The following is a 132,178-nucleotide window of genomic DNA, read 5'->3' as shown; positions in this document are numbered from 1 at the left end:
GGCAAATAATTTGCTGAAATACAGCTTCAGGTTCAACAGAAGTTAGGCCTCTTTTCCATGGACTGTTGAGCTGTGTGCTCAGCAAGCAGTTACCAGGCAGCAGTGAGCAGTTACCATGCAGCAGTGAGCAGTTGTGAAAGTTTGAGAGGCATTTTCCTGCCTACCAACAGTCCGTGGAAAAGAGGCATACATTTGTGAGGGTTAAACTGGAACATTTCCAGAGACTAATCAGATTTAAGGCTCATACACACATCAGACTATAGTCTTTGGAAAATGAAAGATCACAGACCAATTTTACCAACTTCCATGTAGTATGAGAGCCATACCTACACAGTCTATTCTATGGAGCTGAACTCCCCATCTGACAGAAATGTTTGCAAGATGCTGCACACAAAGATGCTGTAGACATTCAAGAGATCAGTATTTGCAAAAGATCTGTTCCTGCAAAAGATCCGTTCCTGCAAAATGCATTCATAGTCTATGATATCTGCAGATCATCATACACACCTTGTTTAACAGACATTCATCTGCAGATCAGATCCACCAGGATGGATTTTCAGATCTGCAGATGATTGTCTGATCTGCAGATGAATGTCAGTTAAACAAGGTGTGTATGAGGATCTGCAGATATCATAGGCTATGAATGCATTTTGCAGGAATGGATCTTTTGCAGGAACAGATCTTTTGCAGATACTGATCTTTTGAATGTCTACAGCATCTTTGTGTGCAGCATCTTGCAAAGATTGTTGTCTGATGGGGAGTTCAGCTCCATAGAATAAACTGTGTAGGTATGGCTCTCATACTACATGGAAGGGGGTAAAACTGGTCTGTGATCCTTCATTTTCCAAAGACTATGGTCTGATGTGCGTATGAGCCTTAAGGGCTCGTTTCCACTGTTGCGACGCAATTTCGCCGGCATTCCGACGCTTGTAAAAACGCATGCGGATGCGTTTCCGCATGCGTTTTTACCCGCGATTTTGCGTGCGATTTCGAAATTAACCATGACACTGCCAGGGCAAAATAACATTGAAAAAGGTGCGAAATCGCACGCGAAATCGCGGGTAAAAACGCATGTAACAAACGCATGCGTTTTTACTATTAAATACATTAGCGGCGATTCGCACGGATTCCCGACGCAGGCGAATTCAGTGGGTCCCGTCGTGCAGATTTGGCCCGCCGCCAAATCGCTCCCGCACGCCGCACATCTGGAAACAGCCCCGGCCACTTCAGTGTAACAAGCGAATCCGCTTCTCGTCGCCGCATGCGGATTCGCTATGGTGGAAACGAGCCCTCAGAATGGTGACAATTAACAAACTAATTGTTAAATATTTTAATCCAGGACTCCTGAATCTGATTACCCCCAAAGGCCAGGGCCACACATCTCCATGCAGGAAACTATCATTTTTCTGCCCTGTACATTTTTGGGTTTTTTCATGTGCGGTTTTATGCATTTTTTTGATGTGTTTCCATTTGCATTTTTAATCAATATTCATATTTATCAAATAAAAAAAATCCAATTAGTTTTTACCTTGTTTGGTAAAAACGCATGAAGAACGCATGCGTGGCTTTTTTCACCATAGGAAAGCATTGCATGCATTATGCACACAGCATGCAGAAATCATGAACTTGCAGGGCCGGATTTGTACTGTTTACCGCCCAAGGCCACTGTCACCAGCCGCCCCCTTTGGTATAGGTAGCCAGATGACCGCTCCCCTTTCCCTCCAGTATAGGTAGCCAGATGACTCCTCCCCTTACCCTCCAGTATAGGTAGCTAGATGACTCCCTTAATCCTTTACCCCCCCTTCCTTTCAGTATAGGTAGCCAGCTCGCCTTCACACCGCAGCAGCCATCAGTGTCACTCATTTCTCCGCTTGTCTCCAGTGCAGAAGCTTCCTCTTCCTTTCCGTCTCCAATGCTGCCCGAGTCCATAGCCGCCGGCCACAATGCAAACGTGCACAGAGAGCAAGGTGGCCGCTGCACAGGCGGCTAGCAGCAGAGTACCACAGTCAGGCGCTCGCCTGATCTCCCTGCATTGCACCAGTTTAGCCTGTTGCTTTGGTGCCCGTGCTCCTGTGGTGCCCTAGGCCATGGCCTAGGTGGCCTTGCCCTAAATCCGGCCCTGTGAACTTGTTGAGTGTTTTTAAAGCGCATTGAAAAATGCACACCAATGCAGTTTTTTATATGGCCTATAGCAGTGATGGCTAACCTTGGCACTCCAGCTGTGGTGGAACTAAAAGTCCAATGAGGCATTGCAATAATGCTGCGCTGGAATTAAACTGTTCGACAGTTTGGGGCGTCCCCACCCTTTGTCAAGCGTTTGACAAAGGGCGGGGACGCCCGAAACTGTTGCTTATACATATGTTGTTTGGCTCCAATAAAAGAGTGTTGTGTGCTGCAGACCTTTGTGGAATATGTATAAATATATATATATATATATATATATATATATATATACATATACAGGGGTCGAGTCCTGCGTTGACGAGGGTGAACGGCGTCCACCCACTTTTTCTTCAGCGTGGACGCCGTTCACCCTGGCTTGTGTGGAGGGGAGCAGCGCAGAGAAGGAGAGCTATCGGGACAGCGGGGATGGGCGGACATCTCCCCCCCTTCCCTCACCTTCGTGCTCCCCTTCCTGCCTCTCCCCTTCGGTGTTTTGAAATGTCGGGCCCAGCGGCTAAAGTAGGCAGAGACTTTCCGCCTTCTTCCAGCCGCAAGGGACGCTCCGCTCTGGGTGCGGCTAGAAGACTAGACTTCGCCCACTTTAGCCGCCGGGCCCGACATTTCAAAACACCGGAGGGGAGAGGCAGGAAGGGGAGCACTAAGGTGAGGGAAGGGGGGGGAGATGTCTGCCCATCCCCGCTGTCCCCATAGCTCTCCTTCTCTGCGCTGCACCCCTCCTGCTGGGGGCACACCTGGCTACCTGGGCACATATACCCCTGCCTACATATACTGGGCACATATACCCCTGCCTACATATACTGGGCACATATACCCCTGCCTACATATGTCAGAATTCTAGCGGTTTTATTTATGCAGGAAAATATGTCATATGTATATGTGCTAAGTTTTAATGTTCTATGCAAAATGTCATTGTAAAGTGAAAAGTTAGAGTACTTTATATTGCTCTGTGACATAGCATATTCCAGGCTGTGAGGCCTATAAGATTATTCTAGTTACAAAAAGTCAGAGCATTCTTGTTTATGCTAGTGCGTAGCCTTGACATTTAAAGAGGCTTCTGTGTGAAGACAGAGAAGCAAGTTAAACTCACATTACTGCAGTAATTATAAATGCACATAATTATTACACACAGATATTATTAATCTAAATATTAATGATCAATACAGACCCTTTAAAGAAAGAAATAGTTATTGTTAAACCCTATATAATAGAATCTATTACTTTAAAATATATTTAAAGAGAACCTGTACTGAGTAAAATTAGTTAAAATAAACTCATGAGGTAACTTCAAATGAACATTACATAGTTACCTTGCCATCAGTTCCTCTCAGAAGCTCTCCATTTTCTTCTGATAATAATCCCTTCCAGTTCTGACAACATTTTGTCAGAACTGAAATATATCAGTTGCTGTCAGTTATATATCAGTTGCTGTCAGTTACAGCTGAGAGGAGAACTGATGTGTCCATGTTTCCCTATGGCTCAAGTGGGCGATGTTACAGTTTAACAGTGTGCTGACCAGGAAGGTGTATGGGGTATTGGCCATTTTCAAAATGGAGGACGGAGAATTCCATTGATCACAGTGGACAAACATGATGCGGGAGAGGAAAAATAGATTGAGGAGTAGACTACACAGGAGGTAAGTATGACCTGTGTATGGTTATTTTGACTTTTAATGTTCAGTTCAGGTTTTCTTTAAAAGCTAGTGATGATTTGGGTCTGTGAAACCTTCTTGTGAGATTGTTTTAGTTTTAGAAGATGTTGACATGTTTCTTAGCTTGAAGGCCAAGGCCAGCAAGAAAATATAAACATTTCCCAGACAGAGAAAGTCAAAACATGGAAGATATAAAATATAAAACAAGGGGTTTTCCCAATTAGTTAAAGATGACTCCATGATGCCACCTGGCGTCAACATTATTAATACTGTTTGTTATTTGTTATGAAAGGCTGACCTCTGCCGGTTGAAATTAGATATTTATTTCTTCATCAGAAAGACAAATATATGGAAAAGGATTTTATATTATCAAGATTTAATGTACAAGTATATCTTTTATGATTAATTGTTTTAAGAAGAATTATATAATAAGCTTTATATTTAAATAAGTATATTAGAAGCCCTGTATGTTTTAATAAGCCTTAAATTGCTGAAGGCTCTTACAGGTCTGTGTATAGGATCAACCTGACCTGGGAAAGTACAGACACATTCCAAAAACTAATTAGCAGTGAACACTTTATCAGAAATGCGTCATAAATGACATTGTTTAGTCTCCATGTCCGGGTCAGCAAACAGACAAGATGGCTGTTGACGTCCATTTTTAATTAAGTGCGTCAGAAATGACCCTATATCAAATGTCAAGCACTCCAAATGACGTAAATTCCCACAAGATAAGGTAATTAAGAATTTATAAACAATAATATTGTGACTTAGGAAATCAAAACATGATTAAGCATTGACGCACGGAAGCTTTAGCCAATCAGAATCTCAGATCCAGGGAAGTTCCAGATTAGGCAGCCATATTGCCTCCAGCCCCTATAAAGGTAGGAGTTGTAAGCTCATAGTTTGCAGAAGCCCAACAATCTCCTGAGAAGACACATGAGGCAGAAGCTACCTTCCCACACGTGGTTCTAGATGCTGAAGAGATGACAGAGAAGGGGTAATATGCTTAATATTCTGGTGATTTACTTTATTAATTTTTCAGCATTAAGTTTTATTAAGATGTTAGCAAGAAGTTTTTTAGAAGCTATTTTTTATGCTATTTCTTTAAGAAGATTACTACAAGTTTTACACAGCTACTAGATACACAGCTATTGATACAGATGACTACTTTTGATCTTATTCTACATAACACAACTGTTATATTCTTTTTTTGAATGTGCTTAGAAGATTGATGATCGCTTGGCTCTAAAGCCTTGATGAGATGGAATAATGTTATAAGGAAACACTACTTGTAACTGTTCTTATTTTGTATATATGCTGTATGATAAGCAAATACAATTTTTTATATAAAATCATACACTGAGTGCTCTGATTCATTTCAAGGTATACCGTCAATCTATAATTACTGTTATAGAGGGTTCAGACCCCACTATGCCGGATTTATATGATAGCAACGCTTTAAGGGCTGGTCCTTTACTAAGTTAGCAATCATGAAAAAGGCAAAAACCGCTCAGGTTTTTGACACATATACTGGGCACATATACCCCTGCCTACATATACTGGGCACATATACCCCTGCCTACATATACTGGGGACTACTATACCCCTGACTACATATACTGGGCACATATACCCCTGGCTACATATACTGGGCACATATACCCCTGGCTACATATACTGGGCACATATACCCCTGGCTACATATACTGGGCACATATACCCCTGACTACATACACTGGGCACATATACCCCTGCCTACATATACTGGGGACATATACCCCTGCCTACATATACTGGGCACATATACCCCTGCCTACATATACTGGGCACATATACCCCTGGCTACATATACTGGGCACACATACCCCTGACTACATATACTGGGCACATATACCCCTGGCTACATATACTGGGCACATATACCCCTGGCTACATATACTGGGCACATATACCCCTGCCTACATATACTGGGGACATATACCCCTTCCTACATATACTGGGCACATATACCCCCTGCCTACATATACTGGGCACATATACCCCTGCCTACATCCACTGGGCACATATCCCACTGGCTACATATACTGGGCACATATACCTCTGCCTATATATACTGGGCACATATCCCACTGGCTATATATACTGGGCACATATCCCCCTGGCTATATATACTGGGCACATATACCCCTGCCTATATATACTGGGCACATATACCCCTGCCTATATATACTGGGCACATATACCCCTGACTACATATACTGGGGACATATCCCACTGGCTACATATACTGGGCACATATACCTCTGCCTATATATACTGGGCACATATCCCACTGGCTATATATACTGGGCACATATACCCCTGCCTATATATACTGGGCACATATACCCATGGCTATATATACTGGGCACATATACCCCTGGCTACATATACTGGGCACATTTACCTCTAGCTAAATATACTGGGCACATATACTACTGGCTATATATACTGGGCATATATACCCCTGGATATATATAGTGGGCACATATACCCCTGGCTACATATACTAGGCAACTATACCTCTGGCTACATATACTGGGGACTACTATACTCATGGCTACTTATACTGGGGACACCTATAGACCTGGCGCGTACGTACAAAAAGGGCGCCCGGACAAAAAGGGCGTGGGGTGTAAACGCTAATTATTAATTAATCATTAATAGCGTTTATAAAAATAGTGTGCTATATTTCGTTCACAAATAATGTTTTACAAAACTATAAATCATTAAATAATGTTTATGAAATTGGCAATTGTGAAAACGTTAATCTTCCCAGTTTCAAAAGTGAAACTTATAATTACGTTTATTAAAAAAATGATAATATATGTTTAATTGTTATAATTATATATTATTGTGAATAACCTTCATTTATGGTTTGTTCTTATAATAAAATCTGAAAATATTCTTTATAACGATGATATAAATATAACTACGTTCGTAATAAGTGTTGTAAAACATTAGTAAGTATTACTAAAATGTTACTAAAACTATACCTAAGCCTACTCTCACACAGAACCCTCCCTGTACCTATCCCTAACCCCTAGACCCCCCTGGTGGTGCCTAAACCTAAGACCCCCCTGGTGGTGCCTAACCCTAAGACCCTCCTGGTGGTGCCTAAACCTAAGACCCCCCTGGTGGTGCCTAACCCTAAGACCCCCCTGGTGGTGCCTAAACCTAAGACCCCCCTTACTGATCGCTTTATTATGTGGATAATAATGTTTTACTAATTGTGGCTGCAAAAAATATATTGCAATTTCCGTTACGTACTGATCGCTTTATTTTGTGAATAATAATGTTTTACAAACAGTAAGGGATAAAACTTTAAATAATGTTTTAATTAGTTAAATAAGATAAATATGTTTAGTATTTTTATAAACGTTATTCGGCACGGGTGCATTTTATAAACGTAAATCACCACAAGCACAGTTATAAATCATTAAAACTCTCCGGGCGCCGTTTGTAAACGTTATTTATCTCCGGCGCCCTTTTTTCCTGCTCGGCGCCCATTAAACGTTATTTATTATGAGAGTGAATGGCGGCGCCCTTTTTGTCCACTAGCTGCCTGCGCCCTTTTTTCCCGCTTCCAGACGTGGCTACCTGGGGGAACTGCTATTTTGGGGGAACTGCTGTCAGATTATCTGCATTTTTGTGGAACCGCTGTTATGTATTTTGGGGAACAGCTGCCAGATTATGTGTATGTTAGGGGAACGGCTGCTGCCAGATTACGTGTATTTTGGGGAACTGCTGCCAGATTGTGTATGTTTGGGGGACCACTACTGCCAGATTATATGTCCTTTGGGTGTTACGTGTATTTTGGGTGATCCGCTGCCAGGTTTCGCGTATTTTGGGGAACTGCTTCCAAATTATGTGTATGTTTGTGGAACTGCTGCTGCCACATTGTCTATTTTGGGGGAACCACTTCCATATTATCTGTATTTTGGAGGAACTTCTACCAGATTATGTGTCTTTTTGGTGAAATGCTGTCAGATTACATCTATTTTTGGGGGATACACTACGGCAGAGCTCAAACTTCCTCGGCAGACCTTTTACATCACTGCTAAGGTCATGTATATTTGGCCCCACCCATGACCACGCCCACGGTGTGCTTGACCACGTCCATTTTTGGCATTTTTTTGGCACAGGGGTTCTCCAAGTGAGTCCACTCACTTCTTTTCCCAGGACTAGACCCCTGTCAGGGCCGGGCCGAGGCAGAGGCTGGGCAGGCTCCAGCCTCGGGGCGGAAAGCTGCAAGGGCGCAGGGAGGGGGGCCGGTATTTGTCCCAATCATCGGACCCCCTCCTGTGACTTTCCTCCAGTTTGTGTGCCACTGTCGCCCCTTTCCTCCCCGCACGTCCCCCCTCCTCTCTGCAGCATCACGGAGTGAAGCAGGGAGGAATAAAGGGAGCATACACTCTCCTCCTACTTATGGTTCCAGGCGATGGGAGTTCTGGTCTATCTTCTCTGCACTACCACTGCTCTGTAATTCCTGCTTATCAGTTTGGGCTGTAGCGCCCGATCTGATAAGCAGGAATTGCAGAGCGGCGGTAGTACAGAGAAGATAGACCAGAACTCCCACCGCCTGGAACCATAAGTAGGAGGAGGGTGTATGCGCGCTCCCTTTATTCCTCCCTGCTTCACTCTGGGATGCTGCTGCGGGGAGGAAGGGGGACGTGCAACAGAGAGGGGCAAGCAGGGCCACCATGTAATCCTGCGCGGGGGGGGATGAAGGGGATAAGAGCAGGGACGCTCTGTAATGCTGAGGATGGGAGGATGTGTGGCGGTGGGCGAGCTGAGCTGCACTCTAATGCGGGGGACCTAGGGGAGGGATTTACTATCATGCTTGGGATGCTATGTGGCTATCATACTGGGGTGGGTGGGAGGGGGGATGCTATGTGGCTATCATACTGGGGTGGGTGGGAGGGGGGATGCTATGTGGCTATCATACTGGAGTGGTTGGGAGGAGGGATGCAATGTGGCTATCATACTGGGGTGGGTGGGGGAATGCTATGTGGCTATCATAGTGGGGTGGGTGGGAGGGGGTGCTATGTGGCTATCATACTGGGGTGGGTGGGAGAGGGGAAGCAATGTCTGACAACCATTTTAGGGTGGGTGGGATGGATTATGCATCTACTTACTATAGGTGGGAGGAGGGAGCACATGTGGCTGGTGGGAGGGAGGCTATAGCACAAGTGGCTACCATAATGGGGAGGGAGGGGTTAACACATCTGGCTACCGTACTTGGGAGGGTGACTGTAAGATATTTGTCTGCTATATTAGTGGGTAGAAGGGAGGGGTGGACATCCGGCTACCGTATTGGAGGGGATGAGGCTGCCTAATGCTGGATACACACCATGAGTTTCCGCGTCGAATGCTTCCGTCGATACGCGCCGATTCGATTATTTCCGAGCATTTCCAAACGAATTTCGAACATACGAGCATCACCTGTTCCAGGGGTGAACTGCCAACCTGGGCCCGGGTAGGGCGGTACCCAGCCCATCCCCCCACCCGTACCCTGGAATTGCATGAGGCCGAAGGGGCCCCAAGGTGGTTGCTGACCCCAAGGGCCCGGGAAGAAGTTGCCCCAAGCCTGTTGAGGGAAGCTGCCGACTCCAGCGTCCCCCTGACTGCCCCCCACTGCGCTGGGGCCCCCCGCTGCAAACATGGCCACATTACCTGCACCCCACGGGGAAATGCCCGCTGGGATCGCATCCCTCGGTCGGGGGATTGTGCCGTCCAGAGAAGGCCCAGGTGCGGACGCGCCGTGTGGCTGAGAAGGAGCCGCAACCTGTGCCCTGCCACCCGGCCGTTGCGTGCTGGGACCTGCCTGAGGGGATCCTCCCTCCCTCCCCTTCCTTGCACTAGCCCCCTTACCTCCTTTCTTGGCCCCCCCGCTTCCTCTTGGCCTGGCCCCTAGCCCCCTGTGCCTGCTTCTGGGACCTCTCCCCGCTCCCCATCCCCCAAATCACTAACCTGTAGGACCACCTCTGTGCCAGCGGGAGGGACGTCCATGCTGTTGTCAGCCTCAACCGCCGCACGCCTGGCCCTGGTGGCTGGTGGGGATGGGGAAAGCCTCTGCACTGACCTCCTGCTTCTCTGAGGCCTGGGTGGTGCGATGTCCCCGTCACGTGACCCCCCGGCGGTGGGTTGAGGCGATCCCGACGCAGCATCCAGGGCCTCCCTCCAGTCGAGACCTCGCCTGTCTGCCTCCTCCCGTAGCTGGCGCAATGAGATATCCCACTCGGCCATCCTGCTCTTCCTAACTGTCCCTGACTCCTCGGTCGCCGCTAGCCCTGCTTCTGCTGCAAGAGTAAAGGCCCATACACACGTCGGATTTTTGCGAACGCCCCGTCTTTTGAACGTTCCGTCGTTCGCACGTCAAATCCGGCGTGTGTACAGACTATCGTTCGGGTGATAAGCCCGGCGGATCGCTGAAAACCAGTCTTATTACCCGAACGATAGTCTGTACACACGCCGGATTTGACGTGCGAACGGCGGAACGTTCAAACGACGGGTCGTTCGCAAAAATCAGACGTGTGTATGGGCCTTTAATGGACACATTTACTCTTGCTGCCTGACTAATGGTAAATGACGTTACCCCTGCGCGCCTGTCTAAAACCCCGCCCCCCGCTAGTCTAAACTGCCCAATCCCCTGCTGTCTGTGCCCTACCTAAAGCCTTCCCCCCTGCAACCATACCTAATCCACCAGTTCCGTGGAACTAGCTTAGGTCATGTAGCGCTGTGCTTATAGTGCAGCGCTCGTCTGGAGATAAGCTCAGGTCTGTCTGCAGGCTCAGGGAAGCACAGCTGTGCTATGTATAGAGATAGCCTTGAACGTTTCGGCCGCGAACATCGCTGGTTCGCATTCACATCGAATTGCGAACTTTTATGCGAGTTCGACCCGCCCCTATACTACATCATTGGGCTAAACTTTGACCCTCTACATCACAGTCAGCAGACACATAGCAGCCAAATCGGCCATGTTCTCACTCTGTGTGCTCACTGTGCTGCTGTTTTAATGAGAAAAGGGAGAGACATTGGAAAGATAGGGAAAGCGATAGTGTATACCTTTCACTGCACCTGTGTGTGTGACAGCTGCACATTGTAATTTGTAATACCAGTCACTGTATACCTGTTCACTGCACCTCTGTGTGACCGCACACAGTTTTATATACCAGTCCGTGCATACCTGTTAACTGCACCTGTGTGACAGCAGAGTGGCCGCTCCAGGAAGTAAACACTGCACGTCACTGAGTGCAGTGAATATTAATTAGCCATGTGGCTGGCCGCGGAGGAGGAGGGGAGACCTCCTCCTCCAACATTACTGAGCATGTGTAAACAGTCTAACGTGGCTTAGCCGCGTATAACGCACAGCATGCAGAACGTGCTGCGTTACAATGTAACACAACGTCGGCACTGTGAACAGCCCATTGATTTTTCATTGCTGTGTGGTGGGCTGCGTTACAGGCTGCACTAACGTGCGTCTGTAACGTCTTACTGTGAAAGCAGCCTAAAACCAGGGAGGGACTGACAGGGCACTTACAAACAGTGCGGCTTCCCAATGCACTACAGAAGTGCATTCATTATACAGATGCAGCAGCTGATTTGTCACCCCCTCTGCTCTTCACCCAGGGCGCCTCGCCCCCTGCGCCTCCTCCTTCATCCGCTACTGCTACTTATGATACATTAGTGATATCTACATTGTTCCTTTGGTAGAAAGTAAAGTTTATTGGATGCTTTTAACACTCAGGAATGATTTCATTTCCTATGCATTTTAAAGAGAAAACAAAATTGAAAAAATACAGTTTCTTGGTATTCACCTATTATTATTTTAAAATAATAAGTGCTACTGTAGATAATAAACCCAAATTAAATCTGCCTAATTATCTCATCTATCTATAAAACTTCAATTTTGTTGCTGCTGCAATGTATGCTGATGATATTCAATTTTGTTTTATTATACAGCATATTTCTCTGCATTATGTAGTTTTTCTCCTACTACTGAAACATTAATAAAACCATATCTAAAAGTAAAGGGGAATAAAAGGTGTATATAAAGTGTAATTAAATTGTAATTGTGGGCTTTTAGGACCATTGTAGCCCCTTACACACTCCAATGAGTTCTGGTTCACCATGAGCTTGCTGGTTAGAGTGTACTTTAAAGTGTAATTGGGTATAGTAACAAAAGTGGACAGGGCTATACAACATGGCTAAATGGTATTTTAAGGTAACAGCGCCCTCTTTTTGTTCTTGCTTGTCCTGGTGAATGAGTGGTTCCCCTCTTATTTATATCTTTCCCTATGGTCTAGTGGAGTTTACCATGGAATCTAGTGCCCCCCCCCCTTTCAGCTATTGTTCCCTAGTAGTCTAGCGGTTCCACCTTACACTTTAACCACTTAACGACCGCCTAACGCCGATAGGCGTCGGCAGGTCGAAGTGGTGTTTCCATGGAAACAGCCACTCGTTCGATGTCGGCGGCCGTTCCATGTCAGTTCACGGAGGGTGTCTCCGTGAACAGCCTGCGAGCCTCTGATCGCGGCTCGCAGGCTAATTGTAAACATGCGGGGAAGAAATCCCCGGTGTTTACATCATACGGCGCTGCTGCGCAGCAGCGGCGTAAAGTAGATTGGCGATCCCCGGCCTCTAATTGGCCAGGGATCGCCGGCATCTGATAGGCTGAAGCCTATCAGAGGCGGCGCAGGACAGATCGCCGTCCTGTGCCTCCCACAGCAAGGAGGGAAGGGAGGGAAGGAGAGGGAGGCGGAAAATCGCTGCGGAGGGGGGCTTTGAGGAGCCCCCCCCCCTCGTTCGGGCCACACAGAGCGGCGGCGATCAGACCCCCCAGCAGGACAACCCCCTAGTGGGAAAAAAGGGGAAAAGTCTGATCGCCCTGCCTAAATCCTGATCTGTGCTGCAGGCTGGAGAGCCCACGCAGCACAGATCTGACAAAAATAGCGTGGTCCTTAAGTGGTTAAAGTGTACCCGAGGCGATATGTGACATGATGAGATAAACGTGTATGTACAGTACAAAACATATTAATAACTAGACTGTTTTTATAGTTTTCTTTTGCTGCCTGAAAAAGTTAATTTCTAGGAATGGAAGTGGCAGCTTCTGTCTTATCGTTACCTTGTCGGGAATATAGTGACCATTACTGATAAGCAAATTACAGCCATAAAAGTGTTCCTGGCAGAATACAACTTCTGAGGACAGGGAGAGATCAAATACATGAATTAGTGACCTTTTTCTAACAATTAATAGGCTGCCACTGGTTACAGTCGTAAAACATTAACCTACTTTGTAAATGTTTAAATATAAAAAGAAACCCTGGTATACTTAAAAAAATGTAATTTTTGGAGTAGGAGGATAAATATAGTTGTTTATCTCAGTTTATTTTCACCTCGAGTTCATTTTAAGGTAGACCCTGGTAGTCAAGTTGCCCCCCTTCCTCTTTAAGGAACTTCTTGGTAGTCTAGTTGGACACTTTTTCCCATAGTCGTAGTCTTGTACTGCCCCCTCCATCTCAATAGCTTTCTGTGGTACTCTAGGGTCCTCCCCCTTTCCCGTTAAGGGATTCTCTAGTATTGTAGTGGTGCTGCCACTTCCCCTTTATAGTTCTCTGGTAGTCTAGCGGTATCACTTTCCACTGTAATGGCCTGCTAGTAGTCTAGCAGTACCCCCTGGCAATTTAAAAATCCACTAGTGTCTAGTGAGTATCCCCTCTTATCCATGGTAGTCTACTAGTGGATGCCCTAACCAATCCCCCCCACCCCCCAGGGATCGAGTGGTTAATACTGTTTTTGTTTGTTTGTTTGTTTTTTGTTTATATCTGGTTTAATCTTTTGTAAGTGTATTTTTAAACAACAAAAACTGCATTATGTTACAGAAGGAACTAGATTTCTGGAAAATGCTCAATTCATCTTCATCACAATCTCAGAGAATATAATGGGGGGATGCTAGAAAACATTACAGTGTACAGAGAGAAGTGAGACAGACACACAGCAAAGAACTGCTAAGGAGTAGACTGCATACAACTTGTTCATTCTGATCTGATTCCTTTTTCATAACACATTAGAAAAATGTATTACTTTCTATGAAGAAAATCATGTTAAAAATATTTTTCTGATTGCTATTTTCTCATTATCCAATGCAGACATCGTAAAGAAACTCATGAGATAATTGCAACAATGAATTTAGCATTTGATCAGTAAGTAACTGCAGTTTCAGATCATTTCATCATTTTACAATGACTAAAGCAATAAAAAAGCAATGAATGCAGTGTTTATTTCATACACAGAATTAAAAAGGTGTTATGTATGTACTAGTCAGAAGTCCATTAATAAGTACAGTATTTTGCATAGTTTATTCTCTTTCCCAGGTTTGTTCCGGCAAGGTGTTTTTCAAACTTCTCATCTACCTCTCTGCTCTGTTCTTCAGTGAAAAGACTCTTCCAGTCCCCAATCTCTCCTTTATATATTAAAAAAAAAAAAACACACAAAAATTATACTTAACTGTCTAAAAAACAATTACGTTTTTAATATAAATTAAGAAAATAATTAAAACAAGCAACAGTAGTTAGCAGGAGTGGACGTCCCATGATGCCAGGTGAAACCAGTTCAACAGATGGCATGGACCCTGGAGCTGCATCCCACTGTCCCCCCTTCTCCCTCCCCATCTACTTACTTCCTGTATATCGCCGTTAACAGGGAAACCACTGTCCTGCTACCTCTGCACAGCAGCTGCGGGTTGCGCTGCTCTACGTCGGAGGTGAGGGGTGTGGCCGGGGACTATCCTAGCTCAGAAGTTAAGACAAGCGGTGACCGCAGGGAGGGAGGCGGTAGCAGGCTGGCCACCTACCTGCCTAATCTATACTGGAGGCAACTATACTAGCTACCTGTCCTGGGGCAACTATACTACCTATACTGGGGCAACTACAGTAGCTACTTATCCTGGGGCAACTATACTACCTATACATTTCAGACAGTATTCACCGCACCACAGGATTCGGTCACTACTTCAGAGTGATCCCTCAAAAGTCACATTAATCTAAACCCACAGAATGAATCAACACACTCTGATAAAACAGCTAAAACTGAGCTAAAAAGTCACTAGGTTCACTACTGTAATGAAGCACTCCTTGTAAGTCTTGTAAGATACATTCAAAGCGGTTTGGAATAGTTTCCCACAGGAGTGGCACTCCAGACCCTAACCACAAAAGTCTGTAATTGCCTTGAGAGTATAAGCGCCCTTCCGCTGTTTCCAGCAACACACCATCTCTGCACAGCCCTTACTACAGGGGCAATAAGGATATACGGCTCCACTCACTTCAGCCCTTATTACAGGGGCACCCCAATATCCCTTCTGGCCCCCGCTAGAGAGGTTATTCGGATGTGAGTCCCACCACTGATCTCATTCTCTGGTTAGCAGGACAGTACAGAGCTGCACAAATGCAGTGCTGATGATGGGTATGATTGAGGATCCACCTCCCTCCTTGTATACAGTGTGGCAGCTGCTGAGCTGTGGGAGGCTGCAGTCAGGGATCAGGAAGCTGACGGGAAATCTACTACCTATACTGGGGCAACTATACTACCTATACTGGGGGCAACTATACTACACATAGTTACATAGTTATTTGGGTTGAAAAAAGACCTACGTCCATCGAGTTCAACCAGAAAATTTGGTACAACACTAGCCTGCTCTCTCACATATCCCTGTTTATCCAGAGGAAGGCGAAAAACCCTTACAAGGCACGGTCCAGTTAGCCCCAAAAAGGAAAAAAATCCTTTCCGATTCCAGATGGCAATCAGATAAAATCCTTGGATCAACACCACACATACAGTACCCATACTGGGGGCAACTATACTAGCTACCTATACAGGGGCAACTATATTCCCTATACTGGGGGCAACTATACTGGCTACCTATACTGGGGTAACCATACTACCTATACTGGGGGAAACTATACGGGCTACCTATACTGGGGCAACTATACTGGCTACCTATACAGGGGGGTAAATATTGGCTACCTATACTGGGGGTAACAATACTAGCTACCTATACTGGGGGCAACTATACCTGGCTACCCTATACATAAAGCACCTATACCTGGCTACCTTCCCTATACTGGGGTGAAAATTTTACCGGCCCTGGTAGTCAGGACTAAGAACCTACACAGGTTGTTATAGAACTGATCAGATAAAAATGGCACACAGTGCCAGAAGAATAGAATTGGCGCCTCATTGACTTCAATTATATAATGCTATTTAGCGTTATAAGTATTAAAAAAAAATGGCGCAGGAAGTGTGCCTAACACTTATAACGCTAAAATGTTCGTGAACAGGCGAATCTGGTGAACCGCCATAGACTTCAATGGGCAGGTGAATTTTAAAACTTACAAAGACTGTTTCTGGCCACAAAAGTGGTGAAAAAATTGTTTCAAGGGGTCTAACACCTGGACTGTGGCATGCCAGAGGGGGGTCCATGCCAAAAGTCTCACCACAAATTATGGAGTTGATGCAAAGTTGGGTTTTAAACCCTTAGGGCCCATTTACACTTAATCAGTTGGTATGCGTTGGTATACGTTTTTTCCATAGCAGTGCATTGGGGAGAAAATTTCAGTTAAAAGTGTGAAAGGTGCCATAGGAAAACATGGGCATTACTTTGAAAATCTGTTTTCTTTACGTTATAACTGAGAGCAACTGATTAAGTGCAAAAGGGGCCTAATGGGCAGAAATCCCAATATGCACAGCTCTGGGTGTCAGTGGGCTGTGGAGTGTCTCCCACAGAGGGCTTGATTCACAAAGCCATGCTAACTCACGCGGTCGCGCCAGCGTTTTGCATGCATTATAATGCGCATAACGTTTTGTTGCGTGCAAACGCAAATTTTCGTGCGTGTTTCCTTGTGAAAATTCGCGATTGTGTGTAAAAATTCGCATTTACGTGCGAAAACCATTACGCGTGTTATAACGTGCACAAAACGCTAGCGTAACCGTGCTATGAGTTAGCACGGCTTTGTGAATCAAGCTCATACAGATATAATGTGACAATACAATATATATACAGTGGAGGAAATAATTATTTGTGTGCAAACTTGGTCATCAATTACAAGAAACGTTTGACCTCTGTGTTTGCAAACAAGGGTTTTTCCACTAAGTATTAAGTCTTTTATTGTTAGAGGGTTCAAAAACTTATTTCCCTCAATGAAATGCAAATCAGTTGCTATCTTTTATTTAAGGTTATTTTTTCGATTTTCCTTTTGATGTGCTATCTGCCACTGTTAAAATAAACCTACCATTGAAATGATACTGTTCCGAGACTTTTCATTTCTTTGTCATTGGACAAACTTACAAAATCAGTGAGGGGTCAAATAATTATTTCCTCCACTGAATACTGTACAGCGCTACGTAAGATGTTGGCGCTATATAAATACTAAATAATAGTAATAATAATAATATAATAGTACTATCAGAATACTGTGAAATAATAATGCATTGGAGTGGTTCTTAGGGCTCTTTCACACCATTGCCCTTTTCCAGCGTTTCAACGCAAAGGCAATTCTTTGCGTTAACCAAGGTAAAATGAAAGTCCATAGACTTTCATTTTACCTTTCACACCCGACGCTGCGGTTCGACGCACCCGGGAGCGTCGATTCCATCGGGTTCAATTAATAGCTACCGCCGCTGATTGCGTCGCACCGCAGATTTCCGATGACACGCCGCAGGGCATATAACGCGTGCAGGAAATGATTCCTGCACACGTTGATAGATGTGAAAGAGGCCTTAAAGAGACTCTGTAACAAAATTTTGAGCCTTATTTCTTCTATCCTATATGTTCCTACAGCTGTTCTAATGTGCTCTGTCTTACTGCAGCCTTTCCTATTTGCACAGTGACTGTATTATCTCTGTTATATGATCTAATCTTCTCTCCTCTGTCGGCTCTGTCGGGCTGAGGCAGTCAGGCTGGAATGTGCTGTGCTGCTTGTGATTGGATAGAAGCTATACACACCCTCTCCAGGCCCCCTGCACACTCTGTATGACTCACACACTGAGCTACTCTCAGCGTATCACTTGATATGTCTTTTGTTTGTAAACACTGCATAAAAATGGCAATTACAAGCCAGGATTACATAGTTACATAGTTATTTTGGTTGAAAAAGACATACGTCCATCGAGTTCAACCAGTACAAAGTATGTCTCCAGCCTGCTCCCTCACATATCCCTGTTGATCCAGAGGAAGGCGAAAAAACCCTTACAAGGCATGGTCCAATTAGCCCCAAAAGGGAAAAATTCCTTCCCGACTCCAGATGGCAATCAGATAAAATCCCTGGATCAACATCATTGGCATTACCTAGTAATTGTAGCCATGGATGTCTTTCAACGCAAGGAAAGCACCTAAGCCCCCTTTAAATGCAGGTATAGAATTTGCCATAACGACTTCCTGTGGCAATGCATTCCACATCTTAATCACTCTTACTGTAAATAACCCTTTCCTAAATAAATGGCTAAAACATTTTTCCTCCATGCGCAGATCATGTCCTCTAGTCCTTTGAGAAGGCCTAGGGACAAAAACTCACCCGCCAAGCTATTATATTGCCCTCTGATGTATTTATACATGTTAATTAGATCTCCTCTAAGGCATCTTTTCTCTAGACTAAATAAACCCAGTTTATCTAACCTTTCTTGGTAAGTGAGACCTTCCATCCCACGTATCAATTTTGTTGCTCGTCTCTGCACCTGCTCTAAAACAGCAATATCTTTTTTGTAATGTGGTGCCCAGAACTTAATTCCATATTCCAGATGTGGCCTTACTAGAGAGTTAAACAGGCAATATTATGCTAGCATCTCAAGTTTTTATTTCCCTTTTAATGCATCCCAAAATTTTGTTAGCTTTAGCTGCAGCAGCTTGGCATTGAGTACGATTATTTAACTTGTTGTCGATAAGTACTCCTAAGTCCTTCTCCAAGTTTGATGTCCCCAACTGTATACCATTTATTTTGTATGGTGCTGGACCATTGATACGACCAAAATGCATGACTTTACATTTTTCAACATTGAATTTCATCTGCCATGTATGTGCCCATATAGCCATCCTATCCAGATCCTGTTGCAATATGACACCATCTTCCTGAGTGTTGATGATTCTGCACAATTTTGTATCATCTGCAAAAATAGCAACATTGCTCACTACTGCAGCAGGGAGAGGCAGAACAGCACAGAGGGGCCCAGGAGAACATAATGAATAGAATGGTATGCTTTTTATTGTAAGAATTTTACAGTACAGATTCTCATTAATGAGGCAACAGCAGTAGTGTGCACACAGCTGTGTGTCAGTGGGCTGTAGAGTGTAACACACACAAAAAAACAGAAGATCAATGTGCTAGGCCTCAAAAGGGCTGTTTGGAATGCTTTCACAGCAAGTAAGGAACAAGAACACAGGCCTAGCTAATATTTTCCCTACCTATCTGCAGCAAGTCTGACCCTGCTCTCATTTACAGTCAGCAGCCATCAGAGAATTGATCTAATATGGCCGCCGCAACTGCTTTTTTGATAGGGGGTGGGGGGTCCAGGAAGAGGTGCTAGCTAATTGGCTGCTATGTGTCAGCTGACTGTGAGGTAAGGGGTCAAAGTTTAGCTTAATGATGATGTATAGGGGCCAAATTGAACACGCCAAATGTTCACTGTTCGCCGCAAATGTGAACAGCTGATGTTCACAGAATACTACTAGAGATGGCCCGAACGGTTCGCCGGCGAACTTGTTCACGCGAACAATGGGGGTTCGCGTCGAAATGCGAACATATAGCGAGTTCAACCCGCCCCCTATTCTACATCATTGGGCTAAACTTTGACCCTCTACATCAGTCAGCAGACACATGGCAGCCAATCAGGCTCCAATCCCTCCTGGACCCCTGCCCCCCCCCTTATATAAGGCAGCAGCGTCTGCCATTTTCTCATTTTGCTGCCTGCTTTAGTGCGAGAAGGGAGAGGTTGCTGGAGAGATAAGGAAAGCGTTAGTTAGGTCTTGTTAGCTGTCTCCTTGCTGATATTTGTTGCTGAAAGGCACCACAAAAAAGCTCTTTTGTGAGCTAATATTCTTGTGATGTTTTTTTTTTTTTTTTTGTGCCACTGACACTGCATATACAACCCTGTCTGTCGCAGCTGGCCCTTGCTAATTGCTATACTGTGCAAGGCCCAGCACAGTCAGTGCATACCTTCTCACTGCACCTGTGTGACTGCACATTGTATTATACCACCAGTCACTGCATACCTTTCACTGCATCTGTGTGACTGCACACTGTTTTATATACCAATCAGTGCATACCTTTTCACTTTACCTGTGTGACTGCACATTGTATTATACCACCAGTCACTGCATACCTTTCACTGCATCTGTGTGACTGCACATTGTATTATACCAGCAGTCAGTGCATACCTTTTCACTGCACCTGTGTGACTGCACACTGTTTTATATACCAATCGGTGCATACCTTTCACTGCATCTGTGTGGATTCACACTGTTTTATATACCAGTCAGTGCATACCTTTTCACTGCACCTGTGTGACTGCACATTGTATTATACCACCAGTCACTGTATACCTTTCACTGCATCTGTGTGACTGCACACTGTTTTATATACCAGTCAGTGCATACCTTTTCACTGCATCTCTGTGACTGCACATTGTATTATACCAGTCTGTGCATACCTTTCACTTGAATGGATGGCAGACTTGCCCTCCATAACAGTTTCCCATTATAGGATTTCAAGTGTATTTGTCTCACCATTACACAACAGTCAGTGCATACCTTTCACTGCATCTGTGTGACTGCAAACTGTTTTATATACCAGTCAGTGCATACCTTTTCTCTGCATCTGTGTGACTGCACATTGTATTATACCAGCAGTCAGTGTATACCTTTTCACTGCATCTGTGTGACTGCACATTGTATTATACCAGTGTGAGGAAACGCAGAAAAGCCGCCATCTCTCGAGGTGAGGCGGCTGTTTCCGCGTCCAGCATGGCGTCACAACGCGGAAAAAACGCCGCATGCCGCATGGGCAGTGCGGCGGAATCCGCATTGGTAACGGCGGAATATACATCAGAGGCGACCCCCGCATTAGATACATTGCAAAACAGTACTGGCGTGGCTGGGACTGATAGTCCACCAAGATTCAGACTTACACGCGCGCGAGCACAGAGGCAGAGTTTAAATAGCAGTTAGAAGGGTGTCGGCTGACCAGCTGGGTCAGCTGACAAATTCCACTACTCCCATTGGACCAGCAATTAGGGAGGTCCTGGAGAGGTCCTAGAGTATATATACTGCTGGTTGTTCACTTGCTCCTTGTCTGGCGTTGCGTTCACATACGTGGGAGCACCCAGATCCGTAGTTAGATCCGTTAGTGTGCCGGGACCAGCTGGAGCTGTAATCCTACACTAAGCTAGATTCTGTTGATAGCTAAAGTACTAGTTTGATTGTGATTATCTGTTATGACTTTTGCCTGCCTTGACTATCCTCCTGAACTCTGATCTTGCACCTCGATATTTCTGATACTCTGTTGCCGAACCCCGGCTCGTTCCTTGACTCTGCTTCTGCCTCCTGATTTTGTACCCCGATATTTCTGATACCCCGTTGCTGAACCCTGCCTGTACTTTGACTCTGCCTTTGCCTCCTGATCCTGTACTTTATCTGTCCGTGTGTGTACGACCTGGCTTGTCCGACCTCGAGAACCGACCTTACCGTTAGAGGCGGTTCCTCGCTCTGTTAGCGATCCTTCCTCCTGAGGGTCACTTTCAGATATCCCTTCCTACTGTCAGTCTGACTCCTCCCGTCTTGGAGAGCTCAGGTCTGCGGAAGCAATCTGTACAGTACTCCTTACTGCATTGAGGCCTTGTCCTCTTAGTGTTACAGTTACACCAAACACTACACTCTACTCAGGTGATCAGAGGTTAGTTTGTATATCGGATTATCGGTGAGACTGCAGTTCACTTATAATCTGGTATATATCTGTATTTCCGGTGATACTGCAGATCACCGGTAATCAGATACTCTCTGCGCCCACCGATCGTTACAGAACGCCAGACCAAAAAACAAAATGGACGCAAACACTGGTCGTCTGGGTATGCTTGCCACTTCGGTGGATAACCTCCATCAAGCACTGGGCCAGCACAAAGCTTTGATTGATGCCCTTTCAGGCTCTGTGCAAACCCTCCAGACGTCAGTTGATTCAGTGCGATCCCCTTCTAGTGATGACATACGTATGCCTGTACCTGATAAATTTTCCGGCCACAAGTCTGACTTCCGGAATTTCAAGAGTAGAGTGTTGTCATACTTCGAGTTAAGACCCCGATCCTCGGGGACTGAGACCCAACGGGTCATTTTCATTAAAACACTGTTAACTGGTGATTCCCAGTCCTGGGCATACAACCTGTCCCCCACTAATTTAGCTCTGACCTCAGTCGAGGAATTTTTTAAGGCTATGGCCGTAATATACGACGACCCTGACCTTGCGGCAACTTCAGAGCGGAAGCTCAAACTTTTGCGGCAAGGCAGAGGGTCGGTCGAGGATTACGCAGCAGAATTTCGTAGGTGGTCTGTTACCGCCAGATTCGACAATTTTGCTCTGATGGATTATTTTCTATCTGGGTTGTCGGAGGAGGTCTCTGATTTGATGCTAACCTTACCCGAGCCCGCAACAGTCGATGAGGCCATATCATCGGCCATCAGAGTCGATCGTCGACTACGCCATCAGAGGCAGACTAGGGGCAGTCACCGGGTCAGGGTGACTTCGTATGTGGCACCTTCTGGTACACCCGCAGTAACGGCATCTCCACCGGTGTCACCCTCTCCAGCCTCACCACCACCCGAACCCATGCAAGTTGGTCGATCAAGATTGACCCAGGTGGAACGTAGGCGGAGAATAACAGAACAACTGTGCCTGTATTGTGCAGAAGCAGGGCACAGGGTGCGAAACTGCCCTAACAAGTCGGGAAACGGGTCTGCCTAGGAGTAGTGGGGGGTGACACCCTAGGCACTTCATTCTCACCCCAAAAAGAGAAGAAGTTACTTCTCCCCTGTACTATTACGTGGGATGATAAGTCTGTGGACACTGAAGCTTTTATTGACTCTGGCTCAGCGGCCAATTTTATGAACCTTGAATTTGCTCGGGAGTTGGGTATTCCTCTCACTCCAGTAAGTCCCCCCATTCAGGTCACGGCAGTAGATGATTCCCCGCTGCAACGGGATCGTCCCCTGTCTCAGACTCCGCAGGTGAGGGTTACGATAGGGGTATTGCATGGGGAACAGCTACAGTTTTTCGTTTTGAACATGTCAACCTCCACTATTATCTTAGGCATGCCTTGGTTACAGGCCCACTCTCCACAAATCGACTGGGCCACGGGTGAGGTAACCAGATGGTCTGATCGTTGTCACCAACAGTGTCTAGGAAAGGTGACATTGGGTCAGACCAAGGTGTACGTGGAGGGTGTTCCCGAGGTGTATTCCGATTTTTCTGATGTCTTTTGTCCCAAGTCTGCTGATCAATTACCTCCTCATCGCCCGTTCGATTGCCCCATTGATCTCCGTGCTGGTTGTATGCCCCCTAGGGGTCACCTGTATAACTTGTCCGGTCCCGAGAAGTTGGCCATGCAGGATTACATTCGTGACAACCTGGCCAAGGGGTTTATTCGGCCCTCTCGGTCACCTGCTGGGGCCGGTTTCTTTTTCGTTAAAAAAAAAGACGGGGGTCTTCGACCTTGTATCGACTACCGAGGTCTCAATAAAATCACGGTGAAGAATCGCTATCCGTTACCATTGACTTATTCACGCAGGTCACTACTGCAAAGATCTTTTCTAAGTTAGATCTGAGGGGGGCATACAACCTAATCCGCATTAGAAGGGGCGATGAATGGAAGACGGCCTTTAACACACCCGACGGGCATTACGAATACTTAGTGATGCCCTTCGGGTTGTGCAATGCGCCCGCCGTCTTCCAGGAACTAATCAATGAGGTATTCCGGGAGGTATTGGGTAAATTCGTACTGGTATACCTCGATGATATATTAATTTATTCCAATAACCTCCCCGAACACAGGGTCCATGTGAAATTTGTCCTAAACAAATTAAGACAGAATAGACTCTACGCCAAGTTAGAAAAGTGTATTTTTGAGGTGACATCCGTCACGTTTCTGGGGTATGTGATTTCTACCTCAGGTCTGTCAATGGACCCTGCTAAAGTCACAGCTGTCCTAGAATGGCCGCAACCTGTGGGCCTGAAAGCCCTCCAGAGATTCCTGGGTTTTGCTAATTATTATAGGAGGTTTATAAAAGGGTACTCCACGATCATTGCACCCCTTACCAGTCTCACAAAAAAGGGGGCAGATACTACCCACTGGTCTCCGGAGGCTCAGAATGCATTTTCTAGTCTGAAAAAATTGTTTTGTTCCGCACCAATCCTGAGACATGTCGACACCGCTTATCCGTTCATTGTTGAGGTCGATGCCTCGGAGGTCGGGGTAGGGGCTGTGCTGTCTCAGCGATCAGGGTTACAGGGAAGACTACACCCCTGTGCGTACTTTTCCCGTAGGTTCTCTCCGGCGGAGAGAAACTACGATATAGGCAACAGAGAGCTCCTGGCCATTAAATTGGCATTTGAGGAGTGGCGCCACTGGTTGGAGGGGGCAGAGCACACGATCACTGTTTACACCGACCACAAGAACTTGGAGTACATCGAGGGGGCTAAGAGGCTTAGTCCCCGTCAGGCCCGGTGGTCCTTGTTTTTTACAAGATTCAGGTTTATAATCACATACACTCCAGGTAGCAAAAACATCAAGGCAGATGCCCTCTCCAGGTGTTTCGAACCTGAGACAGCACAGCCCCCCACACCTGAATCCATCATTCCGCAGAAACTGGTGTTAGCCGCCACGGAGTCTTGGGAAGAGTGGACAGAGATCTTGGGTCCCTTTCAGCAGGAGGTTCCTGAAGGGAAACCCGAAGGGGTCTTGTTCATACCACTACCATTCCAGTTACAGGTTCTGCAACTCTTTCACGCCCATAAGAATGCTGGTCATCCTGGAGCTGCCAGAACGCAGGATCTGATTGCCAGGTGTGCTTGGTGGCCTTCCTTGGCAACAGATTGCAAGGAGTATGTTAGGGAGTGTGCGGTGTGCGCCCAGAGTAAGCCCTCCCGGCTGGCACCTGTAGGAAGGTTGCAGCCTTTGCCCACCCCGAGTGAGCCATGGACCCACTTGTCCATGGATTTTGTGGGGGAATTGCCCAGGTCTGAAGGCATGTCGGTCATTTGGGTGGTAGTCGATCGGTTTAGCAAAATGGCCCATTTTGTGCCCCTGAAAGGACTCCCTTCGGCTCAAGAACTGGCTGAATTGTTTATCATTCACATCTTCCGGCTGCATGGCATTCCGGAAGACATCGTGTCTGATAGGGGAGTCCAGTTTGTGTCTGGATTCTGGAGGGCATTTTGCCACCAAATGGGCATGAAATTGTCTTTCTCGTCAGGCTACCACCCACAGACCAATGGGCAGACAGAACGCATTAACCAATCCCTGGAGCAATTCCTGAGATGCTACGTTGCTGAGGCGCAGAGTGACTGGGTGAAATTTTTGCCCTTCGCGGAATTCGCTCAAAATAATTTAAAGAATTCCTCGTCTGGGTTTTCCCCATTTCAGATTGTAACAGGGAGGTCACCCAAATTTTCCCCTTTTCCAGTTGTCTCGTCTCCATTTCCAGCACTGGAAGATTGGCAGAGATCACTCAGGGACAATTGGGGAATTGTTAAGGGGAATTTACAGAAGGCGTTCCAGAGTCAGAAGGGTCAAGTAGATAAGAGACGGTCCGTGGAATGGAAGTTTCGGCCAGGGGATGTAGTCTGGGTGTCCACACGTCACTTGACCCTGAAGCAGCCATCTGCCAAACTGGGTCCCAGGTTTGTGGGCCCATTTTCCGTGACCAAGAAGATTAATAATGTTACTTATTCCATTGACCTTCCCACCAGCATGCGGGGGGTGAGGTCCTTCCACGTGTCCCTTCTTAAACCAGCAGTCCAGGCGGGTCCCACTCCTCCTCCTCCCGTGTTGGTGGATGCCCAACCCGAGTACGAAGTGGAGAAGATCATAGATTCACGTACTGTACAGAACTCGGTACAGTACCTCGTACATTGGAAGGGGTACGGGATTGAGGAGAGGCAATGGGTACCTAGGAACCGCATGCATGCGGACGAGTTAGTGAAGGAATTTCATGCTGTACATCCCGAGAAACCTGGTGGGAGTTGTCCGGAGTCCACTCCTCGGGAGGGGGGTACTGTGAGGAAACGCGGAAAAGCCGCCATCTCTCGAGGTGAGGCGGCTGTTTCCGCGTCCAGCATGGCGTCACAACACGGAAAAAACGCCGCATGCCGCATGGGCAGTGCGGCGGAATCCGCATTGGTAACGGCGGAATATACATCAGAGGCGACCCCCGCATTAGATACATTGCAAAACAGTACTGGTGTGGCTGGGACTGATAGTCCACCAAGATTCAGACTTACACGCGCGCGAGCACAGAGGCAGAGTTTAAATAGCAGTTAGAAGGGTGTCGGCTGACCAGCTGGGTCAGCTGACAAATTCCACTACTCCCATTGGACCAGCAATTAGGGAGGTCCTGGAGAGGTCCTAGAGTATATATACTGCTGGTTGTTCACTTGCTCCTTGTCTGGCGTTGCGTTCACATACGTGGGAGCACCCAGATCCGTAGTTAGATCCGTTAGTGTGCCGGGACCAGCTGGAGCTGTAATCCTACACTAAGCTAGATTCTGTTGATAGCTAAAGTACTAGTTTGATTGTGATTATCTGTTATGACTTTTGCCTGCCTTGACTATCCTCCTGAACTCTGATCTTGCACCTCGATATTTCTGATACTCTGTTGCCGAACCCCGGCTCGTTCCTTGACTCTGCTTCTGCCTCCTGATTTTGTACCCCGATATTTCTGATACCCCGTTGCTGAACCCTGCCTGTACTTTGACTCTGCCTTTGCCTCCTGATCCTGTACTTTATCTGTCCGTGTGTGTACGACCTGGCTTGTCCGACCTCGAGAACCGACCTTACCGTTAGAGGCGGTTCCTCGCTCTGTTAGCGATCCTTCCTCCTGAGGGTCACTTTCAGATATCCCTTCCTACTGTCAGTCTGACTCCTCCCGTCTTGGAGAGCTCAGGTCTGCGGAAGGAATCTGTACAGTACTCCTTACTGCATTGAGGCCTTGTCCTCTTAGTGTTACAGTTACACCAAACACTACACTCTACTCAGGTGATCAGAGGTTAGTTTGTATATCGGATTATCGGTGAGACTGCAGTTCACTTATAATCTGGTATATATCTGTATTTCCGGTGATACTGCAGATCACCGGTAATCAGATACTCTCTGCGCCCACCGATCGTTACAACCAGCAGTCAGTGTATACCTTTCACTGCATCTGTGTGACTGCAAACAATTTTATATACCAGTCAGTGCATACCTTTTCACTGCACCTGTGTGACTGCACATTGTATTATACCAGCAGTCAGTGTATACCTTTTAGTGCATCTGTGTGACTGCACATTGTATTAGTCAAGTCAGTGCATACCTTTCACTTCATCCCCCCCAATATGGACAAAACAAGAGGCAGAGGCAGGTCTGTTTGAGGTTGTGCTGACGTGATTTTGTGTGGCCCTCAACCAAAGTACAGTGTTCAGAAGGCACGTGCCATCAACTCCCAAGATTATCAGGACGTAGTTGACTATTTAACACAGAACACCTCATCTTCCTCAGCTTCCGCACGGAACTGTGACATATCTTCCTCCTCCTGCTCTGAATCTGGCACCCCAGTTAACACTCAGCCGGCAGCCACCACTGCTACTACTAGCACCACATCCGCTCCATTTGACAGTTCGCAGGAGTTATTTGGTGGATTCACAGCCATTAGGGTTACAAGATGAAGGCGCTAAGCCTGTTACACCACCTTATATGTCTGAGTTAGGCATCAGTATGGATGTAAGGTGTGAGGATGATGAAGTACCTGTTGTTGGTGCAGTTTTGGAGGTGTCTGATACAAGCGAAGCTGTGGAGGATGATTATGATGATACTGCCATGGATGTCACGTGGGTTTCCAATAGACAAGATGAACAGGGGGACAGTTCAGAGTGGGAGTCAGAGAGGAGTAGGAGGAGATGAGTTGCTGAAAGAAGCAGGGGATCTCGTCGTCAGAAACAGCGCGTGGCAGTGTCCGGCGGCATGTATCGCCACCTATGGACAGCCAGCCAACATGCCCTTCAAGGTCAGCTGCTGCCGCCACCACCACAGTGCCATCATCCCAGGGCTCAGCGGTGTGGAAATGTTTTTGCGTGTCTGCCTCAGATGACAGCGATGCCATCTGTAATCTCTGCCACTAAAAATTGAGTCGTGGAAAGACCAAAGGCTCGATTCACAAAAGGGTGCTAACTCAGTTAGCACGCCTAAAAGCTTTGAGCGTGCTAACTAGGGTGCAAAGCAGTTAGCATGCCCAAACCTTTTATTGATTGCGCGCAAAGCTCTGCAAGGTGCGCACGAAACGTCACACCGGGTGCAACTAAAACATCGCACCGGGTGCCCCTAAAATGTCGCACCGGGTGCCCGAGACCCCCACCTCCCCTAAACATTGCACCATGTAACATTTCGGGGCACCCGGTGCGACGGTTTAGTTGCACCCAGTGCGACGTTTCGCTCGCATCGCGCAGCGCTAAAGGGCTTTAGGCATGCTAAGGGGCTTTTAGGCGTGCTAACTAAGTTAGCACCCTTTTGTGAATCAAGCCCCAAGACCCGCGTAGGGACAACTGCCTTACGAAGGCACATGATGAAATAGCACAAACAGCAATGGGATGACCACCTCAGGAAAAGCAGCACACAAACGCAAAGCCACTCTCCGCCTCCTCTTCCTTCTTCTGGTGCAGCATCTTCAGTCGCTTTATCCCTTGCACCTTCACAGCCACCCTCCTCCATTCCGCCTCTCACCTTGAGCGGTTCCTGCTCCTTTGCCCACAACAGCCAGGTGTCCGTTAAGGAAATCTTTGAGCGGAGGAGGCCAATGTTTGCCAGTCACCGGCATCTGACAGCTGGCTTGGTGGAACTGTTAGCTCGCCAGCTGTTACCATACCAGCTGGTGGACTCTGAGGCCTTCCGAAAATTTGTGGCAATTAGGACACCACAGTGGAAGATACCAGGCCACAATTATTTTTCTAAAAAGGCGATTCCCAAACTGTACTGTGATGTTGAAAGGCAAGTGGTGTCATCTCTGGCACACAGCGTTGGGTCAAGGATCCATCTGACCATGGATGCCTGGTCTGCAAAGCATGGTCAGGGCAGGTACATTACTTATATGGCACATTGGGTCAACCTGGTGACCGCTGGCAAGCAGGGAGTATGTGGCTGTGCAGCGGACCTAGTGACACCTCCATGGCTTGCAGGCAGGCCTGCTGCCACCTCCCCTCCTCCTGCTACATCTTCTTCACTGTCGTCATCTTCCTCCTCCTTGGCTGAGTGGCAGTTCAACTCTACTGTTGCTGCGATCTCCTCTCCAGCTACACAGCACCAGCTCCCTAGGGCCTATGCTGCATGCCAGGTACGATGGTGTCACGCCATCTTGGAAGTGTCTTGCCTCAAAGCTGAGAGTCACACTGGAGCAGCTCTCCTGGCTGCTCTTAACAAACAGGTGGATCAGTGGCTGACCCCGCACCAACTGGAGATCGGCAACGTGATGTGTGACAACGGCAGCAATCTCATTTCGGCTTTGAATTTGGGAAAGTTGACACACGTACCCTGCATGGCACATGTGCTCAATCTCATAATTCAGAGATTTGTGTCTAAGTACCCAGGCTTACAGGATGTCCCAAAGCAGGCCAGGAAGTTGTGTGGGCATTTCAGGCGGTCTTACAAGGCCATGGCACGCTTGGCCGATATTCAGTGGAGAAACAACTTGCCGGTGAGACGCTTGATTTGCGATAGCCCGACTCTCTCTGGAATTCGACCATCCTGATGTTCGACCACCTGCTACAACAGGAGAAAGCTGTCACCCAGTATCTAGAAGGACACACTCTGGGAAGATGGGGATGTTCTGGCCGAAGAACTGGACACTCATGCGAAATGCCTGCAGGTTCATGCGGCCGTTTGAGGAGGTGACAAACATGGTGAGTCGCAGTGAAGGCACCATCAGCGACTTGATCCCGTATGCATAGAGTGGTGGATCAAGCTGTGGAGGAGCGTGAACAGGAACAGAGGAAGAGTTGTGGGATCAATTCTCATCAGAACCAGATGTTTCCTCAACACCTGCGGCAGCACAGAGAGGGGAGGAGGAGGAGTCGTGTGGGGAAGAGGAGTCAGATGATGATAAGGAAGGTGGGGTTTTTTTGGAGGAGGAGGCGGCAGAAGAACAACCGCAGCAGGCATCGCAGGGGGCTTGTGCTGCTCAAAGTTCCTGTGGTATTGTTCGTGGCTGGGAGGAGGAGGAAAACTTACCTGACGTCACTGAGGAAGAGCAAGAGGAGATGGATAGTACGTCTGGATCCAAATTTGTGCAGATGGCGTCTTTCATGCTGTCCAGCCTGTTGAAGGATACCCGTATAAAAAACTCAAGGGGAATGAGCTGTACTGGACCCTCGGTATAGGCACAAAGTGGCGGAGATGTCACCAACTCACCTGAAAGCAGAAAGGATGCTGCACATGCCGAACAAGCTGGCAACTATACTTTACAGTGCATTTAAGGGTGCTGTCACAGCACAACGGAATAATGGTACCACTGCCAGTAATCCTTCTCCCATGTCCACGCACGCAAGGACAGGACGCTCTAGCGATGTCAGACATGCGGACATTCTTTAGTCCAACGCCTCGCCTTAGCCCTTCCGGATCCACCCTCCACCAACATTTCGACCGGCAGGTAGCCGACTACCTGGCCTTAAGTGTGGATGTAGACACTGTGAGCAGCAATAAACCCTTGGACTACTGGGTGCACAGGCTTCACCTGTGGCCAGAGCTGTCACAATTTGCCATACAACTTCTGTCTTGCCCTGCCTCAAGTGTCCTGTCAGAAAGGACCTTCAGCGCAGCTCGAGGCATTGTCACTGAGAAGAGAAGTCGCCTAAGTCACAAAAGTGATCAGTACCTCACCTTTATCAAAATAGATGAGGCATAGATCCCGAAGGGTTACTGCCCGTCCCAAGACTAATGCTACGTACACACATGCGACAACGATCGTTCGTTGTCAACGACGAACGATCTTTTAATTGACGAAAGAACGACCGAAGTAAAGTTAGTTGTAAAAAGTATGTAACGATCACATCGTTAGAACGAACGTTACACCACGTAAAAGCACTTAATGCGCCTGCGCATAAAATTGTAAAGTTCCTTGGAGAAAAAGTGAAATGCGCATGTCCAGCCTGGTACGAACGATCGTTTCCAACGATGTGCCACTTTTGCTAACGATCGTCGGTGGTAAAAATCCGCCAAGACAGAACTTTGTTTTGTAGCGATTTGCCTCGTTCGTCGTTTGCCTTAATAGTCGTTGGTTCGTTTTTTGTAACGATCGTCGTTGGTAAAGATCGGGGAACGATCGTTACAAACGACTATAGTCGCATGTGTGTACGCACCTTTAGTCGGTCCCCACACAGCATCTCTGCCTGCAGGCAGATTGACTGCTTCCTCCGCCACCAATTTTTAAGGCCGCAAGCAGCCGCTATAATAATTTTTTCTGGTGCGTGTACATGCCTGCCTAATTTTTCTGGCTGCACTACAGCTGCAACAACAAAGCAAAAGGCATGTACATGTGTCAATTCCCCTTCGTGATCGTTACCTTGCCACGGTGAAGGGGCTTGCGTATCACAATGAAGCAATGACAGCCGCCTATATAAGTGTCCCGGGGGGGGGGGGGGGGGCATTCCCAAGATAATAAGGTTGTTGCTTCATTGTGGACAGACCAAATCAGCTGGACAGTCACTGTTGTTCTGTCAATGAGCTACCTCAGCCCGGCGACCATATAGGCTTGAAAACCGCCATGGCCTGCACTCTGGCCATGGTGCACACCAGGCCAGCACGGCCATCACTACACAAACAGCTGTGTGCGGTGCGTTACACAGTTGAGTTTGGTCTGTCAGTGTGAAGCAGTACTCTAATTACACTCCCTGATTGATGTATACACATGCAAGATATTTTAAAGCACTTTAGGCCTCCAATTTAGCATGCAATGTGATTTCTGCCCATAAAACGCTGCTTTGCGTCAAATCCAGATTTTTCCCCGGGACTTTTGGCGTGTATCCCACTCTTGCATGCCCCCCCTTCAGGTGTTAGACCCCTTGAAACATCTTTTCCATCACTTTTCTGGCCATCATAATTGTTTCTAGTTTTCAAAGTTCGCATCCCCATTGAAGTCTATTGCGGTTCGCAAAAGTTCACGCGAACCGAACTTTTGCCGAAGTTCGTGTTTGAGGTTCGCGAACTGAAAATCGGAGGTTCGAGCCATCTCTACAAACCACATAAGTCTGTATATACCAATCACTCATGATTGAATATCCCTACATGTCTTCCTAAAAAAATGGTGAAAGTTATGGCATTTTTCCTGATGTTTTGACAAGTAAGGACTTTTCATTATTAATACAGTATAAGGGGAATTAAAGTACAAAAGAAAATACATTTTTCTACATTAAAGAAAAAAAATCTTTATTTCAAAACAAAATATCTTTGCCATACATTGTAGCTGCAACACAAATTAAAGGACAACTGAAGAGAGAGGTATATGGAGGCTGCAAAGTTTATTTCCTTTTAAGCAATACCAGTTGCCTGGCAACCCTGCTGGTCCTCTGCCTCTAATACTATTAGCCATAGCCCCTGAACAAGCATGCAGCAGATCAGGTGTTTCTGACTTTAAAGTCAGATCTGACAAGACTAACTGCATGCTTGTTTCTGGTGTTATTCAGATACTACTGCAGAGAAATAGACCAGCAGGGCTGCCAGGCGACTGGTATTGATTAAAAGGAAATAAATATGGCAGCCTCTGTATACCTCTTACTTCAGTTCCCCTTTAAAGGGAACCTGAACTGAGTAAAATTATTTAAAATAAACACATGACGTAGCTGCAAATGAATATTACATACTAACCTCACCATCAGTTCCTCTCAGAGGCTCACCATTTTCTTCTTACAGTGATCCCTTCAAGTTCTGACAATATTTTGTCAGAAATTAAATATACCAGTTGCTGTCAGTTATATATCAGCAGCTTTCAGTTACAACTGAATGTGCAAGGTAATGTCCATGTTTTCCTATGGCTCAAGTGGATGATATTACAGTTTAACAGTGTGCTGACCAGGAAGATGTTATGGGGTAATGGCCATTTTTAAAATGGAGGACGGAGAATTCCATTGATCACAGTGGACAAATGGGACACAGGAGAGGAGAAAGAGATTGAGGAGTTTACCACACAGGAGGTAAGTACGACCTGTGTATGGTTATTTTGACTTTTTATTTTCAGTTCAGGTTCTCTTTAAAGAGACTCCGTAACAAAAATTGCATCCTGTTTTTTATCATCCTACAAGTTCCAAAAGCTATTCTAATGTGTTCTGGCTTACTGCAGCACGTTCTACTATCACCATCTCTGTAATAAATCAACGTATCTCTCTCTTGTCAGACTTGTCAGCCTGTGTCTGGAAGGCTGCCAAGTTCTTCAGTGTTGTGGTTCTGTGATGCATCTCCCCCCTCCTGGCCCCTCTATGCACACTGCCTGTGTATAATGATCTCTTGAGATACAAAAGGAAGGGTGTATACAGCCTGCTTGTGTATGGATGTATTTTCTATGTGTGGACATACTGTACATCAACCTACTTCCTGTTTTGGTGGCCATTTTGTTTGTTTATAAACAAACTTTTTAAAACTGTTTTTAACCACTTTTAATGCGGCGAGGAGCGGCGAAATTGTGACAGAGGGTAATAGGAGATGTCCCCTAACGCACTGGTATGCTTACTTTTGTGCGATTTTAACAATACAGATTCTCTTTAAGTGTTAAAATTAAGGGAATATATTAATTAAATATGAAGTATTTTTCAACAGTGGCACTGTTTATTTCCAAACTGTAATTGTTGAAAACAGAGAAATCATTATTTTTCCATTTTTTTCTCCTTTTTCCATTTAAACTGTATAGGAAATAAAATAGTTGCTGAGGGGAAAAAAAACAGCCAAAGAAAGTCTAGTTTCCACCCCCCAAAAATGATGTATATATCACTAATGTGTCATAAGTAGTGAAAAAGTTATTGCTGATTAAATAGGGACCTAGCTAAAATGTCAAAACTGACATTGCAGTGAACTATCACATGTCAGTGGGCATCATTCCTTCATTATTGAAGGTATGAGGCCCACTGACATCTGATGGGTCAGTGCTACAGAGCGAGTGTAGTGATTGGCCCCAATGACAGAGCTGTGATCCTGTCTGTGAGACCATCGGCACCAGTCAACAAACAGAGCAGCAGACGGCATGGTGGGTCTGGTGGCAGCAGACTGCTGGGGTGTGTATCATACTTGTGGGAGACGCCTGGGAAACCTGGCGCTGGTCCGAATTGTATAATTCAGTCAGAAGGCACACTGGCTTTTTCCCACCACTTTTAGGGGAGAAAAAGTGAATCTTATGGCCCAAAAATACGGTAAGCTGCTTATCTCTTTGTTCTGAGTATTTACAGTATTAAACCTGCCTCTGTGCACTATGTACCAATATGGTATGTTTACAAACCTTGTGTCATCCTGCAGAAGCACAACAAAAGGTGACGCAGACCATCTGTTAGGGCTCGTTCACACTGCTTCTGTGTTCATACAGCTTCTGTGTTCACACTTTCTGTGTTGCTATCAGCTTTAACGCACCGCACATTGTATAAAGTGTGCAGGGTAACATGAAAGCCCGTAGACTATAATAAGTGGAAAAATTTAAAGCAAATGGTTTGATACTTACCTTAGTAGAGGGAAGGCTCTGTATACCATAGTTCCCAATCCTCGGTCCATCCCAGTGGCATAGCAATAGGGGGTGCAGAGGTTGCGACCACACCGGGGCCCTAGGGCCAGAGGAGCCCTATGGAGCTCTCCTTCAACCGCAGTATTAGCTCCAGGGCGGGATTTGTACTTTTTACCGCCCAAGGCAAAGCTCTGCAAGGTGCGCACGAAACGTCACACCGGGTGCAACTAAAACATCGCACCGGGTGCCCCTAAAATGTCGCACCGGGTGCCCGAGACCCCCACCTCCCCTAAACATTGCACCATGTAACATTTCGGGGCACCCGGTGCGACGGTTTAGTTGCACCCAGTGCGACGTTTCGCTCGCATCGCGCAGCGCTAAAGGGCTTTAGGCATGCTAAGGGGCTTTTAGGCGTGCTAACTAAGTTAGCACCCTTTTGTGAATCAAGCCCCAAGACCCGCGTAGGGACAACTGCCTTACGAAGGCACATGATGAAATAGCACAAACAGCAATGGGATGACCACCTCAGGAAAAGCAGCACACAAACGCAAAGCCACTCTCCGCCTCCTCTTCCTTCTTCTGGTGCAGCATCTTCAGTCGCTTTATCCCTTGCACCTTCACAGCCACCCTCCTCCATTCCGCCTCTCACCTTGAGCGGTTCCTGCTCCTTTGCCCACAACAGCCAGGTGTCCGTTAAGGAAATCTTTGAGCGGAGGAGGCCAATGTTTGCCAGTCACCGGCATCTGACAGCTGGCTTGGTGGAACTGTTAGCTCGCCAGCTGTTACCATACCAGCTGGTGGACTCTGAGGCCTTCCGAAAATTTGTGGCAATTAGGACACCACAGTGGAAGATACCAGGCCACAATTATTTTTCTAAAAAGGCGATTCCCAAACTGTACTGTGATGTTGAAAGGCAAGTGGTGTCATCTCTGGCACACAGCGTTGGGTCAAGGATCCATCTGACCATGGATGCCTGGTCTGCAAAGCATGGTCAGGGCAGGTACATTACTTATATGGCACATTGGGTCAACCTGGTGACCGCTGGCAAGCAGGGAGTATGTGGCTGTGCAGCGGACCTAGTGACACCTCCATGGCTTGCAGGCAGGCCTGCTGCCACCTCCCCTCCTCCTGCTACATCTTTTTCACTGTCGTCATCTTCCTCCTCCTTGGCTGAGTGGCAGTTCAACTCTACTGTTGCTGCGATCTCCTCTCCAGCTACACAGCACCAGCTCCCTAGGGCCTATGCTGCATGCCAGGTACGATGGTGTCACGCCATCTTGGAAGTGTCTTGCCTCAAAGCTGAGAGTCACACTGGAGCAGCTCTCCTGGCTGCTCTTAACAAACAGGTGGATCAGTGGCTGACCCCGCACCAACTGGAGATCGGCAACGTGATGTGTGACAACGGCAGCAATCTCATTTCGGCTTTGAATTTGGGAAAGTTGACACACGTACCCTGCATGGCACATGTGCTCAATCTCATAATTCAGAGATTTGTGTCTAAGTACCCAGGCTTACAGGATGTCCCAAAGCAGGCCAGGAAGTTGTGTGGGCATTTCAGGCGGTCTTACAAGGCCATGGCACGCTTGGCCGATATTCAGTGGAGAAACAACTTGCCGGTGAGACGCTTGATTTGCGATAGCCCGACTCTCTCTGGAATTCGACCATCCTGATGTTCGACCACCTGCTACAACAGGAGAAAGCTGTCACCCAGTATCTAGAAGGACACACTCTGGGAAGATGGGGATGTTCTGGCCGAAGAACTGGACACTCATGCGAAATGCCTGCAGGTTCATGCGGCCGTTTGAGGAGGTGACAAACATGGTGAGTCGCAGTGAAGGCACCATCAGCGACTTGATCCCGTATGCATAGAGTGGTGGATCAAGCTGTGGAGGAGCGTGAACAGGAACAGAGGAAGAGTTGTGGGATCAATTCTCATCAGAACCAGATGTTTCCTCAACACCTGCGGCAGCACAGAGAGGGGAGGAGGAGGAGTCGTGTGGGGAAGAGGAGTCAGATGATGATAAGGAAGGTGGGGTTTTTTTGGAGGAGGAGGCGGCAGAAGAACAACCGCAGCAGGCATCGCAGGGGGCTTGTGCTGCTCAAAGTTCCTGTGGTATTGTTCGTGGCTGGGAGGAGGAGGAAAACTTACCTGACGTCACTGAGGAAGAGCAAGAGGAGATGGATAGTACGTCTGGATCCAAATTTGTGCAGATGGCGTCTTTCATGCTGTCCAGCCTGTTGAAGGATACCCGTATAAAAAACTCAAGGGGAATGAGCTGTACTGGACCCTCGGTATAGGCACAAAGTGGCGGAGATGTCACCAACTCACCTGAAAGCAGAAAGGATGCTGCACATGCCGAACAAGCTGGCAACTATACTTTACAGTGCATTTAAGGGTGCTGTCACAGCACAACGGAATAATGGTACCACTGCCAGTAATCCTTCTCCCATGTCCACGCACGCAAGGACAGGACGCTCTAGCGATGTCAGACATGCGGACATTCTTTAGTCCAACGCCTCGCCTTAGCCCTTCCGGATCCACCCTCCACCAACGTTTCGACCGGCAGGTAGCCGACTACCTGGCCTTAAGTGTGGATGTAGACACTGTGAGCAGCAATAAACCCTTGGACTACTGGGTGCACAGGCTTCACCTGTGGCCAGAGCTGTCACAATTTGCCATACAACTTCTGTCTTGCCCTGCCTCAAGTGTCCTGTCAGAAAGGACCTTCAGCGCAGCTCGAGGCATTGTCACTGAGAAGAGAAGTCGCCTAAGTCACAAAAGTGATCAGTACCTCACCTTTATCAAAATAGATGAGGCATGGATCCCGAAGGGTTACTGCCCGTCCCAAGACTAATGCTACGTACACACATGCGACAACGATCGTTCGTTGTCAACGACGAACGATCTTTTAATTGACGAAAGAACGACCGAAGTAAAGTTAGTTGTAAAAAGTATGTAACGATCACATCGTTAGAACGAACGTTACACCACGTAAAAGCACTTAATGCGCCTGCGCATAAAATTGTAAAGTTCCTTGGAGAAAAAGTGAAATGCGCATGTCCAGCCTGGTACGAACGATCGTTTCCAACGATGTGCCACTTTTGCTAACGATCGTCGGTGGTAAAAATCCGCCAAGACAGAACTTTGTTTTGTAGCGATTTGCCTCGTTCGTCGTTTGCCTTAATAGTCGTTGGTTCGTTTTTTGTAACGATCGTCGTTGGTAAAGATCGGGGAACGATCGTTACAAACGACTATAGTCGCATGTGTGTACGCACCTTTAGTCGGTCCCCACACAGCATCTCTGCCTGCAGGCAGATTGACTGCTTCCTCCGCCACCAATTTTTAAGGCCGCAAGCAGCCGCTATAATAATTTTTTCTGGTGCGTGTACATGCCTGCCTAATTTTTCTGGCTGCACTACAGCTGCAACAACAAAGCAAAAGGCATGTACATGTGTCAATTCCCCTTCGTGATCGTTACCTTGCCACGGTGAAGGGGCTTGCGTATCACAATGAAGCAATGACAGCCGCCTATATAAGTGTCCCGGGGGGGGGGGGGGGCATTCCCAAGATAATAAGGTTGTTGCTTCATTGTGGACAGACCAAATCAGCTGGACAGTCACTGTTGTTCTGTCAATGAGCTACCTCAGCCCGGCGACCATATAGGCTTGAAAACCGCCATGGCCTGCACTCTGGCCATGGTGCACACCAGGCCAGCACGGCCATCACTACACAAACAGCTGTGTGCGGTGCGTTACACAGTTGAGTTTGGTCTGTCAGTGTGAAGCAGTACTCTAATTACACTCCCTGATTGATGTATACACATGCAAGATATTTTAAAGCACTTTAGGCCTCCAATTTAGCATGCAATGTGATTTCTGCCCATAAAACGCTGCTTTGCGTCAAATCCAGATTTTTCCCCGGGACTTTTGGCGTGTATCCCACTCTTGCATGCCCCCCCTTCAGGTGTTAGACCCCTTGAAACATCTTTTCCATCACTTTTCTGGCCATCATAATTGTTTCTAGTTTTCAAAGTTCGCATCCCCATTGAAGTCTATTGCGGTTCGCAAAAGTTCACGCGAACCGAACTTTTGCCGAAGTTCGTGTTTGAGGTTCGCGAACTGAAAATCGGAGGTTCGAGCCATCTCTACAAACCACATAAGTCTGTATATACCAATCACTCATGATTGAATATCCCTACATGTCTTCCTAAAAAAATGGTGAAAGTTATGGCATTTTTCCTGATGTTTTGACAAGTAAGGACTTTTCATTATTAATACAGTATAAGGGGAATTAAAGTACAAAAGAAAATACATTTTTCTACATTAAAGAAAAAAAATCTTTATTTCAAAACAAAATATCTTTGCCATACATTGTAGCTGCAACACAAATTAAAGGACAACTGAAGAGAGAGGTATATGGAGGCTGCAAAGTTTATTTCCTTTTAAGCAATACCAGTTGCCTGGCAACCCTGCTGGTCCTCTGCCTCTAATACTATTAGCCATAGCCCCTGAACAAGCATGCAGCAGATCAGGTGTTTCTGACTTTAAAGTCAGATCTGACAAGACTAACTGCATGCTTGTTTCTGGTGTTATTCAGATACTACTGCAGAGAAATAGACCAGCAGGGCTGCCAGGCGACTGGTATTGATTAAAAGGAAATAAATATGGCAGCCTCTGTATACCTCTTACTTCAGTTCCCCTTTAAAGGGAACCTGAACTGAGTAAAATTATTTAAAATAAACACATGACGTAGCTGCAAATGAATATTACATACTAACCTCACCATCAGTTCCTCTCAGAGGCTCACCATTTTCTTCTTACAGTGATCCCTTCAAGTTCTGACAATATTTTGTCAGAAATTAAATATACCAGTTGCTGTCAGTTATATATCAGCAGCTTTCAGTTACAACTGAATGTGCAAGGTAATGTCCATGTTTTCCTATGGCTCAAGTGGATGATATTACAGTTTAACAGTGTGCTGACCAGGAAGATGTTATGGGGTAATGGCCATTTTTAAAATGGAGGACGGAGAATTCCATTGATCACAGTGGACAAATGGGACACAGGAGAGGAGAAAGAGATTGAGGAGTTTACCACACAGGAGGTAAGTACGACCTGTGTATGGTTATTTTGACTTTTTATTTTCAGTTCAGGTTCTCTTTAAGTGTTAAAATTAAGGGAATATATTAATTAAATATGAAGTATTTTTCAACAGTGGCACTGTTTATTTCCAAACTGTAATTGTTGAAAACAGAGAAATCATTATTTTTCCATTTTTTTCTCCTTTTTCCATTTAAACTGTATAGGAAATAAAATAGTTGCTGAGGGGAAAAAAAACAGCCAAAGAAAGTCTAGTTTCCACCCCCCAAAAATGATGTATATATCACTAATGTGTCATAAGTAGTGAAAAAGTTATTGCTGATTAAATAGGGACCTAGCTAAAATGTCAAAACTGACATTGCAGTGAACTATCACATGTCAGTGGGCATCATTCCTTCATTATTGAAGGTATGAGGCCCACTGACATCTGATGGGTCAGTGCTACAGAGCGAGTGTAGTGATTGGCCCCAATGACAGAGCTGTGATCCTGTCTGTGAGACCATCGGCACCAGTCAACAAACAGAGCAGCAGACGGCATGGTGGGTCTGGTGGCAGCAGACTGCTGGGGTGTGTATCATACTTGTGGGAGACGCCTGGGAAACCTGGCGCTGGTCCGAATTGTATAATTCAGTCAGAAGGCACACTGGCTTTTTCCCACCACTTTTAGGGGAGAAAAAGTGAATCTTATGGCCCAAAAATACGGTAAGCTGCTTATCTCTTTGTTCTGAGTATTTACAGTATTAAACCTGCCTCTGTGCACTATGTACCAATATGGTATGTTTACAAACCTTGTGTCATCCTGCAGAAGCACAACAAAAGGTGACGCAGACCATCTGTTAGGGCTCGTTCACACTGCTTCTGTGTTCATACAGCTTCTGTGTTCACACTTTCTGTGTTGCTATCAGCTTTAACGCACCGCACATTGTATAAAGTGTGCAGGGTAACATGAAAGCCCGTAGACTATAATAAGTGGAAAAATTTAAAGCAAATGGTTTGATACTTACCTTAGTAGAGGGAAGGCTCTGTATACCATAGTTCCCAATCCTCGGTCCATCCCAGTGGCATAGCAATAGGGGGTGCAGAGGTTGCGACCACACCGGGGCCCTAGGGCCAGAGGAGCCCTATGGAGCTCTCCTTCAACCGCAGTATTAGCTCCAGGGCGGGATTTGTACTTTTTACCGCCCAAGGCAAAGCTCTGCAAGGTGCGCACGAAACGTCACACCGGGTGCAACTAAAACATCGCACCGGGTGCCCCTAAAATGTCGCACCGGGTGCCCGAGACCCCCACCTCCCCTAAACATTGCACCATGTAACATTTCGGGGCACCCGGTGCGACGGTTTAGTTGCACCCAGTGCGACGTTTCGCTCGCATCGCGCAGCGCTAAAGGGCTTTAGGCATGCTAAGGGGCTTTTAGGCGTGCTAACTAAGTTAGCACCCTTTTGTGAATCAAGCCCCAAGACCCGCGTAGGGACAACTGCCTTACGAAGGCACATGATGAAATAGCACAAACAGCAATGGGATGACCACCTCAGGAAAAGCAGCACACAAACGCAAAGCCACTCTCCGCCTCCTCTTCCTTCTTCTGGTGCAGCATCTTCAGTCGCTTTATCCCTTGCACCTTCACAGCCACCCTCCTCCATTCCGCCTCTCACCTTGAGCGGTTCCTGCTCCTTTGCCCACAACAGCCAGGTGTCCGTTAAGGAAATCTTTGAGCGGAGGAGGCCAATGTTTGCCAGTCACCGGCATCTGACAGCTGGCTTGGTGGAACTGTTAGCTCGCCAGCTGTTACCATACCAGCTGGTGGACTCTGAGGCCTTCCGAAAATTTGTGGCAATTAGGACACCACAGTGGAAGATACCAGGCCACAATTATTTTTCTAAAAAGGCGATTCCCAAACTGTACTGTGATGTTGAAAGGCAAGTGGTGTCATCTCTGGCACACAGCGTTGGGTCAAGGATCCATCTGACCATGGATGCCTGGTCTGCAAAGCATGGTCAGGGCAGGTACATTACTTATATGGCACATTGGGTCAACCTGGTGACCGCTGGCAAGCAGGGAGTATGTGGCTGTGCAGCGGACCTAGTGACACCTCCATGGCTTGCAGGCAGGCCTGCTGCCACCTCCCCTCCTCCTGCTACATCTTCTTCACTGTCGTCATCTTCCTCCTCCTTGGCTGAGTGGCAGTTCAACTCTACTGTTGCTGCGATCTCCTCTCCAGCTACACAGCACCAGCTCCCTAGGGCCTATGCTGCATGCCAGGTACGATGGTGTCACGCCATCTTGGAAGTGTCTTGCCTCAAAGCTGAGAGTCACACTGGAGCAGCTCTCCTGGCTGCTCTTAACAAACAGGTGGATCAGTGGCTGACCCCGCACCAACTGGAGATCGGCAACGTGATGTGTGACAACGGCAGCAATCTCATTTCGGCTTTGAATTTGGGAAAGTTGACACACGTACCCTGCATGGCACATGTGCTCAATCTCATAATTCAGAGATTTGTGTCTAAGTACCCAGGCTTACAGGATGTCCCAAAGCAGGCCAGGAAGTTGTGTGGGCATTTCAGGCGGTCTTACAAGGCCATGGCACGCTTGGCCGATATTCAGTGGAGAAACAACTTGCCGGTGAGACGCTTGATTTGCGATAGCCCGACTCTCTCTGGAATTCGACCATCCTGATGTTCGACCACCTGCTACAACAGGAGAAAGCTGTCACCCAGTATCTAGAAGGACACACTCTGGGAAGATGGGGATGTTCTGGCCGAAGAACTGGACACTCATGCGAAATGCCTGCAGGTTCATGCGGCCGTTTGAGGAGGTGACAAACATGGTGAGTCGCAGTGAAGGCACCATCAGCGACTTGATCCCGTATGCATAGAGTGGTGGATCAAGCTGTGGAGGAGCGTGAACAGGAACAGAGGAAGAGTTGTGGGATCAATTCTCATCAGAACCAGATGTTTCCTCAACACCTGCGGCAGCACAGAGAGGGGAGGAGGAGGAGTCGTGTGGGGAAGAGGAGTCAGATGATGATAAGGAAGGTGGGGTTTTTTTGGAGGAGGAGGCGGCAGAAGAACAACCGCAGCAGGCATCGCAGGGGGCTTGTGCTGCTCAAAGTTCCTGTGGTATTGTTCGTGGCTGGGAGGAGGAGGAAAACTTACCTGACGTCACTGAGGAAGAGCAAGAGGAGATGGATAGTACGTCTGGATCCAAATTTGTGCAGATGGCGTCTTTCATGCTGTCCAGCCTGTTGAAGGATACCCGTATAAAAAACTCAAGGGGAATGAGCTGTACTGGACCCTCGGTATAGGCACAAAGTGGCGGAGATGTCACCAACTCACCTGAAAGCAGAAAGGATGCTGCACATGCCGAACAAGCTGGCAACTATACTTTACAGTGCATTTAAGGGTGCTGTCACAGCACAACGGAATAATGGTACCACTGCCAGTAATCCTTCTCCCATGTCCACGCACGCAAGGACAGGACGCTCTAGCGATGTCAGACATGCGGACATTCTTTAGTCCAACGCCTCGCCTTAGCCCTTCCGGATCCACCCTCCACCAACGTTTCGACCGGCAGGTAGCCGACTACCTGGCCTTAAGTGTGGATGTAGACACTGTGAGCAGCAATAAACCCTTGGACTACTGGGTGCACAGGCTTCACCTGTGGCCAGAGCTGTCACAATTTGCCATACAACTTCTGTCTTGCCCTGCCTCAAGTGTCCTGTCAGAAAGGACCTTCAGCGCAGCTCGAGGCATTGTCACTGAGAAGAGAAGTCGCCTAAGTCACAAAAGTGATCAGTACCTCACCTTTATCAAAATAGATGAGGCATGGATCCCGAAGGGTTACTGCCCGTCCCAAGACTAATGCTACGTACACACATGCGACAACGATCGTTCGTTGTCAACGACGAACGATCTTTTAATTGACGAAAGAACGACCGAAGTAAAGTTAGTTGTAAAAAGTATGTAACGATCACATCGTTAGAACGAACGTTACACCACGTAAAAGCACTTAATGCGCCTGCGCATAAAATTGTAAAGTTCCTTGGAGAAAAAGTGAAATGCGCATGTCCAGCCTGGTACGAACGATCGTTTCCAACGATGTGCCACTTTTGCTAACGATCGTCGGTGGTAAAAATCCGCCAAGACAGAACTTTGTTTTGTAGCGATTTGCCTCGTTCGTCGTTTGCCTTAATAGTCGTTGGTTCGTTTTTTGTAACGATCGTCGTTGGTAAAGATCGGGGAACGATCGTTACAAACGACTATAGTCGCATGTGTGTACGCACCTTTAGTCGGTCCCCACACAGCATCTCTGCCTGCAGGCAGATTGACTGCTTCCTCCGCCACCAATTTTTAAGGCCGCAAGCAGCCGCTATAATAATTTTTTCTGGTGCGTGTACATGCCTGCCTAATTTTTCTGGCTGCACTACAGCTGCAACAACAAAGCAAAAGGCATGTACATGTGTCAATTCCCCTTCGTGATCGTTACCTTGCCACGGTGAAGGGGCTTGCGTATCACAATGAAGCAATGACAGCCGCCTCTATAAGTGTCCCGGGGGGGGGGGGGGCATTCCCAAGATAATAAGGTTGTTGCTTCATTGTGGACAGACCAAATCAGCTGGACAGTCACTGTTGTTCTGTCAATGAGCTACCTCAGCCCGGCGACCATATAGGCTTGAAAACCGCCATGGCCTGCACTCTGGCCATGGTGCACACCAGGCCAGCACGGCCATCACTACACAAACAGCTGTGTGCGGTGCGTTACACAGTTGAGTTTGGTCTGTCAGTGTGAAGCAGTACTCTAATTACACTCCCTGATTGATGTATACACATGCAAGATATTTTAAAGCACTTTAGGCCTCCAATTTAGCATGCAATGTGATTTCTGCCCATAAAACGCTGCTTTGCGTCAAATCCAGATTTTTCCCCGGGACTTTTGGCGTGTATCCCACTCTTGCATGCCCCCCCTTCAGGTGTTAGACCCCTTGAAACATCTTTTCCATCACTTTTCTGGCCATCATAATTGTTTCTAGTTTTCAAAGTTCGCATCCCCATTGAAGTCTATTGCGGTTCGCAAAAGTTCACGCGAACCGAACTTTTGCCGAAGTTCGTGTTTGAGGTTCGCGAACTGAAAATCGGAGGTTCGAGCCATCTCTACAAACCACATAAGTCTGTATATACCAATCACTCATGATTGAATATCCCTACATGTCTTCCTAAAAAAATGGTGAAAGTTATGGCATTTTTCCTGATGTTTTGACAAGTAAGGACTTTTCATTATTAATACAGTATAAGGGGAATTAAAGTACAAAAGAAAATACATTTTTCTACATTAAAGAAAAAAAATCTTTATTTCAAAACAAAATATCTTTGCCATACATTGTAGCTGCAACACAAATTAAAGGACAACTGAAGAGAGAGGTATATGGAGGCTGCAAAGTTTATTTCCTTTTAAGCAATACCAGTTGCCTGGCCGGTCCTCTGCCTCTAATACTATTAGCCATAGCCCCTGAACAAGCATGCAGCAGATCAGGTGTTTCTGACTTTAAAGTCAGATCTGACAAGACTAACTGCATGCTTGTTTCTGGTGTTATTCAGATACTACTGCAGAGAAATAGACCAGCAGGGCTGCCAGGCGACTGGTATTGATTAAAAGGAAATAAATATGGCAGCCTCTGTATACCTCTTACTTCAGTTCCCCTTTAAAGGGAACCTGAACTGAGTAAAATTATTTAAAATAAACACATGACGTAGCTGCAAATGAATATTACATACTAACCTCACCATCAGTTCCTCTCAGAGGCTCACCATTTTCTTCTTACAGTGATCCCTTCAAGTTCTGACAATATTTTGTCAGAAATTAAATATACCAGTTGCTGTCAGTTATATATCAGCAGCTTTCAGTTACAACTGAATGTGCAAGGTAATGTCCATGTTTTCCTATGGCTCAAGTGGATGATATTACAGTTTAACAGTGTGCTGACCAGGAAGATGTTATGGGGTAATGGCCATTTTTAAAATGGAGGACGGAGAATTCCATTGATCACAGTGGACAAATGGGACACAGGAGAGGAGAAAGAGATTGAGGAGTTTACCACACAGGAGGTAAGTACGACCTGTGTATGGTTATTTTGACTTTTTATTTTCAGTTCAGGTTCTCTTTAAAGAGACTCCGTAACAAAAATTGCATCCTGTTTTTTATCATCCTACAAGTTCCAAAAGCTATTCTAATGTGTTCTGGCTTACTGCAGCACGTTCTACTATCACCATCTCTGTAATAAATCAACGTATCTCTCTCTTGTCAGACTTGTCAGCCTGTGTCTGGAAGGCTGCCAAGTTCTTCAGTGTTGTGGTTCTGTGATGCATCTCCCCCCTCCTGGCCCCTCTATGCACACTGCCTGTGTATAATGATCTCTTGAGATACAAAAGGAAGGGTGTATACAGCCTGCTTGTGTATGGATGTATTTTCTATGTGTGGACATACTGTACATCAACCTACTTCCTGTTTTGGTGGCCATTTTGTTTGTTTATAAACAAACTTTTTAAAACTGTTTTTAACCACTTTTAATGCGGCGAGGAGCGGCGAAATTGTGACAGAGGGTAATAGGAGATGTCCCCTAACGCACTGGTATGCTTACTTTTGTGCGATTTTAACAATACAGATTCTCTTTAAGTGTTAAAATTAAGGGAATATATTAATTAAATATGAAGTATTTTTCAACAGTGGCACTGTTTATTTCCAAACTGTAATTGTTGAAAACAGAGAAATCATTATTTTTCCATTTTTTTCTCCTTTTTCCATTTAAACTGTATAGGAAATAAAATAGTTGCTGAGGGGAAAAAAAACAGCCAAAGAAAGTCTAGTTTCCACCCCCCAAAAATGATGTATATATCACTAATGTGTCATAAGTAGTGAAAAAGTTATTGCTGATTAAATAGGGACCTAGCTAAAATGTCAAAACTGACATTGCAGTGAACTATCACATGTCAGTGGGCATCATTCCTTCATTATTGAAGGTATGAGGCCCACTGACATCTGATGGGTCAGTGCTACAGAGCGAGTGTAGTGATTGGCCCCAATGACAGAGCTGTGATCCTGTCTGTGAGACCATCGGCACCAGTCAACAAACAGAGCAGCAGACGGCATGGTGGGTCTGGTGGCAGCAGACTGCTGGGGTGTGTATCATACTTGTGGGAGACGCCTGGGAAACCTGGCGCTGGTCCGAATTGTATAATTCAGTCAGAAGGCACACTGGCTTTTTCCCACCACTTTTAGGGGAGAAAAAGTGAATCTTATGGCCCAAAAATACGGTAAGCTGCTTATCTCTTTGTTCTGAGTATTTACAGTATTAAACCTGCCTCTGTGCACTATGTACCAATATGGTATGTTTACAAACCTTGTGTCATCCTGCAGAAGCACAACAAAAGGTGACGCAGACCATCTGTTAGGGCTCGTTCACACTGCTTCTGTGTTCATACAGCTTCTGTGTTCACACTTTCTGTGTTGCTATCAGCTTTAACGCACCGCACATTGTATAAAGTGTGCAGGGTAACATGAAAGCCCGTAGACTATAATAAGTGGAAAAATTTAAAGCAAATGGTTTGATACTTACCTTAGTAGAGGGAAGGCTCTGTATACCATAGTTCCCAGTCCTCGGTCCATCCCAGTGGCGTAGCAATAGGGGGTGCAGAGGTTGCGACCACACCGGGGCCCTAGGGCCAGAGGAGCCCTATGGGGCTCTCCTTCAACCGCAGTATTAGCTCCAGGGCGGGATTTGTACTTTTTACCGCCCAAGGCCAACTATACCGTCTGTATGGTTGTTATCTCTATGTGTCCCAATGAGAATTCTCCTTACTCTCCATCATTGGATGCCACAGACAACAACTATTTTAGTAATATGCGTATAGATAAGTTATGTTTTCCTTAAGAACTTTTATGTTATGTTTGCCATCTCTTTAATGATGGACCCATTGTGTCACCATGAGAGTTGAGCTGATGTGTACCTGCAGGACAGAGCTTACAAGTCTTACAGGGATGACAAAAGTACAGGACAGAGAGTTCAAAACGGTAAATCTGTCCTTGTAGATAGGGATGGCTCCATAGAACAGCTTTACTGCCCCTCACTGAGCCGCCCCTAAATTTCTGGTGCCCTAGGCCATGGCCTAGTTGGCCTTGCCAGAAATCCGGCCCTGATTAGCTCTATATTGGTTCTGTGCTGTTAATAATCATTTCTATAAATGCTTTAAATAGTAGTAATCCTTAACAAACTGTTCCCCATCCTCTTCTTGCACCTCTGACGCTGTGGTTGTCCTTGGCAGGTTTGGTGCACTGTATCAATTGTTATGTATAGAGTGCTTTGGGGGGGCCTCATGTAAAACTTGCACTGGGGGCCATAGGTCCTTAGCTACACCACTGGTCCATCCCATAGTTTCTACACCATGCCTGGTTAAAGTTATGTGTCCTGCTAAGTCTTTGGTACTCCTCAGGCAGACTTGCCTCACAAAGCTCTTCGCATCCCTGAAAACAAAATCAGGCAGACCCTGAACGGATGTGGTCATCTTCCAAAATGGTTCTGATGGCTGCCTGAGGAGTACCGAAAAGCTACTCAACACAGCAGGCACAGCAATTTAATACATATTCTATAAATACTAGGTTCAACTCCAATACTGACATTTAGCGTGAGCTGAGAACTTTGGAAGCCTTTTTTTCTGCACAGGAATATACAAGTTAAATTAGGAATATACAATATGTTAACTACCTACCTTTTCTGAAAAAAGCATGTCCTAAATCGCCATGTGTGTTGGAGGATTTCTCCTTCATGTGTGTAAAAGAAGTTTTTTCCTGTACCATTTTAATCTGCTCATCCGTCAAAGTCAATCCATAAAATTCAGATAGTTTCCTCAACTGCGCTGGAAGATCCTTTAAATAACAGTGAACGTAAGTTTAACATTTAAGCTTAAAATATGGTTAGTAGGCTAGTAGCATACTGCCATCCTGAAACATCCTTTGTTTCAAAAACATTTTGGCTTTTATAATGCATTGGTTCAGGGTTGTTATTGACTCCTTACAGATGCAATAATTTACTGCTTGAGGGCTAGAGCCCCCGGCGGCATTTTTAAAACCGCCTAAAAACGCATACAGTTTTTTTTTTTAGCGTATTTGAAATGTGTTTTGGGGCATTTTAAGGCATTTTCAAACATATTAACGCATTAAAATGCATCAAACTTGTTTCAAAAACGCTTGAAAAATGCATGCGTTTTTATGCATTATTAAAAACGCAGCTGTGGGTTCAGGCCCTTAGGGCTCATTTACACATAGTGTGCTTTCAGGCACGCTTATGAAAACGCGATCGCAGGGACAGCAGACAGTGCATAGACTGCACTGTCTGCCGTTTACATTCATGCACGGCAATTCACCGCTAAATCACCACCCATGGTTTGCTGCATCTCGGGGCACTTCAGCCCGCGATCCCATTCAGTACAATGAATGGGATCGCAAGTCCCGCTCCCCGCCATGAGTGACTGCATGGAAACGAGTCTTTACACTGAATGGGATCGCGGGCTGAAGCGCCCCGAAATGCAGCAAACCATGCGCTGTGATTCAGCGGTGAATCGGCATGCATGAATGGAAATGGCAGACAGCGCAGTCTATGCACTGTCTGCTTTCCCTGTAAACACATTTCCATAAGCGCGCATGAAAGCACGCTATATGGAAACACATCCTAAAGCCTCAGCCTTAAATCTAGTATGAAAGTATTAAAATCACAAGATTGAAATGGCAGCACTGTGCGCCAACATAGTGCACAGATCTTGTTTAAAGACTTGAGTCATTGAGCTTGTTTCAGGCTGGAGATCATCTACTTATGAAAGCAAGTAATCCAACAAATCTGGCTCACAATTATTAACAATAGTTTCTTTTTATGCTGCCAGTTCCCCATTCCCCCACCCCCCCCGCGTGTCACCCCCCAACTTAACTGTTTTCCCTGGCTCCCCCCAATAGTCTTCGACATAGTAACGTCTCACCCAGATGGTGTGCTCCTTTGTCAGTCTGTGGAACTGTGCTTCCCAGCTTTATCCCTGCTGGCCACATCTTCTCTGTAAGCCAGCACATTATTACATAATAACATGACCCAGGTCATGGAGGAGAAGTGCCCCTGCAAGAATGAAGGTGTGGAGCATGGAGCCACAGACTGACAGAGGAGTGTACCCACCAGGACAGGTGATACACTACTGTGCTAAAGACTGTGGGGACCCTGGTTAAATTGGGGGTGACCAGGAGAGCCCGGCAGGTGGCTTGAGGGCCCGGAGGGGTCTTTCAGAGGGCCCCCAGGTTAATTTTGTCTGGGGGCCTCATTGCAGGGCTGGGCTGAGGCAAAGACGAGAGAGGCTCCAGCCTCAGGGTGCAGTGTAGGAGGGGGCTCACAACTCACTCAGCTTTCATTCCCCTATTGTGTTTTAAGCAGAGAGAAATAAGAAAAATGGGATGCATGGCAGTGACTGCAAGCCAGATAACTAAAGATTAAAGTGTGTGTGGGGGGGAGGGGGCTGGTTCGCTTCTTAAGGTGTGTACACACGCACTATGGCTGCCAACGACGGGTCCGTCAGACCCTCCCGCTGGGCGGACTTTCAGGCGACAGTAGCGCGTGTGTACGCGCTGTCGGCGGACTGATAAGGCTGTTTCTGAGCGATCCGCTCAGCAGATCGTTCAGAAAAAGCCTAATCAGTCTGCCGACAGCGCGTACACAGGCGCTACTGTCACCTGAAAGTCTGCCCAGCGGGAGGGTCTGACAGACCCGTCGTTGGCGGCCGTAGTGCGTGTGTACACACCTTTAGTCTAATAGCAATCAATGTGTGACGGCTGGGGTGGGAGGCATGGAGGGACGCACTTTGGTGTCTCAGTTTTGGGTGCTGGAGGACCTTGTCCAGGCTCTGCCTCATTGTAAGTAGAACTGAGTCACTGACCCTGCCTCTGTACATTAAATTATGTACATAACTAAGCACAAGCCACAGCCAAAACATTTCTCATGGTTGTTTAATGTTAGCTACCAGTAATCATAGGATGAAGACTACTCCATAGGAAATGTACAATGTGCACATTGTTTTTCATAGCAGGAAGATCGCTATGGTAACGTACTCGTTAATGCACACATTATCCAGAAACACACTCTAACAAGGTCTGTTACAATGCAGAAATGTGAACATGTCCATACAATTGTATGGGCAGAGCATTCACAGGCAGCAACGCAGCATGCAGTGTGAACGCACCCCTACTGAAGATAGCAAAACCTTTAAAAAAACATGTCAAAAACAGTTGTTTAGGCTGAAAAAGTTCAGTGCATTGAGACCTTATCTATAGAATAACCTTTCTGCACATACAGCAAGTACCTTACTACTTGCTTGTTCTAAAGAATTATTTTATTGCTGAGGAATGAAAATATCTCCTGAGAGAAAACTCTGTAGTGTTTATTAACTACCTAAAGACCGCCCCACGGCAATGGGTGTGGCCGCAACGGCAGCCCCAGGATAGCCTAACGCCAACTACTGCTACTGCAGGAGATAAGCGCACAGGCTGCGCGTGCATCTCCTGCTTGAGGGGCGACGCTCCGCCCTGCCTTCCGCTCGGGAGATTGTTAGACGAAACCGTCGTCTTTTTAGTTAGTACAACGCTGCGATCAGCAGCAGCGCTGTACTGGGGACAACCGTGTAAAACGGATGTCCCCCTGGGCCACAAGAGAGCGATCGGCTCTCATAGGCTGAAGCCTATGACAGCCAATCACCAGGATTGGCTGGCTGGGGGGGAGGGAGGGGGTTTACAAAAAAAAAATAGTAAAAATTAATTTAAAAAAACAAATATTTATTTTAAACCAAATAAACACTAGGGGTGCGATCAGACCCCACCAACATAGAGCTCTGTTGGTGGGGAGAAAAGGAGGGGGGATCACTTGTGTGCTGAGTTGTGCGGCGCTGCAGCTTGGCCTTAAAGCTGCAGTGGCCAATTACACTAAATATGGCCTGGTCTTTAGGGGTTTTAGCACTGTGGTCCTCAAGTGGTTAAAGCAAACCTGAAGTGAAAAAAACACCTTATGATATAATGAATTGAATGTGTAGTACAGATAATGAATAGAACATTAGTAGAAAAAGAAAAGTCTCTTATTTTTATTTTGAGTTATATAGCTTTTTTTTTTTTTTTTAATAACATTGCACCATACTGTCATATTTTCAGTTTACAAACCACACTCTGTATTTTAAAGGGGAACTTCAGCCTAAACAAACATACTGTCATTAAGTTACATTAGTTATGTTAATTAGAATAGATAAGTAATATAATCTTTTACTCACCCTGTTTTAAAAGAACAGGCAAATGTTTGTGATTCATGGGGGCTGCCATCTTTGTCATGGGGGCAGCCATATTTTTGGTTGAAAGGAGGTGACAAGGAGCAGGAGACACAGTTCCAACTGTCCTGTGTCCTGATTACCCCTCCCAGCTGCACACGCTAGGCTTCAAATGTCAAATTCAAAATGTAAGAAAAAAAAATTTGCACCAAAACAGCAGAACGAGAGCAACAACATCAGAAATCCCATCATGCTTTGCACAGCATCAGGGGAAAAATGCCCGGGCAGTTTTCTTCTGTGCATCTAAAAATGAGGCTTGTATAAGAGAAACAAAAGTTCTGATGCTGTGAAACTGTTAAAGAAACACCAGGCCTTTTCAGTGCTGCTGAGTCAATTTTTAGTCTGGAGGTTCACTTTAAACTATAAAACAGAGCAGAGCTAATAACCCTTTGAACTGCAGTAAAACCTTATTTCAACCTGTCTCTCACTGTTTCTTGGTTGTTTAATTGCTTCAGAAAGTAGGACTGTCTTCGACCTAAGTTAGGTCGAAGGGTTCAGAGAAGCTCTTTCGCATAGATAACAACTGAAGTTTCTTAACTCTTCCTGTACTGGAAACCAATAAGAGACTCTTTTCTTTGCTACTAATGTTCTATTTCTTAGCTGTATTTACACATACAATTTACTATCTCATAAGTTTATTTTCGCTTCATGTTTGCTTTAAACCATAGTCTTTAGGCTTTAGTCATTAATATGCTTTAGAATAAGATCCTAATGAGTCTAGAGATGACTATTCTCTGTAATATAAATTCAGTATAGAAATAGAAGTGTTTTATTGCACAGGGATAAACAATGTAAGAGTAAAGCGCAGAGGCATTACTGCTGACTACACAATAATCACTCACCACTTTCATTTCCTCAAATGAAAGCACCAGGATATTACTGTCATCAATACGTTTTTCCCAGTCGAGGGTAAAATCAAAGTACGATCCAAAAGCAACTAGAACATAAAAAGTATATAAAACAAAGTAATGAACAAGTCAAATAGTCAAACCAGTATTTTTCAAGAATATATTCTAGTTGTAATTCCACTTTCAGATCAAATTCGACAATCTTGTGCTGGTCAATACAAAAGTAGCATATTGATTTCTTGTCAGTAAATATTGACTTATGTCTGAATATTGTTAGGCTAACACTAACAATAGAGAGGCACTCTAGAGAATATAATATATACAAGGACTTCTTACCGTCTCAAAGTACTTTATTCATGACATGTTGCACTGGATGCACCTGACTTTATTAGGTGAAATCTTAAACAATTTCAGTTGGAGCTTACAGCACCTCTTCACCTGATGAAGCGGGCTGCATTCTGCAAAATACTTTGTGAATAATTAATTTGTGAATAAAGGAATTTTTTTGTTTCAATACTGTGTCATCTCTGTAAAAGTAAGCAGATCTTCTATATATAATATATCCTAGAGTGCCTCTTTAATGTTAGCTTAATAAGGTCATGAATGATTACCCACACATACACACCTCCAGCCCTGTGTTGTGGAGGGAATTAGAGAATTTCATTGGCCACAATTCACTAAGCTCATCTCCTGTCTTTAATAACAATTCTGTGCTGTTTTTACCAGTTATTACCATACTGATAAAGCAATTAGTATTCACTACGTAATTTACAAGAGACAAAACTTAAAATTAGTATTCTGTCTTTAACCTACTTGGCGGTAATCCCGAGTTGAGCTGAGGCTATGCCGCCGCGGAGAATTGCTCTGGCCCTGCTGGGCCGATTTGCATAATTTTTTTTAAACACACAGCTAGCACTTTGCTAGCTGCGTGTTTGTTCCGCTCGCTGCTGATCCGCTGCTACCCGACGCGAAAGAGGCCCCCCCCCCCCCCGCACACCCCTTGTGCAGCCTGGCCAATCACCGCCAGGCTGCACTATAGGGTGGATCGGGACACCCTCTGACGTCATGACGTCAATGACGTCAGTCCGATCGTTGCCCTGGCGACGGGGGAAGCCCATACAGGAAATCCCGTTCAGAAGGGGATTTCCTGTTGGGATTATGCGCCGGCGGCAATCGGAGGGGCTGGGCGGACGCCGCAGGGAGGGGGGAACCATGTAGCTAGCTATTTAAAAAAAAAATTTAGCAAAAAAAAAACCCTCCCGCGTGTGCCGCAAATAATTAGAACGGCAGGCAGGTTAAAGGGACCCTGAACAGAAGAAATAAATATTTTTTCTGCCTTGCCTGTTGCCTCTGTCTTAGTCCATAGTCTGTGCAGGTACAGGCCATGTGGAGTCCACCCCTGCTACCCAGGAGGACTGGGCTCCACTGTGGTCGGAAGACACAGCACCAACTGGGATACCTTTGGATCCATTGGCTGCTGCTGCTCCACAGCAGCAGGGACACCTTTGGTTCAGCCCCCATGATGCCAGCTGCTAATCCAGAAGTAGGGGTCGCTACGACCAGATGTTTTGGTGACAGCCAGATTATCTTGCCCAGCCAAACGCTGCTCAGGAGTTGGGACCCACCACAGAAATGAACACTACTGCACCTTTTGAAGTGGAACACCTTGGCCAGCACTGCCAGGTATCAGCAATCAGGATCCTCAGCCGCACCAGTCATCACCTCCGGTTTCTTTCATGAAGAACCGGGCCATCGATGCTGAACCTTCGCCTTCCTCTGTCTCCACCCCATCTCCCCATTTGATGTCTCCTTAGGGATAACAGATGATTGTCTAGTGCGACTGATGGCGCTGTAGTATGGCAGCCTCTGCTCTTGGCTTTCAGACATTTTCACCTCCTTCTCTCACCATTCAACTCCCCTTTCCTTTCAAACCTATTCCGAGTACAACTTCTTTGTTATTGGCAAAATAAATCATTCTGATTCTAAATAAATGGAATCTGGACTTACCTGGGGCTTCCTCCAGGAAGGAAGGACCAGGTAAGTCTAGAGTCTGTTTATTTCTTCTTCTGTTCAAGGTCTTTTTAATTTAAGGAGTAATTTCTAAAGTTAAGGTTTCAATCCTTAAAATAAAGACAGAATTCTAAAGTTAAAGATAGAATGCAAGTGATAACAACTAAAGTTTGTGAGGAATTATCACTTGGCCTGTGCTCTCATTAAGTGGAGTGTTACTCCACTTAATGCAATGTAAAGAAGAATTCTGAGCTGTCTGTCTACAGAAGGGGACTCTGTATAGAGAAAAAAGACCCAGACCCAGACACACACGCACGCACGCACGCACACACACACACACGCACGCACACACGCACACACACACACGCACACACGCACACACACACACGCACACACGCACACACACGCACAGCCACAGCCTCTCTCTCTCATTCACTTGCTGTCCTACACAAACCAGCTGTAATCTGTTTTGCTTCTCCCCTCACTATCTGCATGTAAGAACTACCTACTGCATGTGAGAATAAATACAAAGGTGATAATCTAAAGACTGGAGTAATAAGACAACACTCTCACTGTGAAAGCTCCTCACTACATGTTAATAAGGCAAGCTCCTTTTGTGAATTAATACTCAAAATACTGATTGACGTGTTGTGATAAGTTGTCAGTTGTCTTAATATCACCAGCATGATCTTAGTGAATTGTGGCCAAAGTTAGTCGACCAGCACTCATCCCCCAATTGGACAGTTGAGTGTAAAATCCTCAGAGAGAGTGCACAGGGAGTTTGTTTTTAATGCGAGAAGAAAACGACCCTGAAATATGGCTGTGCAGTAACCTGATTTGTAAGCCTTTTTTTTTTCCTATATTTACCTTTAACCTGCTAGTGGTAGTAGACCAGGTTTGGCTCCCCGGATCTATTAGTTTGTTATGTTGTGTCTGAACAGGTGTAGGAAGTATCATTTTGCCGAACTTGAAATGCTTGAATTTTGGTTGCTGTCATAAGCATTAAGCTATATGTACAAACAAAGCATTGCTTCTAGAGTCCTCAAAAACAAGTTTGAGCATTGCGGATTGGGTACTGTAAACTTTTAAGGCCCCATATAAGCTTGCTGAAAACACACTAGAGAGGACAAGTGTTGAAAATTTTGGTTTCAATAGTTTGGGTTCAAATATCAGAAAAAAATACAGATTAAAATTCCCTTTAAAGCAGATCTAGATCTGAACTGTGATTAAAAAAAAGGCATTTGTAGGGAATTCATCATTTGAATGGAGTTTTGGAGTGTGCTGTGTTTACAGAATTATTTAATATCATCTACAAAATGCTCTTGCACATATTATGAGCTTCACATTTTGACCTGAATTGTCTACAAATTCCTTTGAATATGCATTTCTGGTTCAAATCAATTTAGCAGCTTTATAAATCTTGCTTCATCCGAGAATAGATTTTCTGAAACTTCCCAGTGCATGTGCCATGGAAACTGCATTCATGCAGCTTTACAAATCTGTCAAAAAGTTTTCATTACCCCATAAAATGCTACTTACAAAACTATATTTTCCAAACCATTCAATCCCCTATTATTGATTGCATTCCTCCATGTTAGTATAAAAAACATTTCTTATGCTTCCTGAGCCTTTAGTTTGAATTTTCAGTACAGTAATCACCAGACTCCATTGAACACAAAGATCGATATGACTAAGGTTCTCCAGGAATGGAGATCGTTAGAGAACAGAAGAGATGCACTAATGCTGGCCTGAATGTACTAAAAGTTCCTATTACTAGATGAAAGGGTTTGCATATTTCATATTGGTCCAGTCAGGCAATAGATAGGGTTGCAAAAAAAATGTACTGCTTTACTGAATCAGGCATCCTGTTTTTCAGTCAGATGTAACATTCTTCAAAACAATGGCAATGTGTAATGATCGCTGCTGCAGCAGCTATTACTGGAAGTATTAGTGCTGCAGCTCAGGCAGTTCTGATCTATTTCCATGCAAGTTGCATAGCTTTGTCTGTCTTTCCCTGCTGTCAGCTTGTGACTGATTATCATTCACCTGTGTGGGAATCTGCATGTCTGCTCCCATTGGATGACCTCAGTATAAAGATCTGCTTCCTGCAGGGTTTCCTTGGGTTTTCATAGCTTCAGCTTAAGCCTGTCTTGCTGTCGCTTTAGCCCCCGATCGTGTTTCTTGTTAAAGATACTTTGCTGGTCTTTGCATCATATATTGGTTCATTGCCAATATATATGCATACCAGCACGTTTATTATTTTCCTTGTATTTGTGTTACGTTGATATATCAGTGTTGCTGATATATACGTACACGAACTGTTTATTTCCTGTGTTCAGTTAGTCAGTCTTCCAGCACGTTTTGGTAGTTTGCGCGTACCGTGAGCACCCGTGCTGTGCTAGTTATCCTGTTCCTGGTACCGTTTGTGGATTGCGTTCATCTCTGCGAAGAGATAACGAATCCTTCTGAATCCTGTTCTGTCACTGTTTGTGGATTGCGTTCATCTCTGCGAAGAGATAACGAATCCTTCTGAATCCTGTCCTGTTACCGTTTGTGGATTGCGTTCATCTCTGCGAAGAGATAGCGAATCCTTCTGAGCCCTGTTCCCTGTTTTGCTCCAGTGTTAGTCAGCGTTCCTGCTTATGTCATATATCGGTTCATTGCCGATATATACATATGTTAGTCAGACGTTACAAATAGTTTCATTGATAGCTGTAATTGTAATACGCTAGGAAAACATACTTATTGTATATTTATCTGTGTTATGTTCATCTATCTCAATCCTGCTATTTTCTGACTATCCTGTCCTGTCTTTGTGAGGCACGCCATCGCCGCATCGCATTGGCTGCCTCATTCCAGTCTGTCTGGTTTTGGACGCTTGCTGTCGCTAAGTAGCCGCTAGCTAGCAAGCGTTCATTCTGTCTACCTGTCCTGATCTCCTCAGTTCTGGTTTATGCGCTCAGCGCTACTTTGCGCTGAGACGTTATAACGAAAGCATTGTTTGTGGCTGTCAGATCTGCACCGGCTCTGTGCGCCACAATCTCCTATTGCAGTCAGTCCTCCCCTCCACTATACTAGGGATAGCCTGTTTCCTGGTGCTAGTGTGTGTACCTCCTCCACGCCAGCTCATGCGTTGCATGCTGACTGTGGAGAATACACCACCAAGCCTTACATTATGAAAACCCCATTACCAATCCCCATTGTGGGGGGGATTCCCAGAAAGTATGACACTGTTAATTATGGTTCCTGTTCCTTTAAAAAATTTGAAGAACTTAGCTCTGAAACAGAAAATGAGTTTTTCTCTGAATGTGCCAGGTTCCTGACCAATCCTGATCTCCAAGCGACTCCTGTTTCAACCTGGGCACTCCAACTAAGTTATATTTTGTTTAAAGGGGAATTATTCCAGTGGGCATTTGATGTTCTCAATCATTCCGATTTGAAAGATAGACCGCTGGAATTTCTAGCGTTTGTGATCCATAACTGGTTGCGCATAGATCCATTGCCTTTTCCTCTTAATGAACTCCTAGCAGCAGGCCAATCAGCTGCTCCTTCAATTGCTTGCAAGAATGAGCAGCAAGCAGAAAGTGTTACTGATAATTTTCCTGCAGCTTTGAATAAATCACCAAAAACCGCAAGGTCAAAGGCAAAACGCAAACGTTCTAAGAAACGTGTCCAATCTGCAGAATCATTATCCTTAGCGACTGAGACCTATAATGAGATTCTGCCATTAACAGATAATGAAATGCAATTGTCTTTCAGGGGAGTTAAATGGACTTATGAAACTACTAATGAACTTTCCTCCCTGGCTAGGGAAAATAAAGATTTTTGTTTAAAAGAATTATCTGAGTATGATTATGATGAGATATTACAGAGTATTGAACAAATCAACTTATTTGTGAACCAAGGGAAGTTTGCATACACTACAGTTCAACACTTGCTACAGGTATTGGAAATTCTTAAGAATAAGGAATCTGCCAATCACCTGCTAATTAACCCTATACATGTGCCTGCCACAATCATATCTGCAGACTGTGATCAGCCTAAATGTTTCGCTGTTAAGTATGCATGGGATCCTCCATTCGAGAGGGGAGAGATGGAAGCCCTGGTCTGTGAATGGAAGAATGATTCAAGTTCATTTTGTCAATTTTACAGTGCAAAAAGTGAAATGGTATTGAACGCATGCATTAAGTCAGCCTATAACCTAATAGAGGCTGGTGTGTGTAGGTATGACCGTGTGGCTCCCTTGATTGATGTGTGGGAACTGATTTTGGATGATTTTTATGTGACTCCGAATTCGCAAATTTGGCGTTCTGACCCGCCTGCTTCAGCACCTTTGGCTGATTCAGCAGGTGATTCGGAGCTCTTTTTGTGTGAAATTGAAGTTCCTGCAATTCCACCCTGTACCAGGGATAACTCAGTGTTACTTCCCAGTAAAACAGAAGCCACTGATACATTCTTAACCTTGCCCTGCGCAAATTTCTCAGCAGAGAATCCAGAGGTCCTGCTGACTTCCGAGTCCAGTCTAGCCAGTACTCATGACTCTTTGTTTAGTGAAACAGACACCAGAAAAATCTTGCCTGTCTCTGCAAACACTTCTGCAGAAATTACCTGTGTTAATAAAGTTCAACTCCTGTCTGATCCAGCAGATGCCAGTAGGTGCACTGCATCAGTTTCCGAGTCCCAGCAATCCTGTCTAGTAAACTCAGAACCCCAGCATCTGAATTTTCCAATTTTACAAATGAATGGTGATTCAGATGCGCAAACATTGTGTCTTGATCTTCCTGTTTCTACACCTCGCTCTAGTTTCGTGAATAGCTCAGAGCATCTGCTATGTGAACCTGAAATCGCAGAATTATTACCTTGTTCAGAAAATTTTCCAATAAATTTGCCCTGTACCATGAATTGTGCAGTAGATCTCTCCAATGAAACTCAGGTCACAGAATCATTATGCTGTCCAGCAGGTGCTTCCATGGTTTTGCCCTGCAATATGGACTGTTCAGTGATCCTGTCCAGTGAAGCTGTGGTCGCAGAGTCTTATGCTTCACCCAGTACTTTGGATACTTTAAACCCTCTAGCAGAGGAGGCTGAAGCACTGCTTACCTCAGTTGGTGTTGCAGTAATATTCACTTGTCTAGCAGCTGTTTTGGAATTAAAGTCTGCTCTAATAAAACTTGATGAATTTCTGCCCAGCAAAGCAGAAGCCATTGAAATATTGTCCTCGTCAGCAAGTGTGTCAGATACCTTGCCCTGTACACAGTCTGATTTAACCAATGTTGAGTCCCTCTCCAGTGTTGTAACAGCCGAGGAACTCCAGCCCTGTCCTCTGAATGTTTCAGAAGTCTTGCCCTGTAACATGGATAATTCTGATTCTCTGGTCAAAATAATAGAAATCTCAGAATTTCAGTCCGGTCTGATGAGTGTTCCTGAAACCCAGCCCTGTATCCTGAAAGATTCTGGTTCTCTGGCCGCTGTGGCAGAGGTTCCAGAGTTCCCTTCCTGTCCAGGGAATTCCTCAGTTTTGCCTAGTCCAGTGGGGGCTGCTGCAATACTGACTTGTTCTGCAGCGCCTCATGAGCTCCAATCCAGTGTATTAAATGAGTCTCTGTCCAGTCCAGAGGTAGTTGTGGAGTCCCTGTCTGGCTCAGTGCATACATCAGAAGATTTGTCCTGTCTTGTTAGTGCCCCTGAATCTGATTTGTTACTGACTTTGCTGGAATCAGCGACATCTAAGTCTGATCCAGCATTCTCGTGTAAAAGTCCAGTAGTTGCGAAGTTTAGTCATGATGATTTTTTTTTGGCCAGTCCTGGTTTTGGTCCTGTCTTGGCTGACCCTGAGGCTCACAGTTCCTTGACATGCCCAGAGGTTTCTCTTGTGCCGGTGTGCCCAGATGTTCTTTGTGTGCCAGAATGCCCAAGTGTGTCTAAGGTGTTAGCGTGCTCTGATGCTTCCTTAGTGGGAACACGTTCTGATATTGCCAGTCTGCCTGCATGCCCAGAGATGGTTCTGGTCCCTGAAAGCCCTGATATTGATGTTTGTCCTTGTGGCCCTGACTCGGGAATTGCCCTAGGTTCCATAGGGGTTCTTGATAGTTCTCCATGTGAGCCTAAGGGGCATTCTGACCTATGGGGATCTCTTTGGAGCTTCAAGGTGTTCTGGGAGGTCTCTGAGAAAACTTGTCCTGGTGCCTTGGACTGGTTCAACAGTGGGTTTTGTGTTGGTAAAGACAGTACCGGTGGGCATTGCAAAGGCTTTGGCGTTTCTGAACTGTTCCTGGAAGGCGGTGGGTATCGCTCAGGGAGTTTCGGAGGGCTTTCTTCTGGAAATCATGGTTCTGATGGGTGTCACACTGGGGCTTGTAGTACTGATGGGCATGGTTCTGTAGGTTCTGGTTCTGATGGGTCCAGTCTTGTGGGGACTGATTCTGGAATTCGGTCTTGCCGGGCTGTCCCGGTCATCATGAATTATCAGTCAGACTGTTTTGTTGGAAATTTCAGTTTTGAAAAGCGTCTGGAATCCACTTTTAAAGGCGGGGGTACTGTAATGATCGCTGCTGCAGCAGCTATTACTGGAAGTATTAGTGCTGCAGCTCAGGCAGTTCTGATCTATTTCCATGCAAGTTGCATAGCTTTGTCTGTCTTTCCCTGCTGTCAGCTTGTGACTGATTATCATTCACCTGTGTGGGAATCTGCATGTCTGCTCCCATTGGATGACCTCAGTATAAAGATCTGCTTCCTGCAGGGTTTCCTTGGGTTTTCATAGCTTCAGCTTAAGCCTGTCTTGCTGTCGCTTTAGCCCCCGATCGTGTTTCTTGTTAAAGATACTTTGCTGGTCTTTGCATCATATATTGGTTCATTGCCAATATATATGCATACCAGCACGTTTATTATTTTCCTTGTATTTGTGTTACGTTGATATATCAGTGTTGCTGATATATACGTACACGAACTGTTTATTTCCTGTGTTCAGTTAGTCAGTCTTCCAGCACGTTTTGGTAGTTTGCGCGTACCGTGAGCACCCGTGCTGAGCTAGTTATCCTGTTCCTGGTACCGTTTGTGGATTGCGTTCATCTCTGCGAAGAGATAACGAATCCTTCTGAATCCTGTTCTGTCACTGTTTGTGGATTGCGTTCATCTCTGCGAAGAGATAACGAATCCTTCTGAATCCTGTCCTGTTACCGTTTGTGGATTGCGTTCATCTCTGCGAAGAGATAGCGAATCCTTCTGAGCCCTGTTCCCTGTTTTGCTCCAGTGTTAGTCAGCGTTCCTGCTTATGTCATATATCGGTTCATTGCCGATATATACATATGTTAGTCAGACGTTACAAATAGTTTCATTGATAGCTGTAATTGTAATACGCTAGGAAAACATACTTATTGTATATTTATCTGTGTTATGTTCATCTATCTCAATCCTGCTATTTTCTGACTATCCTGTCCTGTCTTTGTGAGGCACGCCATCGCCGCATCGCATTGGCTGCCTCATTCCAGTCTGTCTGGTTTTGGACGCTTGCTGTCGCTAAGTAGCCGCTAGCTAGCAAGCGTTCATTCTGTCTACCTGTCCTGATCTCCTCAGTTCTGGTTTATGCGCTCAGCGCTACTTTGCGCTGAGACGTTATAACGAAAGCATTGTTTGTGGCTGTCAGATCTGCACCGGCTCTGTGCGCCACAATCTCCTATTGCAGTCAGTCCTCCCCTCCACTATACTAGGGATAGCCTGTTTCCTGGTGCTAGTGTGTGTACCTCCTCCACGCCAGCTCATGCGTTGCATGCTGACTGTGGAGAATACACCACCAAGCCTTACACAATGCATGCATTTGGAGTTTTTCACAGTGCACCATAACAGTCTCAAACTGAACGAGTCAATGTGAAATGGCCTATAGAAGATCAATGTAGTTGGTGATCTGTCCATTTTGAGTCTGCTACCCAGTCCATCAAAGTAGGGGGCGGCAGAAATAGAATGATTCTCTTTTTTTCTTATCAACATTTTTATTTATTTTCTTTGCTTTAGTAAAAATCTGACATTTCATATAGAGATATTGAATAAGAAGCTAATTGCAATGATGTATTCTTTCCATCTCTGCATAGTTACCATAGCTACCAATTTAGAAAACGCCCCAACAACCTCTGCTCCTAATGCTCGTTGTTTGGGGGTTGCTCTGTACTCTGCACTCTCATTTAGACCACACATTAACATATTAATTACCTCCTGCTATGTCCATCTCAAAAACATTTTCAGAATTCATCTCTTCCTTTCACAGGAGGTCACTAAAATGCTTGTACATGCTCTAATCATATCCTGTCTTGACCCAAATCTGCAGTCTACCAAAAACAAGACTGGCACCTTTCCAGTCCCCACTGAAGTCTGCTGCTAGTCTCATCCACCTTTTCTCCTGCTCCTCTGAGGAAGCCCCTCTCTGCAATCTCTCCATTGGCTATTGGCAGGGTATCAAGTTTAAACTCCTCACCCTATCATACAAAGTTCTACATAATTTGTCACCTCCATTCATTTCCTCATTAATCTCCAGATACCATCCCACCTGGAAACTTTGCTCTTCCCAGGAGACCCTCATGTCCTCTAGTTTGGTTGTTGCCTCCTGATCTCTCCTTTGGAACATTCTCCCACTGCCAGTCTGTCAGACTCTGAGCCTGGAAATCTTCAAATGTACTAAACACACTTGTTCAGACAAGCCATTTGCTATAGGTAGCCTTGGTGGCTCAATGTCTCATCCGCTAACCCCTGTGTCTCCTTCCCTAATGTTTCCAACCCACTACCCTCTAGATTTTAAAGAGAACCAGAGATGAAGCACCCTCATGTATTTTACCTTATAAATCAGTGGGAACATGACAGTAAACACCTAATCTGCTCTTTGTTACATTGTTCTCTGTTTAATTTGCCTGTTATCACCTCTAAAATAAGAATCCCGACTAAGCAGTCGGCTGGCTTTGCTACAGAAAGATTATAGCTGAGACTGTGTTCTTTTGTGTCTTTTCAAGTCCAAGCCTGCCCCCTGCTGGCTTTGCTCAGAAATCATTATAGCTGAGTCATTATAGCAAAGCCAGACTCAATGCACAGTCCGGGATTCTTATCTCAGCTAGATAACAGACACTTTTAGCAGTGAGGATGAAACAGAGGGCAGGGTAGGTGTTTTCTCTAATGTTCCCACTGATTTCTATGGTAAAATACATGAGGGTGCTTCGTCTCTGGTTCACTTTAAGCTCACAAGGGTAGGGCCCTTCTAGTGTTTCCTATTCTGCTGTGATTTTTCATATGTACATTTATTGGCGATGTCTCAAACCACACATCAACTATGCATGCATTTGTACTTGTATTGCTGGATGTTCTGATTGTACAGTTTTGAACTTCTCGTCTATCTATCTATCTATCTGTTTTAAAGCAGTAGGATCAGCCATACTATGCCAGGGAAAAAAAACACATATATAAGTAGATAAATACTTGATCTACTTACATAACACATGTATTATACTGTCCACGTTTTGATTTCAGTGAATGTTATATAGTAAATTACGAGAATTCTGTTCCTGGTGGGGGCCATGTCTTTTGCCCACAGTTAAGGCTAACTCGTGATGTCATTTCTGCCCTTTACTTTTTTTCTTGTCTCCTCCAATCGCTGAGTCGCCTCAGCCTTGCTTGTAAACACAAGTGAGTAGGGGATTAGGTTTCAGATAAGCAGCTGGCAGGGAAATAAAGGGAAGAGGAGGAATAGATTATAGATAAAAAGAACCCCCAGCATGCAATTCTTTGGCACAACTACTAAAGGGCCAGTGCTCCTTAAGTATGTGATAACTCCAAATCATAACAGCAGAAAAAGTTTTGAAAGTTTTGAATGCAGGATTAGCATCTTTATCACTTAATACACTCAGACCAGTTGCTGTTGAAATTTGATTTTTATGGTGACGATACCGCTTTAAGTCAGTCAGTACCATTTCCAGTAATAAAGTCCTTGAAGAACAAGTCCCAGGATTCATAAGTAGGAAGCACTGGATGATTATTATAGAAATGAAAAAATGACACAGCTGCATCTTTTGGATTACGAAGAACCATCAAAATCTGTAACAGAAACACAATCTGATCTGATTATCATATTCTAAATTACCTTACTTAATATGTTATTCAAGGAGGACCTTTACTGTATATATTTTAATAAAATGTATTGTATTTTTTACAAAATTACTTTATAAATTATCTTGTCAGTGTTTACCCTTTGTAAAATCTATCTCCACCATGTTCCACATTCTTACATGTATTACATGTGGCGACATCTTTACCGCTGGCAAGGTACATCACTGTGGTATATTTATTCAAATTCAGAACGTCATTTTGAATGCTTTAGATCAGAACCTGAATCCTTATGTGTGCGGACCACAGCAGGGGATGTTAAACATACAAACATACACTCAGAATCACTGCCTACATTGTGCATTTATTGGTGGTGAGCTTACATAGCTAGGGAATGCCCATAGAGAACTATATAGTCATTCCTCTATTCTGCTTAATGCTGTGCCCACTACCTCTAAACTCCCCTTTCAGCGTGTATGGGAGATAGACGGTGGTGTCGACCTAGATAGATGATGAACAATGGTCACAAGTGTTTGATACCCTTTCTAAAGGTAGCCTTCAGGTTACAACTATGGAAGTTTCGCCTTGCCTGCTACATAGGAGCTATTTAGTTCCAGTGAAACTGCATACAATTCACTAACCTGTTTCAGGGTTTGTCACAGTACACAATGTATCATATACGGTGGACATGCCCGAGTGTGTCTCGCATATGAGCCAAACTGGTTCAACTTATAAACAAAATGCTATCTACCCACTTATGTTCTGACCCCACTATTTTACTTTTGGGACTGAAACCTGAGGCGCCCCCTCATGCTAAGCATAACTGATCCAATTCACATCTAATGCTACCAAGACCTGTATAGCTTCCCAGTGGCACTAGCCCACACTATCTTTTAGAGGTGTCCTGAATAGGATTCAGGAAACCACGTTGAATAAGAAAATAAAAGCGAAACTCTCAGATACAGTCCATCATTTTGATAAAGTGTGGCAGCCATGGCTCCAGGATGTTTCCTCCACAGAGATATGACAGAGATGTGAATATGTTACCTTTTTTTCAGTATCAATTTTGTCCTATTCTGTCATGTTTACTATTTTTGTAAAATTTAACTAAAATTTTCCCATGTAAGAGTGATCTAACAACCATAAGTGTATACTCCTTGTAAACCTTGTACTACATTTTATCTGTACTTAAAGAGAATCTGTATTGTTAAAATCGCACAAAAGTAAACATACCAGTGCGTTAGGGGATATCTCCTATTACCCTCTGTCACAATTTCGCCGCTCCTCGCCGCATTAAAAGTGGTTAAAAACAGTTTTAAAAAGTTTGTTTATAAACAAACAAAGTGGCCACCAAAACAGGAAGTAGGTTGATGTACAGTATATCCACACATAGAAAATACATCCATACACAAGCAGGCTGTATACACCCTTCCTTTTGAATCTCAAGAGATCATTTTTGTGTTTCTTTCCCCCTGCAGCTATCTTCCACTGAAGTGTCAGGCTGTTTCTTCCTGCAGAGTGCAGACAGCTCTGCCTGTATGTAATTCCTCAGTATGTGAAAGCCCAGCCAGCTCAGAGGAGGATTTATCCAGCTTGTAAAAGATAAGAGAGAAGAGAGAAGCTGCTCTAATCTAAATAATACACAGGCAGTGTGCAGAGAGGGGCCTGGAGGGGGGAGATGCATCACAGAACCACAACACTGAAGAACTTGGCAGCCTTCCAGACACAGGCTGACAAGTCTGACAAGAGAGAGATAAGTTGATTTATTACAGAGATGGTGATAGTAGAATGTGCTGCAGTAAGCCAGAACACCTTAGAATAGCTTTTGGAACTTGTAGGATGATAAAAAACAGGATGCAATTTTTGTTACGGAGTCTCTTTAAAACATCCAAAAAGTATTTTTGAGACTAAAAGGGAGGGAGGAAACAGCAGGGAGACCAGGCAGAGCTGCAGATCTGACCATGCTATGCACACATTTCTACATAGTTTCCAGTTGGCTCTATTAGAAAAAGTAAAACATCTTCAGGGAAGGACACAGCAATATTACTTTTAGTAAAAAAAAAATTCTCTTTCAGAAGATAGTGGACTCATGTGCTTGGTCCACTTCAGGGTGGGTATCTAGAAAGGCAAGAGTACAGGAAGCTATGATCCTTAAACAGGTAGTTTTTTTTTTTAAAAGAGAACCTGAGCCGAAGCTCGGGTTCAAAATCAATAATCACCCCTCAGATGGAAGCCTCAGGATCCTTTTGAGGTTTCCCTCAGTGACATTTCCCCCGATGCTGAGCGCAGCCCCCTCCTAGTCCTGGCTACGTGGCTTCTCTTCCACAAACGTGGCCGTGCATTGTAAGATCGAGCCCGCCCGTGCATGCGCACTAGCACAGACCATGTCTTTGTATAGATCCTTTCTAAGGAGTGCTTTTGTGAACAATAAATTAAATATTGTGAATCCTTCATGAAGAGATGGACTAGTCAAAAATCTGTCAGTTCTTTCAGATTTCGACTAACTGCTGTGAGGCTGTAGACACACTATGAGCACTTTCTGAGTGCTTTTCTGACTATCAGCGCTTTCTGAGTTTTTTTTTTAAATGCTCCCAATGATTTGCATTAAAATTGCGGTAAAATTGCAGTGATCGCAATTTTTCCCCAAAAAAATCTAAATTGCAGCGATTTTACCACGATTTTAATGCAAGTCAATGGGATTTAGCCTGTATGCATGCCCCTCTAAAATACAATTAATTATAATTTTACTTCCAGGAGGTTAAAAAAAATACCTTTTGCAGGAAACAAAATGCTTGCTTATCATTTACTATCCCACATCCAGGATGCAGCCAGCTGGGTAAGTTATCCTCCCCAAAGTAGGTACACAGGTAATTAACATTGATGGCACAATGATAAAAAGGGACACAAAATGGACTGCAGCTGTGTATGGATTATTAGTACTTAATTTCTTACTATGCAAAAGTATTCGGCCCCCTTGAAGTTTTACACATTTTGTCATATTACTGCCACAAACATAAATCAATTTTATTGGAATTTGACATGAAAGACCAATACAAAGTGGTGTACACGGGAGAAGTGGAATGAAAGTCATACATGATTCTAAACCTTTTTTACAAATCAATAACTACAAAGTGGGGTGTGCGTAATAATTCAGCCCCCTTTGGTCTGATTGCAGTCAGTTGCCCATAGATATTGCCTGATGAGTGCTAATGGCTAAATAGAGTGCACGTGTGTGTAATCTAATGTCAGTACAAATACAGCTGCTCTGTGACAACCTCAGAGTTTTTCTAAGAGAATATTGGGAGCAACACCACCATGAAGTCCAAAGAACACACCAGACAGGCCAGGGATAAAGTTATTGAGAAATTTAAAGTAGGCTTGGGCTACAAAAGGATTTCCAAAGCCTTGAACATTCCACGGAGCACTGTTCAAACGATCATTCAGAAATGGAAGGAGTATGGCACAACTGTAAACCTACCAAGACAAGGCCGTCCACCTAAACTCACAGGCAACATGGAGAGCGTTGATCAGAAATGCAGTCGAGAGGCCCATGGTGACTCTGGACGAGCTGCAGAGATCTACAGCTCAGGTGGAGTAATCTGCCCATAGGACAACTATTAGTCATACACTGTACAAAATTGGCCTTCATGGAAGAGTGGCAAGAAGAAAGCCATTGTTAACAGAAAAAGCATAAGAAGTCCCGTTTGCAGTTTGCCTCAAGCCATGTGGGGGACACAGCAAACATGTGGAAGAAGGTGCTCTGGTCAGATGGGACCAAAACTGAACTTTTTGGCCAAAATGCAAAACGCCATGTGAGGCGGAAAACTAACACTGCACATCACTCTGAACACACCATCCCCACTGTCAAATATGGTGGTGGCAGCATCATGCTCTGGGGGTGCTTCTCTTCAGCAGGGAAAGGGAAGCTGGTCAGAGTTGATGGGAAGATGGATGGAGCCAAATATAGGGCAATCTTGGAAGAAAACCTCTTGGAGTCTGAAAAAGACTTGAGACTGGGGCGGAGGTTCACCTTCCAGCAGGACAACGACCCTAAACATAAAGCCAGGGCAACAATGGAATGGTTTAAAACAAGACATATCCATGTGTTTAGAATGGCCTAGTCGAAGTCCAGATCTAAATCCAATGGAAAATCTGTGACAAGATCTGAAAACTGCTGTTTACAAACGCTGTCCATCTAATCTGACTGAGCTGGAGCGGTTTTGCAAAGAAGAATGAACAAGGATTTCAGTCTCTAGATGTTCAAAGCTGGTAGAGACATACCCTAAAAGACTGGCAGCTGTATTTGCAGAAAAAGGTGGTTCTACAAAGTATTGACTAAGGGGGGCTGAATAATTACGCACACCCCACTTTGCAGTTATTTATTTGTAAAAAATGTTTGGAATCGTGTATGATTTTCGTTCCACCTCCCACGTGTACACCACTTTGTATTGGTCTTTCACATGGAATTTTAATAAAATTGAGTCATGTTTGTGGCATTACTGTGACAAAATGTGGAAAACTTCATATATATGTGTGTGTATATATATAATATATATATATATATATATATATATATATATATATATATATATATATATATATATATATATATATATATATAGTTTTTGTACTTCAATTGCTTGTTGTATTTACAAAGGGTGGGTGTACGACGTCCACTGTGCATGTGCAAGAAGTACGGACAGTAGTATCCAGAGGTAGGGCTGTCTGTCCAAATATAAATTATCCAAAACTATTAACTCGTGTAGCATTTTATGATAACTCATTTCATACCTTCGTCTTCTTTTCAATAATGGTTTTAGGAAGATTTTCATACATTAGATGTGATGTTATTATTCTTGGTGAAGGCTGTTGATTCAGGTGCTTTAGAGAAAAGACAAATAAAAATAAAATTTAGACATTTGGAATTTTATTCCCTTTGTTTTTGATTAACAAACCTGCCTGTCAGTGTCCAAGACAGGAGACATTTTTACATATCATGCTGATAGGGGTGCATGGTGGCGTAGTGGGCTTTTTCCTTGCAGTTCTGGTTCCCCTGTTCAAATCCCAATCAGGGAACTATCTGCACACAGTTTGTATGTTCCCCCTGCGTACATTTCCTCTGGGCACTCGGGTTCCTCCCACATCACAAAAACGTACAGATAAGTTAAATGGCTTCCCACCTATATTGGCCCTATATTACAATACAAGAAGTTGTGAAACAGGATACCATTTATTAACTAACTTCAAAGAATAAGAGTAAGCAAGCTCTTGGATTTGCAGCCTTCATCAGACTTAGTCTGATACTCTTCTGCTACTAGATTACACTACATACACTACACAATACATATTGTACATAGACCTATGACTATGGTAGGGATTTGATTGTGAGCTCCTCTGAGGTACAGTTAAGTGACAAGACAATATACTCTGGACAGCACTGCAGAAGATGTCGGCGTTATATAAATACTAAATAATAAACTGGGATAGTATTTTACATTTGGGGTAGATATGATGAGAGGGGTCATTCTTTTTTTCTTGTCGGGGGGGGGGGGGGGGTTATGATTTGGGGGTCATTACAGTGGGGATTAGAACAAAGAAGGAGTATAGTATTTTGCATGGGGGGGGGGATATAATAAAGAGAGGCAGAGCGGGAGTTTGTGCTGTTTACTGCCCAAGGCTCACCATCACCAGCTGCCCTCCCCCCAACACACACACATGCAAAATCTGCCTCCACCCCTTGGCCTTGCTCTTTCAGTATAGGTAGCCAGATGACCCTCCTTTAGTATAAAGTAGCAAAATGCCCCTTCCCCCTCTTAGTATAGGTAGCTAGATGACCCCTCAGTATAATAGGTAGCCAGATGTCCCCCTTTCAGTATGTGACGCTAGATGACCCCTTACTTAGTATAGTAGGTAGCAAAATAGCCCCCCACCACCACTACCACCTTTCAATATGTTCCTGCTAGATGACTCCTCAGTATAGTGTGTAGCCTGCCCCCTGACCGAGAGCTGAGCATTGACTCACCTGCTACCCTCCACAAAGTTTCCCTCACTCACTGCACTTTATATACTGTGAAGTTTAGAGGGGGTCGCAGCCAGCACGCAGTACACAGATGTATAAAACAAAGTCCGTTTATTGTGCAGTAGAAATAAACAGCTTCAGTTCAGCAGTAATAAGTGGAAAATAACAGTTCAGCTTACTTCAGCTTGGTAAGATAAAGTCCAGCAGGTTCAAACAAAGTTCAGTTTTCATCAGGCCAACACCATACAAACAACAGAGCAGGGTATGGTTTGGCTTCCATCAAATACTCCAATATTCCTTGTCAGGAGATTTCCATAGCATACATGCTACTCCTTCAACACCTCACCTCACACTGCTTGTGAGACTGCTTCTTAAGCATAAATTTGCATCTCATCAATACCATAATTAGTGAGACTCAGCCCCACTGACAACCAGGTGTGTACCTAGGTGGGATGGGAAGGCCCGCCCTTCCTTCCCTCCCATCCCAGGAGTCCGGCCCTGAAAAGAAAAAACCAAGCAGCAACTGCTTGCTGTTAAAATCCGGACTCCCTTCCTAGGACCAAACGGGGTTTTAAAGTGACCACAGTCCAAATACCGGGGAAATATACCTCCCATCTATTACCCAGCCCCGATGGCCCCTACATATGCCCCCCCTCTGCCTCAACCCCGAGGCGGTGGAGGCACATAGACCCACTAAACAGTGGACTCGGGAAAGGGCATCAGCGTTCTGGTGCACTTTACCCGGCCTATGTTCCACCACATAGTTGAATTCCTGGAGAGAGAGAAACCACCGGGACACTCTTGCATTCGTTCCTCTGTTTCTTTTCATCCACGCTAGCGGGGCATGGTCAGAGATCAACCTAAATTTCCTACCCAATAAATAATAGCGCAAGGAGTATAGGGCCCATTTTATGGCCAAGCATTCCCTCTCTACTACCGCATAGTTTCTCTCAGCGGCCGTCAGTTTCCGACTGAGAAAAACTATGGGATGTTCTTCTCCATCAATTACCTGTGACAGAACCGCCCCCAACTCAACATCTGAGGCATCTGTCTGCACTACGAATTCTCGAGTGAAATCGGGGGCTACCAGGACAGGGTGACTACATAATGCCGATTTCAGCTCCAAAAACGCTTTTTCTGTCTCTGCGGTCCACTGTATCATCACTGACTTCCGGCCCTTGGTCAAGTCAGTTAGGGGAGCTGCGAGGGAAGAAAAATTGGGAATGAACCGTCTGTAATAGCCCACTATCCCCAAGAAAGCTCGAACCTGTTTCTTACTGATGGGGCGGGGCCATTCCTGGATTGCCTCAATTTTGTTAATTTGGGGTTTTACCAACCCCTTTCCAACAATGTACCCCAAGTACTTTGCTTCCTCCATACCTAGGGCACATTTCTCGGGGTTCACTGTAAAACCCGCCTTCCTTAACCCATCCAGGACTGCTTGAACCTTGGGAAGGTGAGACTCCCAGTCTGAACTGAAAATTACGATGTCGTCTAAGTAGAACGACGCGTATCTTTGGTGTGGACGCAACATTCTGTCCATGACTCTCTGAAATGTGGCCGGGGCGGTCTGTAACCCAAACGGCATTCTTTTATACTGAAAATGGCCCTCAGGTGTGGAAAATGCCGTTTTTTCTCTGGCTTCTTTGGCCAAGGGTATTTGCCAATACCCTTTGGTCAGGTCTAATGTGGTTATGTAGCGGGTTGGACCTAACCTTTCTATCAATTCATCCACACGGGGCATGGGATAACCATCAAATTTGGAAATTTCATTTAATTTCTGGAAATCGTTACAGAATCGCAGAGTTCCGTTTGGCTTGGGTACCAACACGATCGGGCTTGACCATTCACTCTGCGACTCTTCAATGACGTCTAATTCTAACATGCGCTTCACTTCCTCTGACACCGCCTTTCTGCGGGCCTCCGGGATACGATAGGGCCTGACAAACACTTTAGCCCTGGGCTCAGTAACAATGTTGTGCTCCACCATACCCGTGAGTTCAGGCAAATCCGAAAATATCCCCTTGTTTCTCTGAAGAAACTCTTTTACTTGTTGGACCTGGGATTTGGACAGAGTGGGGGCTATTTTCACATCCTCAATGCTTATTTGGGGTACAACACTCACACCCACCCTAACCGGAGCGGTCTCTCTCTCTTTCCAGGGTTTTAACAGATTGACGTGATACAGTTGATAGGGTTTCCGTCTCCCTGGCTGATGTACCTTATAATTCACTTCCCCTACTTTTTCAAAGATTTAGAAGGGACCGTGCCACCTGGCCAAGAATTTACTCTCCACGGTTGGGATCAATACTGCCACTCTATCCCCCACCTGGAACTGCCTGATTTTCGCGGAGCGGTTGTATACCCGACTCTGCGCTTCTTGGGCTGCCAGTAAGTGTTCCTTGACAAGGGGCATCACCTTGGCAATGCGTTCTTGCAGCTGGGAAACGTGTTCCACCACACTCTTGTGAGGACTGGACTCACTTTCCCAGGTTTCTTTGACCACGTCAAGCATCCCTCGAGGTCTGCGCCCATATACCAGTTCAAATGGTGAAAAACCTGTGGAGGCTTGAGGTACCTCCCGAACAGCAAACATCACTGCCGGCAATAAACAGTCCCAATCTTTTCCGTCCCTTTGAACCACTCTTTTTAACATCATTTTTAAAGTCTTATTAAACCGTTCAACCAGGCCATCGGTCTGAGGGTGATAAACCGAGGTTCTCATCTGTTTAATCTGGAACAATTTACATACATCAGCCATCACTTTAGACATAAACGGGGTTCCTTGATCCGTAAGGATTTCCCTAGGAAAACCCGTCCGAGTGAACATATTAAACAATTCTCGGGCGATAGCTTTGGACGTGGGTTTTCTTAATGGAAAGGCTTCCGGGTAGCGAGTGGCATAGTCGAGGATGACAAGGATATATTGGTGCCCCCTGGCAGACTTTACCAGTGGCCCCACTATATCCATGGCAATGCGCTCGAATGGCACCTCGATTATTGGCAAGGGCACCAAAGGGCTTCGAAAATGGGACACTGGCGCGGTTAACTGACAGGTGGGGCAAGAAGTGCAGTAATTCTTTACTTCGGCCTTTAACCCAGGCCAGTAAAACCTGTCAGTTATCCGCGCCTCTGTTTTCTCGGCACCCAGGTGACCTCCCAATACTTCATTGTGAGCCAAGTCTAGTACCATCCTCCGAAACTCCTGAGGCACTAGCAGCTGCTCAACAACCTCTTCTCTGACCTTTGCAACCCGATATAACACATCCCCATGAACTGAAAAATGAGGGAATCTCTCCTCTGCCCCCGGTTCCTGGGGAACTCCATTTACAACAGATACCTGTTGTCTCGCATGGGATAACGTTGGATCCCGCATCTGCGCAGTGATAAACAACCCTTTTGACACATCCAGGTCAGGGAGCATAGATGGGGGGGAAGATTCCTCATCATCCTCGCCCAACATAACTTGTAATGGGGCCTCATCCCCCCCCTCAGTAACCTGCTCAGGGTCCCGACAAGGATGGTCAGTTCCAATTTCATCAATTTGCAACATTACATCATCATTTTGCAATAATACAGGATCATTTTGCAATACATTTTCGGCAACATTTGTATCCAGACTTGGTGCATCAAGTTCTTTGGTAGGGGGAGGAGGGGCTAAGTTATTATCAGAGTCTTTAAATAACTTCCCTTTTACACTCTCCCACAGTACCCAAAACAGTGGAAAGTCTCGACCCAATATTACTCGACACATTAGGTTTCTTACCACTCTGACGTCGTGAGTAATTGTCCCACATTCTGTTGAAATCGACACTGGCACCACAGGATAAGTCTTTGTGTCTCCATGGATACACACTACCTTAAGCGGCTTTAGCACAGTGTCAATTGTTCCAATCAGATCAGCGTGCACCATGGTTACCATACTGCCTGAGTCCAGCAAGGCTTTGGCAGGTACCTGGTTCACACTGACGGGACACACAAAACTCTCCTGGCACTCTGCCAGGCATACCTCCTGGGCAAAAAAAGGACACTCTCCGTAGTACGTCACACTGCATGGGTTCCTCCTGCAGTGGACACTGGGCTCTGGTATGGCCCCAGGCAGAACATCTCCAACACTGGATCGCCCCTCCCTTCCGAGGTGTAGCCATAGCAGGTGGCAACCCCTGAGCGGCTTTTGGGAATACTTCCCTATTTCTGGTGATGCTGGTTGCGGGGTTCCATGAAGCACCCTTTCCGGAGTCCGGGAACCTTGCAACACGGGGTAAGTTGGGGCCCGCCTGGCCCTTTGGAGAGAGTAGATTTTCCACTACGTTATATCTCTCCACCAACTCCACCAGCTGCTCCGCTTTTTTGGGGGTCTGCATGACTGACCCAGCGCTGTAGACCCACTGGCAAGGCACGCAGAAAACGATCCAGCATGAATCGCTCCACCATCTCAGGCCCGGTAAGTACCTCTGGTTGCAGCCACTTTGTCGCCAGTTGGATGAGGTCATACATCTGTGATCTGGCTGGATGATCCATCCGGTATTTCCAGCTGTACACGCTCTGTGCCCGGACCGCTGTTGTTACACCTAGTCGGGCCAGGATCTCTGCCTGTAGTCGATCATAGTCGAGGGCGTCTGCAGCGTTGAGATCGTAGTAGGCCTTCTGGGGTTCTCCCGTCAGGAACGGTGCAAGGATACCAGCCCATTTGTCTTTCGGCCATCCTTCCCGCTCTGCTGTCCTTTCGAACGTTTTCAGAAAGGCTTCCACATCATCTGTGGGGGTTAGTTTCTGCAGAAAGTGACTGGCTCTCACCATCGCCTGGTTGCTAGGGGCAGCTCCTGCTGTCTCTCTCCCCTGGGCCAGCTTCTGCACCGCCTCAAGCAGTATTTTGGCTTGCACTTCTGAGGCGACTCGCAGGGCTTCCGTGGCTTGCTGTTGAGTCACCATACACGCCTGCTGAGACACCATGCTCTGCTGTAGCTGCACAGTTGCTAAGGCCATTTGTTTCAGCACTTCCTCCATCATGCATACAAGGAGACTGGCCCTTTAAATGTCACTTTTTAAACTGAACTTTTTCTTTTCCTGCCGTGCTGCGCTGCCCGCATCCGAGCACCAGTTGTGAAGTTTAGAGGGGGTCGCAGCCAGCACGCAGTACACAGATGTATAAAACAAAGTCCGTTTATTGTGCAGTAGAAATAAACAGCTTCAGTTCAGCAGTAATAAGTGGAAAATAACAGTTCAGCTTACTTCAGCTTGGTAAGATAAAGTCCAGCAGGTTCAAACAAAGTTCAGTTTTCATCAGGCCAACACCATACAAACAACAGAGCAGGGTATGGTTTGGCTTCCATCAAATACTCCAATATTCCTTGTCAGGAGATTTCCATAGCATACATGCTACTCCTTCAACACCTCACCTCACACTGCTTGTGAGGCTGCTTCTTCAGCATACATTTGCATCTCATCAATTCCATAATTAGTGAGACTCAGCCCCACTGACAACCAGGTGTGTACCTAGGTGGGATGGGAAGGCCCGCCCTTCCTTCCCTCCCATCCCAGGAGTCCGGCCCTGAAAAGAAAAAACCAAGCAGCAACTGCTTGCTGCTAAAATCCGGACTCCCTTCCTAGGACCACATGGGGTTTTAAAGTGACCACAGTCCAAATACCGGGGAAATATACCTCCCATCTATTACCCAGCCCCGATGGCCCCTACAATACAGACCAGCAGATCATCAGCAGTGCAGGTGGCTCCCAACGGTGAGGTCAAGCAGTGCCCAGTGAAGGCGCCGTATACATCAAATACAGGAAGTGAGCCATGATGTCACTTCCTGTGAACGGCCCTGTCACTCGGCACTGCTCGCTTTCACCATTGTGAGTCGCCAATGCTGCTGATGATCTGCTGGTACATGCAGTGCAAGTGCAGTGAGCGAGTGGAAATTTTTGTAGGAGACCAAGTCTCTCATTAACATCATGCCTGCATGCATGCAGGCAGTGGTGCAGCAATAATAAAAGGACACATACGCCGCACACAGAGGGGTACTGTATATTCTGGGGTATAGGACTACTTTTTAACCCTTGAAAATCTCCTGAAAAGTTGGGGGTCATCTTATACGCTGAGTGTCATTGATGCCGGGTGATACGCCCTGTCCTGTTACCGCCTCTCAGATCTCGCTGCTGAGGACTGAAGTAAAGCGGCGCAGCCGCACATGTACGAGATCTGAGAGGCAGAGGAGGAGGTAAATAGGATCGGATCAGTGAATAATGGCGCACAGCGCCTATGCATGAAAATGGCGCCGCATTAAAAAGATACGCTTATCGCTATTTATCGTTAGTACTGAATAATAATGGCGCGCAGGGAAAAAAAAGAAAAACGGCACACGCTAACGTTATTTAACAATAGTGGCACACACTAACGTTATTTATCAATAGTGCCGTCCATTTGTCAAACAGCAGATGTTATTACCCACAGTAACGTTATTTATCAATAGCACCCTACATAAGCCAAACTGCAGACATTATTTAATTGCAAAAAGGTGAATGGATTTAATGTAACACTGTCAAGGTTAGGGTTAGGCACCACTGGGGGGGTCTTAGGGTTAGGCACCATCAGGGGGGTCTTAGGGTTAGGCACCACCATGGGGGTCTTAGGGATAGGCACCACCAGGGGGGTGGTTAGTGTTAGGCACCCCCAGGGGGGTGGTTAGGATTAGGCACCACCAGGGGGGTGGTTAGGGTTAGGCACCACCAGAGGGGTGGTTAGGGTTAGGCCCCACCAGGGGACTCTTAGGGTTAGGCACCAATCGGGGGGATCTTAGGGTTAGGCACCACCAGGGGGGTCTTAGGGTTAGGCACCACCAGGGGGGTCTTAGGGTTAGGCATCACCAGGGGGGTCTTAGGGTTAGGCACCAGCAGGGGGGGTTTAGGGGTTAGGGATAGGTACAGAGAGGGTTCTGTGTGTTAACGGTAAATAACAATAAGGCTTTAACGTTAAATAACAATAAGGCTTTAACGTTAAATAGCGATAAGCGGCAAACGGATTAGCACGGTGCGATCTATTCTTCTATATCGCTCTGATAAACAGGCAGAGCTGACCAATCCGCTTAGGGAGAGGGAGTTGACCCATCCAACCAGTCAATCCCCTGTATAGTGTTATATACTTGGTACCACATATAGTACAGCACCAGTATCTGCTCATACATAGTACCAGTATATGATTTTTTTTTATTTTTAATTGGTGTGCATTGGCAGTGGGGTAGTCTTATATGGTGAATATATCCCAAACTCTATATTTTAACTGGAAAAGTTGGGGGGTTGTCTTATACGGCCAGTCGTCTTATACAGGGCCGCCTTCAGGGCATCACTGGGGAGACTGCTGAATGGGGCCCAAGTAAAACTGGGGCACGGTGAACAGTGCCACATATAGTCCGCAGCTGCAGTCTGTGTCTGTCCTTCTGGCTGCCCATTAATGTGGTGAGAGGTAGCGGGAGGCTCGGCCAGGAGTTACCCTAGTGGGCTAATAAATAAAGTAAATGGGAGAAAATTATTTTTACTTACCCGGGCTTCCAGCCCCCTGTAGTCTGCCAGGTCCTTCGATACCCTTCCGGTCTGATCTTGTGTGCTCCTGTGACGTCCACTCAATCCAGCTGAGTTGCAGGCCACAGTGTATGCTGTTTCGGACTGCACGCCTTTTTGCCTCGTGCTTCCAAAGCTGGGAGCGCTCTGCACAAACCCAGTCAGTCTTAATGAACTGTGCATGTGCAGAATTCTCCCAGCAATGGGTGTGCGTTAAAAACGGACACACGGACATTGTGTTCAGGCCTTCAAAGAGTTTTTTTTTTTAAGAATGTGCTTTGCCATGTGGGGGAGGGGGGAAATGAGGGGGGCCCAGTAAGTTTGCCTGTCTGGGGCCCAAGATTTTCTGATGGCAGCCCTGGTCTTATACACCGGAATATATGGTAATTATGCAACTTCACCCCAGCCAACCTGCTGTCCAAGGCTCCAGCTTTTGTAACCTGCCCACAAATATGGCCATGAGAAAGGGACAGCTGGGGCACAAAGTAATAATTGTATTTTACATGGGGAAAGGCTGGGGAGGGGTTATGTCATAGGGAATGATTGGTAGGACATGGAGGGTGAACATGATTTGTAATTGTAGGGGTGATTAATGGCTCAGGTGCAAGCTTTTTCAGACATTGCACTGCAGAACCACCTGAAACATCTTTTATATGTACATATGCTCCAAGATTTGTTAGATTAAAAAAGTAAGGGGCATGTTCACAAAGCTACATTAAAACTGCCATGTGCAGCTCATATGTTACATAAATTCATTACACCCAGAGTGTGTAACTTTAAATGCAGTTGGTCTTGTGAAGTATCGTGACTGCTATACTTCACTAGCAGCCGCTACTATGTTAATTAACATAGTTACAGTTGCTAGGTAGGTAAAAAGTAATATCAGACTTATTTTGATTGTTTCCTTTCTTGTTGTGGGCTTTTAACCTTTTTTTTTGTTTGTAGATAAGCAGTGAAGATATCTCCCAGGAGAAAACTCATTAAAAAAGTTAATTGAATATGAGTCATAGTGTAAAATAAAGTTAGGTACACACATGCTATCCCTGCTGTCCACCTGGGATTGGGAATTGATCCCTCTGGCGACAGTTCAAGGCCAACGTTGCATAGATTAATTGCTAGCTTCCAGGCTATTGACACAATCTGTTACTATGGAGACATACATGTAATAAAGGGGTCTGGTAAAAAAAGGAGGAGGGGATTGCTGCTAGTAGAATATTGCGACTGGATTTCGATAATTGTATTTACCGATATTTTACTATAGCTTAACCCTACTCTCACACAGAATCTTCCCTCTACCTATGCTGAACCCTTATACCCCATGGTGGTGCCTAATACTAAGACCCCCCCAAGTAGTGCCTAACCCTTAACACCTCCCCAGGGGTGCCTAAACCTAAGACCCTCCCCCCCCCCCAGTCCCCGTCGTGCCTAACCCCCCCAGTGGTGCCTAACTCCTCACCCTGATGGTGCCTAACCCCCTCTCCTAAAACTTAATCTCCCTCTGCCAAAAAGCCGCAGTATGCTGCAATGAAGGTACATTTTGGCAGCCGGAGGCGCCAGATTACTGGCAAGCAGGGTAAAAGTGAAAGCAATCTGTTATGAAAAATTTTCCCAGAAAAAAATGAATAATGAAAGTTGACTATTTCAGTCAATCCTATGGGTTCTATCTTCCTAGAAAGTAAGCTGTTAGCACTAAAATAATTAAAGGGGCGTGTAAAATGAAATTCAGGACTTCCAAGTGGCATCTCTCTGCCAACAGTAATTTATACAGCCTTATAGCTTATTAAAACTGTATAAAAATACAGTTGAATGTTACGATTTGTGGCTATTTTGTTTTCAACATTTCTTCAATAAAACTGTGGCTACTTTCTGGGTTAAAGGCACTTTTCATAGCAGTTGCATAACTATTATGCAGTTTATCATTTACTATGAACATTGTTCTTTTGGCAGCAGGGTAATGCAAGCACAGTCCAATGCCTGCTATAACCATAGTGCCCAATATCAATGGGTTGTAAAGATATGGGAGTTGATTCACAAAGGTTACTTATTATTTACATTAACCGTAAGGAGCGCTATTGCAAGAGATAAACAAATAAGGAGAGATAAATCATGAGATAAATAGATAAGGAGAGCTAACCCACGATTTAAGTCAGTTAAGGAGAGTTATATGATGAATGAACCACTTCACCTGGAAGGGTTTTTCCCCTTAAAAAACCAGAGCAATTTTCACCCGTCAGACTCAGCGCTCCTTCCATTCATTCACCTATAACTTTATTACTACTTATCACAACAAAACAATCTATATCTTGTTTTTTTTGCCACTGATTAGGCTTTCTTTGGGGGGTACTTTTTGCTAAAAATTATTTTATTCTAACTCAGTTTTAATGGGAATAATAAGAAACAAATTGAAAAAATTCATTATTTCTCAGTTATCGGCCATTATAGTTTCAAAATAAAACATGCTACCGTAATTAAAACCCACACATTTTATTTGCCCATTTGTATCCGTTATTGCAACGTTTAAAATTTTCCCTAGTACAATGTATGGCGCCAATATTTTATTTGGAAATAAAGGTGCATTTTTTCAGTTTTGCGTCTATACCTAATTACAAGCCCATAATTTATAAAGTAATTGTAGTATACAATTTTTATATACATATTAAAAAAGTTCAGTCCCTAAGGTAACTATTTATGTAATTTCTTTTATTTGTAATTTTTTTTTTTATGGAAACGGAAGCACTACGTGGATGGGATTTATGAATGGCAGAGCCATCTGAATAGACGGCTGCAGCCATTCACAGGGGAACTTAGACCAATGAATGGGATTTGTTTTCCCATTCATTGATCTAGCCCCTAACGATCGGCAGTAATGAGCGGGGGGGGGGGGGGGAGCGAGGGGTGAGCGGGGGTGGGGGGGTGGCGCGGCGGGAGGGAAGGACATAGTACCTACGACCCTGCACAGGGTTGTGGCATTTTGCAGGTGCGTAGTTACTCGTCCCGGCAGAGAGGAAGTGGTTAAAGGTATTACAAGGTGTTAAAAAGGGAAATAAAGATTAATACTTGTGTGCAATGTTGTTCTATGGAGGACGCCATCCGCTCCCTCCATTCCATTCCACTGAGTTTCTGTACATGTATGCAGCCCCAGGTCGCATCCCGACCCCACACCACAGGTCGGGCTAGCTTTCCCTGCATAAGATGGCCACCAGGATAGCCGCAGCTACGCTGTCCAAGTGCGGATGCACAGCCTTAGTGCCTCCTCCAGCCACGTGACATCCCACAGACATTGCACACAGGTGTTAATCTTTATTTCTCTTTTTCACCTCGTAAGCCCTTAAGTCAGTTAAAGAGAGCTAAACCATGTGTTAAGTTAGATAAGGAGAGCTAAACAATGAGTTAAGTCAGTTAAGGAGAGCTAAATCATGAGTTATGTAATTGAAGGAGAGATAAATTATGAGTTAATAAGTAAGGTGAGATAATTTAACAGAAAAGCTTTGTGAATCAGGCCCATAAAGTATATTAAAGGTGTTGAAAACATGTTTTGCAGCAGCTTTCTAAAATCTTAGTTCTTTTTTATTGATTTGAATATCGCAAGCAATTTAGGAGACTTAGGTAAAATTTGTATTTATTTTGGGGGGCGAAAACTCCACATAGAGCCATTGAATTTTAATATGATCCCAGTTGTTCTTAAAGTAAACCAGAGACAACAAACCTTAAAAATGTTATACATACCTGGGGGGCTTCCTTCAGCCCCATGCGCACGGTGGAAAATAGTACTGCGCATTATCCATTGGAGAGAGACGGAAAGAGCGCACACTGGTAGTGACAGGCCAAACTTAACAAAGACGGAAAAGATTGAGGACGGTGGCGTGAGAGCAATCTGTGCGGATGGGGCTAGAGGAAGCCCCAGGTATGTATAAAACTTTTAAGGTTCGTCGTCTCTGGTAAACTTTAAAGTAAACCTGAGACAAGAGGAAATAAAAGTATTATACATACCTGGGGTTTCCTCCAGCCCCCTTCAGGCTGCTCAGTCCCTCACCATCCTCCTCCACCTCCTGGATCCTCCACAATTCAGTCAACTTTTTTCCTTTCGTCTCAGGTACACTTTAAAGGGAAGGTTCAGGGACGCAGTGAAAAAAACAAAAATCCAAATCCACTTACCTGGGGCTTCCTCCAGCCCGTGGCAGGCAGGAGGTGCCCTCGTCGCGGCTCCGCAGGCTCCCGGTCTCCTCTGGTGGCGCGCCCGACCTGGCCAGGCCGGCTGCCAGGTCGGGCTCTTCTGCGCTCCAATGTGCGGCTCATTGGTGCGCGCTGACGTCATCGGACGTCCTCCGGGCTGTTCTGCGCAGGCTCAGCAGGCGCAGAAGAGCCCGACCTGGCAGCCGGCCTGGCCATGTCGGGCGCGCCACCCTAGGAGACCGGGAGCCTGCAGAGCCGCGACGAGGGCACCTCCTGCCTCCTACGGGCTGGAGGAAGCCCCAGGTAAGTGGATTTGGATTTTTATTTTTTTCACAGCATCCCTGAACCTTCCCTTTAAGGTGGCCATATAGTGGTTGTAATGATCGCTGCTGCAGCAGGTGTTGCTGGAAGTAGTAGTGCTGCAGCTCAGGCAGTTCTGATCTCTTTCCATGCAAGCTGCATAACCAGCACGTTTATTATTTTCCTTGTATTCGTGTTACGTTGATACATCAGTGTCGCTGATGTATACGTACACGAACTGTTTATATCCTGTGTGCAGTTAGTCAGCTTTCCAGCAAGTTTTGGTAGTTTGCGCGTATCGTGAGCACCCGTGCTGAGCTAGTATCCTGCTCCTGGTCCTGTTCGTGGATTGCGTTCATCTCTGCGAGGAGATAACGAATCCTTCTGAATCCTGTCTTGTTACCGTTTGTGGATTGCGTTCATCTCTGCGAAGAGATAACGAATCCTTCTGAATCCTGTTCTGTTACTGTTTGTGGATTGCGTTCATCTCTGCGAAGAGATAACGAATCTTTCTGAATCCTGTTCTGTTACCGTTTGTGGATTGCGTTCATCTCTGCGAAGAGATAACGAATCCTTCTGAATCCTGTTCTGTTACCGTTTGTGGATTGCGTTCATCTCTGCGAAGAGATAGCGAATCCTTCTGAGTCCTGTTCCCTGTATTACTCCAGTCCTAGTCAGCGTTCCTGCTTATGTCATATATCGGTTCATTGCCGATATATACATATGTTAGTCAGACGTTACAAATAGTTTCATTGATAGCTGTAATTGTAATACGCTAGGAAAACATACTTATTGTATATTTGTCTGTGTTACGTTCATCTATCTTGATCCTGCTATTTCCTGACTATCCTGTCCTGTCTTTGTGAGGCACGCCATCGCTGCTATCGCATTGGCTGCCTCATTCCAGTCTGTCCTGTTTTGGACGCTTGCTGTCGCTAAGTAGCCGCTAGCTAGCAAGCGTTCATTCTGTCTACCTGTCCTGATCTCCTCAGTTCTGGTTTATGCGCTCAGCGCTACTTTGCGCTGAGACGTTATAACGAAAGCATTGTTTGTGGCTGTCAGATCTGCACCGGCTCTGTGCGCCACAATCTCCTATTGGAGTCAGTCCTCCCCTCCACTATACTAGGGATAGCCTGTTTCCTTGTGCTAGTGTGTGTACCTCCTCCACGCCAGCTCATGCGTTGCATGCTGACTGTGGAGAATACACCACCAAGCCTTACATTATGAAAACCCCTTTACCAATCCCCATTGTGGGGGGGATTCCCAGAAAGTATGACACTGTTAATTATGGTTCCTGTTCCTTTAAGAAATTTGAAGAACTTAACTCTGAAACAGAAAATGATTTTTTCTCTGAATGTGCCAGGTTCCTGGCCAATCCCGATCTCCAAGCGACTCCTGTTTCAACCTGGGCACTCCAACTAAGTTATATTTTGTTTAAAGGGGAATTATTCCAGTGGGCATTTGATGTTCTCAATCATTCCGATTTGAAAGAGAGACCGCTGGAATTTCTAGCGTTTGTGATCCATAACTGGTTGCGCATCGCCCATTGCCTTTTCCTCTTAATGAACTCCTGGCAGCAGGCCAATCAGCTTCTCTTTCAATTGCTTGCAAAAATGTTCAGCAAGCAGAAAGTGTTACTGATAATTTTCCTGCAGCCTTGAATAAATCACCAAAAACAGCAGGGTCTAAGGCAAAACTCAAACGTTCTAAGAAACGTGTCCGATCTGCAGAGTCGTTATCCTTAGCGACTGAGACCTATAATGAGATTCTGCCATTAACAGATAATGAAATGCAATTGTCTTTCAGGGGAGTTAAATGGACTTATGAAACTACTAATGAACTTTCCTCCCTGGCTAGGGAAAATAAGGATTTTTGTTTAAAAGAATTATCTGAGTATGATTATGAGGAGATATTACAGAGTATTGAACAAACCAACTTATTTGTGAAGCAAGGAAAGTTTGCATACACTACAGTTCAGCACTTGCTACAGGTATTGGAGATTCTTAGGAATAAGGAATCTGCCAATCACCTGCTAATTAACCCAATATATGTCCCTGCTACAATCATATCTGCAAACCATGATCTGCCTGTTAAGTATGCTTGGAATCCTCCATTTGAGAAAGGAGAGATGGAAGCTCTGGTCAATGAATGGAAGAATGATTCAAGTTCATTTTGTCAATTTTACAGTGCAAAAAGTGAATTAGTATTGAATGCATGCATTAAGTCTGCCTATAACCTAATAAAAACTGGTGTGTGTGGGTATGACTGTGTGGCTCCTTTGATTGATGTGTGGGAACTGATTTTGGATGATTTTTATGTGACTCCGAATTCGCAAATTTGGCGTTCTGACCCGCCTGCTTCAGCACCTTTGGCTGATTCAGCAGGTGATTCTGAGCTCTTTTTGTGTGAAGTTGAAGTTCCTGCAATTCCACCTTGTACCATGGATAACTCAGTGTTACTTACCAGTAAAACAGAAGCCACTGATACATTCTTAACCTTGCCCTGCACAAATTTCTCAGCAGAGAATCCAGAGGTCCTGCTGACTTCCGAGTCCAGTCTAGCCAGTACTCATGAGTCTTTGTTCAGTGAAACAGACACCAGAAAAATCTTGCCTGCCTCTGCAAACACTTCTGCAGAAATTACCTGTGTTAATAAAGTTCAACTCCTGTCTGATCCAGCAGATGCCAATAGATGCACTACATCAGTTTCCGAGTCCCAGCAATCCTGTCTAGAAACCTCAGAACCCCAGCATCTGAATTTTCCAATTTTACAAATGAATGGTGATTCAGATGCGCAAACATTGTGTCTTGATCTTCCTGTTTCTACACCTCGCTCTAGTTTCGTGAATAGCTCAGAGCATCTGCTATGTGAACCTGAAATCGCAGAATTATTACCTTGTTCAGAAAATGTTCCAGTAAATTTGCCCTGTACCATGAATTGTGCAGTAGATCTCTCCAATGAAACTCAGGTCACAGAATCATTATGCTGTCCAACAGGTGCTTCCATGGTTTTGCCCTGCAATATGGACTGTTCAGTGATCCTGTCCAGTGAAGCTGTGGTCGCAGAGTCTTATGCTTCACCCAGTACTTTGGATACTTCAAACCCTCTAGCAGAGGAGTCTGAGGCACTGCTTACCTCAGTTGGTGTTGCAGTAATATTCACTTGTCTAGCAGCTGTTTTGGAATTACAGTCTGCTCTAATAAAACTTGATGAATTTCTGCCCAGCAAAGCAGAAGCCATTGAAATATTGTCCTCGTCAGCAAGTGTGTTAGATACCTTGCCCTGTACACAGTCTGATTTAACCAATGTTGTTGAGTCCCTCTCCAGTGTTGTAACAGCCGAGGAACTCCAGCCCTGTCCTCTGAATGTTTCAGAAGTCTTGCCCTGTAACATGGATAATTCTGATTCTCTGGTCAAAATAATAGAAATCTCAGAATTTCTGTCCGGTCTGATGAGTGTTCCTGAAACCCAGCCCTGTATCCTGAAAGATTCTGGTTCTCTGGCCGCTGTGGCAGAGGTTCCAGAGTCCCCTTCCTGTCCAGGGAATTCCTCAGTTTTGCCTAGTCCAGTGGGGGCTGCTGCAATACTGACTTGTTCTGCAGCGCCTCATGAGCTCCAATCCAGTGTATTAGATGAGTTTCTGTCCAGTCCAGAGGTAGTTGTGGAGTCCCTATCTGGTTCAGTGCATACATCAGAAGATTTGTCCTGTCTTGTTAGTGCCCCTGAATCTGATTTGTTACTGACTTTGCTGGAATCAGCGACATCTAAGTCTGATCCTGCATTCTCGTGTAAAAGTCCAGTAGTTGCGAAGTCTAGTCATGATGATTTTTTTTTGGCCGGTCCTGGTTTTGGTCCTGTCTTGGCTGACCCTGAGGCTCACAGTTCCTTGACATGCCCAGGGGTTTCTCTTGTGCCAGTGTGCCCAGATGTTCTTTGTGTGCCAGAATGCCCAAGTGTGTCTAAGGTGTTAGCGTGCTCTGATGCTTCCTTAGTGGGAACATGTTCTGATGTTGCCAGTCTGCCTGCATGCCCAGAGATGGTTCTGGTCCCTGAAAGCCCTGATCTTGATGTTTGTCCTTGTGGCCCTGACTCGGGAATTGCCCTAGGTTCCATAGGGGTTCTTGATAGTTCTCCATGTGAGCCTAAGGGGCGTTCTGACCTATGGGGATCTCTTTGGAGCTTCAAGGTGTTCTGGGAGGTCTCTGAGAAAACTTGTCCTGGTGCCTTGGACTGGTTCAACAGTGGGTTTTGTGTTGGTAAAGACAGTCCCGGTGGGCATTGCAAAGGCTTTGGCGTTTTTGAACGGTTCCTGGAAGGCGGTGGGTATCGCTCAGGGAGTTTCGGAGGGCTTTCTTCTGGAAATCATGGTTCTGATGGGTGTCACACTGGGGCTTGTAGTACTGATGGGCATGGTTCTGTAGGTTCTGGTTCTGATGGGTCCAGTCTTGTGGGGACTGATTCTGGAATTCGGTCTTGCCGGGCTGTCCCGGTCATCATGAATTATCAGTCAGACTGTTTTGTTGGGAATTTCAGTTTTGAAAAGCGTCTGGAATCCGCTTTTAAGGGCGGGGGTACTGTAATGATCGCTGCTGCAGCAGGTGTTGCTGGAAGTAGTAGTGCTGCAGCTCAGGCAGTTCTGATCTCTTTCCATGCAAGCTGCATAGCTTTGTCTGCCTTTCCCTGCTGTCAGCTTGTGACTGATTATCATTCACCTGTGTGGGAATCTGCATGTCTGCTCCCATTGGATGACCTCAGTATAAAGATCTGCTTCCTGCAGGACTCCTCGGGTTTTCATAGCTTCAGTTTAAGCCTGTCTTGCTGTCGCTTCAGCCCCCGATCGTGTTTCTTGTTCTAAAAGATACTTTGCTGGTTTTGCATCATATATTGGTTCATTGCCCATATATATGCATACCAGCACGTTTATTATTTTCCTTGTATTCGTGTTACGTTGATACATCAGTGTCGCTGATGTATACGTACACGAACTGTTTATATCCTGTGTGCAGTTAGTCAGCTTTCCAGCACGTTTTGGTAGTTTGCGCGTATCGTGAGCACCCGTGCTGAGCTAGTATCCTGCTCCTGGTCCTGTTCGTGGATTGCGTTCATCTCTGCGAAGAGATAACGAATCCTTCTGAATCCTGTTCTGTTACTGTTTGTGGATTGCGTTCATCTCTGCGAAGAGATAACGAATCTTTCTGAATCCTGTTCTGTTACCGTTTGTGGATTGCGTTCATCTCTGCGAAGAGATAACGAATCCTTCTGAATCCTGTTCTGTTACCGTTTGTGGATTGCGTTCATCTCTGCGAAGAGATAGCGAATCCTTCTGAGTCCTGTTCCCTGTATTACTCCAGTCCTAGTCAGCGTTCCTGCTTATGTCATATATCGGTTCATTGCCGATATATACATATGTTAGTCAGACGTTACAAATAGTTTCATTGATAGCTGTAATTGTAATACGCTAGGAAAACATACTTATTGTATATTTGTCTGTGTTACGTTCATCTATCTTGATCCTGCTATTTCCTGACTATCCTGTCCTGTCTTTGGGAGGCACGCCATCGCTGCTATCACATTGGCTGCCTCATTCCAGTCTGTCTTGTTTTGGACGCTTGCTGTCGCTAAGTAGCCGCTAGCTAGCAAGCGTTCATTCTGTCTACCTGTCCTGATCTCCTCAGTTCTGGTTTATGCGCTCAGCTACTTTGCGCTGAGACGTTATAACGAAAGCATTGTTTGTGGCTGTCAGATCTGCACCGGCTCTGTGCGCCACAATCTCCTATTGGAGTCAGTCCTCCCCTCCACTATACTAGGGATAGCCTGTTTCCTTGTGCTAGTGTGTGTACCTCCTCCACGCCAGCTCATGCGTTGCATGCTGACTGTGGAGAATACACCACCAAGCCTTACAGTGGTTGAGAATTTAGCGATTGATTGAAGGCTCAATAGTTCTTTTTAATTAAAAATACATGAATCGATTAAACAATAACCAATAAATGACCCATACACTGGCATTGATAAATGTTCCATTTATTTGTGCTTGTTAGTAAACCCCCTAAAACTCACACACTCCTGCTGTTTATATGTCACAGAGGATCATTGTGTAGTGGTTAGCACTCCTGCCTTGCAGCGCTGGGTCCCCCAGTTCGAATACCAGCCAGGACAACATCTGCAAGGAGTTTGTATGTTCTCCCCCTGTCTGCGTGGGTTTCCTCTGAGCACTCCGGTTTCCTTCCACATCCCAAAAATATACAGATAAGTTATTTGGCGTTCCCCCTAAATTGGCCCTAGACTATGATACATGCACTACACGATACATACATACTATTACTATGGTAGGGACTAGATTGTAAACCCCTCTGAGCGACAGTGACAAGACAATATACTATGTACAGCACTGCGTAATATGTAATCTTTCACAATGGGGAATTCTTTAGAAAGGCGTGACAACCTGTCACTACTAACTTGGGTTAGTGGAGTGTGATTTTTTGAATGCTACCACATCCACACACACAACCCTTTTGCTGCTTTCTGTATAAGGCAACCCAGAGTACTGTCATCTAAGGTTCACTGTTCACTGGTATTGACCTGCAGGTCCTCCTTTCTGTGCCAAGTAGTACATGGATAAACATGCATCCCCTGTCTTTGCCTTTTCTCCCAGACATAGGGTCCTTGTTTGGCTGAGCAGCATACCCAACATGGGCTTTGTAAAGAATGCAGCCTGGAGGAGGTTGAGGGGCATACATTTGAAAGCACCGCAAGCTACTTTGGGCACTGGCTTTACCGGAAAAAAAATTGTTTTAAAGGGTGCATGAAATAGGCGGTAGTAGAATATCTGTATATTTACAAAGGATGCTGATGCAATGCATAAGTGCATAGTGATCAAAAATAGAAAATAACCAATGTGCAAAACAAGGTATCAAATAGTACAAATATCTCTCAGTGTGTGCAAACCAAACCTTGAATATGCCCAGAGAGCAGCCCATAAAGTGTATAAAGTGTTTGCATGGATTTCCTCCCTCAAAGGAGGATAGGGAACGAGGATACTTGGGCTAAATTGCCACTTTCCCCTATCGTGAGAGTTAATCTTTTATGTGAACTAGGCCTTAAAGCAGCCTTGCTTTGCTGCACACACAGCCTGAATTCCAGAGCTCCGTGCATCTTACTTACTTTATGGTGTGTGATGAGACAATGCCATCTCCTGAATATTAGAGGAACATACAAGCTTCAGTTTAGTGCCAGGATTGTAGAGAAGAATTTCTGATCCGAGAATATCAGATGCACTTTACAACTCATGCTGAGCTGAATGACTTGAGCCATTCCTTCTCTCCCCCCTAAACTTGTAAATCTTAAATAGAGATGCCTTGAACCTCTGATTTTAGGTTTGCGAACCTCAAATGTGAAGTTCGGCAAAAGTTTGCGAACATGCGAACTTCGCGAACCGCAATAGACTTCAATGGGCAGGCGAACTTTCAAAACTACAAACACTAATTCTGGCCACAAAAGTGATGGAAAAGATGTTTCAAGGGGTCCAACACCTGGAGGGGGGCATGGCGGAGTGGAATACATGCCAAAAGTCCCGGGGAAAATTACGGATTTGACGCACAGCAGGGTTTTAAGGGCAGAAATCACATTGCATTGCTAAATTGGAGGCACAAAGTGCTTTAAACATCTTGCGTGTGTATAAATCAATCAGGGAATGTAATTAGTGTACTGTTTCACACTGACAGACCAAACTCACTGTGTAACGCACCACAATCAGCTGTTTATGTAGTGATGGCCGTGCTGGACTGGTGCGCACCATGGTGAGAGTGCAGGCAATGGCGGTTTTCAAGCCCATATGGTCGGGCTGAGGTAGCTCAATGACAGAACAACAGTGACTGAGTGTCCAGCTGATTGAATTTGGTCTGTCCACAATGAAGCAACGACCTTATTATCTTGGGTCAGGTGTGCCCCCCAACACACTCATATAGCCGGTCATTGCTTCATTGTGATACACAAGCCCCTTCACCGCGGCAAGGTAATGATCACAAAGGGGAATTGACACATGTACATGCCTTTTGTTTTGTTGTTGCAGCCGCAGTGCAGCCAGAAAAATTAGGCAGGATTGTACACACACCAGAAAAAATGTATTATAGCGGCAAAATTCAGGAATCTCTATCCTTAATCATGCTACTTTTTCTATTGGATTGATCATAATGGTACATGCTAGGCCAGCTTTAGAATGTAGTGTGGTTGGTGGTCTAGGGCGTAAGTCAGATACCTACTACACACTGAGACCTGGGTTCAAATCCCAGCCATGGTATGTAAGCTGTAAGAGAGAGAGATTTTTGTGTTATCCCGCGGAAATAATACAATTTCAGCGGAATTCCGTATGAGAGGTTTAGCAATTCCGTTCCGACTACCGGAATCGGAATTGACCTAATTCTGGCCGGAATCACGGAATTAACTATTCCGCGGAATCTAGTGAGCATCCCTATACAGCAGCAGGCAGAGTGAGAAAATGGCCGAAACTGCTGCCTTATATAAGGTAGGGGGGGGGGGGGGCTCCAGGAGGGAGTGCAGCCTGATTGACTTCCATGTGTCTGCTGACTGTGATGTAGAGGGTCAAAGTTTAGCCCAATGATGTAGTATAGGGGGGCGGGTCGAACTCACATAAAGTTCTCGTTTCGACGCAAAAGCGAACCCACGTTGTTTGTGCGAATAAGTTCGCGTTCGAACCAGTCAGGCCATCTCTAATCTTAAATAGAGATGCCCTGAATGGTTTGCACGCGAACTTATTGGACCTGGGACACTGCAGTGGAAGATACCAGGCCGCAATTATTTTTCAAAAAAGGTTATACCCAAACTGTACCATGAAGTTAAAAGGCAAGTGGGTCAAGGGTCCATCTGACCATGGATGCCTGGTCTGCCAAGCATGGTCAGGGCAGGTACATTACTTACACAGCCCATTGGGTCAACCTGGTGACCGCTGTCAAGCAGGGAGTACGTGGCTGTGCAGCGGACTTAGTTGTGACACCTCCACTGCTTGCAGGCAGGCCTGCTGCCACCTCCTCTCCTCCTGCTACATCCTCTTCACTGTCGTCCTCCTCCTCCTCCTTGGCTGAGTGGCAGTTCCACTCTACTGGTGCTGTGATCTCCTCTCTAGCTACACAGCCCCAGCTCCCCAGGGCCTATGCTGCATGCCAGGTATGACAGTGGCACGCCATCTTAGACATGTCTTGCCTCAAAGCGGAGAGTCACTGGAGCAGCTCTCCTGGCTGCTCTTAACAAACAGGTGGATCAGTGGCTGACCCCGCACCAACTGGAGATCGGCAACGCGGGGTGTGACAACTGTAGCAATCTCATTTCGGCTTTGAATTTGGGAAAGTTGACCCATGTACCCTGCATGGCACATTTGCTGAATCTAATAATTCAGAGATTTGTGTCTAAGTACCCAGGCTTACAGGACGCCCTGAAGCAGTCCAGGAAGGTGTGTGGGCATTTCAGGTGGTCTTACACGGCCATGGCACGCTTTGCCGATATTCAGCGGAGAAACAACTTGCCGGTGAGACGCTTGATTTGCGATAGCCCGACTCGCTGGAATTCAATGCTCATGATGTTCAACTGCCTGATACAACAGGAGAAAGCCGTCAAACAGTATCTCTACAACTACAGTCAAAGGACACGCTCTGGGGAGATGGGGATGTTGTGGCCGAAGTACTGGACACTCATATGAAATGCCTGCAAGCTCATGCGGCCGTTTGAGGAGGTGACAAACCTGGTGAGTCGCAGTGAAGACATGTGACTTGATCCCATATGTTTTCTTCCTGGAGCGTGCCGTGCGTAGAGTGGTGGATAAAGCTGTGGAGGAGCGTGAACAGGAACAGGAGGAAGAGTTGTGGGATCAATTCTCAGCAGAAGCAGATGATTCCTCAACATCTGCGGCAGCACAGAGGGGGGAGGAGGAGGAGGAAGAGTCATGTGGGGAAAAGGAGTCAGATGATGAGGAAGGTGTTGTTTTGGAGGAGGAGGAGGCGGAGGCGGAAGAACAACCGCAGCAGGTGTCAAAGGGGGCTTGTGCTGCTCAACTTTCTCGTGGTATTGTTCATGTTTGGGGGAAGGAGGAGAACTTAGCTGACAGCTGAGGAAGAGCAAGAGGAGATGGAAAGTACGTCTGCATCCAATTTTTTGCAGATGGCGTCTTTCATGCTGCCCAGCCTGTTGAGGGTCCCCCGTATAAATAAACTCAAGGGGAATGAGCTGTATTGGGTGGCCATATATGCTACTAGACCCTTGGTATAGGCACAAAGTGGCGGAGATGTTTCCAAATCACCAGAAGGCAGAAAGGATGCAGCACTTGCAGAACAAGCTGGCAACTATGCTTTACAGTGCGTTTTAGGGTGATGTCACAGCACAACGGAATAAAGGTGCCACTGCCAGTAATCCTTCTCCCATGTCCATGCAGGCAAGGACAAGACGTTCCTGCGATCTCATGATGATGTCAGACATGCGGACATTCTTTAGTCCAACGCCTCACCTTAGCCGTTCCACCAACGCCTCGAACAGCAGGTAGCCGACTACCTGGCCTTAAGTGTGGATGTAGACACTGTGCACAGCGATGAACCCTTGGACTACTGGGTGCGCAGGCTTGACCTGTGGCCAGAGCTGTCACAATTTGCCAAACAACTTCTGTCTTGCCCTGCCTCAAGCGTCCAGTCAGAAAGGACCTTCAGCGCAGCTGGAGGCATTGTCACTGAGAAGAGAAGTCGCCTAAGTCACTAAAGTGTTCAGTACCTCACCTTTATCAAAATGAATGAGGCATGGATCTCGGAGGGCTTCTGCCTACTAAGTCAGTCCACACACACAGCATCTCTGCCTGCACGCCGTGTGACTGCTTGCCCCAAGACTAAGTCAGTCCTTACACAGCATCTCTGCCTGCAGGCCGCTTGACTGCCTTCTCCGCCACCACCAACAGGGTCCAGGACTCCAGGCGGATTGCTGCATTTTTAAGGCCGCTGCTAGCAGCGGCCGCTATAATGATTTTTCTGGTGCGCTTACATGCCTGTCTAATTTTTCTAGCTGTACTGCAGCTGCAACAACAAAACAAAAGGCATGTACATGTGTCAATTCCCCTTTGTGATCGTTACCTTGCCGCGGTGAAGGGGCTTGCGTATCACAATGAAGCAATGACCGCCGGCTATAAGAGTGTCTCGGGGGGGGGGGGGGGGGCTGTTGCTTCATTGTGGACAGACCAAATTCAATCAGCTTGACAGTCACTGTTGTTCTGCCTTTCAACTACCTCAGCCCGGCGACCATATGAGCTTGAAAACTGCCATGGCCTGCACTCTCGTCATGGTGCGCACCAGTCCAGCACGGCCGTCACTGAAAAAACAGCTGTTTGTGGTGCGTTACACAGTGAGTTTGGTCTGTCAGTGTGAAGCAGTACTCTAATTACACTCCCTGATTGATGTATACACATGCAATATGTTTTAAAGCACTTTAGGCCTCCAATTTAGCATGCAAAGTGATTTCTGCCCTTAAAACGCTGCTGTGCGTCAAATCCAGATTTTTCCCTGGGACTTTTTCCCACTCCTCCATGCAAAAACTCAGATGTTAGACCCCTTGAAACATCTTTTCCATCACTTTTCTGGCCAGCATACTGTAAATGTTTCTAGTTTTCAAAGTTCGCCTCCCCATTGAAGTCTATTGCGGTTTGCGAAAGTTCGCGCGAACTGAACTTTTTGCGAAGGTTCGCGTTTCAGGTTCGCGAACCGAAAATCGGAGGTTTGAGCCATCTCTAATCTTAAACAGAAAAAGATAAGGGTTTCTTTTCCCCCCAGAGAAATTTATGGCAGTCCTTTCTAGTAAAATGTGATCCCTTGAACAGTAAAAGAATTAGTAAAAGCATTAAGTCTGAAGAATGCATTGCAATAAAAGGGTTATGCTTTTCTTCTCAGGTAATTGTTTCCTTTTGATAGTTAGTATTAGCAACTGGTCTCTGATTACAGGAAAGCAGAGAGGGAGATGAATGCTGCTCTGCTACTTCACTACTTATGCCTGGTACACACCATGCAATTTCCCATCAGGAAGATGGGTCAAATCAATTATTTCCGACAGTTCCAACCTAATTTCCAATCATTTTTCTGATCGACGTTGCATAGAAGTGATCAGAAAATCTATTCAACCCATTTATCTGACAGGAAATTGCATGGTGTGTACAGTGGCGTAGCTAAGGAGCTGTGGGCCCCGATGCAAGTTTTACAATGGGGCCCCCCAAACACTCTAAACATAGCAATTGATACGGTGCACCAAAACCTGCCAATGGCAACTACAGAGTCAGAGGTGCAAGGAAGGGATGGGAAACAGTTTGTTAATGATTACCACTATTCAAAGTATCTATAGAAGTGATTATTATGAGCACAGGACCAATAGAGAGCTAATACTGTAGTTGAGGGAGGGCCCTTCGGGGCCCCTCTGGCCCAAGGGCCCCGATGCGGTCGCTACCGCTGCACCCCCTATTGCTACGCCTCTGGGTGTGTACCAGGCATTAGAGGCTCACTGCTCTGACAGAAAATACAATCATTTTTCAGCTGGGAAAAAACATACACACGTATACATAGGTCACTGGTCAGGGTATGGGACAGAATGCAGTCGGGTGGATGGGGGAGGCAATTGCTAGCAGCGGGCCTCGGGTGCTGGAAACTACAAATCCAGCCTTGGACAGGACACATAAGAGGGGTTTCCGTATATGGAAGAGGAGACTGTAAATGGAAAAAAGGGGCCGCAAACAGGGAACACAACACATGGACTGGTCTTGTGGCATTCATTGGGAGCCTGTACTAAGTCTGCAATAGCTGGGAACACAAACACTGCTTAACCATTTAGAGACAATGTAACGCATTAAAACGTCATGCTCGCCGCTATTAATGGCAACATGACGTTTTAATGAGTTACATTGTAACTCTGCTGCTGTGTGCGAGCGGGCGCGCTCCCGCCGCGCGCGCACGTCGGGTCCCGCGGCTTAGTGATTGGACCAGGGAATCACATGGTCCCTGGGCCAATCAAGTGCCAGTAGCAAGGCAGATCATTGTTACAAGCCAGTAACAATGATCTGCCTTGTACTGTCAGTAAACAAAGTTGCTTTCTCCCTCCCAGCTCTTCTATCACCTCAGACTGCTGTCAATCAGCATTCAGAGGTGACAGGAGCTGTGAGGAAGAAAGAGACTTTCTTCTGAAGTGATTGTGGTAGGATTTTTACTTTTTTAAAATACAATTTTAACCCCATACGTTTTTTATTAACCCCTTATCCTCCCCCTCCTTTGTCATTTACTGCTTTTCTGTTTTATTTTAGTACTTTTTAGTACTTCTGAGTACTTTTCTGTACTTTTTCACCCCTCTTCTACCCTTACTCTGATATTGCTATCTATACTTTTGTATTCTTTCTTTTCATCTTCATAAATAAAAAAAATAAAAATTCTTTCTGTTATTGATCAATCGCTCGGTTGATCGATTGATCTGTCTGTGTCTGTCTGTCTATCCCATCCATCCATCCTATCCATCCCATCCATCCATCCATCCATCCATCCCATCTATCTATCTATCTATCTATCTATCTATCTATCTATCTATCTATCCCCTTTGCTTACTATGGGGAGGAGACTGTATTCTCTTGAGGAGGCAGCCGTCTACCATCAGCAGAGCAGCAGCAGTGGGGACGATTCGGGGAGCGAATGGCACCCAACGAGCAGCAGCTCTGAGTCAGATTCTGACAGTTCAGAGAGCGTTGGGCAGCCATCTCGCCGCTTTAGGAGGGATGATGATTCCACTGTTCAGGGCCTTTCAGAATCCACCGCAGGGGGCTCAGTGGGTAGCACAGCTGCAGCTAGCAGCAGAGGCCGGAGGGGAGCCAGGCAAAGGCAGGTACGCCCACCGGTACCTGAGGACATAATTCGGGGCACCTGGTCACCCGCTAACCCTGTAGCACCCAACATCCCGCCTTTTACAGGGGCAAGCGAAATATTAGTGCCCACTGACAACTTCGGGCCTGCTGACTTCTTCCAGCTCTTTGTGGGGGATGATTTGCTGCAGCACATTGTGGAGCAAACCAATTTGTTTGCGCAGCAGTACATTGCCCAGAAGCCCACCTGCTATTTGGCTGAGAAATGGGAGCCCACCACCATACCTTAGCTAAAGGTGTTTCTGGTCCTAACACTACACATGGGCATACTCCAACAACCAGAAATAAGACTGTACTGGTCTAAGGACTTTATGCACGCAACACCCCTGTTTCCAGCTTCCATGAGCAGGCAGCGCTATGAGGCTATTATGAAGTGCCTGCACTTTGCCGACAGTTCAGACAATGTCCCCAAAGATGATCCTGCCCATGACAAGCTTTTTAAGCTGAGGCCCATACTCACCCACCTCAGTACAAAATTTAGCGAGGTGTACACCCCAGAGAGAGAGGTTGCAGTGGATGAATCCCTCCTACCCTTCCATGGCAGATTAGGGATAAAGCAATATATTCCAAGTAAGGCTGCCAAGTATGGGATACAATTTTATAAACTATGTGAGAGCAGCACTGGCTATACCTATTATTTTTTTCTGTATGAGGGCAAAGATAGCCATTTGCAACCAGCTGGGTGCCCACCATACATGCCAACCAGTGGGAAATTGTGGTGGAACTAGCCAACCCACTCCTCCACCAAGGCTATCATGTGTACATGGATAACTTCTACACCAGCATTCCCCTTTTCAAATTTTTATATTCTGCAGAGACTGGTGCCTGTGGGACAGTGAGGCCAAACCGCAAAGGCCTCCCACCACAGGTGGTTAATAAAAAATTATCAAAAGGGGAAACACGCAGTCTCAGAAGTGGTGAGCTCCTGGCTATAAAATTCAGGGACAAGAGAGACGTCATGGTCCTGACTTCAATTCATAATGAAGAAGTGGTTCCTGTCACAACCTCCAGAGAGCGGATCGAGAAGCCAGGGGCATTGGTCGACTACACAAAAAATATGGGTGCGGTGGATCTTGCGGACCAAATGCTCTCCTACTACTTTTTTTTTTTAAAAAAAGAGGGCCTGGTACAAAATGTTTTTTTTACCTCCTGCAGATGGCTATGCACAACGCATTTGTGCTTTATAAAAAGAAATGCCACGGTGACAGCTACCTTCCGTTTATGCGACAAGCTTTGAGATCGCTGATCAATGAAAGCGTCAACCTTATGGAGGAATTCAATCCAATGCAACTAGATGGCGCAGTTCGCCTAAGAGGAAAACATTTTCCTGCCCTGATCCCCCCGGAACCCAATTAAGGCGAAGCCACAGAAGCGATGCCGGGTGTGCACCAAGCACAAGAGGCGGAGTGACAGCAGATACCACTGCCCAAAGTGCCCCTCACAGCCGGGACTCTGCGTTGTCGGCTGCTTTGAGGCATACCATACCCTCAGCAGCAATTAGACTTTATTTTATTTATTTTTTTCTTCTTCATTACCCTAAATTTTCACTAGACTTTTTCCTCTCTACTTTTATTTGCCACTTACTGTCCCTCAAAGGAGCTCACAATTACCACTAGTTAACATTACCACCTTTTTGGGGGGTGTGGGAGGAAACCCAAGACGCCTACAACCTGCAAATAGTTTTTCCCCATTTGGACTTGCTGCTGCAAGGCGAGAGTGTTCGCCACAGGACTTTACTCTGCAGACCACCCCCCATTGTCTCCATCCTGCTAGACCAGCAATGGTGAGTTCCAATGTATTTGTCATTAGTGTTATGGATAGTGATTTAGGCCTCACTTAAATTATTCTATTTGCAACTGAGTAGGCCTGAGTCTCTAGTTTTCAGAATGGTAACATTTGTGTCTTTTATTGAATGGTCTTACACTCCTGGGGCTTTGAGAAGAAAAAATTACATTGTTGCATTTGGTAAAAAAGGGCCTTGAAAAATACATTGGCGTTGCTCATGATTAACAGTGTATTATGTGGCCAAAACACTATCTGATGATGTGTATAGGGTATCATTTTAACCGTGACAAGCAAGAGAAGAGATTTTGGGGTGTTTGAGAGATTATACATATGTCATTTGAATTGTTTTTTTGTGCCAAAGTAAAAAAAACTAAAAAAATAACATTTTCTAAGTTACGGTGCAATTTCAGCAAAACCGCAAAAGTGCAAATGTTACAAAATATGTATATTTGAGTAGGTCTGGTTCTCTAGTTTTCAGAATGGTATTATTTATGACCTATATCCAATGTTCTGAGACACCAGGGGTTTTGCTAGGATAGTATGACTGTATTATTTCTGGTGCAAAAAATGGCCTTAAAAAATACATTGGCGCTGCTCATGATTAACAGTGTATTATGTGGCCAAAACACTATCTGATGATGTGTATAGGGTATCATTTTAACTGTGACAAGCAAGAGAAGAAAATTTGGGGTGTTTGAGAGATTATGCATATGTCATTTGAATTGTTTTTTCATGCCAAAGTAAAGAAAATTGGCGCTGTTCATGATTAACAGTGTATTATGTGGCCAAAACACTATCTGATGATGTGTATAGGGTATCATTTTAACTGTGACAAGCAAGAGAAGAAAATTTGGGGTGTTTGAGAGATTATGCATATGTCATTTGAATTGTTTTTTCATGCCAAAGTAAAGAAAATTGGCGCTGTTCATGATTAACCGTGTATTATGTGGCCAAAACACTATCTGATGATGTTTATAGGGTATCATTTTAACCGTGACAAGCAAGAGAAGATAATTTGGGGTGTTTGAGAGATTATGCATGTGTCATCTGATTTTTTTTTTGGGGGGCAAACTGAATGAGAAGCAATAAAACTGTTATTGTATTGTAAACCCAACGACTGTGCTCCCCCCTGAAACGGCGTCTGCTGATGGGGCCTCCGAGGAACTGTGGCATACGGTGAAGAGGGCCAGGGGGAGAGGTCGTGCTGGGAATGTGAGGAGGGGAGCGGGCACTCTCTCCCAGAATTTGTCCGAGGCTGAAGGCCCAAAAAGGAAAGCCACTGATATCCCTCATCCTGGGTCTCACATGGGTCCCAGGGAAAAGGGACCTAAGAAAAATTCATCTCACAGAGATGGTGAGGGGCCATTGCCCCAATCAACTCTGAAACTTGGGCCTAGTTCCAAAACTTCTTCCCCTTCTTCAACTGATCCCCCTGAAACCTCTCCCTTACCTCCCCCTCCTGTTAACCCTTCCCCTCCTGTTCCACCCCCCGTCCCTCCTGATGAACTTTCCGTCCCCGGTCCTTTGTCAGATCCCCCTGGTCCAATATCACCTTCTGAAACATCTGCGGTTCCTCCCTCAACAGAGAGAGAGCCGTTGATGTCTGTTGAGTGGGAAGATTTACCGGCAGATGAACTATTATATTTGGAAAACAGACTTAAGTATGAAAAAAAGCATAAACCGAAAACCTTGAAGGAAAGACGGTTGCAAAAACAGTATGAGACCGCTGTTAAAAGACAAGGCATTCATTTGTCTAACAGATTCAATGCTTTGAATAGTGAACAAGCAGATCCGCCCTCTGAGGAGGGTATGGACACATCAGATTCTGGGCAGAAGAATACATCCTAATGTTGTCTCTGTCTTGTGTTTTTCTATTTTTTTTTTGTCCTTAGTGAAGTAAGTTGGAGGGATTCTACCTTAAACACTCAAATGGCTGTTTCCCCACCATTGAAACTGGCAACCATTAATGTTTCCAGTATAAAATCAGTAAGAGCTCGTAAACTAGCCTTATTTTTTCTCAGTGAGTTTGATGCTGACATTTTGTTTTTGCAGGAGACTAGGCTCACCTCTTTGGCCGATATCCATCTGGCCAAGAGGGACTGGAGGTCCGGTCCGAGTTTTTGGTCTCTTGCGGCTGAGGCTTACAGTGGTGTGGCGGTGCTTTTTACTGGTATGGTAACTTGCCGGCGAGTGGTTGAGGTGGAGATGGGGAGATGTCTGGTCCTAGACGTCGCTGTGAGGGGGCAAGACCTCAGATTAATTAATATCTATGCACCCCAGTCGGCCTGGGAGAGGAAGTGCCTCTTTACAGCGATCAGGCCTTTCCTTTTTACGACCCAGCCGGTAGTGTTTGGTGGTGATTTCAACACCATTGTTAGGGTTATGGACAGGAGTGGTACCAACACTCAGCTGGGTTCTGACAGCAAATTTCTTAATAGGATAGTTAGTGAGGCTGGTCTGGTGGATGTTCACGTTCGACATTCACCAGGCCTCACTGGGTACACCTTTCGTAGATTAGATAGTCAGAGTAGGATAGACAGGTTTTTTGTTACAGAGCGTTTCACTGCCACGGCCCCTAGGGTACAGGCAGTGGAATTCTCGGATCACTGTATTCTATCGGTGGACCTGAATGTTTCAGATGCTGCTCCCAGAGGTAGGGGTATCTGGAGACTAAATTCGTCTATGCTACTGGAAGAGAGTGTAAGACAATCTGTTGAGGAATTTTTTCAGGCACAAATTACCATACTGGACTGCTTTGACAACAGGTCGGAGTGGTGGGAGGTAGTCAAAAGACGTGTTGTTGCTCTTTTCAAGAACCTAGCCAGGAAAAGACAAATTGGTAAATATGTTGCTTACCAACGATTGAGGAAAAGGCTTGAAGTTCTTGTTTCGGAAGGCGGAGATCATGGGGAAATCTCTGAGGTCAAGGCTCAACTTAGGCAGCAACAGTATGACCGTCTGTCCTCTCTGTGTTTGGAGAGGGATTATGGCAAATACCACTCGCCTGATCCCTATCTGAATTGCAGACAAGGTGCAGCCCTTAAAACGGTCAGTGGTCTCAGGGATGGATCGGGTTCAGTGGCAAAGTCCAGGCTTGGAATCCTATCCGTCGCTAGAAGTTTTTATGTTGATCTGCTTGGGGAAAAGCCAATTGACCAAGCAAAGATGGAAAGCTTTTTGGTCTCAACTCCAGGTCTGGGTGATGCAGATGCTTCTGACATATGTCTGACAGAAGAGATCACCACTGAAGAAGTAGTGAGAGCTATTGATAGTCTCACACCCAAAAAGACACCTGGTCCAGATGGGTTGACGGCCGAGTTTTACAGGGCTTTCAAGTCATTTCTGGCACCACAATTGGCAGAGCTCTTTAATCAATGTCTTGCTGAGGGTGAGTTACCACCATCCATGAGACAATCAGCGGTGATCCTTTTTGTCAAAAGGCAAAGATCCTGAGATAATTGAGAACTGGCGCCCCATCAGTCTTCTCAACATCGACAGGAAGATTCTGGCAAAAATTTTGTTCTGGCGATTGTCTCAGGCGACATGTGTGCTTTCTCGCCACCAGCACTGCTCGATTTCAGGAAAAAGTACTTTCTCAGCACTTTTGGCTGTCCGGGAAGTCCTGGAACGTTGCAGGGCTGAGGGCTGGGGAAAGTATTTGCTGGCACTGGATCAGTCTAAAGCCTTTGATCGGGTCAACCATAAGTACCTATGGAGGCTACTTTGTGTGTACGGCCTACAGGGAGGTTTTGTTGATTGGATTTGTACTTTGTACAAAGGGGCAGAGAGTTTCATGCTTATTAATGGCTGGGTTGGCGAACCTTTTGAAGTAAGTTCTGGTGTGCGTCAGGGTTGTCCGCTGAGCTCCCTCCTGTACGTATTTGCTATCGATCCTTTCGTGAGAAGGTTGGAGAGCGGTGCGCTCAGTGGAGTTCCTGTGGGCATCCCTGGTGTCTCACCCTTCAGGGTTGTGGCCTATGCTGATGATGTGACTGTGGTAATCTCTAAGGCAGAGGAAGCAGAGGTGGTAGTCTCGGAGATTGCCGAGTACTCAGAAGCATCAGGCTCACAAGTCAATCCAGACAAGTGTGAAATTTTCTGGATGGGGAATGATGGAGAGAGCTTTATACTTCCTGGCTCCTTTCCCGTGCCCCAGCCGAAAATCAAGATTCTTGGTATCGAATTTGGACCTGGTGACTATGGTCATCAAAATTGGGTTAGTAGGCTGAATGATGTCAGCGCCAAAGTAGCACGATGGAAAGGTTGGAAATTGACCTTTAGGGAAAGGGTGGACCTGATCAAGAGCCATCTGGTTCCAATCCTCTTATATGTCAGCTATGTTGCAGTTTTGCCTCAATCTCTGTATGCAAGGATCTGTGATCTGTTTTTCCAGATGCTGTGGGGAAATAGATTAAACATCATGCGTAGAAGCATCACCTACAGAGCCAGGCGGGAGGGTGGCATAGACATGGTCAACCCAATTGTTTTCTTTACTCTGATTTTTATTAAACACAATCTTGGTAATATGTTTGCAGAGAACCCACCTGACTGGGTAGGCATCTTTCGGACCTGGTTTGGGACTTACCTCAAGAGTTGGGAAAGTGGTGGTTCAGTGAAGAGACTGGCGTCACGTCGTGACTATCTTCCGACCTATGTTGTTATGTGCTTGAGAAAATTAAGGCAGTGGGGATTGACTGTGGAGGATATCAAATCGGTCGAGAGGCGTGTCCTTACGAGCCGGGTGGTAGACTCATACTTTCATGAGCCACTGTACCTGAGAGATTGCCCAAGCGTAAAATTGGAGGAGGGTTTGCGACTTCTTAATTCACCGCGGATTCCAAATAAATTGTGGGATATTGCTTGGCTCTCTTTTCATGGCAAGCTTTACGTTAGAAGTAATGTTAAGTGCTTGAAGGTGGAAGCACGTGGATGTCCTCGTGAGGAGTGTGGTGGTGTTGAGGAATCCATGGACCACTTTCTACTTCATTGTCCTTTTAACGTTGAAGTGTATAAACAGGTGGGAGGAAGCCTAGGTATTCCCTTTCTGGAGCGTCTAAGTTACGCAGAGTGGGCGTATGGAGCATTCAGACACCACCAGGGTTTTGATTTATGCACCTTATACTTAGTCAGCTTAGTTGTTAGGCAGCACACATGGTTGGCACGGTGTCAGGTACCACTTAGGCATAAAACCATTCCTGTTCAGGTGGTGGTAGGCAATATTCTGGGTGAGGTATCTAGGATCCAGGACTTGGAGAGGCGTAGTTTGGGCAGAGGTGCCTGGGTTCTTGCGTGGCAGAACATCAGGCCTCCTTAGCCTATCTCCGTCTCTTATGGGTGAGCTTTCTGTTTCTTATCACCCTTTTTCAGTTTTTTGATTTATTTTTTCATACCTTTTTTGATGATTGGCCGCAGACATAATTAGTGGAGTTATCCCTCCAACTAACTTATGGGTGTCCTTGTTTGTCCTGTGTTGATTTTGATATTTTTGTCTTTGTTTACCCCTCCTGCATAAATGGCAGAATGAGTGGTTATTGTTTCTGGTGATAGTCACTTGTTGGGTGTAGGATGATGGATTCATGTTTCCTGTTGTCCTGTCTGGTTTTGAATGTAGATTGAATGAGTATTCTTCTGCTCAGGGATTTATAATCCTTTGTTTTGCTTGATACAAGTTTGTGATATGGATAATTAATCACCTTGTGTAAATAGTATTGTTGCTAATACATTATGTATAGGATATACAATGTATATATCGATTATGTATGTTTTGCTTTTGTGATCCTTTTGATCATGAATATAATTATTATTTATTGTATTGTATATTTTGTATATATTTTTTCAATAAAAATCAATAAAACTGTTATTTCCATATCCTCTGTACCAAAATAAAACACTTGTAAAAAACACCAAAAGTGACAGAATTGAAAACCAAATGCATAAATAGTTACCTTAGGGACTCAGCTTTTAAAATATGTATGCTATGAGGGTGAACTACTGTTATATTTGCAAATAAGGGCTTCAATTCATTGGTAGTATGCAATGACAAAACAAAAAACAAAACATAGGAAAATACACCTTTATTTCCAAATCATATATTGTCACCATACTTTGCACGGAAGCGGGAAAAAAGGGCGCATGCCGCTAGTGGACAAAAAGGGCGCCGCCATTCACTCTCATAATAAATAGCGTTTAATGGGCGCCGAGCAGGAAAAAAGGGCGCAGGACATAAATAACGTTTACAAATGGCGCCAGGAGATTTTTAATGATTTATAAGTGTGCTTGTGGTGATTTACGTTTATAAAATGCACCCGTGCCGAATAACATTTATAAAAATACTAAACATATTTATCTTATTTAACTAATTAAAACATTATTTAAAGTTGTATCCCTTACTGTTTGTAAAACATTATTATTCACAAAATAAAGCGATCATTACGTAACGTAAATTGCAAAATATTTTTTGCATCCACAATTAGTAAAACATTATTATCCACATAATAAAGGGGGGTCTTAGGTTTAGGCACCACCAGGGGGGGTCTTAGGTTTAGGCACCAACAGGGGGGTCTAGGGGTTAGGGGTAGGTACAGGGAGGGTTACTTAGGCACCAACAGGGGGGGTCTTAGGTTTAGGCACCAACAGGGGGGTCTTAGGTTTAGGCACCAACAGGGGGGTCTTAGGTTTAGGCACCAACAGGGGGGTCTTAGGTTTAGGCACCAACAGGGGGGTCTAGGGGTTAGGGGTAGGTACAGGGAGGGTTACTTAGGCACCAACAGGGGGGGTCTTAGGTTTAGGCACCAACAGGGGGGTCTTAGGTTTAGGCACCAACAGGGGGGTCTTAGGTTTAGGCACCAACAGGGGGGTCTTAGGTTTAGGCACCAACAGGGGGGTCTTAGGTTTAGGCACCAACAGGGGGGTCTTAGGTTTAGGCACCAACAGGGGGGTCTTAGGTTTAGGCAGGGGAGTCTTAGGTTTAGGCACCAACAGGGGGGTCTTAGGTTTAGGCACCAACAGGGGGGTCTTAGGTTTAGGCACCAACAGGGGGTCTAGGGGTTAGGGGTAGGTACAGGGAGGGTTATTTAGGCACCAACAGGGGGGGTCTTAGGTTTAGGCACCAACAGGGGGGTCTTAGGTCTAGGCACCAACAGGGGGGGTCTTAGGTTTAGGCACCAACAGGGGGGTCTTAGGTCTAGGCACCAACAGGGGGGTCTTAGGTAAGCGTAATTATAAGTTTAACTTTAGAAACAGGGAAGATTAACATTTTCACAATTTCCGACTTCATAAACATTATTTAATGATTTATAATTTTGTTAAACCTTATTTGTAAACGAAATATAGCACACTATTTTTATAAACCCTATTAATGATTAATTATTATTTAGAGTTTACACCCCGCGCCCTTTTTGTCCGGGCGCCCTTTTTGTACGTACGCACTTTGCACTAGGGACATAATTTATATATTGTGATAACCAGGACAAATAGGCAGATAAAATGTGTGTGTTTTATGCACATTAGCAGTGTTTATTTTAAAACTATAGGGGATGAAATTGGATAAATCATGTATTTTTTCATTTTTTTCCTTGTTTTTCCCTTTAAAATACATAAAAAGAAAAGGTATTACTGGAAATAAATATCGCCCCCAAAAAGCCTATTTAGCGGCAATAAAAACAAGGTATTGATCAATTTGCTGTGATACGTAGTGAAAAAGTTATTGGTGAATGAAAGGGAGGAGCGCTGAAAGGTGAAAATTGCTCTGGTCCGCTAGGGTAAAAACCCTTGGGGGTGAACTGGTTAATTTACATGGGAGACACAAAAGCTACCTGAAACTACAATGTACTGATATAGGGTGGGGGAACAAACTCTACCTAATACTAATATCTGGGTGGGGGGAGGGGTATTCAAAGCCTAGCTATTACTTGTAAATTAGGCTGGGGGTGGCCCGATCAAAGTTTTTAATGAGTGCCTAGTAATGTTATAGACAAATTATATTTCTGTTTTTAATTGTAATTAAAAGCGAATATTGTTGATGGCTTAGAGGGAATGGGGTGTGGTTCCTTTTAGATTGTACTTTTAAGTTATACTAACCTCATATTTCTCTGGTTTTCCAAATTCTAACAAGGTTTGTTCTGTTGATGGCTGTCTGTCGTGCGTTTGAAGAAACATTTCATGCAGTATCTGCAGTACCCAAGTTGTTCCTAAAATATATTTGGATGAGTTTAGACATTTAAATTTATTTAATAAAAAAAAAAAAAAAACATGGAAAATATGACTTTTATTTGATACATTGAGAATGTCTGCAAACATTACTGCTCTTAAAAAAAAAAACTTCAATTATAGGCTGTGATCAACCAAAACTAAAGACACACATAAATGTGAGATTAGAATGTGACAGATCACATCTGTTGGCTTCCCAGAGACATCATTTGCAACATACCACATAATGAAAAAAAGAGTTGAACAGATACAAACTCTTATTATTATTTTTTTTAGGTCCCTCACAAGATGAAGCCTCTTGTCTGCCTGCTGAGATGTCTGTGAGAAGCTTAAAGTTTCCGTTTACTTATGTCTGCTTAATCATTTCCAGAAAAATGGATGTTTATAAACATTCTTTTGTGCACCTTTAGGACTCTTTCACATTACATACACAACCCAGATTTCGTGCGCCCATTATGACCTGTGGAGCGACGTTGGGAAGTTGCGGTGCGGCCGGTGATAAGCAGCGGTAGTTCTAATTCACCTAACAGGAAAAACGCTGCGGCTGGCAATTAAAAGTTCCCAGATGAGTTTCAACTTAACGCTCTGGAAGGCTATGTCTAATGTGAACGTTAACAGGAAAGTCGAATAGACTTTCATGTTACCTTTCTAAACGCATCCTAGGAGCGATCCATCAAAACGTACGGATCAGCTCCTAGGCCCATATGCAATTAAAGTTTTCTCCTGAGTTTTCTCTTAGGTGATATTTTCACAACTTCAACCATCAGAAACCAAGAAAATACTAAAAATTATTTTAATAGTACTTTTTCGCCTACTTTTTGGTAATTTTTCAATGGCAAGGTGCAGAAAAATTATTCTAAATTGAAGATGAAAACTTATTAAGGAGAACGTTAATGACCCCTAGTGTGAAAGAGCCCTTAGTTCAAATTGGATGTTTATAAAAGTCCTGCTCTTCCGCTATAATGCATGCGTGCATTTAAACCCTTCAGCCCATGGCATGAAGTGGTTAAAATAACTTAAAGGAAGCCTGAAGTAAGAAGAGTATGGAGGCTGCCATCTTCATTCTCTAACAAACAATGCTACAGAGGCGTATCTTTAGGGGTGCACATAGGGCACCTGCCATAGGCGCCCCTTGTCCTCCCCCGGGGTGGGGGGGGCATCACCAGTCAGAAATGTAATAAATCCTCCTTCAGGTCCGTGTCCATCTGATTTCTACATGCACCATCCCATTTAGCTGTCTCTCTGCCAGGGCTGTTTATGTCGCCCACCCACTGAAGGAGAGGGACTGCGTCACTTGCGGCTTGCCGTGCGGCGCCCCCGCTCGCATCCCATTCCCCTCCGGTCCTCCCCGCTGCATCTTGTGGTCGCCATAGAAACTCGTTGCCTTGCATTCCCGATTCCCCTCCTGATTGGCCGCATACATGATGCTGGGGCTGATGGGGGTGGGAGAGGATTGGAGAGGAACAGCAGTGTACATGTAGACTGCTGCAATGACACACACAAACAGTGTGTGGGTGCATACACTGTGCGGACGACCAAACCAGGCACACTAAGACAGTCACAGAGCTAAAATTAAGTTATAAATAATAAGGTAATTAGAAGCTAAGTACTGTAATGACACATAACACATCATCATTACAAAATCTATTCTGCAGCAGCAGCCGGCCACTGCTTCCCACTGTCCCATGTTTGATTTCGGTTAGTTCCAATTTTTATTTCCATACTATAGCAGGCCCCTGCTTTCCCACATTTTAATTCTTACAATTTCCATCCATTGTTAAGCAGGCCACTGCTTTCCCACTTAAGTTCTTCTGGGATTTTATTTGTTGTATTTATAAAGCGCCAACATATTACGCAGCGCTGTACATTAGTTAAGGTTACAGACAATATTTAGGGGTGACATACAGCAATAAGACAATACAGGAAAAACAAGCAAACCAGATCACGCAGCACAGTAAGGGCTTGATTCACTAAACCATAACTCATATCACGGGCGCGCTAGCATTTTTGTGCGCAATTTCGCGTTTTGCGTGGGTTTTCACATGCAATTGCGAATTTGCACCCGAAAGCGCGTGCAAATCTCGAAATTGCGTGTAAAAACGCTAGCTCGGCCGTGATATGAGTTATCACGGTTTAGTGAATATAGCCCTATGAGTACAAGGTAATGCTTAGTCAGTCACTGGATGGGAACATGGAGATTAGGCAAGTCGAGTTCACTCTTGAGAGACATAAGGAGGAGGACCCTGCCTGAAGGCTTACAATCTAGAGGGAGAGGTAGGGACACGAAAGGTAGGGGACCAGAGTCCAGCTGTTGGTATAGAGCACTAGTGAGGGAGGGTAGGCCAGAGTGAAAAGGTGAGTTTTGAGGGCCTTCTTGAAGATGTTGAAGGAGGGGGAAACCCTAATGGGGGAGGTAGGGAGTTCCATAGTGTTAAAGCAGCTCTTTAGAAGTCCTGGAGGCGTGCATAGGATTGGGTAATGTGGGGGGCAGTCAGGTGAAGTTCATTGGAGGAGCGGAATGAGTGTCTCGGTGTGTACCTCTGAGTAAGATTGGAAATGTAGGTTGGGCAAGTTTTGTGGACAGATTTGTAGGCCAGACACAGTATCTTGAATCTGATTCTGGATAGTAATCCAGTGGAGGGATTCACAGAGGGGAGCCGCCGTGGGGGAGCGATGGGAGGAGTGGATCCTTCTGGTTGCCGCATTCATGACAGGCTGTAGTGGGGCAATTCGGGTCTAAGGAAGATCAGACTGAAGGGCATTGCAGTAAAGGCGGGAAATTATGAGGGCATAGATGAGGAGTTTGGTGGTGACAGGTCAGGAAAGGGCAGATCTTGCAGATGTTACGGAGGTGGAAGTTGCAGGACTTTGTGAGGTTTTGGATGTGGGGGGTGAAGAAGAGTGCGGAGTCCAGGGTGACACCTAGAAAGCGGGCTTGAGAGGTAGGCCGAAAGGTAATGTGGTTATCAGTAACATTCACATCTGGGACGGTCAGGGATGGCCGGGATGGGAAGATCATAAATTCCGTTTTGTCCAGGTTTAGTTTCAGGAACCTAGCGGACATCCAGGAGGAGATGGATGATAGGCAGGAGGAGACCTTGTCCATGGTATTGGTGGATAGGTCAGGGGTGTGGAGGTAGATCTGGGTGTCACCTACATACAGATGATAGTTAAGACCCATGGAGGAGATAACCTTGCCAATGAAGGATGTGTATAGGGAGAACAGTAGGTAGGGGGCCAAGGACCAAGCCTTGGGGGACTTCCACCAAGAAGTGGTTGGGGGTTGATGGGGACTCATTGATTGACATGAAGGAGCGGTTGGAGAAGTAGAATGAAAGCCAGGCAAGGGCATGAATGCCATTGGACTGGAGGGACTGGAGGAGTAGGGGATGGTCCACTGTGTCAAAAGCTGCTAAAAAGGTCAAGGAGGAGGAGAATGGAGCATTTGCCTTCAGCTTTAGCTAAGGTGAGGTCATTGACCACTTTGGGGAGAGCTGTTTCAGTTGAGTGGTCACGCCAAAATCCAGACTGCAGTGAGTCTAGCGGGGAGTTGGCATTGAGGTACTGAGTCAGGCGTTTGTGAACCAGATGCTCAAGGAGTTTTGAGGCAAAGGGGAGGAGGGAGATAGGGCGATAGTTTTGGGGTAGTGAGGGGTCGAGGAGGAGTTTCTTGAGCAGGGGTAATACAGTAGCCTGCTTGACGTCTGAGGGGAAGGTGCCTGTGGATAGGGAGAGGTTAAACAGGGCAGTGAGGACTGGGTCAAATCTAGGAAGTGAGGACTGAGTAAGTCAGAAGGGACAGGGCCAAGGGGGGGAGGTAGAGGTATGGGATATCTGCTGTAGGTGGTCAAGGTTGACTTCCTCAATGGTAGTAGGAGTGAAAAAGGTGAGGGGAGGATAGGGTGGAGAAGGAGCTGGATGGGAGCAGGTGGGAGGTGAGGATTGAAGGCTGGATATTTCCTGATGAATGGTGACAATTTTGCTGGTGAAGTGGGTGGCTAAATCCGTGGCAGAGAGGGACTGCCATTCCCAGAAGCACTGAAATTATGTGGGAAAGCAGTGGCCTGCTGTAGAATGGATGGAAATTTGTAAAAACTACTGAAATGTGGGAAAGCAGGTGCCTGCTGTAGTAGTAGTATGGAAATTGTAAATGTGTGTCATAAGAAGGGGAGCGCAACTTCAGTGCTTGCCATAGGCACTATGGTGCATTCTCTAACCCAGAATAAGCATGCAGATCAGATGTTTTGACTCTGGTCTGACTCCATGGCCTGCATACTTGTTGTAGGTCTTTGACAGATAGAGATGGCTCGAACCTCCAATTTTTGGTTCGTGAACCTCCGCAAAAAGTTCGATTCGCGCAAACTTTTCGAACCACAATAGACTTCAATGGGGAGGCAAACTTTGAAAACTAGAAACATTTATGCTGGCCACAAAAGTGATGGAAAAGATGTTTTAAGCGGTCAAACATCTGAGTTTTTGCATGGTGGAGTGGGATACACGCCAAAAGTGCAGGGGAAAAATCTGGATTTGACGCACGGCAGCGTTTTAAGGGCAGAAATCACATTGCATGCTAAATTGGAGGCCTAAAGTGCTTTAAAACATCTTGCATGTGTATACATCAATCAGGGAGTGTAATTAGTGTACTGGTTCACACTAACAGACCAAACTCACTGTGTAGCGCACCGCAAACAGCTGTTTGTGTAGTGACGGCCGTGCTGGACTGGTGCGCACCATGGCGAGATTGCTCTTCCTCAGTGATATCAGGTAATGTCTGACTGCCTTATCAACTTTCGATGGTTATTTCTCTACCATTGTTAAAGCTTTTAAATTACTTTTTCTGCTGGCTGTTCAGTACCTTTAACGAGAATCTGTTATGGAGGGCAAGTCTGCCATTCATTCAACTGTGTGAAACTTTCGATGGTATTTTCTCAGTACCATGGTGACCACGGGTAATGGCCGGGGAATCAGGGTTCGATTCCGGTCCGGAGTGGGAGCCTGAGAAACGGCTACCACCACACATCCCAGGAAGGACCCATTGTGCTGTATAAGTAATGTACCTGCCCTGACCGTGCTTGGCAGACCAGGCATCCGTGGTCAGATGGACCCTTGACCCAACACTGTGTGCCAGAGATGACACCACTTGCCTTTCAACTTCATGGTACAGTTTGGGAATCACCTTTTTTGAGAAATAATTGCAGCCTGGTATCTTCCACTGCAGTGTCCCAATGGCCACAAATTTTCAGAAGGCCTCAGAGTCCACCAGCCGGTATGGTAACAGCTGGCGAGCTAACAGTTCCGCCAAGCCAGCTGTCAGACGCCAGGCAAGGGGGTGACTGGCAGACATTGTCTTCTTCCGCTCAAAGATTTCCTTCATGGACACCTGGCTGCTGCTGTGTGCAGAGGAGCAGGAACCATTCAAGGTGAGAGGAGGAGTGGAAGAGGGTGGCTGTGATTGTGAAGGTGCAAGGGAGAAAGCGGCTGAAGATGATGCACCTAAAGGAGGAAGAGGAGAAGGAGGGTGGCTTTTCTTTTGCGTGCTGCTTTTCCTCAGGTGGTCTTCCCATTGCAGTTTGTGCCTTTTCTCCATGTGCCTTAGTAAGGCAGTTGTCCTTACGCAGGTGTTGGCCTTTCCACGGCTCAATTTTTGGCGGCAGAGAGAACAGATGGCATTGCTCTGATCTGAGGCAGGCACACAAAAAAATGTCCACACCACTGAGCCCCCCTGGGATGTGGGCACTATGGTGGCATCAGCAGCTGACATTGAAGGGCATGTTGGCTGGCTGTCCATAGGTGGTGATACATGGCGCCAGACACCGCCACCAGCTGTTTCTGATGACGAGCTCCCACTGCTTCTTTCAGGAACTCGTCTCCTCCTACTCCTCTCTGACTCCCCCTCTGAACTGTCCCCCTGTTCATCTCCTCTATTGGGAACCCACATGACATCCGTATAATCATAATCATCCTCCCCAGCTTTGCTTTCCTCAGACACATCATAAACTGCACCAACAGCAGGTACTTCATCATCCTTCTCCTCACACCTTACGTCCATAGTGTCGCCTAACTCAGACATATGAGGTTGAGGTGGTGTAACTTGCTTAGCGCCTGCATCTTGTTGTAACAATAATGGCTGTGAATCAGTGAATTCCCCACCAAATAACTCCTGCGAAATGTCAAATGCAGCAGATGTGGTGCTTGTAGTAGCGCCGGTGGCTGCGGAAGATGAGTTGTTCTGTGTTAAATAGTCAACCATGTCCTGACAATCTTGGGAGTTGATGGACGTGCCTTCTTCAGAGCACCATACTTTGGGCCAGGGCCACACGAAATAACGTCAGCATGACCTCGAACAGACCTGCCAGGTGGCCTGCCTCTGGGTCTGCCTCTGCCTCTTACTGTTGTCTTGTCCATATCGGGGGGGGGGGGGGTGAAGTGAAAGGTATGCACTGACTTGACTAATACAATGTGCAGTCACACAGGTGCAGTGAAAGGTATGCAGTGACTGGTATTACAATACAATGTGCAGATGTCACACGGGTGCAGTTAACACAGGTATATTACACAGGTATATTACACAGAGTACGGTCACACAGGTACTGTGAACAATTATGTAATGACTAGTATTACAAATGTGCAGCTGTCACACACACAGGTACCGTGAACAGGTGCAGTGACTGGTAAATATTATCACACTGCTTGCAGTCACGTAGGTAGGTGCACTACTGAACAGGTATGGAGTGATTGGTATTACAAATGTGCAGCTGTCACACACACACACAGGTACTGTGAACAGGTGCAGTGACTGGTATATAATATAACACTGCGTGCACTCACGTAGATAGGTAGGTAGGTGCATTGAACAGGTAGGTATGCAGTGATTGATATTACAAATGTGCAGCTGTCACACACACAGGTACAGTGAACAGGTGCAGTGACTGGTGGTATATAACACTGCGCGCGCTCACGTGGGTAGGTAGGTGCACTGAACAGGTGGGTATGCAGTGATTGGTATTACAAATGTACAGCTGTCACACACACTAATTATTTCACCTGTGCATAGGTGAGGTTGCCTGCAAAACATGCACAATTGAGGAGTCATTGGGACAGGTTTAAGAATCACTGCCTTAGAAAATTTTCTTCAGACAGCTCAGCAATTAGATTGTAACATATCAACATTAATACAGATGATTTGTCTATCTTAATTCACCTACCACATTTTGGATATGTTAGAATCAGAACATCATCTTGTCTGGCTTCATAGGTGTCCATGGCTTCAAAAGTTGCCTCACTGCAAAAAGTAGTGGGGTACAGAATGCCCTTGTAATTGAACTGCAAGTCCTGTGAAGTCATATTTCTGGCGTCTTCTGAAGCTCTCTTAAGTTGTGTCAAATACTTCTCCCTCATTTTGTTCTTCTCTCCAGAACCTAACATATTTCTGCAGTGTGAGAGTGATAAAGACACAACTATTCAGAAGCACTTTGTTTTTTAATGATAGACTAGGGGAATGGAGTATATGTACAGCTGCTGTCTAATTATTACAAAATTCAACCAGTGCAGAAGCGTATAACCTCTAGTACAAAGAAGAGCCTTGAAAGATTATGGTAATGGAGAAGTGCAACTTAGCTAAATTTTAACTGACAAATTATAGTCTGAGATAGTCTGACTGCTAAAACACAAATGAGAGTTACTAGCAGCATAAATGACAGGTTGCTTTAATTTCTGTACCCTGGGTCTTCAAGCAGTGAAAGTAAAAAGAAATGTACTTCTCTTTGCATTAAATGCTCCAATAGATTAGCTACACTATTACAAGTTTTTAGAAGAAACTCTTGCTTGCTTAAAAAGGGAACATGACAATAGCGTAACTTAAGCCCCATCTACACGATACGATTCTTTGTGCGATTCAATTACGATTCTATTTACAATCCGATTTAATCCGACAATCGGGATTCGGTTCCATTCAATTCGATTTGCCATTGTTTTGCAATGGCAAATCGAATTAAATTGAATCGAATCCCAATCGGACATGTTGGATTTAATTGGATGGTAAATAGAATCGTAATCGAATCGCACAAAGAATCGTATCGTGTAGATGGGGCTTAAGATTCGTGCAGCCCCCCCCCCTCAATATTGACACCACTTCTCTTGCCTCCCGTTGATGCCTTACACAGCCTGGGAGCCAATCACAGCATCAGATGTTAATGAGAGGACCTGATGGAGAACTGCATCTACAGCTTGCAAAAGAGAGAACCTGATGGAGAACTGCATGCCCACAGGTGAGGTATTTTCCAACTTTGTGGCAACAGTTTGGGGATGACCCCTTCCTGTCTCAACATGACTGTGCACAAAGAAAGGCCCATAAATAAATAAATGAGCGAGTTTGGTGTGAAGTAACTTGACTGGCCTACACAGGCACGCGCAGAGAGGGGGTGCCCAGGCACTTCCCTCTCTTTTTAAAAGCTTCAAAAAAGGCCCCTCTGGCTGCGCAAAAGAAGCCCCGACCATGGTAAGCCCTGCCCAACCGTGGGATGCTCCACCCCCTGGGACACTGAAGTGAAGAGGCCTGGACAGGAATCCTAGTGTGGCTGGCTATTCCATGAGCTGTGTGGGAGCAAGTAAGATGGTGTCTCCCTAACAGCTGCATCCACTGTGACGTCTCCATCCCCAGCACACACAGTTACCTGTCCCTGCACTAGCACCCACACTAAACTCTCCCTCCACCTAGCACCGACAGTGGCCTGTTCCTCCCCAGCTTTAGCAGTGATCCTGCCTATCCCAGCACCCACACTGATCTCTCCCTCCCCCAGCAGCCACAGTGATTTCCCCCAGCCCCCCCCCCCCCCACTGACCTATCCATCCCCAGCACCCACAGCGATCTATCCCTCTCCCAGCGGCTACCCTACTGTCCTGTCCCTTGCAGCACCCACAGGGACCTCCCATCCCAAAAGCAGCACCTACAGCGGCGTCTCCCATCGCCAGCACCCACAGTGACCTCTTCCAAAACCCAGCATCCACAATGACTTTCCCCTCCCCCAGCACCCACAGTGACCTCTCCCAACACCCAGCATCTACAATGACTTCTCCCTCCTCCAGTAACCACACTGACCTCTTCAGCATCCACAGTAACCTCTCCTACCTCTAGCACCCACAATGACCTCTACCTCCCCCAAGACCCACAGTAACCTCTCCCCATGCACTCACAATGACCTCTACCTCCCACAGGACTAACAGTGTCCTCCCCCCAAAGCACCCACAGACTGACCTACCCTTCCCCCAGCAACCACACTGATCTCTATCTCCCCCAGCAACAACATTGACTTCTACCTCCCCTAGCAGCAACTATGCTATTCATAGCAGCACCCACAGTAACATCCCACTTGCTGCGCCCACTGTAATCCCACCAATATCCAGCTACCACATTATACCCACATGGCACAGTACTTGCACCCAGCCCTAACATGGCACCTACTATTCACACCTGCACACAGCCTCCATGTGGCAGCCCATTATCTGCACCCACATAACCATTACTTGCACCTGAAGTACCTGCACTCAGAACCCACATGACACATAATGGTCACCCATAGCTAGAACCCAGTGCAAGCATGGCACCAAGTATTTGCACCTATGTGATAAGCACTACCTGCACCCAGCACCCACATGTTTCATCTGCAGTAGTTCCAGCTGCACCAAGCCTCCACTTGGAGCCCAGCACCCACGCCAAGCACTCACATGACATCCAGTACATGCACCCAGAACTCACAAGGGACAGAATACCTGCAATCAACACCTACATGATGCTTGATACCCATCCATACAGCCTGAATCTACATGACACCCTGTGCCAGCACACAGCATCCACATGGCACCCACATGAAAACAAATACTCACTCCCAGTACCCATTTGGCACTCAGTATTTGCACCTAGGACCCACAAGACACCCAATACCTCCAACACCCACATGGCACAGTACTCACATGGTACCAAGTTTCCATGCCATTATATGCACCTAGTACCCGTCCATGAAAAGCACCCAAATAGCACCTAGTACCCACCCTTGGTCCGAACCCATATGAGACTCAGTACTCTCCCATGGCACACATCCAGACCACACATGGCACTCCCTACTCACTCATGTACTGCCCACTGCATCTACATGCACCCAGTGCCCACTATTGGCCTGTACCCAGCACTCACATGGCTCCCTGTACCAATTAGCACTAACATGGCACCCACTATTGTTTATCACCATCTGCTACTCATTCAGCACCCAATACTGCTTATCACCCTCTGCAAATAAACACCCAATACAAACTGGACCTTGGTACTCAATGCAGCTTGACACAGACTGTACTTTTGCACCTCAGCACCCACTGCAACTTAGCACAAACTGGACCTTTGCATCTTAGCAGCCACTGCATCTGGGCATCCACTACACCTTGGCACTTACTGCAGTTTTGCACCTACTAATGCTTAACAATCCCTGCATATTGACAGGCACTTCTTTCTTGCCAGAAAATAATCATGGGTGCTGATCAAGAGGGACAGAAGTGCCAGTAATGATAGGTGAGTCTGTGCCTACATCAGGCTCCACTGTGCCCACTCTAATAGTGGGCACCTATCACTGTTGATTTGAGTGTGGTGGTGCAAAAATACTTGGTTGGAAGGAGACACAAAGGCTGCCTGATACTGCCTTAAAGGAAGGGGGGGGGGGCTAAGACTCCCTAATACTGTATTCTGGAGAGGAGGTATTACATACACAATTTCGCATGATTGATTGATTGATTAGGGCCCCTTTTTCAAATTGGAGCACCACCCCTGTGAGGATCTTCTGCACAACCCTGGGGCTACACACAGCGCCCTGACCTTAACCCAATAAACACACTCTTAAAACTTGTAGAAAACTTGTTACAGCTGCAAAGGGCCAACTCCATATCACAGCCTATGGATTAATTTTAAACAATACCAGATGCCTGGTTGTTCTGCTGATCCTCTGTCTCTAATAATTTTAGCCATAGACCCTGATCAAGCATGCAGATCCGATGTCTCGGACAAAAATCTGACAAGATTAGCTGCATGCTTGTTTTAAGGGTGAGATTCAGACACAACTGAAGAGAGAAATATTAGCAGGACATGTAAGGCAAGTTATAATGATGAAAAATATGGCAGGCCTTCATATATCTCTTGCTTCAGTTTGCATTTAAGTGAGAGGAATGCATTGTATAAAACAATTCCAGTTCTGTGCCTTTAATACTTTAAGTCGGTGGCCCAGAATGGGCATGCAGATGAAGATGCTTTGACTCTGGTGTGACTCCAATGGCTGCAGACTGCAGTGTTCATGCTGTTACCCTTAATTATTCTGTGACATCAGCACAGAGTTACAGATCGCCCAGCAAACTCATGGCGAGCAGCGGTTCTGGAGGTGTGTTTCGCTATTAAGGAAACAATTAAATTGCATATTCAGCAGTGATGCACTGTGGGACAACTCAGAGCTCACTCCAACCTGAAAAAATGCCAAATATCTTCTATTTTAAGGCAAACTTCTGTTTTACATCAGCACAGATGAGCAATAAAGACTACATTGATTTTGCAGGTAAGGCTTTGCAGAGCACCTGTAGGTATTTAGCCATCTGGTTAAATAATGATTTCATGCAGTGACAGTGGCTATTGGCTAAAGGAACAAGCTTTACCCTTTTCTTGACTCCAAGGTGCACCAATGGTATTGTTGTAAATTGTTTCTTCAGTAAGGGCTTGTTCACACCTAGGGCGTTTTTGCCTTTTTTTTAGCGCCAGCGGTTTTGAAAAATCGCCCTAAAAGCGCTTGTGCAATGATTCCCTATGAGAGTGTTCAAATCTGTGTGGTTCGATTCTGTTCCGCTCACCAAATCACTGCCTGTACCATTTTGGGGGGCGATTTCCCTATAATGGCAGGTTTAGGGAAATCGCAAAATGCTTGAAAAAGCGCATGGCATAGAGATTAAAAAATGCATTGTATTTATTATTTTCCGAGTCAAAGAGTTTACTTCCTGACTTGCATCAGGAAGTGAACAAACAAATCGCTCTGCAAAAGCGCTTAGAAATGCGCTTTACAAAAAAATTGAACCACGCAAGTAAGCGCCGGCAGAGGGAAAAAAAATCACTCACAAAATCGAAAATCGCTGGCGTCAGCGATTTCGATTTTAGATCCTCATTCACATGACTGAACAGCTTATCAAAAATTGGGTTAAAATAAAGTTGCATATTCAAATGCATGGCTAGCTTGATCTGCAACAGTGTGTAATAAAACTGTTGATAGTTCCACCGGAGTATAACAAAGCTTTTTGACCTTTTGTAATTTGCTGGGTAAAGGAATACAAATTTTCATAGCAGTTACATAAGGGCCCATTTGCACTTAATCAGTTGGTTCGCGTTGGTGCGCATTAGTACTCGTTAATATGCGTTAGTACATGTTTTTTCCATAGCAGTGCATTGTGAAAAAGATTTCAGTTAAATGCGTTAAGTGTGAACTGTGCCATAGGAAAACATGCAAACAAGAAGGTAGATGGAGGCTGGCACTTCCAAAAATAAGCTCTTTTATTGAAAGATTAAAATCATGTGGCTATACGGCGACAGCCCGCTGTTTCAAGACTCAGCCCTTCTTCAAGCCGAAGTATCCGCTTGAAGAAGGGCTGAGTCTTGAAACAGCGGGCTGTCGCCGTATAGCCACATGCTTTTAATATTTCAATAAAAGAGCTTATTTTTGGAAGTGCCAGCCTCCATCTACCTTCTTGTTTGCTGCAGTTGGATCCCATAGTGCGGGGAACCTTTGAGGCTTGGGCACCCTATCCCTCTCGTCAGTGAGTGCCACTCTTTTTATCTTTCCATAGGAAAACATGGACATCACGTTACTTAGAAAATCAGTTTTCTTTCAGTTATAACTGAGAGCAACTGATTAAGTGTAAAAGGGCCCTGACGATCACGCTGTGTATCATTTGCTAAGAACTTTTGGCAGCAGGTTTGCACAGCCCAATCCCTGTTATCACCATGTTACAAGCTGTAAAGAAATCATGGTGTTCTATTAAAAGTGCATGGTCACAGTCCACAAACTTGTTTTGCAGCAACCTTTAAGAGCTTCAGTTCTATTTTATTTATTTGAATTTCACATACATTTTAGGCCCTGTTCACAGTGGTCAGTTGCGTTGCAGAAAAATTCTGCATGTCGACTCACTGCCCATACAATTCTATGGACCTATTCACAGTAACTGATCGCATTTTTCTAGCTCGCTGCATATATGCTTTGCATTAAAGTCTATTACCAGTCTCCATTGCAGTTCACAGTCCTTATAAGAATAAAAATACATATATCCAGGCACATCGCCTCTAGTTAGGACATTAAATAAATTATTAGGGAAAGGGAGGTGCTGAAGGGGGTGTGGCTAGAAACAGCAAAAATCAATTAACCCTTCGCACTCTCACATGCAAATGTTCAAACAAATGCATTCACAGATTCACTCATCCAGGCACAACTGTTATCCCTACAGCTAAATTAAAAGCCAGGGTTTTAGTTCACAGAAGAATGCATTCTTATGCTTAGTCACCTATACTGCGTAGAAGTACCCAGGTAAACATAGGTGTCCTAACTCTGGCCCTGTAACATGCATAGTGCAGACATGCAAACACATGCTGGTGTATGCGCATGGTGCACATGGACACATTGGGCTCGATTCACAAAGCGGTGATAACCCAGTTAAAGACTTTAGGCGTGATAACCATTTTTATCATGCCTAAACTCAGTTTAGGCATGATAAGTTTAGGCATGATAAGTTTAGGCATGATAAGTTTAGGTGTGATAAGTTTAGGCATGCTAAGTTTAGATAAGTTTATTACGCGCGCAAAGTCCCGCACGCAAAGCAGCGCCATTAAACTCTATGCGAAGTGCACCAGACTTTGCTAGCGCAAAACTTTTGATCAGCTGTGCACTGCGGTGCTAACCCAGTTGGTGCTTAAACTTATCACGCCTAAAAACTTATCACACCTAAACTTATTATGCCTAAACTTATCACACCTAAACTTATCACACCTAAACTTATCATGCCTAAACAGAGTTTAGGCGTGATAAAGGGCTTTTCACCACGGTGCTAACTGTTAGCACCGCTTTGTGAATCAGGCCCATAACGTTAGCTCCCTTGTGCGATTGGTAAGATGCACTGTCTTTCCCAGGAGAGGAAGTTAGGATGTGTGCTCCTAATCCATTGATAGGTTTGATGCAATGAATGTGTTTGCATGTCTGCACTATGCATGTTACAGGGCCAGAGTTAGGACACCTATGTTTACCTGGGTACTTCTACGCAGTATAGGTGACTAAGCATAAGAATGCATTCTTCTGTGAACTAAAACCCTGGCTTTTAATTTAGCTGTAGGGATAACAGTTGTGCCTGGATGAGTGAATCTGTGAATGCATTTGTTTGAACATTTGCATGTGAGAGTGCAAAGGGTTAATTGATTTTTGCTGTTTCTAGCCACACCCCCTTCAGCACCTCCCTTTCCCTAATAATTTATTTAATGTCCTAACTAGAGGCGATGTGCCTGGATATATGTATTTTTATTCTTATCATTGACACCTGTGGCTAGGGTCTAATTCAGTGCACTCCCTCCTTCCCCTGTATGTTTGTCAGCATGCACACAGCTTATGCTGGTGTATGCGCATGGTGCACATGGACACATAACGTTAGCTCCCTTGTGCGATTGGTAAGATGCACTGTCTTTCCCAGGAGAGGAAGTTAGGATGTGTGCTCATAATCCATTGATAGGTTTTATGCAATGAATGTGTTTGCATGTCTGCACTATGCATGTTACAGGGCCAGAGTTAGGACACCTATGTTTACCTGGGTACTTCTACGCAGTATAGGTGACTAAGCATAAGAATGCATTCTTCTGTGAACTAAAACCCTGGCTTTTAATTTAGCTGTAGGGATAACAGTTGTGCCTGGATGAGTGAATCTGTGAATGCATTTGTTTGAACATTTGCATGTGAGAGTGCGAAGGGTTAATTGATTTTCACAGTCCTTATAACACGTGAGTTTACAACTGACCAATGTGAACCAAGCCTTAGGGTACTTAAATTGAATTGTTTTAACTTCAAACACTACTCAAAGCAGTACCATTGAATTTTAATATGCTAACAAGTGCTCACATCCATTGGGGAATGGGGGTCTATCCAATCCTTTGCTGGGGGGCCTGGCAATTTATAGTTATCACTGGCGTAACAACCATGGGGGGGCCCACTCAGGGTCATTTTGGGTGGCAGGAGGGGTCGCAGCATTAATGGAAAGTGTGGCCACACATTGGCGTGGCGGGGGGACAGTCCCCCCCCCCCTCCCTCAACTTGGGCTCTCCCCTCAGCGCGCTCCCCTCCTGTATCAATCATCAGTGGCAGCAGGCAGAAACACATACCTCCATCCGCGCGCTGGAGGTTCCTATCTCTAAGTGTCTGACACTCCTTCCTGTTTAAACAAGAAGTAGCATGAGGCACTTAAAGATAGACCTGTATTCCTGCCCGCCACCTGCTGCCACTGATGATTGATGCAGGAGGGGAGCGCGCTGAGGGGAGAGCCCGAGGTGAGGGGACTGCCCCCCCTCCCCGCTGATGTGTGTCCACGCTTTCCCCTCATGCTGCGACCCCTCCTGCCCCCAAAACAGCCCTGAGCGGGCCCAAGAGGAGGTATCCAAATTTTTGCAGGGGGGCCGGTGATTTCTAGTTACGCCCCTGCGGATCAGTGAATAATGGCGCACAGCGCCTATGCATACAAATGGCGCTGCATTAAAAATATACGCTTATCGCTATTTATCGTTAGTACTGCATAATAATGGCGCACAGGGAAAAAATGAAGAAAAACGGCACACACTAACGTTATTTATCAATAGTGGCACACACTAACGTTATTTATCAATAGTGCCATCCATTTGCCAAACATCAGACGTTATTGCCCACAGTAACGTTATTTATCAATAGCGCCCTACATAAGCCAAACTGCAGACGTTATTTATAACTGCAAAACGGTGAATGGATTTAATGTAACACTGTCAAGGTTAGGGTTAGGCACCACTGGGGGAGTCTTAGGGTTAGGCACCACCAGGGGGGTCTTAGGGTTAGGCACCACCAGGGGGGTCTTAGGGTTAGGCACCAACCGGGGGGGGGGGGTCTTAGGGTTAGGCACCACCAGGGGGTCTTAGAGTTTAGGCACCACCAGGGTGGTCTTAGGGTTAGGCACCACCAGGGGGGGTCTTAGGGTTAGGCACCAACCAGGGGGGTCTTAGGGTTAGGCACCACCAGGGGGGTCTTAGGGTTAGGCACCACCAGGGGGGTCTTAGGGTTAGGCACCACAAGGGGGGTCTTAGGGTTAGGCACCACCAGGGAGGTCTTAGGGTTTAATACCACCAGGGGGGTCTTAGGGTTAGGCACCACCAGGGGTGGTGGTTAGGGTTAGGCACCACCAGGGGGGTTTAGGGGTTAGGGATAGGTACAAAAAGGGGTATTTGTGTTAATGCTAAATAACGATAAGGCTTTAACGCTAAATAACAATAAGGCTTTAACGTTAAATAACAATAAGACTTTAACGTTAAAAAGCGTTAAGCGGCGAACGGATTAGCGGCAACACCCTGCGCCATTATTCGCAGGCGCCATTTTCAGATGGATCCACGCCCCTGATAGTTATGCCCCTGAGCACCCTTATTCAGGGAAACTAGCATTCAATTTGCTTGAATGTAGTAACAGATTATTAGCTGCGCCCTCTGCTTCTTGTTAGAAAAAGAAGCAGTCTGTGCACATTCATTGCAGCCATATAGAGCTACTTTTTACAGTGGTAGTTTGTGGCAAAAGTGTCAAACAGGGTCACAAACACAATTGTTCTCCACCCTTCCCTGTTGTTGCCTGTGTCTTTCACCACAATAAAAGTGGCTAATGCAATCACACAATCAATAGAATGATGCTGTCACGAATATTGCCTTTGAACTCCTGCTGGTGTCAGCATTTGGACTTTGTGTAGATTTGTCTCCAGTGCCCTGTACCCTGCTCTTGATATCGGTCTCCCTTGTATTGACCGTCTGCCTCTCTGACTATCCTCTATTGCTTACTGTCAGAACTATCTGATATTCTGTTTACTGTCTCTGGCCTGCCTGATTACTCTGTTGTGTGCTGATTTTGCTCCTACGTTCCTGTACATATATTGCATGATTATTGTTCCTGTATGTTTGCCAGTGTGTAAATATTGTGTGATCAGTGGTCCTGTTTATTGCCATTGTATATATTGTGTGATTCGTGCTCTTGTATAATTGTTGTTGTATATATTAGTTTCGTTAGTTTGTCAAGGTGGTTAAGCTGGAATATGTGGTGCACCGTGTGTTTCTCATTGCACAATTGTATGCATATTGTTGTGATTATGTATTGTACATACATTTTTTCAAGAACAGCAGTGCTCAGATCCAGACGTCCAGAAGCGATTTTTGCCTAGATCATAGGAGCGAAGATGTGCAATATAGCGCATGAGCATTACCCCTGACCAGTATTGATAATGCACATACCCACTATAACAACATGATGGCAAACCCATTCATGTGTAGCACTAAAAAAGCATTTTTTTATTTTTTTTAAAGGATTGTTTTAAATAAATTATGCACACCATCCACACCACTGCATCCTAAGCTTATATCATACTGTGTAGAACTCTTTTTGTTTGCTTTTGCTTTATTTATTTATTTATTTATTTATTTTAACCACAAAATATATGTGCTTGTTTACCTGTCTCCTCTTGAAAACCACTAGATGGCATAACATTCTAGATTCAGAACCCACTTTCCCATAGATACATTACTATTGCTGTGCTATATTACCATCTATGATTAATCTATTTCCATACACATAAAATTAACATACAGATTCTGCAGCTAAATCTACTAATGGTTGGTAATAAAACTAATGATATCAAGTTCCACATTCAACCCACATGGACCCCAGCTTATAAATCCATTCAATCTCTATTTTTGACAGCTCGTGCAACCTGTTGCAACTCCTCCAATGTGGCTGCAGTTTTTAAATAGCAGTAACGTCAATTTTGTGGGATCACAATTATGTAGAGATGGTCCGAACGGTTCGCACGCGAACTTATGTGGTTCGCGTTCGCAGTGAACCGTGAACTATATGCGAGTTCGACCCGCCGACTATACTACATCATTAGGGTCAACTTTGACCCTCTACATCACAGTCAGCAGACACAGGGTAGCCAATCAGGCTACACTCCCTCCTGGAGCAACCCCCCCCCCCTTATAAAACGCAGGCAGCGTCAGCCTTTTCACTCACTCTTGTGGCTGCAGTAATTAGAGAAGGGAGAGAACCTGCTGACATAGGGAAAGCTTAGTTAGGCTCTTGTGTTAGGCTTGTTAGGTTGCCCCTTCTTGCTGATGCTTATTGCTAAAAAGCACTCCACATCCTCAACAGCTGTTTTGAGAGCTAATGTTGTTCTTGTGATCTATTTTTTTTGTGTGTGTGTGTGTGTGTGTCCCACAGACACATGTGTTGCATATACAGCCCTGTCAGCACTGGCGTAACAATAGGCCCTGCAGCCCCTGCTCCCACGGGGGGCTGGAGGGGTGGCAGCATGAGGGAAAAGCCTTGGCCACAGTCGGTGGGGAGAGGGGAAGTTCCCCCCCTCTCCCTCACCTCAGGGCTCTCCCCTCTGCGCTCCCCTCCAACAACTAGTTACAGTGTGGGCAGCGGCAGGCAGATACATACCTTCTTCTGTGCGCTCCACCGCATACTCCTCGCTCTAGCGTCTGACGTCACTTCCGGAAGTGACGTCACTTCCGGAAGTGACGTCAGCCGCTAGAGCAAGGAGTATGCGGTGGAACGCACGGAAGAAGGTATGTATCTGCCCACCGCTGCCCGCTGCACGCTGCCCACACTGTAACTAGCTGGAGGGGAGCACAGAGGGGAGAGCCCCAAGGTGAGGAAGAGGGGGGGAACGTCCCCTCTCCCCGCCGACTGTGGCCTAGGCTTTCCCCTCATGCTGCCACCCCTCCAGCCCCCACAAAACGGCCACAAGCAAGCCCCAGGGAGGGGGGGCACTCTGAAATTCTGCAGGGGGGCCCGGTGGGGCATAGTTACGCCCCTGCCTTTCAGTCAGTCGCAGCTGCTGGACCTTGGCCCCTTGGTAATTCCTACTGTGCCACTGCCAGGCCCAGCACATTCAGTGACTACCTGCGTGTGACAGCTGCACATTTGTTATATTAATCACTGCATACCCACCTGTTCAGTGCACCTACCTACCTACGTGAGCGTAAACAGTGTTATATACCACCAGTCGCTGCACCTGTTCACGGTACTTGTGTGTGTGACAGCTGCACATTTGTAATACTAGTCATTGCATAATTGTTCACAGTACCTGTGTGACCGCACGCTGTGTAATATACCAGTCCGTGCATACCTGTTAACTGCACCTGTGTGACAGCTGCACATTGTATTGTAATACCAGTCACTGCATACCTTTCACTGCACCTGTGTGACTGCACATTGTATTAATCAAGTCAGTGCATACCTTTCACTTCACCCCCCCCCCCCCCCCCCGATATGGACAAAACAACAGGCAGAGGCAGAGCCAGAGGCAGACCCAGAGGCAGGCCACCCGGCAGGTCTGTTCGAGGTCGTGCTGACGTGATTTCGTGCGGTCCTGGCCCAAAATATAGTGCTCTGAAGAAGGCACATCCCACTCCCAAGATTGTCAGGACGTGGTTGACTATTTAACACAGAACACCGCAGCCACCAACGCTACTACAAGCCCCACATCCGCTGCATTTGACACTTCGCAAGAGTTATTTGGTGGGGAATTCACTGATTCACAGCCATTATTGTTACAACAAGATGCAGGCGCTAAGCAAGTTACACCACCTCATATGTCTGAGTTAGGCGACACTATGGACGTAAGGTGTGAGGAGGAGGATGATGAAGTACCTGCTGTTGGTGCAGTTTATGAGGTGTCTGAGGCAAGCCAAGCTGGCAAGGATGATTATGATGATGATGATGATGATACTGCCATGGATGCCACGTGGGATCCTAATAGACAAGATGACCAAGGGGACAGTTCAGAGGGGGAGTCAGAGAGGAGTAGGAGGAGACGAGTTGCTGAAAGAAGCAGGGGGAGCTCGTCATCAGAAAAAGCTGGGGGCAGTGTCCAGCGCTATGTATCACCACCTATGGACAGCCAGCCAACATGCCCTTCAATGTCAGCTGCTGATGCCACCATAGTGCCCACACCCCTGGGCTCAGCGGTGTGGAAATTTTTTTGTGTGTCTTCCTCAGATCAGAGCAATGCCATCTGTTCTCTCTGCCACCAAAAATTGAGCCATGGAAAGGCCAACACCCACGTAGGGACAACTGCCTTATGAAGGCACATGGAGAAAAAAGGCACAAACTGCAATAGGAAGACCACCTGAGGAAAAGCAGCACACAAAAGCAAAGCCACCCTCCTTCTCCTCTTCCTCCTTCAGGTGCATCATCTTCAGCCGCTTTCTCCCTTGCACCTTCACAAACACAGCCACCCTCCTCCACTCCTACTCTCACCTTGAGCAGTTCCTGCTCCTCTGCCCACAGCAGCAGCCAGGTGTCCATGAGTGAAATCTTCGAGTGGAAGAAGCCAATGTCTGCCAGTCGCCCCCCTGCCCGGCGTCTGACAGCTTGCTTGGCGGAACGGTTAGCTCGCCAGCTGTTACCATACCAGCTGGTGGACTCTGAGGCCTTCCGAAAATTTGTGGCCATTGGGAAACCGCAGTGGATGATACCAGGCCACAATTATTTCTCCAAAAAGGCAATACCCAAACTGTACCATGAAGTTGAAAGGCAAGTGGTGTCATCTCTGGCACACAAAGTTGGGTCAAGGGTCCATCTGACCATGGATGCCTGGTCTGCCAAGCACGGTCAGGGCAGGTACATTACTTACACAGCCAATTGGGTCAACCTGGTGACCACTGGCAAGCAGGGAGACGTGGCTGTGCAGCGGACCTAGTTGTGACACCTCCACGGCTTGCAGGCAGGCCTCCTGCCACCTCCTCTCCTTCTCCTCCTACTCCTCCTGCTACATCATCTTCGCTGTCGTCCTCCTCCTCCTCCTTGGCTGAGTGGCAGTACAACTCTACCGGTGCTGCAATCTCTTCTCCAGCTACACAGCCCCAGCTCCCCAGGGCCTATGCTGCATGCCAGGTACGACGGTGTCACGCCCTCTTAGACATGTCTTGCTCAAAGCGGAGAGTCACACTGGAGCAGCTCTCCTGGCTGCTCTGAACAAACAGGTGGATCAGTGGCTGACCCCGCACCAACTGGAGATCGGCAACGTGGTGTGTGACAACGGCATGGCACATGTGCTGAATCTCATAATTCAGAGATTTGTGTCTAAGTACCCAGGCTTACAGGACGTCCTAAAGCAGTCCAGAAAGGTGTTTGGGCATTTCAGGTGGTCTTACGATTTGCTGATATTCAGCGGAGAAACAAATTGCCGGTGAGACGCTAGATTTGCGATAGCCCGACTCGCTGGAATTCAACGCTCCGTCCTGATGTTCAACCGCCTGCTACAACAGGAGAAAACCGTCAAACAGTATTTCTACAACTACAGTCAAAGCACATGCTCTGGGAGATGGGGATGTTCTGGCCGAAGTACTGGACACTCATGCGAAATGCCTGCAGGCTCATGCGGCTGTTTGAGGAGGTGAAAAAACCTGGTGAGTCACAGTGAAGGTGCCATCAGCGACTTGATCCCATATGCTTTCTTGGTGGGTGGTGGATCAAGCTGTGGAGGAGCGTGAACTGGAACAAGAACAGGAGGAAGAGTTGTGGGATCAATTCTCAGCAGAAGCAGATGATTCCTCAACACCTGCGGCAGCACAGAGTGGGGAGGAGGAGGAGGAAGAGTTATGTGGGGAAGAGGAGTCAGATAATGAGGAAGGTGGTTTTTTTGGGAGGAGGAGGAGGCGGAAGAACAACTGAAGCAGGCGTCGCAGGGGGCTTGTGCTGCTCAACTTTCCCGTGGCATTGTTTGTGGCTGGGGGGAGGAGGAGAACTTATCTGATATCACTGACCAAGCGCAATAGGAGATGGATAGTACATCTGCATCCAAATTTGTTTTCCTCACTGATACCGGCAGCCAATCCAATAGCGGAGGATGTGACGTTTGCGGTCCACGTGACGTCAGTCACGTGATGCTTGGGGAAATCCCATTGCACGCTTCCAGACAAGGGGGCGTGCCTCCTCCAGCAGACGGACTGACCGGCTCGGGGCGGCACTACATTCTAGCGCATGCTCAGCAGTGCGGGACAACTACAGCGATAATAACACAATCAATAAGACCTCTTTATTGATTGTGTATATATTATATATATGTATATATATATATATATATATATATATATATATGTATATATATATATCGTGTCTTGTATGTCATAACTTGTATCTGCTGCCTCTGAAGAAGCAGGTTATCCTGCGAAGCGGCTGTTAGGCTAAGATTTATTGCATGCACTTTTTGAAGGTGTCGGGAGCAAAATAAAAAGGTGACTTCTATACAGGGCCGGATTTCTGGGAAGGTCACAGAGGCCATGGCCTAGGGCGTTAAAAATCAGCAGGGCGCAGGACTTGGAGAGATAAGAGGTCACATGTCAAGTAAATCACCTCTCCTGGTCTGCCTGAATTCCAGAGATCCCTGAATCTCTCTTACTTGTGCAAAGTGTGTGTTATGGCAGTCAGCATCTGCTGTCACCTGTATGATGAGAAAGGACAAACAATCTGCTATGTGAAGAAAAATATATGGGCAGAACTCTTGAGTTATGATTAGTTTTTTTCATGCAGCACGCATTCACAGGAAGGAATTAGCAGCTCTCCCCCTCCCTGACTGATGTTAGTTTATTACTAGTAGATCAGTGCTGTTAAAGACCTCAGATCTGTTAAATGTATGGCTTTTTTTTTCTCCTAGAGAATGACAACAACATTCTTTGTGCTACAGTTTAACTCTTTCCTTGCTTTTTTTTGCCAGCAAAGTACTGTGTTGACCATCAGTGAAAGCAGGATGTTTTGAAACAGAATGACAACTGTGCTACATTTATTTATATTTACAAAACAATGTATGCATCTCCTGCTGACTGTATATATATATCTGTGTGCCTAACATCTTGTATACAGTAACAAAGTCTGAAGATGGCTCATTAACCAAAGGCTCACTGTTTTTCTTTTGGTTAGCCAATAAAAAGTGTTATTCTGTTACAAAAATTCCTGTGGACTGATTTTATGATCTGTCTTAAAGAGAACCCGAGGTGGGATTTTATTATGCTGGTTGTGCACACTAACACCAGCCTCTGTTGCCCCATGGTGTGCCTCCAGGACCTCCCTGCGCGCCGATTTACCCCCCGCAGTGCTGGCGACACGCAGCGTGTCGCCAGCACAATGTTTACCTAAGCGCTGTCTGTCAACGCCGCTCCCCCGCCTCCTCCGTATCGGCGCTACCCGCCCACGTCACTTCCCTCCAATCAGCGGGAGAGAAGGGACACAGGCGGGTAGCACCGATACGTAGGAGGCGGGGGAGCGGCGCTGACAGACAGCGCTTAGGTAAACATTGTGCTGGCGACACGCTGCGTGTCGCCAGCACTGCGGGGGGTATAGCGGCGCGCAGGGGGGTCTTGGAGGCACACCATGGGGCAACAGAGGCTGGGGTTAGTGTGCACAACCAGCCTCTGTGCCCCACTAGCATAATCAAATCCCACCTTGGGTTCTCTTTAACCACCCTGGCGTTCTATTAAGATCGCCAGGGTGGCTGCGGGAGGGGTTTTTTTAAATAAAAAAAAAAACTATTTCATGCAGCCAACTCAAAGTTGGCTGCATGAAAGCCCACTAGAGGGCGCTCCGGAGGCGTTCTTCCGATCGCCTCCGGCGCCCAGAATAAACAAGGAAGGCCGCAATGAGCGGCCTTCCTTGTTTTGCTTACATCGTCGCCATAGCCGGCCGGAACTTTTTGTTCCGGCTACGCTGGGCTCAGGCGGCTGGGGGGACCCTCTTTCGCCGCTGCTCGCGGCGGATCGCCGCAGAGCGGCGGCGATCAGGCAGCACACGCGGCTGGCAAAGTGCCGGCTGCATGTGCTGCTCTTTATTTGATGAAAATCGGCCCAGCAGGGCCTGAGCGGCAGCCTCCGGCGGTGATGGACGAGCTGAGCTCGTCCATACCGCCCGGCTGGTTAAGTGCTAAATTGTCACTGTGTAAAGTACACCTGAGCTTATGCTAGGTACACACGATGCAATTTTCTGACAGATTTACTGTCAGATCGACTATTTCCAACATGTCTGATATGCTTTCCAATCAATTTTCTGAATGATTTTTCACAGAAGTGAACAGCAAATTGATCGAAAATTGAAATTAGAAAGGACATGATGGAAATAATCGACCTGACAGTAAATCTGTCAGAAAATTGCATCATGTGTTCCTAGCATCTATGCCAGTGTGTGTAGTGTCGGATCCTTTTACTTACCTGTTCTCTGTTTTGGGTGTGCTTCTCTCCATTACGCTACAATGTCCCCTATTTGTGGCTCTGACTGCAGCCAGTCGCACAGAGGACAAAGAAGCAGCACTGTCCACTGGGGCTCCTTGTGATTTTGCACTCCTGTATGCATGTGCACAGGAGCGCGGGAGTGTTATGGGTATGTGTACTTGACAAGTGCTGCTCATACATGAGCATCATTTCTGAAGTATGCAAGCCCAGAACACTATCGCCTGCTGTGCATGCAGACAGGAGCGCAAAATTACATGGAGTGGACAGAGCATGCACTGCTTCTTTGTTGAACGGGGCAAAGCAGCAAAACAGAGGGGGGCCCGTTCAAACTAGTCAGAGTTGGACAGAATGGGGGCGGTTGGTGGCAGCTGGCCTAGGGCGCTGGAAAGTACAAATCCG

General features: G+C 45.8%; 1 protein-coding gene across 1 annotated transcript; it reads right to left on the bottom strand.

Annotated features, from left to right (window-relative positions):
- Positions 1-14,136: 14,136 nt before the first annotated feature.
- LOC137504047 (sulfotransferase 6B1-like) lies at positions 14,137-114,778 on the bottom strand. The gene is made up of 7 exons (XM_068231969.1): positions 114,441-114,778; positions 107,107-107,216; positions 70,058-70,147; positions 65,131-65,257; positions 53,174-53,268; positions 48,702-48,858; positions 14,137-14,339 (listed from the first exon to the last, which is right to left on the bottom strand). The coding sequence occupies exons 1-7, from the start codon at positions 114,658-114,660 to the stop codon at positions 14,209-14,211; spliced, it is 930 nt and encodes a 309-aa protein (XP_068088070.1). The 5' UTR covers positions 114,661-114,778; the 3' UTR covers positions 14,137-14,208.
- Between the last annotated feature and the right edge of the window lie 17,400 nt (positions 114,779-132,178).

This window comes from Hyperolius riggenbachi, chromosome 4 (assembly GCF_040937935.1).
Source record: "Hyperolius riggenbachi isolate aHypRig1 chromosome 4, aHypRig1.pri, whole genome shotgun sequence".
In the NCBI taxonomy this organism is placed as follows: Eukaryota; Metazoa; Chordata; class Amphibia; order Anura; family Hyperoliidae; genus Hyperolius; species Hyperolius riggenbachi.
This window is presented reverse-complemented; position numbering and strand designations above follow the sequence as displayed.

Coding starts and splice junctions, on each gene's coding strand:
- LOC137504047 (XM_068231969.1), bottom strand. CDS start 114,660: ATGTTAGGTTCTGGAGAGAAGAACAAAATGAGGGAGAAGTATTTGACA. Junction 107,217..114,440: donor TCTAACATATCCAAAATGTG/GTAGGTGAATTA, acceptor AATATATTTTAG/GAACAACTTGGGTACTGCAG. Junction 70,148..107,106: donor GAAAACCAGAGAAATATGAG/GTTAGTATAACT, acceptor TTTTCTCTAAAG/CACCTGAATCAACAGCCTTC.